This window comes from Botryllus schlosseri, chromosome 14 (genome assembly GCF_051294905.1).
Source record: "Botryllus schlosseri isolate E-star chromosome 14, Bs_hap1, whole genome shotgun sequence".
In the NCBI taxonomy this organism is placed as follows: Eukaryota; Metazoa; Chordata; class Ascidiacea; order Stolidobranchia; family Styelidae; genus Botryllus; species Botryllus schlosseri.
Window position 1 is genome coordinate 15396830 of NC_137249.1, and position 111162 is coordinate 15507991.

The 111162-nt window shown below is 39.8% G+C and overlaps 2 protein-coding genes, 1 long non-coding RNA gene and 1 pseudogene across 6 annotated transcripts; all 4 read right to left on the bottom strand.

The window, feature by feature from the left end:
- Positions 1 to 20577: 20577 nt before the first annotated feature.
- On the bottom strand, positions 20578 to 37637 carry LOC145456314 (uncharacterized). 2 transcript variants are annotated; one of them, XM_080334390.1, is made up of 13 exons: positions 35853 to 37632; positions 34590 to 35782; positions 33604 to 33754; positions 33224 to 33549; positions 30471 to 30623; positions 30263 to 30406; positions 28238 to 28405; positions 28009 to 28173; positions 27293 to 27457; positions 27049 to 27213; positions 23609 to 23773; positions 21664 to 21843; positions 20578 to 20794 (listed from the first exon to the last, which is right to left on the bottom strand). In XM_080334390.1, exons 1-13 carry the CDS (start codon positions 35866 to 35868, stop codon positions 20738 to 20740), a joined length of 3048 nt encoding a protein of 1015 aa, XP_080190516.1. In that variant the 5' UTR covers positions 35869 to 37632; the 3' UTR covers positions 20578 to 20737. The 2 variants fall into 2 exon arrangements, with proteins under 2 accessions (XP_080190516.1, XP_080190517.1); XM_080334391.1 differs by lacking the exons at positions 20578 to 20794; positions 21664 to 21843; positions 23609 to 23773 and adding an exon at positions 24077 to 24521 and having other exon boundaries at positions 27018 to 27213; positions 35853 to 37637.
- A 19499-nt stretch (positions 37638 to 57136) lies between these two features.
- LOC145456318 (uncharacterized) lies at positions 57137 to 57758 on the bottom strand. The gene is made up of 3 exons (XR_013920573.1): positions 57699 to 57758; positions 57300 to 57639; positions 57137 to 57244 (listed from the first exon to the last, which is right to left on the bottom strand). It is a non-coding gene; the product is annotated as an uncharacterized LOC145456318 (long non-coding RNA).
- A 1442-nt stretch (positions 57759 to 59200) lies between these two features.
- On the bottom strand, positions 59201 to 61043 carry LOC145456020 (uncharacterized; annotated as a pseudogene).
- A 9793-nt stretch (positions 61044 to 70836) lies between these two features.
- LOC145456317 (uncharacterized) lies at positions 70837 to 89859 on the bottom strand. Of its 3 annotated transcripts, XM_080334394.1 has the most exons (7): positions 89636 to 89859; positions 87643 to 87809; positions 85733 to 85989; positions 85414 to 85702; positions 72600 to 72696; positions 71698 to 71764; positions 70837 to 71636 (listed from the first exon to the last, which is right to left on the bottom strand). In XM_080334394.1, the coding sequence occupies exons 1-7, from the start codon at positions 89755 to 89757 to the stop codon at positions 71277 to 71279; spliced, it is 1359 nt and encodes a 452-aa protein (XP_080190520.1). In that variant the 5' UTR covers positions 89758 to 89859; the 3' UTR covers positions 70837 to 71276. The 3 variants fall into 3 exon arrangements, with proteins under 3 accessions (XP_080190520.1, XP_080190519.1, XP_080190521.1); XM_080334393.1 differs by having other exon boundaries at positions 85414 to 85989; XM_080334395.1 differs by having other exon boundaries at positions 85414 to 86026.
- Between the last annotated feature and the right edge of the window lie 21303 nt (positions 89860 to 111162).

Consider the following 111162-nt stretch of genomic DNA (forward strand, 5'->3'; position numbering starts at 1 on the left):
ATTCATATCCCTACACATCTTTTTTTATTCAGCTTGAAAAGTCGTTACTATTCTGTAAGATAGAGGAATTACTACGCGGTATATTCTGCAAGACAAACTAATTACTACTCGGTATATTTTGTAAGACAAAAGTAATTACTTCTCAGTGTCGGCGACTTGAGATTAACATAATATGTTTGAGTATACGAGATTTGAAAGTCCGACCAACGTAGTTGAGAATTCATTTCTTACAATCGAACAATGGTGTTATATTCAAAGTTATCATGCTGTGAACATAAGATTGACACATTGATTTGACATATGAGATTTGTAATAGTTGATCATTACTTTATTATTAAATTATTTGCGTTAATTAGACCCGGCGTTATGGTAAATGTTATGACAGCAACAAACTTTTCAGTACCAATGTTATTAACACATTAAGCTGTAAAACTATGTATGTCTGAAATGTTCTTGATAGGAAAATTACTCCACCTTGGTAAAAATCACTCTGCGTATTGCGGATATCAGAAAATATTTCCAGTACCCAAGACTAAAGATTAAACGACAATTTCGTTTGCTGATTAACAACCGGTACAATACTTTATCATCATAATCCGCGGTGAGAATTGAAACACTTTCGCGCATTACCCGGTGTCAAGATATCACACTAGGTGAATTGACATACCGCCGCTTGAATAATACCTAATCCGTTCGCACCATTCCACATACTTTGATCATTACAAAAGTAAATTGTGATATGTTTGTTAGATGCATTCAATTCAACTAGAAGTGTCTGGTACACAACAATCGTAATATCGAAAAAGTACTTGCCACACTGTTATTTGCTAAACGTGTTTTGCATTGTTGTTCATTTGTAGTATTGATTGTTTTTGAACCCCCAAATCATAATTCCCGACATGAAACCAAGCCGCTGAAAGTCGTTACCATCACGAAGATACAATGTGCACGATGTTTGCCAAATGTGTCCTACCTGGCCAACAGAAAACAATTTTCACTCACTCGAAATGAAACCAATGTGATGGTCTCCATTCGATATTTTGTTTGTGTCGAATATACTTTGCAATGAACACATTTGCGTGGTTGAGCTTTGCCATCATCAAGCTGTCATTTGTATCGTTTAATTAACCGACATTTAGCGATTGGTGAACATACCGAACGATACACAGTCACTTCGAAATACTCCGTTGATCGTAATTTCCATCATCATAATAATCGAAGTACAATTGCTTCGAATCGCTAGGGTGGTTGAGCTTTACATCATCAGACTGCCATCTGTACATCAAGAATACATCCGCCTTGTAACTGGGTCGTTTACCTAACCGAGTTGTATGCACAGTTTGATATTTAGCGATTGCAGAACATACCATTTCGAAATACTGCGTTGATCTCAATTCCTTTGTCGTGATAATCGAAGTATATTTGTTTCGATTTCATAAAAACCAACTTTTCTATGACATGATAAATTTTTGAAAAGTTATACTTAGAAGGTTGGTGCATATCACGAAAAATAATATACCACCCATATTGATATCGCTACTCCATTGATCGGTATTTTCACGCGAGTCGATTTTCAAATGAGTAAAATTTATTACATGAGTTTCTCCGCTTAATGTAAATGAAAACTCAGTCGTCTTTTAACATCACAAAGACATTGATAAAAAGTAAGCAATCAAACACAACACTAAGTACGACACTAGTTATTGTTCCACACATCTCATTTCATACTAAGTGTATACGAAAGATATTCATGATACACGAAAATATTCGCTCATGCTACAAACCTGTAGAATGATTGGTGGTGCAAGGCCAGCACAATTGTGGTATCCATCCGAGTTTAGTTAACACAAATTTATTACAACAGAGCCACGTAAACTTTCGTGAAAGAAAAGCATACTCACTTTCAGAGGGTTATGTCAATGCCATAGCAGTAAATCAAAAATATTCCTAACCCTTTGCACACCGGTGACAAATCATACAACAAACATTTTTTGTGAGTCGAATTGTTGTTCAGTGTCAAGTCTACCTGTTGAAAAGTGCATTAAAACAACACAGTCACAATTCAATTAAAACCACGAATCTATTTTCATTTCGTCACATACAGAAAAATAAATTTTCTTTCCCCAACACATACTTGTAACCAATCGCTTTCATTAAACACACAACTCCATAAAAGTATTTACTTTCTACAACATAGACATTCCGATGTAGTCAAGAAATATTAAAACGGACACGACACGACTGAATGTAAGGGGATAGAAGTCTATCGCAGCGATTTACATGTGGTCTTCGCTACGGTTTCAAAAAACGAATCATCTATTTTGCATTGGTCGAGACCGAGCGAGCCAGTTACATGTATTCGCGGTAATGATTTTTCTTGTCATATGCGAATGATAGGTTTGCTACTCCGACAAATCAAATCAACAAACAACAACAATCTTCTGACGATCATAATAGCAATTTCATTTGCCACCCCTTCGTAATTGTACACGCACGAAAAGTATATTGTACAACTCGGCAACTACGTTTAACAAGACCAATCACACTACCAGCGTTGAACGCAAGATACCTACCCAAGTCAAAAATATCATACGGGTTTGGACAACTGACGTTTACCTGTGTAAAATTATCATTTTCACTTGGCGATCTATCCTTTCCTAGAGTAACAAACCCTTGTCGTTTACAAATCTATTTTTTTTTCCTACAACAAAAAACTATTTTCACTTGGAAAAATACTTTTACCTAGAGTAACTAATCATTTTCTTTTAAAAATATATTTTCTCCCTGGGTAACAAACCCTTTTCGTTTGGAAAACTATCATTTACCTGAGTACCAATACCGTTTTCACTTGGCAGTCCGTCGTTTACCTGGCTAAACATATCATTTTCACTTGGAAATCTATTTTTTCCCAGAGTAAGAAACCTTTTTCACTTTGAAATCTATTTTTTCCCTGGGTAACAAACCTTTTTCACTTGGAAATATATTTTTCCCCAGGTAACAAACCTTTTTCGCTTGGAAATATATTTTTCCCTGGGTTACAAACCTTTTTCACTTGGTGGTCCGTCATTTACCTGGATAAAAATATCATTTTCCTTTGGGGGATCTGGCGTTTACCCAGTGTAACAATACATTTTCTCTTGGTCATCTAGCTTTTCCTAGAGTAACAAAACCATTTTCATTTTGAAATCTGACAAACACACCTGACAATTTGATATTTTTGTATATTGTTACAACGGATAGCGACAAAATATACACCAACAACAACTCCAATACATTTGTGTAATCGCATATTCACTTGTGCTGATGCAGCCCATCAATATCATCGGTTACCCGCATGCAATATCCTCTTGTACACCGAAATGCATGTTTTGGAAAATTGGACAATAGGCTTCGATAGTTCTGTGATGTCCGGGTTCGTGCTTTGGATTTTCCAGAGTCAAAATGTCTGAATAAAACACCTCCTCGACGATGGTTGGTATGTGGATAACGGGGTTCGGAAGACGGTTGGATTTATGTCACCCATCGCGATAACAATTCCAGGTCGAGTTTTCCCCCCGCATGTTTACTATATTGTGTCTTTATTGGTCAATGTATGTCTCGACATTCAGATTGAAATCGGAAACCCTGATAAAGTATGTAACCGGATCCGGATATCAACTCTGAATCGATAAACCAATGAACAATATTCAAAGTAAACATGTTACATTCCACGAAAAAATACCATCCAGACATACGTCGCGCTTGTTTACCCACAACAGTATACGCGTAAATGGAGGTGTGTGACATTGCATGCAATGTGTTGGTATACAAACATCGGGGAGTAAGCCTTCGATCCACAGACATTATCATAGCCGGTAATTTTGATGCAGATCGAATGTCACCCGATAACAATACCAATAAGCCACATTGCAATGACTCTGAGTCCGCGCTATTACATCGATATTTCGACACCGTTCACTGATTTATTCGATGGTGTTATCGTGTTGTAACATTACAAGATAGTCATGATCCTATCTGTAGACGAACCACCCAGATCAATTGGATACATCGGTCAATATCCATCGTGTTGTCGACACCGAAGTTTTCTGCTGAGACTACAGCGTTTGATCTAGGTGAACTATCGAAGTACGGTGCTCGAAATGATTGCAATCAGTCTTTCAGTCACGATCAATGGATGTCGCTACTCCCACATAACGACTCCGGATAAATATCGTGCAAATGTCGGACTGATATTGTGATCCAATAAGGTATGTTTCTGTGGAATGAAGACTGCAATCGTACACCACAATAGAACACTACCTCGTGATTTCACACGCAATCATAAAACACACTTTCGTAAGGGTCTAGCTCGTCCGGTGACATTTCGAAACGGTCGTCACCACAAGAGATCGGGATTGGTCTCGTCATATCGGAGCATTTTGAAACGACATCGTCACAAGTCTATTGACGTCGATTCAGTTGGTCATGTCAATCCGTTTCACAATCCACCGTTTTTCAACTCCCCACACCATAGTGTTACGACACAGACAAGAAGCGTCGGTGGAAATAATAAAACACGGAAAGCACACTTTGGTGTTATTTGACATGGATTTTACACCCGACGAACCTCACATTCGAGCGATGCATTGGAATGACGCTTGTATTATTGATGTAGAAGGAACAGAAATGTATCAATTTATTGGTTTCGTACGTATCCAACAAAAATCTGGGTATATGATTGTGCATGGTTCGCGTATTTGACTGTGAACGCTCTATTGGTATATGCTGTATAGTTCACTTTCACCGTCGTGCGAATAACCCATGTTACGGTTCGGTGTTTGTGTGTCTGTATGTCACGCTTCAGATTGACTCAGAGTCATTGCAATGTGGCTTATTGGTATTGTTATCGGGTGACATTCGATCTGCATCAAAATTACCGGCTATGATAATGTCTGTGGATCGAAGGCTTACTCCCCGATGTTTGTATACCAACACATTGCATGCAATGTCACACACCTCCATTTACGCGTATACTGTTGTGGGTAAACAAGCGCGACGTATGTCTGGATGGTATTTTTTCGTGGAATGTAACATGTTTACTTTGAATATTGTTCATTGGTTTATCGATTCAGAGTTGATATCCGGATCCGGTTACATACTTTATCAGGGTTTCCGATTTCAATCTGAATGTCGAGACATACATTGACCAATAAAGACACAATATAGTAAACATGCGGGGGGAAAACTCGACCTGGAATTGTTATCGCGATGGGTGACATAAATCCAACCGTCTTCCGAACCCCGTTATCCACATACCAACCATCGTCGAGGAGGTGTTTTATTCAGACATTTTGACTCTGGAAAATCCAAAGCACGAACCCGGACATCACAGAACTATCGAAGCCTATTGTCCAATTTTCCAAAACATGCATTTCGGTGTACAAGAGGATATTGCATGCGGGTAACCGATGATATTGATGGGCTGCATCAGCACAAGTGAATATGCGATTACACAAATGTATTGGAGTTGTTGTTGGTGTATATTTTGTCGCTATCCGTTGTAACAATATACAAAAATATCAAATTGTCAGGTGTGTTTGTCAGATTTCAAAATGAAAATGGTTTTGTTACTCTAGGAAAAGCTAGATGACCAAGAGAAAATGTATTGTTACACTGGGTAAACGCCAGATCCCCCAAAGGAAAATGATATTTTTATCCAGGTAAATGACGGACCACCAAGTGAAAAAGGTTTGTAACCCAGGGAAAAATATATTTCCAAGCGAAAAAGGTTTGTTACCTGGGGAAAAATATATTTCCAAGTGAAAAAGGTTTGTTACCCAGGGAAAAAATAGATTTCAAAGTGAAAAAGGTTTCTTACTCTGGGAAAAAATAGATTTCCAAGTGAAAATGATATGTTTAGCCAGGTAAACGACGGACTGCCAAGTGAAAACGGTATTGGTACTCAGGTAAATGATAGTTTTCCAAACGAAAAGGGTTTGTTACCCAGGGAGAAAATATATTTTTAAAAGAAAATGATTAGTTACTCTAGGTAAAAGTATTTTTCCAAGTGAAAATAGTTTTTTGTTGTAGGAAAAAAAAATAGATTTGTAAACGACAAGGGTTTGTTACTCTAGGAAAGGATAGATCGCCAAGTGAAAATGATAATTTTACACAGGTAAACGTCAGTTGTCCAAACCCGTATGATATTTTTGACTTGGGTAGGTATCTTGCGTTCAACGCTGGTAGTGTGATTGGTCTTGTTAAACGTAGTTGCCGAGTTGTACAATATACTTTTCGTGCGTGTACAATTACGAAGGGGTGGCAAATGAAATTGCTATTATGATCGTCAGAAGATTGTTGTTGTTTGTTGATTTGATTTGTCGGAGTAGCAAACCTATCATTCGCATATGACAAGAAAAATCATTACCGCGAATACATGTAACTGGCTCGCTCGGTCTCGACCAATGCAAAATAGATGATTCGTTTTTTGAAACCGTAGCGAAGACCACATGTAAATCGCTGCGATAGACTTCTATCCCCTTACATTCAGTCGTGTCGTGTCCGTTTTAATATTTCTTGACTACATCGGAATGTCTATGTTGTAGAAAGTAAATACTTTTATGGAGTTGTGTGTTTAATGAAAGCGATTGGTTACAAGTATGTGTTGGGGAAAGAAAATTTATTTTTCTGTATGTGACGAAATGAAAATAGATTCGTGGTTTTAATTGAATTGTGACTGTGTTGTTTTAATGCACTTTTCAACAGGTAGACTTGACACTGAACAACAATTCGACTCACAAAAAATGTTTGTTGTATGATTTGTCACCGGTGTGCAAAGGGTTAGGAATATTTTTGATTTACTGCTATGGCATTGACATAACCCTCTGAAAGTGAGTATGCTTTTCTTTCACGAAAGTTTACGTGGCTCTGTTGTAATAAATTTGTGTTAACTAAACTCGGATGGATACCACAATTGTGCTGGCCTTGCACCACCAATCATTCTACAGGTTTGTAGCATGAGCGAATATTTTCGTGTATCATGAATATCTTTCGTATACACTTAGTATGAAATGAGATGTGTGGAACAATAACTAGTGTCGTACTTAGTGTTGTGTTTGATTGCTTACTTTTTATCAATGTCTTTGTGATGTTAAAAGACGACTGAGTTTTCATTTACATTAAGCGGAGAAACTCATGTAATAAATTTTACTCATTTGAAAATCGACTCGCGTGAAAATACCGATCAATGGAGTAGCGATATCAATATGGGTGGTATATTATTTTTCGTGATATGCACCAACCTTCTAAGTATAACTTTTCAAAAATTTATCATGTCATAGAAAAGTTGGTTTTTATGAAATCGAAACAAATATACTTCGATTATCACGACAAAGGAATTGAGATCAACGCAGTATTTCGAAATGGTATGTTCTGCAATCGCTAAATATCAAACTGTGCATACAACTCGGTTAGGTAAACGACCCAGTTACAAGGCGGATGTATTCTTGATGTACAGATGGCAGTCTGATGATGTAAAGCTCAACCACCCTAGCGATTCGAAGCAATTGTACTTCGATTATTATGATGATGGAAATTACGATCAACGGAGTATTTCGAAGTGACTGTGTATCGTTCGGTATGTTCACCAATCGCTAAATGTCGGTTAATTAAACGATACAAATGACAGCTTGATGATGGCAAAGCTCAACCACGCAAATGTGTTCATTGCAAAGTATATTCGACACAAACAAAATATCGAATGGAGACCATCACATTGGTTTCATTTCGAGTGAGTGAAAATTGTTTTCTGTTGGCCAGGTAGGACACATTTGGCAAACATCGTGCACATTGTATCTTCGTGATGGTAACGACTTTCAGCGGCTTGGTTTCATGTCGGGAATTATGATTTGGGGGTTCAAAAACAATCAATACTACAAATGAACAACAATGCAAAACACGTTTAGCAAATAACAGTGTGGCAAGTACTTTTTCGATATTACGATTGTTGTGTACCAGACACTTCTAGTTGAATTGAATGCATCTAACAAACATATCACAATTTACTTTTGTAATGATCAAAGTATGTGGAATGGTGCGAACGGATTAGGTATTATTCAAGCGGCGGTATGTCAATTCACCTAGTGTGATATCTTGACACCGGGTAATGCGCGAAAGTGTTTCAATTCTCACCGCGGATTATGATGATAAAGTATTGTACCGGTTGTTAATCAGCAAACGAAATTGTCGTTTAATCTTTAGTCTTGGGTACTGGAAATATTTTCTGATATCCGCAATACGCAGAGTGATTTTTACCAAGGTGGAGTAATTTTCCTATCAAGAACATTTCAGACATACATAGTTTTACAGCTTAATGTGTTAATAACATTGGTACTGAAAAGTTTGTTGCTGTCATAACATTTACCATAACGCCGGGTCTAATTAACGCAAATAATTTAATAATAAAGTAATGATCAACTATTACAAATCTCATATGTCAAATCAATGTGTCAATCTTATGTTCACAGCATGATAACTTTGAATATAACACCATTGTTCGATTGTAAGAAATGAATTCTCAACTACGTTGGTCGGACTTTCAAATCTCGTATACTCAAACATATTATGTTAATCTCAAGTCGCCGACACTGAGAAGTAATTACTTTTGTCTTACAAAATATACCGAGTAGTAATTAGTTTGTCTTGCAGAATATACCGCGTAGTAATTCCTCTATCTTACAGAATAGTAACGACTTTTCAAGCTGAATAAAAAAAGATGTGTAGGGATATGAATACAACCAAGCTTGTTATGGATTTTAGGTTTTAGTGATTGTATGGATTCGTGTATGTTTGGCTGTTTTTCATACTGATACTGTTTGAGTTGGTTGGGTAAGTTACAAACGGATTTACTTGACAATGTTTTCGTGGTTGACTCTTTGAGTATGGTAAGATGGTGAGATGTCGAGACGTAATACTATTTCCGTACACTCAATTACAACAAAGCATAACCCGCATTCAAATAAGCCGTAAGCTACAAGTGGATTTAAAACTTGATGCTGTTTTGTGGTTGACTCAAGTCAGTAGTCATGTTTGTGTTGATTTCGGGAATGATCATGACGAGTTGGTCGGGTAAATTAGGTAATGTGGTTGTAACTATAACCGTAAAGAGATGCTGACATCCCAATATCTTTTACGCTGTCGTATATGGATTCAATTGTGATAATTTAATTCACGCTGTCGTATATGGATTCAATTGTGATAATTTAATTCTCAGTTATTGTTCTGACACTCAAATCTCGTATACTCAAAATATAATATGCCCAAGTCAAATCGTATATGCACCGATTAGTAAATACTCTGTCTTACAGAATAGTATAACGACCTTTACAGTTGGATAAAAATTATCGGTCCTATGAATACAACCAGATGAATTAATTCAAGTTTGCGAGTTGTACTGATATAGCCAAGTAAGTGAAAACTAGATTTTAAACACTTGTTAATGTTGTGAATAATTCTTTTGAGTATGGTAAGATGTTAAAATGTCTCTTTGACAAACGGAAAGCTGGATCGGGAATAGAGTTGTAATGTTACATTACTTGTTTCAAATCAATGTGTGTATAATATCGAAACGGGACTGTGGGGAAGTTGCTAGTCATGTTTGTCAATCCTATTTCAATGCACACTACGCCAAAGTCAAAATAATCGGTTTCGGATTAGGATTTTACAATTATTTCACACCTTTTTGAATAAGCGTCAACTTCACAGAGGATTAGGGTTGGGTCAGAAATAAGTGAAAATTTGTCGGTATTCGAATCACCGGCTACGCCGGTTCTATGGTAAACTAATTACTAAAGTAACACCTTGCGACTGATTACTAGATTTAGCAAACTATTTCGCACTTCAGCGCACAGGTCATTCGAAATATAGGGCGCGCGCGTAATCCTCACAACAAGCCGTGTTCGCAAAACGGATGTAGTTAGTGGGTCGCACATATCAAAACGCAAGTGCAAACATCTGTTTTTCAAAATCACACAATGTACTGCGGTTTAGTGAATTTCTCGTCGGAAATAAGTGACAATTTGTTGCTATTCAAGTTACCCACACTGATGGTTCTGATAGTCGGTATTTATTAAATCTTACCAGTGAAATCTAGTTCTGTGACAAACTGATTACTAAAATTTCACCGCGTGAGCGATCGGTATGGTTATGACACCAAGTCGTGAAAGATGGGTATGTCCGAGACATTATCTTGTCAGTGATCGCGGGGTTTTGCAAACTATTTCACACCTTTTTGAATAAGCGTTAACTTCACAAAGGATTACGGCTAGAATAGAAATAAGTGACAATTTTTTGGTATTCAAGTCTCGCCGGTGGTGTATCTGTTATTCGGCACTTATTACACTTATCATGAAATTAGAGTGAGAACATAAAGCATCAAGTTGTTGTTTTCGAATTTTGATGTCGAGGTGATAAATTTACGCATTCAATTACAATTCAACTTCGGTTGTGTAGTGAGTGATAGATTGATATGCCGGAAGTGCTATCTTGTGAGCGATCGTAGGATTTTACAAATATTTCACATCTTTTTGAAGTGTTAGTTTGCGAACGCGACTATTGTTGATATTCGAATCGCCGTCTGTCGCACGCACTGCGTAAATCCTCTTACAAGCCGCACGTTTCCGTTTGTGCGGTTATTGTTGGTGACTCGTACATATTCAACACCGCGCGAGAGATACTCGAAAGTGCGAATCACGACCGCACCCATAAGAACACATGGCGAGTCACCACAGAACCCGTAAGAATACACGACAGGCGATTCACCACCACCGCCTATAGCAAAAAAGGCGAGTCACGACCACGAGTTTTCACGGCGAATCACGACCGCAGCCTATACCTGAAAAGGCGAATCACGACCGCACCCATATGAACACATGGCGAATCGCGGCCCCGCCATAAGAGATAAGAGGCGAATCGCCACCCCGGGTTTTCACGGCGAATCGCCACCCCGCCATAAGAACCCCTGCCACCCCCAGACCGATCTATATAACTACTCACGGGTTGGCCGCACCTGATCTGTATAGTTCTTAATTACAGTGACTGATGGTGCATAAAAATCCTATTGAAAATCATTTGTAAGCAATTGTTCTCATGATAAAGAAGTCGGAGTCGGAGACAGGGTCATTTTCACAAACTCCGACTCCAGTCAGTATTTTTTCCACGACTCCGACTCCAGCCACTAGTTATCACGAAGTCCTCTGACTCCACCAAGCGAAAATTTGCCAAACTCCGACTCCACACTCCACAGCCCTTGGTACGAGCCCGTCGCTTCAATCAGTACCCAAGAAGTAGCTATTGGTTGCAAAAACGTTTGTGGTTCCCGACCTTTTTCGACTTATCGCCCCCTTTTCAAACTCCACACCGATCATCGCCCCCCAAATATTGAGAACCGAAAAAGGGGCATACATACAGACATGGGGTAATCGCGATTAGTAATCGTAATCGATTACGGCGATTACAGCAATTTCAAGTAATCGTAATCGCAATCGATTACATTCGAAAAATTCCCGAAGTAATCGTAATCGACTACTTCCCATAATTAATCGATTTCTTTGTGAAAGAACGATTACTTTTTATTTGTACAAGGACTGTGACATTAACTGAACACTCGTGAACAAGGAAGAGATAGTATACCAGCTATTGAGAGCACAAACGTCTGATTTATAATCGCCACTGCTCATAATTACGTCAGAGGTAACCTATTAGCTTTGCTCGTCTTTGCGTAGGAAGTGTCCACACATAGTAAATAGATATTCGATGTACATTAGTGTGATTGTAAGAAAACCCACCGTGCTGTACATCGGTTTATCAATACATTTCAAACGCCACTTACTCGCATATCAGGATAATTAATCATAATCACCTCTCTGCTTAAGTTAATATAGCAACTTTTGTATCGATGTTTGGTTATGCTTAGTTAAACTATGTATAGAATGTAATAGTTCTAATTCTACAGTTAAATGCAGTTTCACCGTTGCTGCTTGGCGAGCAGTAGGTCTATATGGTACAAATGTACAGCAGACAAATGTTTAAAATTTTGCACTCGTTAAATTAAACATTACGGTTTACACAACGAAGCAAAAAAATCAACAGCTGCTGATGTAGCCTATATCATAACTGGGCCGTTGTTTTGCCGTTTCACGTAATGGCAGCTTGCATTAAGTTGAAGGCAGAATTTTATGTTCACTTTCTGTTATTATCATATTATTCTACTCAAATCGGGCGCCAATCGCTATTTCACAATTCTTTACTGAACATTTGGATTTGCCGCCATAGCCATCGGCTTATATACCATGTTAGCGTGGTTTGTAGCATGAATCAGGATCAAAACAGCAAAAGCGTCCCCCAACCAAACTTTGGTCTTGGGCCCTTATAGGGTAGTCAATTTTGAAGCTGAAGATTTAATTTCGTCAATAATATTGGTAATCGCATTATATTGCATTTTTAATACTATCTCAACGTCCGATGGTCAGATTTACCTGAAGAGCGTGGCGGGGGGGGGGGGCGTAATTCATAATTATAACATCTGGTATCTTGCAATAATTACTTTATTGTATGTTGTTATTTCGTGACCTCCGGTATGCTATATAGCCCAAAGATACTGATTGTAGTGGCCCAAACAGCAGACTAAAAATAAAACTTGCGTGAGACGCACACACAAATTGTCATGTGTAATGCTCTGTGGGTGCCCGGGTAGCATTTGCATCGTGGGCTCAGATTGGAAGGAATGGACTGCTAGTCACGCCCACCCAGCGCGGCTATTAACAATGGCCAATGTCTTTCTTCAATAGCACACTTCGTGGAGTCTCATGTTGGCCGAAACTGCATATGTCTTTTGATGTGTCGACGGGCGGTATTGACTGGCACCTAAATGCCTATTACTATGAATTATGCATGCTTTATTTTTTGAGGGGGAGACGTATATGCATTTCGAAATCAAGCTATCTAAAGACACTTAAATCGCACAGCTCAAAGAGAAATTCCAACTTGATGAAATTTCTCGAAAATACTCTATAATTTATGTTGGTTTACATAATACTTTTGAGTTCCCTCCAACCACGCTCCCCACCCTGTTGGGGAATTGGGGGTGGGGCGGTTATGGAACTGGCAAGAATGCAAATCATTGGGTGCGATAAACCGTCCTCTATAAAATGGGCAAGGAAATGTCCCATCTTTTTTAAATACAGTTGTTATATCATTGGGCCTTTCCAGCGCAATCCATGTATTGTCTTCTAATATAACTACTACGATGCAAAATAAATGTAATCGTGAGTAATCGTGATTACTTTGCCAATGTAATCGTAATCGTAATCGACTACTTCCCGATTTTGCTGTAATCGTAATCGCGTGATTCAGAAGTAATCGTAATCGCAATCGATTACATTCATGAAGTAATCACCCCATGTCTGCATACATACTGAAATCACCGGCGAGTTGACTATTGCAGGATTTAGAGCTTATTGTCTCTGGTGATCTGTATTAGAAGCGTAGCTAACCAATTATCTTGGGATTTCGGCTATACTTGAATACTTAACTCGAGAAGCTGTTCCTTGGGTGAAGTTCTTCGTAACAGATATATACTCAATACAATGGTTTATTCAGAACGTTGCAGTAGTAGCGTATAGAGTCTCAATCATAATAAAGTAGTCTCTCACACGTGATACATACACTTACATAGAGTGTCAAGACATCACAACAAGAAGTAGTTTCTTATTCGAGACATAGCGGAATATCATGGGCGAGTGATCACAGCTGGATAGCTGCAATATTTCCACTTGAAAAAGGAATTAATCAGGACTAATTAAGGGAAAAGCCAATTAGATTATACGACCATGAATGACAAAATCGATTTACTATGTCGAGTACAATTTTGGTACAGAAAGGTCACCCCGTCCCCATTAAAAAAAGAGATCGGTTAGTCACAACTACGAGTAAGACTTTAAATTTCCAACGACCCTTAAAGTAATTACGGAAATGTTATCAAACAACTACAATGAATTAGGCCTATACAGTTTCAGCTTAAGTATGAGAAGTTGCAAGAGCAAGGTTTTATACTTCTTTTCTAATATACAAGTTATCCGAAATTGGAATAACACAAAGCAATTTGATTCTAAGCAAACAAGTAAGCCTAATCAAATACAAATTCATCCACGTGACAGCCCAAATCATCATGAGTGGTACCGCCACTGTTCACGTGAAGGCAAAATTAACTTCAGTCTGTGGCCGGTATATATACAATAGTGGCCAGTTCAAACAGTGCAATATCTCGGTCGATATTGTGACTTAGGGTAACCAACATACCCTTTAAGTCCGCGTAAACGTCAGTTTGGTCATGAATCGTACAAAATCTCGATCGATAATGTACCATAGAGATATCAACATATCTCGATGTTTCCGGCGTACAACTTGTTACTCAACTCATGTGTGCCTGCACTGTCGTCTGCGATTCATCATTGTCTGATTGATACAGACTTCAGCGTATATATAGCTCACTTAGACGCTGTGCGGGGTTGAAGATACGACGTGGCTACGTACGCTTGTTGGCGCTATAGTGCCGGCCAATGATTGCAGAGGTGGGATATCTTCGGACGGTCGGGCGATCGGTCGCGGTATATCGGTGTCGTTACGTCGGTGGAATAGCGGCGAACTGTTGCTGTCAATTGTTGCAGTGAGACGGCACGTGGTTTCAGAATCGTCCCGAGAATATTGCCAGGTCATTGTTGAATTGGTCGAAAGCGTTTTGATGACTTTGCACACATGAGTAGAAGCGTACGCCGGAACGCGGAAGTGTGGACGACGGACACGTATTTTCTTCAATTCTGTAAAAACCTCACGACAGCATGACGATGAAAGGGAATACACTAGCACGATTAGAACTAGCACAAAATAACAATACAAGCATGAAATGAAACACAAAGCCTATCAATAAGTAACCAGTCTGAGAAGGCACCGAATTTAGCAAGGTGTCAACAATATCAGAACAATGAAGAAATAATAAGGCACGCTGTTCCTACAGCGATGCAAGGCAAGAGTTATTCACCGTGACTTCAATCACTGGAAGCTACGAATAAAAATGCGGGAAGCCGTGCTAAAAAATTTGCACGTGGTGAGGGAAATTTAGAAAAAATAACAGGAAGTCTGCCAACAACTAGACGGCGATTAGGGGTGACGGGAAAAGTCCGCGTAATCGAGAACCACGTAACAAAATTCCCAATGAGTAACGAAACTGTCAGTCAAATCCCATACAATAAAGATGATATGCGACAGAGGCGGTAATGTGTTTGAGCCACTTGAATAGGGTGAAAATTCCCATTTAATGTAAAATTAATGCAACGCTATTTGTAAAGAAAGGTGCGTCATACTAAACCCATGCCTTTATCTTGATGAGGAATCTTGCCGGTCATAAAACCCGGTTTTTCTCCTATGAACAGTTAAGTGGCGGCTGGCTACTTAGCATAATCGTATTAACGAAACAATGACAAACCCTAATGATGCTATCTGGCGCGTTACGTAATGTACATTTTATTTTATCTGAATTTGAATCCCCAAGCACGTGGTGATATTACGTCTGCTAAATTGCGATTCCATAAGCGTTGCAAGCAAGGGCGACTGTGGAAAAAAAATTCAACGTGGTTAACGTAAATGCGAATTGGACAGGAAGTCTGCTAACAAACGAACTCCTTAGTGTAAGTCAAAACATGTCTGCTAAATTGATATTCAAAGAATAAATTCTCGGTGCGCCGGAATCATGGTTTGCGTAATTTTGACATCGGATCTGCGATTGATAGGTACTGCTGAGTTTTATAAAGCGAATGGCAAACAATTCATCACAAGTCAATCAACTCTCCAGAAAGGATAAAGCAGCGCGTTATGGCGTTGTACAGAATTGATATTAGTTGGTTATCGGGTCATTATAAAACTGTAAAGCACGTAAAAATGTTTAAAACTTGAAAGATACATTATATGCCAGTTCAATGGTAGTTTGTTCAAATTACATCGCAACCGAAATTTAATGGGTGTGTATTGTGTAAGCATAAGCACGCGATGCCGTGAATCATAAAAGTAGGGTAGCATTAGTAAGCTATTAATGAAATAAGCTGAATGATAGAATTAATAATAAAATTAAAAACTGATACGTAAGCTAAATCAAGATACAGATGCCACAAAGCACGGCCTCGGCAATTAAAAAAATAGTCCCGAAGTCGTCTCATATTTCCACTTGCAAGTTTATACATTGACGTGTAACACGTGGAACAAATGTGGTGGCGAGATAGCGCAGTGGTATAATCCGCGGCTGCGACACCAATGGGTGCGGGTTCGAGTCCGACCGAGGTCGACTTCCGAATTCCGATACCTAAGTGTTGGAGGTTTACCCAGGCTCCTCCTCGTCACCTCATCCGTGTACGCGGTGTCTTACAAAAGCCTGGAGGTGGGCCGTGCATAAGTCGGCAGTTACGGAAAATAAAAAAGAATATCGGCCTGGTGTAAATGACCATAGTAGTCGACAAACACCATGAATACCCCAAAAACAAACAAACGTGGAACAAATGTAGAAAAAATTCAAACAGGGAGTCATGCCCTATTACGTCAGGCCAATAAGTAAACCAGAAAGCGTTTAGGAGTGTCGGAAAAGATGCTCTGTGCACAAGGTCTGGCGTACTCGAAAGCAAATTAATGATTTATTCGAAATGTAAGTGAGTAATTACAATATCAGTCAAACTCATATTGATCTTGGCATGCTGTTTTGATACAGAGCAGAGTATTCTGCTATGTGTCTGCGATGATATGAAATCTGAAATCCATATGAAATCACGTTTTGAAATGCCGTCAGAATACCATTACTCAATGTGGAGTTACAGAATGGGTTTTTGAATGACAGAGGCGTCATTACGCATGATCGCTTAAAAGTACAATAGACGGGCAAATTAGCATAATCCGGTTAGACACATTAATGGTGGAACCGGATGATGATTTATGGCGATTATGCTGAACAAGGAATCAGTATAGCGAATTTACACTTCCTTGCTGAAAGTTACGATATTTAAGAAACCGTTGAGTTTAGAATCAGCGGAACATGAACGTGGTGGCGATATAGGGTGTGCCGTATTAATATCGAAAGCTGAAATTCACATACGCATTATGTGATTAGGTATCCGTTCACGAATTAAAGAAAACGATTTCCGTAACTAGTCTATTTCGTAATATTCACGTGTCCGTTATCTATGAATCCAAACCAATGTACGCTGTTCAGTTATTATTCGACTGAACAAGATATGACATATTGTTACCGAATTTTACAATAGGTCTATATATAGAGCTGAGATAAGAACATCACGGCCGTAATGTTAATAATATTTAAAGTCACCGATAACACCTTAACTTAGCGGAGGCCATTAAGCAATGAAGGTTGATAAAAATGCGTTGTAGGCATAAATGAGATGCTGATCGACATTATACAATCAATGCATATAAATCAGACACGAGACTGCGGTACTGTCAAAGGTTCTATCGTGCGGATACTGGAACGATCGCCAAGAGGCCCGCATTAAGACCTGGCCCGCGCAATCTGCAGGTTTGTTTGGACCAGGAAGCGATATGCTCTTAACTCGATCCCGCAACCACACACCCGGGTCGAACCAATGACTAGTCCCCGATTTCCCGCACCCAATTCCATATACAATGAGAGGTGTCGTGTAATTGCATAAATCGGTGATATTTTCTCAGTAATGTGGGACATATAACCATTATTAGCGCGAGGTGATCCCATAAGATATAGTGCTAGACGAATTCAACGATTGTGGGATAAGTTAATTTGATCTGTGCACAAGATAAATCCCATATTAACGAATTCAAGCAAAAGATACCTAAGACCTAATTCACATTCGACCATATCTTAGCGTAATATTTTGGTTGGAATCATAGCTGGTAGTATATTTTTACTCGCCATTTAGACACTTTAGTAAACACTTGTCTATGGCAACATTGAATATGTAACGACAATATAACAATAACACTTCCAAAATCACTAACACATACACAATTCAATAGGGTCAGCTGTCATGAGTTTTCAACAGAAATTGAGACTTAAAAACGTGTACCGTGTTCGTCCGTGTGGGTGTAGAATGTCCTTGTCGTCGATAGCAAACGTCCGTCCTAGTATTGAAGATGTATATCTCACGACTGACTCGGCGGCGCCATGCAGGATTTAGAGCTTATTGTCTCTGGTGATTCGAGAAGCTGTTCCTTGGGTGAAGTTCTTCGTAACAGATATATACTCAATACAATGGTTTATTCAGAACGTTATACAGTAGTAGCGTATAGAGTCTCAATCATAATAAAGGGTGTCTCACACGTGATACATACACTTATATAGAGTGTCAAGACATCACAACAAGAAGTAGTAGTTTCTTATTCGAGACATAGCGGAATATCATGGGCGAGTGATCACAGCTGGATAGCTGCACTATAAGAAAAAAGGTCAACTTTTCGGCTCGACCTCGAAATTACACTTTTCCAGCTAAGTTTTGGTGAGTTGACTAACAAAAAAGGTGATTTCTCCGACTTGGTTCCAAAAGGACCGTAACAGCGCTTCGTCAGCCCTCCCCCCCCCCAATACGTTGGTCTTGACCCCCCCTCCATAGGGCGATAAAGCAAACTTCTGCACCCCTCAGACCAAACTCCCCCGATACCTCTTTACCGCTACTTCTCAGCACAAATTGTTGGACTCTTTTTTACTTAGTCGGCTTATTTCGCGCTAGGCGTGACAAATTTCTATCATTCATGATTGAATTGGTCAATATGATCGGGAATTGCATATATATTGCTGTCAATTTTTTATCCTCTCTCTGCTCATGTGTTCAGATATACCAGTAAAGCTGAGTGAGATGTCATGGAAAATGTAGGGCCCGTAAATAATAATTGAACATATTCGGGTGGACCCGTGGGTATAATGACTTCGTTACGTGATGACAATTCGTGGCCTATCAGCTATGTCAAAAGATTTTCAAATCGCCCATACGTACTAAACTAAAAGACGCACACGATTTCAAATTAGTATTTCTGCACTGGCAATTAATTTTTCTCTGCGAGATGGCATTTTTTCTGGGGTTCTGATTACCAGGACAGAAACATTTGGCGCCAGTCATTTGGGCGCCTATGGACAATTAAATATATATGTATATCGTATATATATCGAAGTCGGTCAGCCTATAGGCAGTCCTTTACCGCCAAGGTTTTCTCGTTCTGGCACACTTCTCGGAGTTCCATGTTACATGGCCTGAAACTTCACTTGGTGCGTCATGGTGTGATATTGGCAGACGCCGAGATGCCCATTTCTATAACTCATGCGTATTATTTCTTGAAGGATGGGTATCCAATAAACAAGAAATATGCGACTACGAAATGGCGCGCAGCGCGAATTTTTTGTGGAAAACTTGCCTAAATTTCCAAAATAATGCTCAATAATTAATGTTAATTCACGAAAAAATTGTGAGCCCCCTTCGATGTCGGGGTTTGGGTGTGGCAGTTACGGTCATGGACGCCAATATAGCCATTTCAACGCGCCATCGCCCCCTTCGTCCGTTTTCGTCCCCTTGGCTATTTTCGCCCCCCTGGACCGACAAATCGCCCACGTTGGGAACCACTGGTCTACATGGTTCATCACTGATATACCATACCAGTGTTGGGACTAAGTCACAACCTTCGAATTACAAGTCAAATCGAAGTCAATCGATTTTCGAAGGTGACTCGACTCAAGTCACCACTCAAGTCAAATTGAATTTTCGAAGTATAATATTTGATGTCATTACATTTTGCTAGCAGTTGAAACACAGGTCAAGTCACCATTTATTCTGAATCAAGGAACGAATATCGTTGCAGTGGAATCAAACTAACTTATGTCCGTTTTAAAAGTTTTGAGAAAATTGACTTTACGTAAAGTTTTCATCTTCTTTCAGCCATATATTGACCCTGATTAACTTTGAATTGATGGGATTTTTTTTCAAGTTTTAAAAATGGACCTTCAAAATTTAAAAAATAGACACAAGTTGCTTTGATTCCACTGCGACAATATATAGTTAAATATACATGTAAATAGGCGTGGTATCGCTCCTGCACACGCAGAACTGCTAATAAATTAGGCAAGTTACTGTTGGCTTCAGTCAGCAATTAGATAAGATAGAGGATCGAGAAAGAAATTCCGAGAAATTAAAACAAATTGACATGATGCAATACAATACTTATCTACACATTGAGATACAATTTAAGCCTGCTCCTGTTGACAGTCTGTAGAACAAGGATGCATTATTATTAGATTAATTTACTGCAATGGTTCTTGACCTTTTTTCCTCCAGCGCCCCTTTTCAAAGATAAGACTAGGTCTGGCGCCGGCTATTTTAAGGACTGTAGTAAAATCAACAGCTGCAACACGAACGGGGTGCGGGTTCGAGACCGACCGAGGTCGGCTCCAGAATTCCTAATTAGGTGTTGGAAGTTTATCTAGGCTCCTTCTCCCCATATCATCCGTGTAAGCGGTGTCTTATAAACATTCAAAAGTAGGTTTGATGTTCTGAATTCCAAGCAACTTTTCGCTGGCCGTACAATGACCATGACCAGGTCTACCGTTCGGGCTAGTCAAGCCATATCTTCGTCTTGTATCGCGTCAGAGCTTATGACGAGGGATGGTGTTAACTTTGACCGTTTGACCTCAAGGCATTTGCTGGATACACTCATTCTTGCCCCGATTGAAGACAATTTTCAATCCCTGGAAATAGAGAGAGGATAAATGTGACCTGAGTGTCCAACGCCAGGCTACCGACTAATGCGACTATCGCAAGCTCTACGAAGCGTTGGTTGTATGTACCTACGTTCACTGCAACTTTTGAGTCAAGGCGAGCCAAATGATATCAAATTCAGTCGCGAGTCGGGTCAATGACAGGATTGTTATTTATGTTTCTCAAAATGATGCTCGCTGGGTATACTATATGGACTTATTGGCGAAATTGCTGAATATAGGCATAGGCTATACGCATCACCGACCTCATACGTGCATACAGGAGAAATTTATTACCTAATTTCGTCAAAATGGCCCAGAAAGGTAACTTCTTAATTATCAAAATAGCCGAATGTTGAACATATTTTCGCATTTAGATTGTATACACATTGCACAGCTATCTCCAAAACCCATTCAGTGCGTTTTGAATAGCCTGTAGCCTAAATTATATTTGCAATCTCCCACACTGACATGGATTCTTGAATTTGTGTTACACACAGATATTCCACTGCGGGACCCACAGCTACCTTCTCCCCACACCAACAACATTTCGATAAATTCGCGTTGTATACTGCCAATCAAGGCCATTATGGGCAAGCCAAAGCTGTTTTGTCATTCATGACAGTGCTGATGGTTGACCAAATTGAAAACGTACGTGGAAATGGAATACTATAAATATTGATATATACATGAACCCACCGTAGTGTGATCACTATTATTATGTGATTCCTGTTTACTCGTCTCGAATTATATGATTCGAAGACACCAGCATCAAAAATAATTTGAATCGGATTCGAATCAATGATTCATATTGCTCATCCCCAATTCTGAAGTTGGTGTTTCATTTACGAATATCTTACTCTGAACGGCAACTCATCGAGAACTGAGCGAAAATGACTTCTCGCTTCGGAACCAAAATCCCACGCGTTTAACGTCAATTGTTTTCCAACGAGAGGAAGAATATCCAGAAATGCTTGCGATTCTTCTGTCGACACAGGCCTCGATTTCATGAAGTACAGGCCGAAGTCAAGAAAAGGAATCTAAATAAACAGGTATACTCCGTTAAGTTTGCCTGCAGACTGAATCTGTGCCATTACCTAATCCATCACTATTGATGCGCGATCATTGTGTGACAACAACACCTTTACGACATCTCACTCAATTACAATATTATCCACTGGCTTTCGGATACAATCAGCCTACAGCTCAGAAGTCTTTCAACGGGTAACCCATCATGTGCTGCCAATTGTCGAGAGGACATTTTTTCTATCTTGGCAAAGGGCCACAATTCATTTAATTTGTTTGTTCCCAAGTCCACTGTTATTAAGATTCGTCATATAAGTGTTCGCAAACAGAAAGAATTAGCGTATCATTTGAAAATGATACATTAACTTCTGCTTATGTTTGTATTATAACTCTCTCATATTTTGGAATTTTTGTGACGACATTATTAACAATACAAATATTGTCAAACAAATTATTTGAATGCTCGCATTATAGCTGACAGTAACCCCTGATGAGTGCAGTGCAAGCTGTAAAAACTCCAGGTAATAAACATGGAAATATATTTCAAAAACAGTGAGCAATGAAAACAAACGTCAAATACACTATTTCTGTAACTGCTATTACTATCGCAGGAAAGTGATGAAAAGTAGTCAAAGATGATTAAATCCATGACCAGAATATAATATTGGGTTGAATTTACTAATGGTGAAACATATCATCATCTTGGTGAAGATTTATCTGGATCCACTATACTGATTTGTTTTGACAAGTTCTACAGTCGATTACATAAGATTGCACTCTAAAATTTACAATTCAATTAAATGTTGGTTAAATTTTCACTTACCGAATTACCGATTGCATTTCAGTTAATTCTGACAGTTACATTTACGGTATCCATGGAACCAAGTATTCCACTTTATGCAATTAGAATATCCACGAGTGAGTAGTCTGTACTCAGGGGTAAATAATCCACATGACCCTCTACGAAACCTGATACATTGAGAGTACGAATACAGTTTATTCTTTTATATAACTCGTCAATAATTGGAGCAGGCTTAAATTGTATCTCATGGATGTGTACTGTGTAGTTGGGTAGTATATTGCATCATATCAATTAGTTTCCACTTTCTGAGGTTTCGATTTCTATAGACAGTTACTTAACAGTTTTCCTGTTCTATTTTTGTGAGAGGATACAATGCATTTTCGTATATTAACTCTATATTCGTTCCTCGATTCAGAATAAATGAAGAATCAACTGTATTGGAAGCATCCAGCAAAATCCAATGATTTTGAACCATCCCTCTTAATTCGAAAATTCAACTTGACTTGGCATTAATCTAGTCACAATGTGTAGAGAATCAAAGATGTATTTGTAACTCGAAGGTAGAGACTTGTTCCCAACACTAATGTACATACGCAAGATGTGGATACAATTATTTCATATCAATCACCTACTCGATGCAGGTATCACGTGTACTTTCATTGCACCACACTTATTTCTTTCATGGACACATTCTAGATATCTCTGTACTGGAAGTAGAGCCCGAAAACAAATCAAACTTCTGAAATTGCTGTCAAAGTAATACCGTAACAATTTTGTGAAAAATCATTAGCGGTACCAACAGTATCAATAAGAGTGACAGTTTCGCCTCAAGTCAATCGGGCAATTTGAAGTGTGATATTGAGATCTGACTTACACCACCTGTAACAAGCATACACAAAACATAATGGACTATCATGCAATAGTGATGTAGATATATAATTCAGTTATATGTCACTTGTGTAATAAATAAATCTTACCATGTGGTCCTCAAGTCCCTCTCTGAATGAATGCAATGTGTCTAGTTCTAGTTCGCACTGTCGTACAAACAATTCCTCTATGTTGCATTGCCCTATGAGCTGGCCGACCACTTTCAACCCACGTGTGCCCATATTCCTGTTGCGGCTTACATTCAACTTACGGATCTGTTGAGAAACAGTCGCCTTTTCAAAGCAATATTATGTGTCAAACTCGCCTGTTATACAGGCAGGGCATAGACACGTGCTATGTCATATTTTAAACTTCATTATTATTACAGAAAGGCAAAGGTACTAACTACTAGATATGCTACAAGGAAATATGGGGCTTGACAAAAATGAATTGCTAATCTTCGATACCAATAATCTAGCGGTGATAGAAAACCATTCGTACTTCATAATACCAGTGTCCTGAATGAGCGCAAGCTATACACACACACACACACACACACACACACACACACTCGTAATTACATTGTATATGCCTGCACTACACGCGCCATCACTTCAACTTCCATGGGATCAGTCAATCACAATATGAAAATATTCACTGAAAAATACAAAGTACTCTACATTGCAATTAACTTACCAATATAGATTTGCTATTCGGGACACCTGGTTCGACTCAAAATGTCCAATTCCATTCGATTTCGAATCAAGGATTCGCATTGAACATTACTAGGCCAACTGTTCTAGCCCATAACGATAGCTTATAATATGAATGCAAAGAGATGCAATATCGAAGGTATTCTCTTAGATCACAGTACTAGATTATATTGCCATCTAGCCATGACAATTCCACTTAAGGAACAGAGTAAATAGACGGGTAACTCTTCTAATTTTGAGTAATCAGTCCACTGGCCCCCATTAAGCAGAACAAAGCACTACAGTGTAAAGTAATTACACTACTTACAACCTAGATCAGTGGTTCTCAACTGGGGGTCCGCGAAGCATTATCAGGGGGTCCGCGAGCCCTCTAAAATAAATTTTCAAAATGATTGAAAACGAATTTGTAACTTTTTTTTTAAATTAGGGAAATCACGAAGCAGATTCGCTTTAAACTGCTGATGCTTCAGTAAGCACATAAACAGAATGGCCGTATCAGATTAAATATCATACTGTATAAACCAGGAGTGTTAAACTCAAATTACGTCGCGGCCGGATTCGAACATTCCAAATGCTCGCGGGCCGCACGCTTTGCTTTTTACTTAAACACCTTATTAGCAAGCATATATAGATAAAGGTATATTACAATTGTATCACGGATCATAGATGCTTTATTCTAGCAAGTAGCAACACTATATTCGCGAACAATGGAATTGACGATGATGATTGGCTGGTTGAATACACTTATGAACCGCTGCTAAAACAGTGGCGGTAACCACGATACAAGTTCACTTATTTCTATGCTCCATTTGCTTAAGTCGTAATCTGGCGTTAGCCGTGTGTATGCGTTGTGAGGAATACAAGATAATAAACTGTAAACGCGGACTTTTGAATTTGTGGTATTCCTATTAAATCACGATTCAGGATTCCCTAGATTCCGGGGACCTTTTGAGTCAGAAATTATGCAGCACAGCGACCATGCACTGATATTTGAATTATATTTTTGTGTGAATAATATATTACACTGGTCAACAAAATTTCAAAAAAATTTTTAGACAGAACATCTGAGAGCCGTTTCTGGGGTTTTTGAGGTTGCTGATTACGAATATCACATTAGTTTTGTCAGATTGGCTCTCTGTCAGGAGATATTTATACCCCTAAAAAGCCCAAAATTACTGTATTTACCCTTAAATATTCCACTTGGTTGGAAGAAAATCGTAGTTTTTTTCTAATTTTATACTGCGCATTAATGGCTAATTGACTATGAAGAACCCTCATGTCATTCTCAGTCATTCTATCAATATTAACATGGCATGATGCGAAATATTTGTTTGTCAAAAAAGCAGTTTGTCAAGCCTAAAAATTGTACTTTTCCAAAACGGAATTTCATCTTCTCCCGTATCAATTGGTCATTCTACCAAGATTAAAGAGGAGTATAAATCTATAAAATTTGTCCTTGAAAGGCTTAACTACAATACTCATATGTGTCTCATTTCTTTTGGCTGGTAAATGGATAATTTTCCACTGAGTCAACGAAGTGGGTATACCTAGTAACCCTATCAAACGAGGAAGCTTAAATCTGGTATCTGGTATATTCGAATACCGATGAAAGATTCCAATTTCACATTAGGAGGAGTTCACAGCATGTAATTTCTCCTAAGATGTAGTAAATAAAACTTTTTAGCTGATCACAAAGTACCCAACTACAAACAGTTGGTCCGAAAATTCGTATCTGCATATCGAAAACTTGGAACAAACATGAGCATAAAAGTTCACTTCCTGTTCGGTCATCTTGATATATTTCCCGATCATCATGTTGATTAGCAAGGGGAGAGGTTCTAACAAGACATCAGAACAACAATATAAAGATACCAGGGCAGATGAGATGAACCATTGATCATATTACGTCAGACCGTTGCCAGAACCTTTCGAGAAACTGCACTAAATAGCTTACAGGCGAAAATCGTACAAAAACAATTTCGATTTAAAATATATCAATAATATTGTATTCCAAATGATTATTTCAAATTTACAACAGGTGGTTGACGTAAAACTGATTGAATTAATGCTACGTTATTTGAGTATCTAGGTTAATACTTCTATACATGACTGGAGTTTATTTACGTACATGATATCCGTGAAAGTCTGTGACTATGATAAATCTAATACCCCAAAATATAATGCTGTTGCTGTATTTTGATTTAATATAGTCTTCTGTGCGTAAAAATAACAAGTAGATTGAAGTTCTAAACTTTATAGTACCACTAAACCCATTTTATATCTAGTCATTACAGCGAAAATGGGAGATTTTGGTCAAAACAGCCCCATTGGTTAGAATGGTTATCTCCACAACAAGAGCCAATTTGAAAACATTAAGGTCATATTCGGAATCAGTGCCCTTCAGAACCCCCAAAACCACTCTTACTTTGTCTGCCTAAAAATATGTGTTGACCAGTGTTATCCACGTAAACTTCATACAACAGTCCGGCATTGTCGTTTTCACTTGTGTGAATAACTACTTTTTGGCACATTATTCCATAAAACTCAACCCAGTGTGCACTTTTTTGCCTTTTCGAAATTGGGTGTCTATGTCACTCATTTGTTCCTATAGTGGTATCAAAGTGAGAAACCACAACATGTGGTCTGGTGATTATAATGTGGCCTACGAACAGACTCGACATTTGCTGTCTAGAGGGAATATTTAACGATAATTGAGCTAAATTTCAACTAAAACTTGAGGGGGTCCGCGGGGTCCGTCATGGTAAAAAAGGGGTCCGCGAAGACAAAAAGATTGAGAACCACTGACCTAGATCCTATGCCTCACGATCATGGCTTACCTGCGCATACTTAACAGCTTTCTTGAATGCAGTTAGCTCATCAAAATTAGGATTACATTCACTGATGTCCACTAGTTTCACGCCACACTCATGGACTATCGTACCAAGCGCTTGGAAACCGTCGGGCCCCATTCCCTCATTCCCACTAACATCAATACGAGTCATCTGCGGAGTACGACGTGGAATGGTTGGACATTAAAAAAAGTTAAGACCATGGACCAGTGCCAAAACCACATTTACATACTCGGCATTTTGACAACTGTTGTGCAAAACATCCGACAAGCGCTCCTGTTAGGTTACAGTATCCCATCACCAATTCTGAGACTTCCCATGTGCGGATGATGGCTGCCAGTTGAGTCATGCATTTCTCGTCAATCTGGTCATTTCTACTGACATCAAGTTTATCGATCTGCAACAAATGTTTGGTTCTGATGGGTTTCCAGTCAACCTCACTTCATGACTATTTAATTGCCAAGTAGTGAATTCAATCCAACTTCAGATGGTCTGGTCACTGTGGTGGTAAATATTGTGTAAGCAGAAGAGGTCGAAGCAGATCTGGTTCAATTAAAAATGTAACAACCAGAAACGGTATCATATGAGAGGAGCCAAAGCTTTGTTTGGTGGGAGAGCCAGAGTTTGACCAAAGGCGCTCTTGCTATCAAATCTCTGCTTCAGGCCCCACGGTGTTAGTGGGAAAGATACGGCATCTCAAAAATGAAGTTATGATGTAGTTTCGTTGTGCCGCAACAGAAGAAATGATGTCACAGCACCCAATTTGATGGGGGAAGATTGACTATTGCTAAGCGCTGTTATGTCACAACGAATCTACGTCATCACTTGCTCACGAGATTTGCCTCCCACTGCGCCACAGCTTAGAACTCAAAAAAGCGAAATTGTGTTGCTAATACTTTACTGCCTACCACTGTTTCTAAAAGAAACATATCAATAAGTCACACATACCTTGACATTCGCAGCATCCAGGCTCAAGTATTTCAGCTTCATATCATTGATGGCACAGGCCGTCAGGAATAGGTTGACGATGTTGTACATAGAAAGTAACCGACCAAATGAAACCCAAGCCTCCTGGTCGATATTTGGTGATAAGAGCACATTAAGACTTCTGATCTACAGAGAATAAATAGTCATCAACTTTTATTACAAAAGATTAGTAACATAAGAATCGCAATACTTTTTTGTTGGAGATGGAATTTGACACGGATATTAGCTGTTCCTTGGTCATATCTGAGCGTGCTATCGCTAATTCGTCGATCTTTTCGCATTTTTGTGCAAGAGCACAAAGCATTGAAACATCATGACTTCTGTGGAACTCAGATATGTCCGCACGGATGCCAATATTCTGTATAAGATTACAACAAATTAAGTCCAATATCCACTAACGTCAACAGCAGCCAGCAAATTCATTTGCTATCATGATCTTAATGCCAAAAATTCATCAAAATACCACGTGCAAATTCCAAATTTCATAACACATCACTAAAATCAAAATGTCCTAAATACTCGGGATTTATGCAGTACAATGTTATAAGGAGCCGTTTGAATAAATTTTATATTGCAACTATATATATTTTCCGTGCCAGTTTTTACTGCAACTTTTATCAGGTTTCGGCAGAAGGTAAAGGAATGATTTATAAAACATGGTATAAAACTATTTCTAGTATGGTCCTATAATCTTTGATTTGAATAACAAAGAGATATGTGGTGGTTTAGCTGCATCTCAATGTTATCTACGACACAGCAGTTGGCTTGCAAGCTACAAGTTCAACAACCTCAGCCAAGAACGACATGGCCCGAAATAAATTAGAAGTGGAAGTATGACTTGGCTTTTGGCCAAGCCCACACGAACGGAAACAGACAATGTGTGGAGATATTTGGCACTATAAGTAAATGGGTCGCTTGATTAATTCACAGTCGTTTATATTTGAGGTCCTTTTCCATTTTCACGGACACCCAGCCGAGTAAAAAAATTAATTCCGCATTGGCTTATTTACTTGCTGCATACTGGCAAGCATTTAATTTTCGACGGACTGGCCAGTCTGTGAAATCGCAAAGTACCAGGAGCAGGAGTTGACAGCGACATGCAGCCATATAGTTCTCAAATCTAAAGAATATAAATATGTATGCATGATCGATTAAATAGCGAAGAAAGAAACGGACCAAGCAGACACCCTGCACACCCTGTTGGATTATTCAAAGGAACCTTTCGAGTATCTCACACCCCAATAATTTTACAAAGCCTATTGTGCATAAATGCAACATTTGTTGAGACAAGTGAAACTTTCTCATGATTTAAGTGCAACAAAAAACTTTCCCTAGTAATTACTGATGATAGGGCGATTTTCTTTTACCTAAAAAACAGAAGATTTTGACCTAAAAAATCAAAATTTTGACATTTTTATACCTTAAAAAACTTCATTTTGACCAAATTTTGACCTCATGTGTGTAAATTAGGTGTTTTCACACATAATGTTAGAATTGCACCACTTTTCTTCATTTCTGGTTGGACCTGTCTGTCCTTACAAAGTAGTTTGAAAACCTGAAAAAACTTGACAAAGTTTTACATTTTTACAACGAAATCTGGACCTATGAAGACTTCCAGCAGTTACACCATGCATTATAGTATAAATAATTATAATTTGTTGTAGTACAATGAAAGATACTATCCTACATTCTCGGGTAGGCAGTCTCTGTCCTTACTAAGTAGCTTGCCAAGAATGGAGAAAAAACGCTCAACCAGCGTGTACTCGTTGTACACACTGGTTCATCAGCAGCAGTGGTTGGCTGGCAACACTGAAGTTTTGCGTACACTGCTGGTGACACACCGTGTTGCTTCATTCTGACAATATTGCCTACATCACAATTTTTCATCGTGCGCTTCTTGATATAAGAACCAATGCCCACGCAGTATTGTTTCAGTTCGTATATTGCGGTATGTCCAGCATATCACCATGTCAACCTATATGTTTCATTTGACTGTTTATGATTCACAATGGGACGTTTACAACGGTAGGCACTGCAAACATCTACGACACAAACGAAATGCAGGTTGCAAAAAATTTTTGACTTAGTAAACAATTTCGACAATTTTTTGACCTAACGCTACAGTTTTTAAAAAATTTTGATGCGTCAAAAAAAAATCGCCGTACTGATGATCAATCACTAGTTATTAGTACATTGTCGACGACATAAAACGAACCATTTTCTCTGAAAGAAGATCATTGATGACATCATAGTGATACCGGACATTGTAGGAAGAAAGTTCCAAGACCCTGTCACAATGAAAATGGTGTTGCAGACCATCATCATGGTGTGGAAATTCCTCGTACTCAGCAGGTGCAATCTTGACATTAAATGATTGATTAAATTGATGCGAATCTACCGATATCGAATTGTATATAGCCCACTTCAACTTCATCTTCCAGAAATGACAAAATGTCATATTGCTTGAAGCCGCATTGCCAGTAGTTTAGTCCTTGACCTCGAAGACAGATCTCTCGAATGTACGGCAAGCTGTCCTTGCGCAATTTGTTATTGAAGCTCACATCAAAAACTAGTATCTGAAATGTTTTCAGACTGTTTAGAGCAGTGGTTCTCAACCGGGGGTCCGCGATTCATTTTCAGGGGTTCCGCAAAATCTCTAAATTTGAGAAATGATTAATAACCCAATTTGTAATTTTTTGTTAAACTAGGAAAAGCATGAGACATTTTCGCTTCATTATTGCTAAAACTTGAGGACTCACATCATTAGAATAGTTGTCTCATATAAAATATCCTACATTTCTACTGTGCAAACTCATTTTAATTGGTAAATTGCCTATAGCTTACTGAAATTCCTGACTTTTCCCCAATGAACGGATTGAAGCCTCGTCCCAAAATCCATTTACTCCATTTACATCACCACTATTCCAAAATAACATCAAGACGAGATGCTAGATAGAAATGACTAGGCTGGACGTCATATGTTCAATAAATACTCAGTTTCTCAATTTTGGTGCCACATATGTTGCGATCATCCCAAACGGTACCGTCGGAATCGCTACGCGTCAATAACACTGGTCAACAAAATCAAATTTTTTTTTAGGCAGAACATCTGAGAGCCGTTTCTGGGGTTTTTGAGGTTGCTGATTACGAATATCACATTAGTTTCGTCAGATTGGCTCTCTGTCAGAAGATATTTATACCCCCAAAAAAGCCCAAAATTACTGTATTTACCCTTAAATATTTCACTTGGTGGGAAGAAAATCGTAGTTTTTTCTAATTTTATACTGCGCATAAATGGCTAATGGACTATGAAGAACCCTCATGTCATTCTCAGTCATTCTATCATTATTAACATGGCATGATGCGAAATATTTGTTTGTCAAAAAAGCAGTTTGTTAAGCCTAAAAATCGTACTTTTGCACGACGGAAATTCATATTCTCCTGTATCAATTGGTCATTCTACCAAGATTAAAGAGGAGTATAAAACTATACAATTTGTTCCTGAAAGGCTTAACTACAATACTCATATGTGTCTCATTTCTTTTGACTGGTAAATGGATAATTTTCCACTTATTTAACAAAGTGGGTATACCTAGTAACTCTATCAAACGAGAAGCTTAAATCTGGTATCTGGTATATTCGAATACCGATGAAAGATACCAATTTCACATTAGGAAGGAAGGAGTTCACAGCATGTAATTTCTCCTAAGATGTAGTACATAAAACTTTTTAGATGATCACAAAGCACCCAACTACAAACAGTTGGTCCGAAAATTCGTATCTGCATATCGAAAACTTGGAACAAACATGAGCATAAAAGTTCACTTCCTGTTCGGTCATCTTGATATATTTCCCGATCATCATGTTGATTAGCAAGGGGAGAGGTTCTAACAAGACATCAGAACAACAATATAAAGATACCAGGGCAGATGAGATGAACCATTGATCATATTACGTCAGACCGTTGCCAGAACCTTTCGAGAAACTGCACTAAATAGCTTACAGGCGAAAATCGTACAAAAACAATTTCGATTTAGAATATATCAATAATATTGTATTCCAAATGATTATTTCAAATTTACAATAGGTGGTTAATGTAAAACTGATTGAATTAATGCCACGTATTTGAGTATCTAGGTAAATACTTACATACATGACTGGAGTTTATTTATGTACATGATATCCGTGAAAGTCTGTAACTATGATAACTCTATTACCCCTAAATATAGTGCTGTTGCTGTATTTTGATTTACAATAGTCTTCTGTGTGTAAAAATAACAAGTATAGATTGAATTTCTAAACTTTATAGTACGATTAAGCCGATTTTTTATCTGGTCATTACCGCGAAAATGGGTGATTTTGGTCAAAATAGCCCCATGGGTTATCTCCACAACAAGAGCCAATTTGAAAACATTAAGGTCATATTCGGAATCAGTGCCCTTCAGAACCCCCAAAACCACTCTTACTTTGTCTGCCTAAAAATATGTGTTGACCAGTGTAATACATTCGCCAGCACCTATCTTTGTGGAAATATATATGTCACTCATTCATATCGAATAGAAGACGGGAATTTCACGACAATAATTACAGCTGCAAAATTCACTTCAAAATAGTAAGTCTACCCAATTTCTACATATAGTATGATGTTATTTTCATGAAAAGTAATTTTGTGGCTGTTTCTCACAAGCCTACAGTTAATATTTGCGCAAGAAAGATGACAGTTGCACAATAATCGGGCTAGTAATTTTGAACGAAATTTGGGGGGATCCGTGAAGGCTCAAAAGGGGTCTGCAAAGACACAAAGGTTGAGAACCACTGGTTTAGAGGATATGCAACTTCAAAAACTATTTTACATTGATGAGATCATTAATGTAGTCAGAATTGAAATTAGCAAGGTGAATTTAAAATTTTAACAGCGATGTGATGTCACAAACAACTTACAAAGTAGGCTAAGGCTATGCTAATTTAAAAAATGTCACAATGATCCAACCATACAAATTGAGGGGGAAAGGCACTTGGCTATGTCGAATTGTCGGTACATTTTATTGAACAGATATTTCCAATTACATATGTAAAGACAGAGTAATCTAAACAAGTAGGCTATACATCGGTAATCATCGACTTTACATCATAGGCCTATACTTTATATGACATATTATATTATAGGCTGACATACCTCAACATCAGAGCCCTTCAAACCATCTAGCAATATTTTGATGGAGTGTTTTTCCAATTTGCAGTCGTCTAGTTGTACGATCCTTATGTGTCGGCACAGGGAAACAACTGTGGAAATGGCATGGATATCTCCAGGTACCAAAGGAATGCCAGATAACACCACCTTGTCCAGGCTTTGTCGAATCATATATATTATTTTCTGATTTTTATGGCATTCATTCAGTGCTCTTATTATATTCAAAATTTGCATTGGATTTTCTAGGTTTGCAGGAATTTGAGAACGCAGTATTTCCAGAACCAGGTCCCTTTTCTTCACAATAGCGGTCCCTAAAATCAATTCAACAGAAAAGCAATTGAACGTGGAATCACAATTCTGCCTACCTTCATCATTACAACCGACTCCTTCGTTGAATAACATTCCACACAGAAATTGACGTACCACAAAGAACTCTTCTAGATTAATGGAAGTCCTGGCGAATTCTTGAAATTTAGACCAGTCAAGATGCAATATGTGTAAAGCCGCCAGCACATCCTGCAATGGATCTTGGACAAATATTCATGCTTTTAGTACCACTGTGTTCCTATATGTGTGCTAAGGTTAGGGTAGGAACTTCATACTATGTAAGCTTCTCAAATAACATTAGGAACTAAGTTGCATGCTCGATGACGTCGGTCTACTTGAAAAAAGAAGTCGATATTCATTGCCCACACATCAGAAGACCTGTAAAATACTACAAGGATAATTTCAAAAACGCCTCAGGTAGATAATTTCAACAAGCTTGGCTGGTGATTATTATCAGACTGTTGACTCAATAGGCTAATGCAGTCAAAATCAAGAAATGTTCAACATAGGCTGATTAATACTTCTACGAACAGGGGTTTTATGAAGATATGGTGGCAATACAAATGTTGAGCCAAGTAGCTAGAAGTTAGTGTACCAAATTTGATACATTGTAGTTCTTTTGTTTGGGAATTTGAAGAAGAAAAAGATCATTACAATAGAATTTATGTCATCATTGATGTATCTTGTCTCAAGTAGGCTCAGTGCATATAGAAATCACATGGCTTCAAACCCCAAGCTAGCAATAAGAGTTACTCTAATATCAGTTTGAACAGTAGCCTATGAAAAATGAAAGATAAATCTGGCGATCTGCCGATAAGGTGAACATTTTCTGATGCAGCAATTAGTTAACAAGTTTTCTCACGAAAATGTCAGCGAAGCCAGCAATAAAGCAAACATAGCCTACTACGTACATCAGTTTAATTTGGATAACTTTCTACCTAAGCCCTATTTCAACGCTATTTTGATATGAAACAGTAAAGGAAATACAATAAAACGGTCAGATTTGGTCACAAAGTTAACTTACTTGAAAGCTCTTGTGACAGAAGTAGTATGAGGAGCCTTTCGTTAGAAGTGAAAAATCATAGCTTCCGCCATTTGTAATTGGAGCAGAAAACACCAAGTCTTCCACTTCTTCCAAATCTATTCCAAGGTCAATCAAGTGCTCTTTGTCAAAATTCCGCTTTCTCTCCGCGATTCCACGGAATGCCAATTCTTCTAGTTTTTCGAGAGTTGCTTTTACGTTTACGCACTTCGATGAATTGTTCGACTGGTCACTCATATAATTTTCAAACAGAAATGTTATAATTCCCATAACGGTAATGGGTGCTTTAGATTCTTGGAAAATCATAATTATAAGCATTAGATAAAGAGGTATGGAGCACAACTCGAGGAGTGCATTGTCGAGGAATATTTTTTTCCATATTTCGATGCCATTATCTTCATTGTGTTCCAATATTATGAATTTTATAGTTGACAAGTCATATCCTTGTAACTGGATTACCTGGTCGGGATGGATTGCTCTTGGGAAATTTACTATTGTGTTCTCTCTTGCAGCGACTAATATGTTGCATCTTGGGAAGAGGTTACCACTGAGTATATTGTTTAAAATCGTGGATGGGCATTTCTTGTCTGAATAAGCCATTGTGTCATGTTCATCGGCATTCAAATTCCAAGCAGCTGTGTCCAAGCCATCAAACACGAACAAAACCCCTTCTTGATTAATTTCATCTTTCAGCCATTTGTAACCTTCTTCAACACAATCGGTTTTATCTGTACCTTTAAAGGTATAATCAAACAGGAATTGTTGCGGCGTTTGCTCCATGTCTGCAACGTCTTTCATGTTCAGCAAATGCACTAATTTCAAGTCACTTGAAGCTTCATTGGAGAGTTTGAGTGAACAGTATTTTCTCAATAAGGTGGTCTTTCCATATCCAACACCGCCACTCAATACTATATATCTGCCATGATGATGTAATTCACAGAATTTTACATGATTTTTTGCAGATGTTTTGCTGCCACCATGCCCTTGGTTCGATGGAATGAATCCAGTACTGTTCTGCCTAGATACAATATCGGAAAAGTCGTGAGTAGTTAATTCTTGGTTGAGGTAAGCATCATTGAATTCGTTTCTACCAGGACGTTGATAACCAATGAAAGGTTTTACATTTTTAAGTGTCTTGGCATTGACATCGTTGATGAACCGGGCTACAGCACAGGCTGTAACAAGAAATAATACATTTTTAAGTTTGTTAGGCAAGCAAGGATATGGCATGTTTCTGTTACTCACATATACTAGTATTCATACCTTTCTTTCAGGCATTCAATATCACGTTAAAACGATATTGATAGTTCTAACAGAGCACTGTTGCTTAAAACAAAATCAATGATTGAAACTAGCGTAGAATAACAGTAACTCAACTGGTGGACGAAGTATAGAGACTAAGGATTCACCATAGTGTGTACGGCACCAATGTTCTTTCTCACTCACCAACTCAACTGCGCGGTCTCTTGGACAACAGTGCGTAAAACGACTAAAAAAAGTTTATCACTTCGGCCTTTTTTTGTGCGCAGCTTAGATTTCTCGCGCAGTGACCGTGTCAGCACTGCACAAATGCGCAGCTTAGAGGGAACATTGTAGGACACTATGGATCAGTGTTGCCACCCGAGGTCCATGAAAAAACACTGGATCGACTAAAATACACTAGTTTACAGATTTCGGCCTAAACTTTTGAGTAGGCTATATCAAAAACTGTAAGGGAAATTCATTTATGTACACCAGGGGCAGCCAACCCGTGGCCCACGGGTTAGCTCTCTGGTAACTCCCAGGTAATTTATTGTGAACTTGCTAGGCCAACCAAAATTCTGATTAGCCTGACCACGAAATATGTGATGTTGATAACTTAACTAAACTAAACCGCGAAATTTGGGTCGTTGATGACTTAAGTATCAGTTCCGACGCATTGGGATAGCCAAAGGCCAGCCACATTTTTCGTAGATCTTCGTATATGACCGTAAATACAGTTTTTCTTTCCCACTTTACGTTGGTTGACTAAAAAAAAAGGTCGTCACTTTCGTTCGAACCACGAATTTCCTATTTACTCGGCACTCGGCATCCACCACCCGGAGCACATATCCACCAATGCTCTGGGCAAACTGACAAAACGGTCCCATGCCGTTTGCTGAACGACGCTTCCGCCTAATCGGTCATCTAGTGCAGCATCAAGACGATCAACCAGCCGCCGCCATCATCAACCACATTCTGAATGAGCCATGGCGCAGAGGTGGCTGGAATAGAACCACATGGCGCTCGACAATAGAGACTGAGCTAGCGCAACGCGGGCTATCGCTCGAAGACGCCAACGACCGCCCACGCTGGAGGCGCTTAACAAGGGCCCCAAACTGATTATCTTGATGTTCTTTTGTTTCCTGTTTTCTTTTGCCCTTTTATTTTATTGAAAGTCGATATATATATATATTTACTAGTCCATCCTCAAGATTACCGGACCACGACCTGACGTATCGATCTCGCCTTCCGGCTTCCATGACATGCCACCCATTTCGTCTCTCGCTTTTTCTATACTATCTTCTACTTTTTATTCAGTGTGCATGCCTCCTCGATGACATTGCCTAGGCCAAGGTGGGTATCTGATTCCATAGACTACTCCAAGTCGCATCGACACCTTCCTATCCTTTCATTGTATCGCATTTCTGTGGTGTGTTGAACTGATAAAATTCCTAATAAACCAATGATGACCATAAAGTAGAATATTTCACATATTCGCCGGAATCTCCGACATTTCCAAGTCCAAGCGCCGAATAATCCTGTCCTTACCAAATGAGCCCAGCGGTATGCAGAAGCAAACCGCAATATATGCAAGTAACATTATTATTGACTGAATTCATTCATCAACATTAAAAAATTTTCGTGCTTAGCGCGACTAGGTGCACACTGAGTCTTTATGTCGTTATTGCTATTGATGCGTATGATTATACGTATTGTTTTCACCGTTGCCTTATCTGGTCCGCTTCTATCGGAAGACTAAAAATGTCGTCAAAATTCAAGTGGCCCGCCCAAAAGCACTAAGAAATAGGAATGACACCACACCACTGCTATTGATATGGAATACGGATTCACAAAATTGTATTTATTTTCGTGCTCCTCAATGCGCAACACACCATTGACATTCAATTGGTGTTCATTCGTGCTCAGTGGATTATTCCAGGTTATGGTTCGGTTCGGTTTATTATCAGTTTTATCAGTTCAACACACCACTAAAATTGCGAAACAGTGATAAGATGGAAAGGTGTCGAAACGACTTGGAGTAGTCTTTCAATCAAATCTTCGCGTAGAACGGGTTTCCCTAACTTTGTGGACTGATCGCCCTCCATCCCCGTTGTGAAGCTCAACTTACCTTTATCGCCTCCCCCCCTCCCCAGAAGCCATAGGTCCTCAATATACAAGTAAGTTTATCTATAGAGATTTTTTATCTGCTTTTATTATGAACAAGAATAATTTTGTTTGCATACTGTTTTTACTTCTACAGTTTTTGATGCTGAAATACTTATTTACTTTATTGCCAAGTGAAAGTGATTTTTGGAAACATTTGAATCCCTTTTATAAGTGAATAAATAAATCAGACGGTCCTATGAAGAGAACTATGTATCGGATTTAGCTGTTAGCGCGTGCGTACGGCATTAGCCTACCTTGTTTCGCGTGTATTTCTATTTAATTACTGATTAGTGTAATCATCATTATCACTCGCTTTTCCCCCTATATATTCAATTGGTAGACCTGCTTTGTTTGGTTACTTCGTAAGGACGGTTGAACATTTGCTGTCAAGCATTGTTATAAATCCTACGTTTACTCTGCCCTTGCCTACTTTGTGTCATTATATATTCAATCATTGTAGTAAAGGACTGTGTTTGATTTATACCGGCGTTACCGACCGTCAAGATTAGACAGGCTTCTGCGTCTATAGTCGCCACGCGAACATTTCGCGTGCCGCGCAGACACATTAGCTAGGTCAGTGGTTCCCAGTCGGTGTGATATGGCACTCGCAAACTCGCAACTGGAACTAGACTAGAAGAAACGACCTTTATTAATTCGCAACTAACTAGCTAATTAAAACACAGCATAGTGGTGAGCATCGCAGCCATCCAAGCAGGCGGCGGTTCGATTCCCGGCGTCGGAGGTTATTCTGGGCTCCACGTCCCTCGTGTCGATGTTCTTACGGCGACAAAAAAGATCAGGAAAAAAAAGACCCAATGAAGAAAGAAAAAGAGCTAGAAATGGCTTTTTAAAAAGGACCATCGAATGAAAGAATAACACCGAAGAAGACTGTGACATCGGGCACTAGGTCGATCGATCGAGCGAACTAGATCAGTGGTTTCGACCGGTGTTCCCGGTGTTACAATTAAGACTTTGCGAAAATGAATTGACTTAACTTGACTCAGTGTTTGAGAAAAGTGATTTGACTAGTGACTCGAAGTGAAATTTCCGAATCAATTGTAATCGGTATCGACTATATAATGGCTCGATTACACTGAACCCTACTATCCGACGTGCGATCGAGCGCTCACTATGCAGGCCTAAATTATAGGCTATCTTATGAATGTGAAGGCCGGTTGCCTAGCTGTTGTATCATATCAATTTTTATCAACTCTCTGAGGTTTCATATTCTATCCTTTATTGTGGGTATAATTATAGAAAGAGTATCTACGTTAGGGTTACCATATTTTTGTGAAGCAAATTCCGGACACTCTTTAGCGCCCACTAGCGGATTTTAAAATGAGGTGTACCACATTGACCGTCAATATGACGTCACAATAGCAAATCATTGCCCATCGACTGTATGCACTAAACAGGAATGGAGTGGAACATAGGTCATGAATTGGGCCATCTGTAGTGTGGGTTCTGGTGATTGCTACTTGCTAGGGTCTACAATAGATTCCTCGACGGGCCGGATGATATCATCTGGCGGGCCGTGTCTGGCCTGTCAGGATTGTGTTTGAGAGCCCTGCGGTTGGTGCGGTTATCTGTTTAGGTGTTTTAATCAGGTCCGAAAGAACATTTTTTTCCCTTCCCCCTTCCGTCTAAAAAAGTACTGATCTTGGGGCCACCATAGGGTAGTCGATGTTACTTGTTGGGCACTTACTATATGCATTTGGCTGTTAAATTTTATGTAAGAATTCTCTCAATAATATTGATTCTTCCATATATTAGGCCATTGTAAAATGCACCAACAGGTTGCACATCCGGTGATTTCCAGCCTTTTATGGTCGCGACCTCATTTCCCATTTGAAAATGTTCCGTGGCAAAGCTCAAGACTTGATAAGCGGATTACTAAAAAAATTCAGCTTGCCCAAACTTATCTAACGGCCTAGGAAGCCGATTACGTCCAACATCATCGCGATCCCCAGATAAAGGCGAACGACCGCAAGATTTGGAACCCCTGTCTGTGACCGATAAGCATCCAATCGACCTTAACCAACTCTAGGAATATACCGTTATATCTTATAATTGCGGTTACAATCAGACTTATTTCAGTAAGTGATAATTATTTATATTTATTTTGATTGCATTTTCGGCGAGAGTAGTGCCAGGTGCCCATACTAATATCAACATACGTTGCATTAACTCGCGCCTAGCGCGAAGAAAAATTTTGAATAGCGTAAATCTGCTTGAAAATAATACTGTTCATGTTGATTTACGAAAAAAAATTGAGCCTGCTTGAAGCCTTTAAAATTCCGGACATTTACGCATATTTTAGAAATTCCTCCCGGACGCAGATTTTTCAGTGAAATTCCGGACATGTCCGGGAAATTCCGGACGTATGGCAACCCTAATCTACGTAGTTTAGTAGGCTAGTTCAACGTATCCGTGAGCGATAAAACGCCCTTTAGCATAAACTACATAATCTTTACTTGATTCAGAATAATTGGCGGCCAAAATTCGGATTCACTATTATGGGAGAAGTGGTGCCGATGGAACATTAATCACAAAATTATCTCTGTTAAGCCGATAACAACAAATATTTTGCTGCCTCAACACTGATACTAGCTCTACCTACCTAAACATGAACATCCGCCTTTTCAAAAAATATTTATGAGCGTTCAAAATTTGTTGCTCGAACGTATCACCAGTTCTCACCGGGTGAGTCCAAGGGCACACGACCTAGGGACCTTTCAGACATTCGTTCAAAAACTTAGATGTTCCAACTTTTCTCGCTGCGTGCTATAATCTAACCTACGGAAAGCCAAAAAAGAATGCTTGGTCGCAACCTTAGAAATATAGAGTAAATATTACCTCAAATGTTAGCAGAAAATGATGTTTCGATTAAGGCTCTAACTTACACATTTGAAGGTAAATACATATTGCCCGTAAATCGACATTTCTACTTCGAATTAGCTGGTTATAGCGATAAAACACCACAGGTCAGTATGACATATAGCCTGAACCTCTCCGTATGTATTGTATAGGCGGGTTTCTGTGATAGCATGATTAGTTAGTTCAACAATTTCGCTTGATTTGGCTATGTCATCATCGAGCCCCGACGCTATAAATTTTGCAATTGAATTAAAAAAATTCCACTCAAGGATGATATTAAAATTTTTGTGTCTAGGATTGCCATATTTTTGTGGCACCAATTCCGGGGGCTCTTCAGCGCCCACTAGCGGATTTCAACATGAGGTATGAGCACATTGTCGATCAATATGACGTCACACCTGCAAAGCTTTATATATCGACTAGAGGTGGTCACGATCCGGTTCATGGTTGTGTGTTGGAAGTTGTAGCCACATCTTTTCTGTCCCCTCCCGCCCAAATAAACACTGATTTTAGGCTCGCCGTAGGGTAATCTATGCAACTTAATGGGGCTTACTATACGCAACTGGTTTCTATATGCATCTGGTCGTTGATTTGAATGAATTATGTCAATAACATTGGTTCTTCAATTACTATATAATTTTGATCCTCCTGTTCGCCCACATGATCAGAGTTAGCGGTAGAGCTGGTGGAGGATGATGACGTCGAAAATGCATGGAGCGTAATTGATGTACATCGTTAAGTCATCTTCATGTCACACCGATGAGATTATTTATCAGCCTATAATGCCGGTGCGCAGTGCACCACTGAGCTATATAATCACCGCACATCCGGTGGTTTTCCACCTTCTATGGTCGCGACTCCATTTCCAACTTGAAAATGTTCCGAAGCTCAGCTCAAAATTTGATGAGCTGATTACTAATTAAAGGTCGGCACATTTTCCCAGACTTACTCGCGGCCTATTTTATAAGCTGATTACGTTCAAAATATTCGCTTTAGAACCACTATCTTTGAATAAAGCGTCCAAGCGCCCTAAACCGACTCTGTGAATATACCGTTATCTTGTAATTGCGATTACAATGAGACTTATTTACGTAAATGAATGATATTTTTATTTATTTTAGATCGCAGTTTTTGCGAGGGTGGTAGTCCCCATATGAAAACCAATATATGTGATACTAATTCGCGCGGAGCGCGAAGAAAAATTTCATGTAGCATGAATCTGCCAAAAAAATAATATCGTTGATGTCGATTTACGAAAAAAGGTATGCGCTTACTTCAAGCCTTCAAAATTCCGGACATTTAGGCATATTTTAGAAATTCCTCCCGGACGCAGTTTTAACAGTGAAATTCCGGACGTATGGCAACCCAACGTTATATAGCCTGATACAAGCCCTACACTTCACATTAGAAATTATTGCTGTTTTGTTCGTGCTGAAGGTTACAAAGAAAATGAAATAAGTCGGTCGAAATTTATTTTACACCCCCCAAACAGAAAAACATCTGTCACAGATCCCATAACTCGTGCAGGTCAAAGTTATTTGCGTGTGAAAAAAGATTCCGCCAGCATACATTTGCAAACAGATTCACGAGGTGTAACGAGGTGCCCCCCAGACCCCCTCAGGCCGTACGCTTTTTGCCGCTACCTACCGCAATGCGCGAAAATTTCTACAATTCATGAATGAATCGGTCAATATCATCGGGAATTGTATATATATTGCTATCAATTTTTATCCTCTCTCTGCTCTCGTATTCAGATTTACCTGTGGAGCTGAGTGAGGTGCGCTGAAAAAGGTGGGACCCCTAAATAATAATTAAACATCTTCGGGCGTACCCGTTGGCATAATGACTTCATTGCATGATGCTATTTCGTGACGTCCTATCTGCTGCCAAAAGATATTGAAATCGTCCAAACGCACTATACTAAAAGACATACACGATTTCAAATTGATATTTCTTTACTGGCAAACAATGTTCCCTGCGGGATGGCATTTGTCTTGTCGGGCTCAGATCGTCAGGACAAGAGCATTCGGCGCCATCCATTTAGGAGCCTACGGTGGGGTTACCATATTTTGGAATCGGGAAAGGAGGACACTTTTACCAAATCAGAAAAGTTAGTTGATCAAAACTTAAAACAGCCGATTTCGCTATTTGCGCTGTAAAATTTGGTGGGCTGACTAAAAATAAAGGTCATCGCTTTCGATCAAACCACGAATTTCATATTTAGCGTCATTTATGCCGATTTTCACTCGAATCTCTCCATCATCTTAGATGTAAAAGCTGTAAAGAAGGAGGATTTGCTGAAAAGGAGGACATTTAGGAGTCCTCGGTGGACATTTTCAAAAACCCGAAAAAGGAGGACGTATGGTAACCCCAGAGGGACAATTAAACATATTTGTATTATTTCGAAATTTTCGGTCAGCACAAGGGCAGTCCTTTTCGGCCAAGGTCTTCCCGGTGCTGATCAGTCTGGCACACTTCTCGGCGTCGCATGTTACATGGCCTATAACTTCACATGTCTTCGTGCGTCGTGATGACGCGGTAATGGCTGACGTCGAAGTGCCCATTTCCATAAATCATACGTATTTTTGTTGGGGGAATGATACCCAATAATCAAGTAAATCGACAACACTGAATCGCGCGAAATTTTTTTGAAAAAGTTGCATAAATTTCAAAAAAATGCTCTGATTTATGTTAATTCACGAAATAATTCCGGGCCCCTTTCGACCTCGACCTCCAATTGGGAGATTTGGGGTGCGGCAGTTACGTTCCTGACTGTTGTGCCACAATGGCGCATTGCGTCGTTGCTCTTCGATCATCTGGAAACATGGTGACTTCGCAATGCAGTGCGTTTTTGAGCTTTCAAATAACAACGGTTTGAACACATTTTCAGTTCGGGTCGCCGAGTTGCAGCAACAATCCCATTCGGCTTTTTCTCGTAATTATTCGATGCGATAAATTGTTGCCGATTGAATTCTGATGAATGACATCCTAATATCACATGGACCCATTGGGATACTTTAGTCTAGGGCTGTGCAACCTGAGGTGGTGATGGGAGCCGGCATCTTTAAAGCAACTATATGACGTACCGACAGCCCTGGCGCAGTTGCGACCTAATTAAACCCTTCACGAACCATACTTTGAAAACCACTAGCGTGGCCGATTCCGTTAATGGCTTAAGATAAGCCGTTGGTTGGATTTCTTGCTTAAAACGATAATTATGATAAAACTAAAAATGCTTGCAACGTCAGTTCACGATATTTTGACATGGACATATTTTGGCAAGCGCTGCATATACGAAAGGTGGCCGACCACTCTAGTTCACGCAGCATTTCAGTTAAAACTTTGACGCCGCATAGGCTACAATGAACTATTACTTCTTCATAGTATTCAGTTTGCAGTATATGCACTCTGATCAGCCTTCTCAACAACTTATAAGAGATAGCGTAGCACAAAGTTTGACGCGATCCATAGGCCTTACTCTGAGGTGGTCAGTAACGAAGTACTTCTACTTTTCCGAAGTACTCAAGTAGTTTTCCTCTACTTCTGGTACTTACTCAAGTAGGTCTGATTTTCGCTACTTCTACTTCTACTTCGCACGCTTCGCGCTCAGTGGATACGGAGTGACCAGTATGATTTCACGAAAGTATATAGGTGAATAGAATTTAGACAGCAGGTTGGCTTGGTTCCGGCCACACCGCATTGTCGCCCTTCACCCACATGAAATATTTCATCACAGTATATATGGCTCATCATAACGTTTGAAACTGATGTTTCGCAATCTAGCATTTACTTATATCGTAATCTAGCAGTCCATGGCGTGTCCTAATCTGGAAAAGTGAATCCTGACTTTTTTTGTTTGTTTTAGAGCTGTTTCAGCATACCACCTTTGAAACTTTCTGGACTAAAGATATGAAATATATTTTCCGCTTTTAGAAGTAGCATTTATATTTCACTTTCTATTCCCAGTATCATATACTTTCTTTTGTCTGGATAACATACATGTTGAAGTATAAAAGCAAGTGTAGTAATGCCTTTAATTTCCCGAAATAAAGCAACACAATATAGCATTTTTACGATCCATCATATTTTTTATTCACGTTTACTAATCGCGCTAAGTATTTACGCCGTATCCTATACAACTTCTTCGTATTGCTCTTCGACTAAACTACGGGCCTTGTAATATGGGGGAGTGCGCCATACCATGATATTTTCTAAAAGGTGCTGTTCGATTAGACAGAGGATTAGTATCGCATTTCCATATCAATACTATCATTTTCATCCCATGATGAGGACGAATGCTGATATGCTGTCGAAAATTGAATACCTCCTGGTATGCATCAATTTTAATCAAGCTCTGCACCTTCCGCATAGCTCAATTTGCAGCTTTTGACAATCCATGCGAACGAATTACGATCGTTTTCACAACTACTTACTTACTTGAACAGATTTAAAGTCAGTCAATTCTACTTCTACTTCAAGTAGTTTTAGGCTGCTAATCGAAGAAGTACTTCTACTCGTACTTGAGTAGATTTTTCGTCGCTACTTCTACTTCTACTTGAGTAGCTTTCTTAACTACTTTGACCACCTCTGGCCTTACTAGACCATACAGCATATTTACATATATCTTATGTAGGGTTACCATACGTCTTAAGAGGATTTGTTCTCTTTTTTTGACTTTTTTGAAAGTGTCCTTGGAGGACACCCAAATGTCCTCTTTTTTGAGATTTTGTTCTCTTTTTTGAGAATTTTGGTCAAATTTACGGCCAAGTTCGATTGAAATACCGTAAATGAGCACCGAAGTAACGCACTGGCAGGTATTTCGGGAGCTGATCCGGAAAGTTGATCTTCGTTTTTTAGTTAACCGACCACGATATGGGAAAAACATTTTTTCAGGATTTTCCTCCAGTTTTGCTAGTTTGAGAATTTTGATAAAGTGTCCTATTTTCAGATTTCCAAAATATGGTAACCCACTATGTTATGTATATGCAATATCGCAAAGGTATGTGATTCTGCACCTCAAATTAAAAATGGGAATTTGACTCGAAATCAGTAAATGGTTGATTGCTTTACCTGGAACGCTGCGAGAACTTGTGTAGGGCTATTTACCTGTAACTCGACAAAATCCTCTGCAGTACCTCGAATGACTTGCTACTCGAAGGTATATAGTGACTTGGTCGCGCATGTGGTGTCACAGCGTTGAATGCAAGAATGGAACGGGGCGAGCGTGTCGCTCTCCTGGCTACGCCTATGGCTGGCTGCTAAATGCAATTGATAAGAATGTAGCGTGGCACAAACTGGTGACTGCGGGTCTGATCTGCAAGATTTCATCTCGTTTACTGGAAAGTCGTTGCCAGAGGTGGTCAGTAACGAAGTACTTCTACTTTTTCGAAGTACTCAAGTAGTTTTTCTCTACTTCTGGTACTTACTCAAGTAGATCTGATTTTCGCTACTCCTACTTCGTAATATTTTCTGATCTACTTACTTACTTTTCGCTATTTTCAGTTTATCAAGTAGAAGTAGTTCAATCTTCCAATCAGGAAGATAGCCTGAGGAATTTCGGGGCTGTTTTTATGGAGTATCAACATCTAATTTTCATAAAAGTTTAGTAAAACCCAGAATTTTCGTCGCGCTTCGCGCGCAGTAGATGCCCGTGATCGGTGTGATTTCACGAAGGTATCGGTGAATTTAGGTAGAGGGTTGGCGTGGCTCCGTTCACCTAACATTGTCGCCCTTCACCCATATGAAATAATTCATTACAGTATATATGGCTCATCATAACGTTAGAAACTGATGTTTCGCAATCTAGCATTTACTTGTCATATCGTAATCTAGCATGTCCAATTGTCCATGGCGTGTCCTAATCTGGAAAAGTGGACTCTGACTTTTCTTTTTTAGTTTTGGAGCTGTTTTAGCATACCACCTTCGAAACTTTCTGGACTAAAACATGAAATACATGTTCTGCTTTTAGAAGTAGTATTTATAATTCACTTTCAATTCCCAGTATCATATACTTTGAGTTATAAATAATGTCAGTTCTTTTTTCTGGATAACATACATGTTGAAGTATAAAAACAAGTATAGTAATGCCTTTAATTTCTGGAAATAAAACTACACAATATGAATGCTTTGCTTATGCTATCTAAAATTGGATACCTGGTGGTATGCATCAATATGAATCAAGCTCGTCACCTATTGCATAGCTCAATTTGCACCTTTTCACAATCCACGTGAACGAATTAGGATCGTTTTCACAACTACTTACTTACTTGAGTAGCCTATACTCCTAAAGTCAGTCAATTATACTTCTACTTCAAGTAGTTTTAGCTTGCCTATGGAAGAAATACTTCAACTCGTACTTGAGTAGATTTTTTCGTCGCTACTTCTACTTCTACTTGAGTAGCTTTCTTGACTACTTTGACCACCTCTGGTCGTTGCACAGCAGGTTTCGATTTCATTGTTCCATTTATTCCTCACGCGCGAATGATTTCAAATCAACAGCACGAATATGTCTGTTCCTTCGCGCACAACTTGTGCACATGATGTTTGGGTGACCGTGCCGTATTTTTGTCGGGTTATTGCACACGGACTAACAAGTCAAAAACCTAACTTGCGGATGGCTACCCCGATCACCATGAAATTTTCATAGTCGCTAGATGTCGCTATGTTATCTACAAAAAATCGATACTCAATAGGATTGGTGGCAGACATGGGGTAATCGTGATTAGTAATCGTAATCGATTACGACGATTACAGCATTTTCAAGTAATCATAATCGCAATCGATTACATTCGAAAAAATTCCGAAGTAATCGTAATCGTAATCGACTACTTTCCAGATCTAATCGATTTCTCTGTGAAAGAACGATTACTTTTTATCAGGCCCGTAACTGCCGCACCCCAAACCCCCAATTGGGGGGGCGAGCTCGAAGGGGGCCCAAAATTATTTCGTGAATTAGCATAAATTATAAAGTTTTTTTGAAACTTTATGCAACTTTTTCAAAATTTTTTCGCGCTATGCGCGATTTCAAGTTGCCAGTTATCTTGATTTTTGGGTTCTCTTCCCCCAAGAAAAAATTTGCAAGATTTATAGAAATGGGCATATTGGCGTTGGCCATTACCGCGCCACGACGCAGCAAGACATATAAAGTAGTAGAAGGGTGCCAGAACGATCGGCAGCGAGAAAACCTTGGCCGAAAAGGACTGCCCTAATGCTGACCGAAAACTTCGTTACATACAAGATATTGTCTTGGCAATCTGAACCTCACAAGACAAATACCATCCCGCAGGGAAAAATTATATGCCAGTGAAGAAATACCAATCGTGTGCGTCTTTTAGTTTCGTAGCCTACGTTATGGTGATTCTATATTTTTTATATAGCAGACAGGAGGTCACGAAATAACATCAAGTTAAGGAGTCATACCGACGGGCCCTACAGTGTCCAAGACACCTCACTCAGCTCTACCGGTAATTCTGATTACGTGAGCAGAGAGGATAAGAAGTTGATAGCAATATACATGCAATTCCCGATCTTATTGACCGACTTTATCATGAATTTTCTAAAATTTTCGCGCTTCACGCTGGCTCACTAAGCAGTACAACTCATTTCGTGGCAAAAGCGAAGGAGGTGATGGGGGTAGGTTTATCACCCTACGAGAGCCCAAGACCTAAAAAATTTTGCGGGGCCGGACGAAGTACTGTTTCATTCCTGCCAACGGGTATATACGCCCTAAGATGTTTAATTATAATATTGAGGGGTCCTACCTTTTCCAACACACCTCACTCAGCTCTACCTGTAAATCTGATTACGTGAGCAGAGAGAGGATAGAAATTGATAGTAACATATATGCAATTCCCGATCATATTGACCTATTGAATCAATAATTATAGAAATTTTTCGCGCTTCGCGCGTTCAGGCGAGAAAAGCTATCCCACTAAATGGCCCCCAATGTAGAGGATAAGTAAGTAGCAGTAATAATCGAACAGGCTGAGGGGGGTCTGGGGAGTTTGGTTCATTACCATATGGGGGGCCCAAGACCAACGTTTTTTGGGGGGGCTGGCGAAGTGCTGCTACGGCCCTGGTTTTTATTTGTACAAGGACTATGACATAAACTGAACATACGTGAACAAGGAAAAGATGTTATACCAGGTTCGTGACAGCACAAACGTCTGATTTTCAAACGCCACTGCTCATTATTACGTCAGAAGCAGCCTATTAGCTTTGCGCGTCATTGTGTAAGAAGTATCCACAGTAAATAGATATTCGATGTACCTACGTCGTCCATTAGTCTGATTGTAAGAACATCCGTCGTGCTGTATATCAGGTTATCAACGCATTCCACACGCCACTACCTCGCAGCAGTATAATTTATCTCCACTCTGCCTATTGTTTAAAATAGTAACTTATGTGTTGATGTTTGGTTATGCTTATGCTTAGTTAAACGCAGTTTTACCGTTGCTGCTTGGCGAGCAGTAGGCCTATCCAGTGCGTACGTACACCGGACAGAGATTTGAAATTTTCAACTCGTCAAATAAAACATTGCGGTTTCCACAACGAAGCAGTAAAAATCAACAGCTGGTGATATATATATCATAAGGGAGTCGTTTTGCCATTTCTCGTAACGGCAGCTTGCAGGACAATATCGGTATTATTAAGTTGAAGGCAGAATTTTATGTTCGCTTCGTCATATTCTCATATGACTCTACTTGAAACGGGCGCCTATCGTTATTTCATAATTCTTTATTCAACATTGGGACCTGCCGCCATGGCCATGGGCTTATATATCATGTTGGCGTGGGTTGTAGCTGGAACCAGGACCAAAACAGCAATTCGTCTCCCAGTTCAAACGTTGGTCTTTGGCCCCCGTAGGGTGGCAATCTCAAGTTGAAGACTGAATTTCGTCAAGAAATTTAGTAATTGCAATATTTTACTATTAATTTTTAATCCTCTCTCAGCCCGCGATGGTCAGATATCAGTGTTGGGATGACTCGAGTCATGACTTGACTCGAGTCAGACTCGAGTCACCTTTTTCGTATGACTTGATGATCTACTTGACTCGAGTCACATCGCTAAAATGACTTGACTTGACTTGACTCGACGTATCAGAAATGTGGATTGACTCGTGACTCGAAGCAAAATTCACGAGTCAATTTCAAGTCATCAAGCAATCGATGTCGATAAAAATCACTGTATCCTGAAATCGGATTGTTCGCGAAACGCCGGTGTAACCCGTGAGAGCGAGCAATCATTCAATGCTCGTGCGTTTTACTGAGCCTCTATTGTTCTCTCTCAAATAAATTGACCGCTAACGAAGTGATCGAAGCGTACGCCGTCGTTAACTAGTATAGTAAAGAAATTTAATAGAAAAATGTCTAACTGTTCTCTGTTATTACCTGAACCAAACCTCTTGTTTTATAGAAATTGAATTCGAAGATAGTTTATATAGTCCTCAACCATTGGCGCAGGCTCGAAATGTATCATATTAATTTGTAAATGGGTAATGTATTGTATCTTATCAATTCGTTTCTCTATTCTCTATTTTGGCTGGTAACTATAAAAAGTGAGGCTATGCAATTACTTACGTAGTTTAGCATTTCTACGTATAGGTAAGCGATACAGCACCTTCTTGCGTGTATATTTAACTTCATGTTCGCTCATCGGTTCAGAATCAATGACCACTCAATCTGTATTTCAGACAGCTAGAAAAATGCAATGATGTAGGGATGCCGCATACTTCGAAAAGGCAACTTGACTTGAAATGTGACTTGACTCGTGACTTGACTTGACTTGACTCGACTTGACTCGAGTCACCTCCAAAAATCGAGTGACTTGACTTGACTCGAGTCACTTTGGAAAATCGATTGACTTGACTTGACTCGAGTCAAAATGTTCAATGACTCGAAATGACTCGTGACTCGAAGGTAGTGACTTGATCCCAACACTGTCAGATATACCTATAGAGTTTATTTGTTTGATGTAATCATGGTGTTTGTCGACTACCACAGACACCAGGCCGATTTTATGCATTTTCGATTCCGTATCTGCCGACTTGTAGTACGGCGCCACTTCTAAGCTTTTTGTAAGACACCACTTACGTGGATGAGGCGGCGAGGAGGAGCCTAGATAAACCTCCAACACTTGGGTAGGAATTCCGAAGTCGACCTCGTTCAGACTCGAGCCCGCAACCCATTGGTGTTGCAGCCGTGGATTATACCACTGCGCTATCTCGCCACACAATTATCTACCTGTAGAGCCGGGGCAAGGTAATTCAAAATTATGACCTCTGGTTTCTTGTTATAATTACTTTAGTGTATGTTCTTAATTCGTGACCTCCGGTTTGTTATATAATCAAAAGATATTGTAGTGGTTCAAACGTAGCAGACTAAAAGAAAAACTTTCTTGACACGCATAAACAAATTGTCATGTCTTTATATCTAACTGCATGTCTAGCAACTCAAGTTGTAAATTACTATAGGGTCAGTGGCCACATTAGCTACAATAGGACTTGAAAACATTTTCATCATGGTTAAAAAGCATTCATTCAATGCGACCGTTGAACTTAACAATCAAGTCAAATAATCCATTGGTTTGCTGGTTGCTAGCGTTGTAATACCACCTGCACTTAATTAAGTCTGGTGATGAGCAGACTTAAATTTGAGTGCCGATCCAGACGCATTTGAGTGTGAGCATACTTTTTGACGTGAGTTGAGTAACGAAATCGTTGCTGAGTAGAGAATCGCTGCTCGACACCAAAGGAATTGGTCTTCACCCTAAATTATAAACTCCAGATTCCAAGCAAAGCAAGTGAAATTTTTCAATATTATTTTTTTTGTTATAGATGGATTTTTTATTGTTTCTGTTGGATTTTCCAATGCCAAGGGGCGCCGCAAGTTGGCTAGCTGAGAGCCACATGCGGCTCTCTGACCCGCGGTGGGCAATCATTGATCTAAAAAGGATTTTCAAGTTAATTAGATCTCTCGAAAATATTCTATAACTTATGTTGGTTTACGAAATAATTTTTGTGTCCCCTTCGAACTCGCTCTCCACCCTATTGGGAAATTTGGGGTGCGGCAGTTATGGCCCTGGCAAGAATGCAAATCGTTGGGCGCGATAAATTGACCTCTATGAAAATGGGCAATGGATATACTATGACGTAACAAACAAATGACGCATCTTTTTAAAGGGAGTTTGTTATCTCATTAGGCCTTTTCAGCGCAATCCATATATTGCCTTCCAACAGCTTCTAAGATGCAAAATAAATGTAATCGCGAGTAATCGTAATTACTTTTCCAATGTAATCGTAATCGACTACTTCCCGATTCTGCTGTAATCGTAATCGTAATCGCGTCATTCAGAAGTAATCGTAATCGCAATCGATTACATCCATGAAGTAATCACCCCATGTCTGTGATCGACCGAAAAGATCATCGCTCTATCAAATATGCCGGACCTGATGTGTGGAACAGTATCCCGCCGGCCATCCGACAGTCGACGAGCATGTCCACATCCAAGTCGAAATACAAGCAATTACTACTAAATAAATACAGCCCATCCTCAAGATTACCGGACCACGACTGACCTATCGATCTCGCTTCCCATGACATGCCGCCCTATTTCTTGTCGTTTTCTTTTTCGATACTATCTTCTTTACTTTCATTCAGTGTGCATGCCTCCTCTTTACATCGCCTAGGCCGGGGGTTCTCAAAGGGTGGACCATGGCCCACTGGTGGGCCACAGGAGCATTTGAGGTGGGCCACAAAGCTATTTAGAAAATTTCAGAATTAATGTATTATTAATGTATGTAATATTTGTTATGTTAATCGCTACAAAATATATTATCTAATTATATGTAGGCTACATAAAACTTTTCATCCGACTTTAATTAGATGTGGCACGTATAGAGTCAGAATGTCGAAAAGTCGAAAATGTTAAAGAAAATCGGTGGCTTTTCCACTGGCTATGACAACCAACGGCTAACAGCAACTAAAATAATTTAGAGTATATAATAACTGGGAGGTAATGCTGAAGTATTCGGGCAGGTTCATATGTCGTATGCCGTTGAAAGGGGTGTGCAATAAACTCGAAATGGAGTGTAGGCCTAATTGATGTATAAATTTTTACTGTACTTCGTCAGGTCGTATTATTGTAAGATAAAAATAGCCATAATTGCAAATTCTGGTGGAGGTATACTGCACCACCGCAACGAATCGTAATGAATTGAGGATTTAACGGAGCGCATTATTCTTTGAAGTCGGCTTAAAATGTCCTGCCTTCCTCTACATAATGTAAGAGTCACCTGAATTGACTGGATTATTGGATTGAATATTTTGACATCGCAACTTCAGTTGCTTTGGTACAAGACATATATTGCACATTGTACAGAATGCATATTAAAAAAGCTTTCTCCACTTCTCTGTAGGACCCATTCACCAATGAAATATTTGAAGCTGGCCACAATGATTATATTATTCCCCACAATAGTGGAACTAAAATCCCAGACACACAGGGGATGCGCGGATTTGATCATTGTGTTTTGCGAGGCGAATGGTGCAGCGGACGATCATAATCTACTTGGGAGTTTTAGCCTATGATCTACCAGGCTGTAACTGCTGCACCCATACCCCCAATGAGCTCGTTAGTCGTTTGTTGGAGCATATTTATCCAACCTGAAAAATTTCATTGCACTTACGCGATTTCATGTCCCGGGATGTGTAGATTTAAATTTCATCAGTAAATTAGATGCAAAATGCGCATATTTTAGAGAAATAGGTATAACACCACTGTTGATTACCACGCATTGAACAGGATTATGACTCCAAGATAAGAGGTGGGCCACAGCACATTTTCAAATCAGAAAATGGGCCATGGGCAAGTAAGGGCCGAGAACCCCTGACCTAGGCCAAGGTGGGTGTCTGATTCCATAGACTACTCCTAGTCGCTTCGACATCTTCCTGTCTTTTCATTGTATCGCATTTTTTGTGGTGTATTGAACTGATAAAATTGCTAATAAACCAATGATGATAACGATGAAATTCCGGACACTCTTTAGCGCCCACTAACGAATTTCAAAATAGGTTTGATGGGCACATTGTCTGTCGATATGACGTCACACTAGCAAAGCTTGGCTTATAGTATAGAATCTATACTATAGATAACCAACCTACTGATAGATGGGCAACACGGGATTCACGGTCGAGAGACCGGAAGCTCGTCAGATTTGTTGTCGCTTCATAGCATGAAGCGGCAGGTTGTTGGCTGTTAAAAATGCAAGTATGTTTGGTGCAGATAGGATATAGGGCAATCAGAACAGGTTATTTCGTGATACATACATAGCCACTGGCGCGGCTATCAATGCATTAATATCAGGAGGATATTTCATGAGCAAAACAGTCATGATATTCACTCTATTATTAATTGGTTTCAATATTGACTTCGGCTGAGGTTTCCTTGAACTATTTTGGTTTGTATAATCATAGATAGGTTTTGGTATGTATTGATGAATAAAGAGAAGACGTTTTCATGATTCAGGCATAATTAAGATGGAGGAATTTGATTTCGAATTACTGACTGAGGATATCATCCATGAGTTACTGTATGTAGATATGGATGACAAATCTATTGACAGCAGCAATACTCCGAAGTGTTCGAAAGGAAGCAGAACTTGTGGCGGTGTTACACCAGGACATATGTCGGATGCAAGCAAGCCACATTGTGATATAACACCAGGGCAAATTATGGATGCTCTCGATGAGAAAGTTGTTTTAACATCATTCGGGCAGGATAAAGTAAAGCAGTTCATATCGGATTATGTTACCGCCACAAATTCTAGATCGATTATCACTCTGTACCCAACAGAGTGCCTCCAGGCAGATACCGTAAATACTTTGACAGGTTAACGTCAGACCATCGGCCAGCACGACTGTTGCTTGAGGTTATGCGTAAAATTGCAGAAATTGGTGATACGAGAAAAGAAGAAAAATTGGTTGGAGGAGAAATTGGACAATTTGAAAATGAGACTCTTGAGTATATAGCTGGCTACACCCTGGAAAAGGCTCATGCAAGATTCCCACTAAGTAGGCTATTGTCGAACAGTTGTGCAGTAAGATGCCACAAGGGTCCCTTATCTGCTTAATGGAACGAAAAGCGAACTCCCTACTTTATCCTTCTGAGGATTACGTGTACTTCGTACAGTATGTATATTTAAAGTTTTCTAGGGAAGCGAGCAGAACTGCAAATAAAATAGATTTCCGGGCAGTGACGGATGAAGTTCTTCATGGAGAATATTTCAGGTCAACCGTTCAGACAGTTTCTGACATGTGTGTTGATGCTGCTGATGAGTCCAATGTTGAGGAACTTTTTATTTACGTCACAAAGCTAATGGTACGACTGTTTTCTCATAGCTTTGCTAAGAAGTTGTTTGAGAGGATGCATCAACAAGTCACAACTGGAGCTATTTCACTTCGAAGTCAGCTATCATAAAATTAGCCAGTTTTTGTGCCACAAAATCGCGTAGAGTCAAGTTTTCAGCCAGGAAACCCCACAGATATCTAGCACCTCGGAAACAAGTTGAATCAAGGCCGGAAAGCAGTGTACAAAAGTACATTTTCGTAGCATATATCCCTGATGTCATAGTCTCCTTGCTTTGCGTGTTGATACTGCCTAGCCATGAAAAGATTCCTCCTATGTAAAAAAGAGGTAAACCAACACTACGGCTGAAACCTTGACGTTGGTGTGTTGGCTATTGTCCAATATCAGCTGGCAGTCCCCTTCGTACTGGTGACAACATATCAAACTGACATTTCCGTCCTCAGTATTTTCAATATTTATTGTTTTCAATATTCAATACATTATTCACTCCTTGGATGACTTTCGCTTGGGTTGTGTAGATGCATCATAAGCAGGCCGTGTTATTTTTGGCATATGCCAAAACTGCCAAAAATAACTTATTTTTGGCATTTTTCGATTTTTATTTTTGGCAGTTTTGGCATCGTCCTCTAAATAGATAGTTTCAGCCTCGAATTAGTCACAAAAACGCTTTATTTGGGTTAGTTTGTCAAAAGACACCACAAAATGTGCAGCATCCACGTATAATCAGTGCCAACAAACAATAAGAAGAAGAAAAACCTAAAGATTTCATTGGTTATTAATATCAAACGAAACCATAAAATGTGCAGTATCCATTGGAATCGATGCCAATAAGCAAAAAAAAGAAAAGCCTAACACGCTCAACAGCTGATCGTTACAGCTGTTGAATAGACTTAGATCGTTTGCACTGTAACAGTGCTTCCAAACTCAAGTCAGCTAAGTTTCTCCTAAATTCATTTCTCGCCCAGCGAATCTGGGAAATATCGGCTTCAACAGTAGCCGTTGAGGGAAAGAATGTTGCCAGTCATCCACAAAAGGTTTTCAGAGCTTCAAAATCTTTGGAGGGCCGAACCGGCTTCCATGCATTATGAAAAGAGTTCACTTCGCCAGTGCCATCGATCTCATCGCGGAAAGAATTTTCTTCCCGATCCTTTTCCAGGAGTTTGCTGTGTTGTCTCTCAGCACATTCTATTTAGTAGCCCGACTATCATTTCCCCTTCAGTCTACCGATATATTTTCGGAGGACTTTTGTCACTTCAGGTGGCTTTAATGTTACCAACTCGCATGGAAGAGTCCTGGGAAGGTTAGCTTGTTTAAGAACATTGACGCAACAACACTGTCTGGCAAAACGAAACTATGCAGCCCAGAAATAGCCAGACAGTTTGTTGCGTCACAATGCTCAACTCGATCACAATGCAAAAATCGTGGTTGATTTTGGTGGTTCCAGTTCCATGAGCAGAATTTAATTTATATTTTAATAATCAGTACTGCGGTAGCTTCTCATTGATACCCGTTTTATCAAATTTAGCGCTTGGCAAGCCGGTCAAAAATGGTCGTAAAATTGCCTTTGGACAAATAGAAAGTATGACGTAAACCAAATCAAGTCAGCCGTTCAATCTCGCTGTGCCCACACCATTTAGGACACCATGCTTTCACCCCTAATGGGTGGGCTGGACCCAGATTAAGAAACCTCTGCCTTTCACAAACGCTCTTCTCGCTTGTAACGCGGTCCTGTTAACACAACACCACGAACGAAATACACTATTTGGCAGGCCGTGTTATTTTTGGCATATTCCAAAAATTGCTTATTTTTGGCATTTTCAAATTTTTCTTTTGGCAGTTTTGGCATCTGACTCCTGAAATGCCAAAAATAACACGACCTGATCATAAGGCTTTGCAGATCTTTTGATTATTTTCGATTGGGTGACATGATGGATGTCATACGCTAGTTGTGAAATGTCCGGATTTGTCCGTCTTCTACCCATTTGTCTCTGCAATCATAATCCCTGTCATTGCTCTGACACCAAATAATGTTAAGGATCTTACCAAATTTCCAAAAAATGCCTCTAGCACATCCTGTGTGAACGTGCCAAGGGCCAACTTTGGCATTTCTTTAAGGAGACGATCGCACAGACCCACCATATTGTGAGGCGTGAAAATTAGGCCTTCCGTCGTGGGTTTTGCCATCATTCGTTTTGGTTCACCACGACTTTCAGCATATTTCTAAAAAATTACACGATAACCCGAAAATACCTTGAATAATAACTATGAGGAACTGACCTTCCAACTCAATAATCGATCCGCAAATTCACTCAGCCATGCAATTCTTTCATCGTCCAGGCTGCATATCGGAAAACTAATGCGGCATGTGACGATATTGAACCATCTGTTTTAGGTCATAAAATCAAGCCCCTTGTTATATAAGTGAAAATTCGTTTCTCATACCTTTCCATCATCAGAACAAAATCAGATGTACCTGTTGCTCCCATCCCTTTCAAACAATTTCCCACTTTGTGACTCAATACACCCGTAGCCAAACCAGTGTTGGGATCAAGTCACTACCTTCGAGTCACGAGTCATTTCGAGTCATTGCACATTTTGACTCGAGTCAAGTCAAGTCAATCGGTTTTCGAAGATGACTCGAGTCAAGTCAAGTCACTTGATTTATGGAGGTGACTCGAGTCAAGTCGAGTCAAGTCAAGTCAAGTCACGAGTCACGTCAAAATTCAAGTCAAGTTGCCTTTTCGCAGTATGAGGCATGATTACGTCATTACATTTTGCTAGCTTTCTGAAATCCAGATTGAATGGTCGTTGATTTTGAACCGATGAACGAATATAGAGTTAAATATATACCCAAGAAGGCGCTGTAGCGCTCACATATACGTGGCCTCAGTTTATAGTTACCAACCAAAATGGGGAATAGAGAAACGAATTGATAAGATGCAATACATTACCCTTTACCCATTTATACATATTGATATGATACAATTCGAGCCTGCGCCAATGGTTGAGGTGTATATAAACTTTATTCGAATTCAAAATCAATAAAACAAGAGGTTTTGTTAAGGTAGATAATTTTCTATTATATTACTGTACTACTAGTTTACGACAACGTAAGCTGTAAGCTTCGATCACTTCGTTTGTGGTCACTTCATTTGTGAGAGAACAATGGAGGCTCAGTAAAACGCACGATCATTGAATGATTGGTCGCTCTCACGGGTTACACCAGCGTTTCGCGAACAATCCGAACATATGCAAGATACAGCGATTTTTATCGACACCGATTAATTTATGACTTGAAATTGACTCGTGAATTTTGCTCCGAGTCACGAGTCAATCCACATTTTTGATACGCCGAGTCAAGTCAAGTCAAGTCATTTTAGCAAAGTGACTCGAGTCAAGTCAAGTCATGCGAAAAAGGTGACTCGAGTCTGACTCGAGTCAAGTCATGACTCGAGTCATCCCAACACTGAGCCAAACTGACATTCATCTGGCATGAAAAATGGTCACATCTCAGCCCAGTGAATGATTGCAAGCGCATTATCTAGACCAGTGCTTCTCAACCTTTTTCAATTCGCGTCCCACTTTCCATCCAAATTTCATTGCGTGGCCCACCAGACACCCTTTCGCGACAAACGTTCAAACCACTACAGACAATAAAGCGAATAGCTGCGGGACTCATGCACTTTCGGACCAAAAACACATTTTCTCCGCAAGGCTGTAGTGAGTTCAGTCCGAAAGTGCACGAGCCCGCAGGTCCGTCAATTACATGTTCCGGAATCATCATCCAAAAGTGGAAGAAAACGTTGAAAATTTTGACATTTTTCGACTTGCGTGGTAGAAAACAGATCTACAAATTGGGATATATCATCGTTTCTTAAAATGTCTTCGCGACCCAAGTGGGCCGCAGCTCACCGGTTGAAAAGCACTGATCTAGACCAGGGGTGTCAAACATATTTTTTGCCTACTTTAGATCTTGGATTTAAATTAACATGGGCCAATGTCAATCCGGACTGGTAAAGTGCCAGGCTGCGCGACTCCACGTCAAACAGTTTTTGGATATCCGTCCGTAATATATCTTGCCCTTTCCCTTTAATGTTCATGTATCGAGATCCCTCTGCTTTCGATGAATAGAGAGAGTTCCGTGTGGTCTGTTGGGATATAAGAATATATCGGGTATGGTAGTGCTCACCGTACTACAATAATATGATCTAAAATTATCAGGTAAAGCTACCTTGAGGAGATGCTGAGGATCGGAGCATAGAAAAATTGGCCTTTCAGGAGCGTACGGATTTGGAGCAGTAAAAAGTCCATCTAATGGAATCTTCCTTGTCCCAGCAATCACCTTGAAAAAGCTCCTGTTCACTGATAGCCCATCAGCGACAAGGGTATGGATGTTGAGCCCTCTCGATTCACATTCATCCAGCATCTCCCAGAATAAAAATGCCAATTCGTCAGGTGTCAAGTGGTGTGTTGGATACCATGCCAATCGTAATGATATCTCCTTTTTGACACTTCGGACATAGAAAACTGAATATTTTTATCAAGGATTGATTTTTTGAAATGCTCGACTGTTACATCATAACCATACCTAATATGTGACTTGCAATCACACTTCTGCTTGTGATTGGTGACTCAACAAATCCCACCAGTTTTCCATCCTTTATGACTAAATTTTACCAGACTAATCACAGAAACAAAATACAGTGAAAAGTTGAGGCGATGTTCATGAACCATTGCACTAACTTTTCATTTCATTAATGGTAATATAGCATGGTAGTTTCTTGTAAGTAGACATCACCCGATTGATTTCAGTAACTGCGCTGCTTTGTTGATGCCACAGGAGGGAGTGATATAGTTTCTGTGATATATTACGACATGGTTTTCATAACATTTTCGAATTCATAGTATACTTACCTATAATTTCGGATTGTCTTGACTGACGGTAAGATCAAGACATTGGTCTCTCTGATGAATTTATAGGCCACAGGAGACCTAGAAAATAATTCAATGGCCCATTGAATGACGTCTGGATGGTAACGTCGCGCAAACTTGTTCATGGAGCTGCATGCTTGTTGGCATGAATTGAATAACTTCTGCCACTCCTTAATTTTTGCTTCTTGCTGACTTAATTCCTGTAAAACAAGTAGTTCAGTACAATACAGCAACTATATTATAGATAACTAACCTACGGTTAGGTTAGATAACTAACCTAGGTTAGTTATCTATACTTATAGACCTGAAATGGTCACGATCCGGTTCACGAGTATGTGGCTGTGTGTTGTGTAATCGGGACCGAAACTCCATTTTTTCAGCCCCTTCCTGCCCAAATCAACGATGATTTTGGGCCCACCATAGGGTAATCAATGCAACTTCTGGGGGGCTTGCTATATGCATCTGGTTTCTATATGCATCTGGTCGTTAAATTTTTCGGATGAATTCTGTCAATAATGTTGGTTCTTCCACATATTACTATATATTTTGATCCTCTCTCCGCCCACATGATCATAGTAAGCGGTAGAGCTGGTGGAGGATGATGACTTCGAAAATACACGGCGCGTAATTGTACATCGTTAAGTCATGTTCACGTCACACCGAAAAGATTGTTCATCGGCCTTATGCCGGCGCCAGGTCATAATTTGACGGGCTGATTACTAAACAAAATCAGCACCTGTGCCCAGACTTATTCACGGGTTCTTTTGGAAGCTGATTACGCTAAGCATCTTCGCGAACCTCAGAATAGAGGCAAACGACCCCCACGTTTGGAACCACTCTCTTTGAATATAGCATTTTAAACGGCCTTAACTATGTCTAGGACAATACCGTTCTATAATTGCGATTACAAGCTGGCTTATTTCAGTTAATGAAGGTCACTTTTATTTATATTTTATTGCAGTTTTTGCGAGGGTGGTAGTCCCCATAATAAAATTAATAAATGTGATGGTAAATTACTCGCACGCGAAGAAAAATATCATGTAGCATAAATATCCCCCCAAAAATAATGTTTTTATGTTGAATTACGAAAAAATCATGAGCTTTTGTCAGGCCTTCGAAATTCCTGACATTTAAGCATATTTTTGAACTTCCTCCCGGACGCAAGTTTGAACAGTGAAATTCCGGACATGTCCGGGAAATTCCGGACGTATGGCAACCCTAGCCTAAATGTCCTCCTTTTTGGCAATTCGTCCTCCGTTACAGCTAGGATAATGGACAGATTCGAGTGAAAATAGGCATAAATGAAGCTAAATAGCAAATGCGGAGGTTCGAGCGGGTAATTCGCGGCTCGATCGAAAGTGACAACCTATTTTTAGTCAACACCACTAAATTCAAGAAAAAGTGGATGGCTGAAAGTGATGACCTTTTTTTTAATTCAACTCACCAAATTTTACAGAAAAATAGCGCAATCGGCTGTTTTCAGTCGTGATCAACTAACTTTTCTGATTTGGCAAAAGTATCCTCCTTTCCCGATTCCAAAACATGGGAACCCATATTGCGAGCTGCCAGAACCCCAACCTGCCCTGCGTATCAGAGTTGGATCAATTCCAATATTTTAATTCAATTACAATTACAATTACTTCCTTGCATGTTTCAATTACATTACAATTACAATTACCCAATGCTAAAAATATCAAATTACATTTACAATTACAATTACTGTTAAATATGTATATAATTATAATTACAATTACAATTACTTTTAAACAGGTTATTGATTCAGTAGAGAGGTGTTCTTTGACAACCGTAGCGACGTAATTAGCAACAATCTCAAGCTATTCATGTTTCATTCCTGATATGTAGAATACCCTTTAATTAAAAAAAAAGTCGAACGTATTCGAACTATTCCTAATCATGAGTAGTGAAAACTACAAGCACAGAAAAATGTTTGATGAAGCCTGGGTTGGAAACTTGGATTTTTTTTGCTACTGCAACAAGTCTCGGTACTGGTCAGAGATTAAAAAAAAAACTTTGACCGTGGTGTAGGAAATGGTACAGCACAGGTTTCAGAAGAGTTTATTTGCTGTTCATCCATTTTTGAAATATTAAGATTTATTTTAGCCCACTGGTTCTCTAACTTTTTTAGACACGCCCCCCCCCCTTTATGAAAGTGAATATTTCGTGCCGCCCTTATCGTCATAGCACACAATGAAACCAGAAAGTTAGAAATCTATACATACAGTTTGATGGTATGGAAGGTTATGACTGTTGATGAGAGAATTCTCCAATACGAAATTCAGACTACCGGTATACACCGAGCAATAACCATAAAACGGATGTGAATCGGACCAGGCGCAGAAAAGATTTCAGTTCACTGGAGCGTCACGACCCCTTCAGATGCTTTCACGCCGCCCAAGGGGGCGCGCCCCCAGTTTGAGAACCACTGCTTTAGCCTATATTGTAATTCACTAAGTTTTCTGTTGCTACTGAAGTATGGGAAACAGTTTAGCGTGACTGAATCATCTAGTTATAACGCAACACGCATAGAACACCGATATAAATAGGCTAATTATTACATGTGGTGACTGTTTACTAAGACCTTAAGGCCCCTCGTCGTCATCCTGGTTCGTACCAGATTTTCACTTGTGCGACGAATAAATGATTGATTGAATTATTATTTTATGTTGTGATCGTCAGGTTTCCATGAAAATGTAATTGAGATTGTAATTGAGCAAAATTTTGATCAAATTACAATTACAATTACACAAAATAGAAATGCTTCAATTACAATTACAATTACAATTACATGAAAAAATGTAATTATTTACATTCAGCTCAATTACAAATTACAATTGATCCAACTCTGCTGCGTATACCACTAAACACGACGTACCGCCTGTCGCTACGAACTATTATTAGTTCTGAGTTGAGTGTGTGATCTGACATCCAGAGAACACCGATTACGAAGCTCTGATCTCTTTACTACGTGTGGATAATTCGTTACTCAATGACGAGCAAAGCTTGTAGCCTACGTGTGATGCAATAATGAGTTTGGAAATACGACGTTTCTGTGATCAGTAACCCGATAGTTAATATCGCACTGGTCCAGAGGTCTCAAACTCAAACGGGCTCGCGGGCCAATTTCTTAGTTTTGATGACGCCGCGGGCCGCACTACCAATAATAGGGATATTCAACGCAGAATTTCCAAGTAGGCCTTATTTGACGGGAGCTTGAAGAAAGCCATTTCAGAATCATCATGAATATGTAATTTACTATTGTACTATTTCGCGCTTGACACGGAAAAAATCATATTTTCAAATATTTGAATAAAATTGATTTTATGCCGGGCATCATTTGTTCAATTAATGAGTAATAGACATCATGCAAGAGGATGCATCATGACCAATGTTCCCTCTAAGCCGCGCACGTACGCAAATGCGTAGTGCTGACAAGGTCTCTGCGCACAGAAAATCTAAGTTGCGCACAAAAAATCTGAAGTGATGACCTTTTTCTTTAGTCGTTACTGAGTGAGTTGTTGAGTCTGGGCAGATGTGTCAAAAATTAGAAGGAGCATTGATCATGACATCGTCAAACTGTCGGGTTATAATATTGCAGCTAGTGGACATTTGACGTGCCACAATTTGATGTTTAATATTTCAAAATCTACTGAAGATTGATCTGATACCAGAGCATTTGAGCGGTGTAGCCTAATCCGGGTTTTGATATAGTCGTGATAAGTAGGCTATTGTTACTATGTCATTGCCAAAGTCAAATTAAATCAGCGCCAGATTTTGCCTTCGATTATTACAGGAACATATCAATAAAAACTTGAATATCATTATTGAGCCGTAGTAATAACATTGTTTCTTAACCTTAGCGATCGTACCCCTCGTGCTTCCAATAAGATTTCTCGTAGCCCCTGTTCATTTTCAACACAATTTCTGACTGTCCCTATATTAAAATTAGAAAGCAACTACACGTAAAATCGCACGTAGCGCGAAGACCATTTTCCAGTTGAGTAAATTGGTCAAGAAAATATTCCCAAGCATATAGGCCTAATTCCACAATGCATCTCGTGCCCCGTGATGTGGTGCTCCGTACCCCGAAGGGATCTACGGACCCTGGTTAAGAATAAAAATGTCCAATCGCCGATGAATTCATTGGTGTTACAGCTGTGGAGCGTAGGCTACTACTACCTTACTCGCCACCGATAATAACATGGATAAAGAGATCAGACAACACCTAGCATGTAACCGACTATACGTCACGGGGGTCACATAATGCCAATTGATGTCATACTGACCTGATGAGATAGCTTCATATATACCCTACGCAACGCAAGCTACCACCTTTTGATATATTGCTATTCCTCATGACAGTTTCAGAGATTGTTACGTCCGTAGGATTGCCAATTCACCGCTCCACGTCGCAAGTCCTTCTCCGATTTTAACGTCTGACTCGACTCAACTCGAGTCATTTTTATTTAATCACCCACTCAATCCGAAATCGAGTAATTTTACGAAAGATCGCACAAAACCAAATCACAATATTTTCAGTCACGAATCATCAACGGGCCATGTTTTATCATCATGAAGTAGAAATGCGACGCAATAGCTGATCTTTTACCGCATGCGGTAGCTTTTAAAAGTGATGTGATAGTGTAGTTTGTTGATCTCGAGATTTCAGTGTTTTTTATAGCAGTTTTAGGTTGAACTACAAGATCTTATATCTAAAAAAGATAGATATGTGGCACTGGAATATATTGTAGAATACTTTAAATTCCAAAATGCTGTCGCGGGCTGAACAAAATGCTCTCGCGGGCCGCATACAGCCCGCGTGTTTGAGACCTCTGCACTATAGTCCTTGTTCACGAATTCTCAGTTTATGTCATAGTCCTTGTAGAAGTAAAAAGTAATCGTTCTTTTACAAAGAAATCGATTAGAGATATAATGTGAAATAAACGATTACTTCGTTTTTTTTTTAATGTAATCGATTACGATTACTAATCACTAGGGCGATTTTTTGACATGTCAAAATCGTAGCGTTAGGTCATAATTGCGACATGCGGGCGACAAGTGCAAGCTTACTCACGAAACCGCATAGTTTGCACGATCATTCGTTGTCGATTAATTCATTTTGTGCGGGACCGTAACTTACGGCTACCATATTTTGGAATTGGGAAATGGGGGAAACTTTTTCAAAAATTTTAAACTTAGGATACCGGAGGAAAATCCTGAAAAAATGCTACATTTCCCCAGCTTGTGGTCGGTTGACTAAAAAAGGTCAACTTTCCGGCTCAATTCCAAGCTCTCAAAGCTGTAAAGGAGGACGAATTGCCAAAAAGGAGGATATTTAAGCGTCCTCGGAGGACATTTCCAAAAACCTGAAAAAGAAGGACAAATCCTCCTAAAGGAGGACGTATGGTAACCCTACCGTAACTGTCGCATCTCAATCCCCGCAATTGGAGCGGGGCTGAGCTTCAAAAGGGCCTAAAATTATTTCGTGAATGAACATAAATTATTATTGAGTATTCTTTGAAACTTTTTCCAACTTTAAAAAATTATTGAATGCCATTCCCTCAAGAAATACGCGTGATTTATAGAAATAGGCATTTCATCGTCAGTCAACGCACCAACACATAATGAAGTTCAGGCTGACATGGGACTCCGAAAAGTTGTCAAAACATTCGGCAGCGAGAAAACTTTGCCCGAAAACGACTGCCCTTTGTTGACCTAAAACCTCGATATATATACATGTCTAATTGTCCATAAGCGCCTAAATGACTGGCACCGAATATCGCTGTCCTGACAATCTGTAGGGGAGATGTGGTACTGATGAGACACTGGGACGGAAAATACTTTTCTCTGTGATAATCCCATGATTACAGTAGGCCTGCGCGACTTTGTCTACAATGGCATGCTGGCAGAATCTTTCCTCGATATGCGGGTAATATGTATGTGGCATTAATTTTGTAAGTTTAGGTGTAAATCAAAACATGATTTTAGGCCAACATTTGAGTTGATATAATCTATTTTATTCTTGCGGGTCGCGACGAAACATTCTTCATTGGCTTGCTGTAGGTTAACTTTACTTACAACGAAATAAAAGTTAACAAATTTGAGTTTTTGAGCGTATGTCTCAGAGATCCCATGGTCGTGTGCCTTCGGACCCACCGGATGGGGACCGATGACACGTTCGCGCAACAACTTTTAAACGTTCATAAATATTTTTTGAAAAGGCGGGTATTCATGTAAATGTCCGCGATAGATAGAGCTTGTATCGAAGTGTTGAGACAGCAAAAGATCCGCTATTCTCGGCTGAATATTCAAGGGCCAGAGATCATTTTGAAATTTTTGATCCATCGGTACCACATCTCCCCTACGTATTTTATTAGCAGTTCTACATGTGCGTGAGTGATAAAACACCTTTATGCACGTATTTAACTTTATATTCGTTATTTGATTCAAGATAAATGACCAATTTATATGTCCTTCACGCAGCGAGCAATATGTAATGACTTTGAATCATGACCCATACTTCGAAAATTCTATTTGACTTGACTCGAGTCACCTCCGAAAAACGAGTGACTTGACTTGACTCGAGTCACCTTCGAAAATCGATTGACATGACTTGACTCGAGTCAAAATGTGCAATGACTCGTGACTCGAAAATAGTGACTCGATCCCACACTGTTTGAGAGTCAAAATGTAGATTTTCCGGTAGGCTAATATGTATGTGGCATTAATTTTGTAAGTTTCGGCGGAAATCAAAACGTGATTTTATCCCAACATTTGAGTTGATATATTCTATTTTATTCTTGTACGTGGCGACGAAACATTTTTCATTGGCATGCTGTAGCTTAAACAAGCTGAAAAAATTGAGTTTTGAGCGTATGTCTCATAGGTCTCATGGTCGTGTGCCATTGGACCCACAGGGTGGGGACCGATGATACGTTTGAGCCACAAATTTTAAACGTTTATAAACATATTTTTGTAAAGGAGGATATCCATGTAAATGTCCGCGATAGTTAGAGCTTGTATCAAAGTGTTGAGACAGCTGAAGATTTGAGGGCCAGAGATCATTTTGCAATTTTGATCCGTCGGTACCACATCTCCCCTACCCCAAAGGACAAATTATTTGCGAGTGAAGAAATACCGATTTGGAATTGTGTGTGTGCGTCAGAGATGAGCATGGATTAGGATTAGGTTTTGAAAAAACAGGATTTGTGAAATTTTGTCGGATTTGGATTGGATTTGGATTAGAGATTTTTTTCAGAACGGATTAGGATTTGGATTGGATTTACCTATTTTCTGGGAGATTGGAATGTCGTGTGGCGAATGGCGACTATCTTTATTCAGATCATTTATTATTGTACTTATGGTTATTAAGTTATCTTGAATCAAGTGAATCGTTTGTTGTGAAAGAAAATTTTCGAATCCCTCCATTGCATAAATTAGTATTTTTTCTGAATTTCCAGTTGGAATCGGATTAGGATTGGACATGGACTTGAATATGAAAAAGTTATGGATTGGGATTTGGATTTGGAGGTTCGGATTTGGACTGGATTAGGACATGAAAATTTCAAATCCGCTCATCTCTGGTGTGCGTCTTTTAGTTTAGTACGCTTGAGCGATTTCCGTAGCTATTCACTATATAACAGACAGTTGGTCGCAAAATATTGACATATAACGAAGTAAATTATTCCAACAGGCCGGCCCGAATATGTTTAATTATTAATTACGTGCCCTAACTTTTCCAAGACGGCACCTCACTCAGCTTTGCCAGAAAAATCTGATAATTCTGAGAGGATAAAAAATTTAAAGCAACAAATATGCACTTACCAATATTATTGACCGATTCAGCTACAAATTCTAAAATTCGCGATTGGCGCGATTAGTGGTTACATAAACTCTCTGGCTACACCAAGTGGAATGAATGTGCTCACAAGTCCTGACGAAAACATCCATTAAATTATCGAGTCTTGGGGGCGAATACCCCAGAAGTTTGGTTTATCACCCTGTGACCAACGTTTCTTTGGTGGTGGGATGAAGAGGAGCTTTTTTGGACCTGATTGTGTGGATTGAAAGGTATAGCTGTTGTCAGGGCCGTAACAGCACTTCGTCCCCCCCCCCAAAAAAAAACGTTGGCCTTGGGCCCCCCATAGGGTGATAAACCGAACTTCTGGGGAGCTTCGCCCTCCAAAATCCCCTTCGGTACCGCGCTCTTTGCTGCTACTTGTCATCTACATTGGGTGTCCGTTTAGTGAGACAGCTATTCTCGCCTAAACGTTTCAAGCGCGAAAAATTTCAATAATTCATGGTTGAATCGTTGAATATGATCGGGAATTGCATATATATTGCTATCAATTTTTATCCTCTCTCTGCTCACGTAATTAGATTTACCGGTAGAGCTGATTGAGGTGTGTTTGAAAAGGTTGGACCCCTCAATAATGATTAAACATCTTCGGGCGTATACCCGTTGGCAGGAACGAAACAGCACTTCCTCAGGCCTCCCCAAAAAACTTGGGTCTTGGGTTCCCATAGGGTGTTCGCTGTTGCCACGAAATTAGCCGTGCTGTTTAGTGAGCCAGCGCCACGAGCGGAAATTTTCGATAATTCATGGTAAGATCAGGTATTGCATATATATTGCTATCAATTTCTTGTCCTCTTTGCTCACGTTATCAGATTTACCGGTAGAGCTGAGTGAGATGTCTTGGAAACTGTAGGGCCCGTAAATAATAATTAAACATCTTCGGGCGAGCGGATCCCTTGGTATGACTTCGTTACATGATGTTATTTCGTTACCTTCTGTCTGCTATACCAAAAAATATAGAATCGTCCAAACGTATACTAAACTAAAGGACGCACACGATTTCAAATTGGTATTTCTTCATTGGCATATAATTTTTCCATGCGGGATGGTATTAGTCTTCTGGGGTTCAGATTGCCAAGACAAGAACATTTGACGCCAGTCATTTATAGGCGCCTAGGGGCAATTAAACCTATAGCCTATGTATTTTGTATATATAACGAAGTTTTCGGTCAGCGTAAGGGCAGTCCATGTCGGTCAAGGTTTTCGCGCTGCCGATCGTTCTGACACACTTCTTGGAGTCGCATGTAATATGTCCTAAATCTTTATATGTATTGGTGCGTCGTGGCGCGGTAATGGCCAACGCCGATATGTCAATTTCTATAAATCTTGCGTGTTTTTGAAGAATACCAAATAATCAATAAATTTGGCAACTTGAAATCGCGACCAGCGCGAAAAAAATTCGAAAAAGTTGCATAAATTTTCAAAAAATACTCTATAATTTATGCTAATTCACGAAATAATTTCGGGCCCCCTTCGAGCTCGCTCCGCCCCCATTGGGGGTTTTGGGGTGCGGCAGTTACGGGCCTGGCTGTTGTCGGGTGCTTTCGCGCCCCGCAATGTATTCGTAGCAGCCAGGGCAGCTAGCCTACGTCTGGTGTGGTAGTGGGCAATGAGCAAGATAGCACAAGATGCTTGGTTCGACTGCAAAACACTTCTTCTCTCGATATTGTCGAAAAGAATAGCATAATTCGAGTTAGCGTGGTCGATAAAATCCATGGCCTTCGGCGCGAAAGACTGTAAAGGTAAACGACTCTCGGCGGTCACGGTCAATGCAGATTTACCTCGACTAGGCAGATCGATCACTATACCGTAAAATCACATGGATGCCATCACGGTCATGATTAATTACGATCAAGACCCTCAAATTGTCGCTCTCCAGCACCACATACTCGCAATAAAACGTTGGTATACTTTACATTGGGTTGGTTTCAATTTTTGAGAGTCCACCGGTCCGCCAAATATTTTTTGAAGTTTTACCGGTTCGCGAAGTGAAAAAGGTTGAGAACCCCTGATGTAGACAACATTGTCAGAATGAAGTAACGCGGTGTGTTAGCCAACAACTGCTGCTGTTGAACGTTCTTTCTCCATTCTTGGCAAGCTACTTAGGACAGACACTTTCTACCCGAGAATGTAGGGAGTAGGCCCATCTTTCGTTGAACTACAACAAATTTCAATTATTTCTACCATAATACTTCATTGGGGCAGATTTCGTTACAATACTAGTTTTTTCATGTAAAAATTTATCAATTTCCAGTCGAAAACTTTTCTCAGGCCAGACTACTTCGTAAGACAGTTACAATCAGAAATGAAGGTAAGTAGGCTAGCACATTTTCAACATTAAGTGCGAAAACACCTAATTTGCATACGTGAGGTCAAAATCGTCCGTTTATAGGCCAAAAAAATCGCCCTACTACTCACGATTACCCTGTGTCTGACTGGTGCCTGCGGCTCTGATCTGCAGGATTTCACCTCGTTTTCATTAACATGTGGAAAGTCGTTGCACCAGGTTCCCAGTGAATTGATTCACTTTTCCCGGGAAATGTGGCCTACGGTACTCAAATTTATAAGGCACGATTCTTTCAGTTTTTCCTAGTTTAAAATGCAACCGATGTTGGTTGTCCGCGCCTAATTCATTTCACGTTAATTGTTAATGAAGGCACCTTAACAGCGGGATTACGCACTATTTCATATCATTTTCAGTCACACGCGTTTATGCAGTGTTCACGTGCCCCGATAACATCAGTCTGAATTTGAGAATATGCACGCTACACAGTGTAACTAAGTAACGATTTGTACTGACAGAGAAACTGATTTTAATATCCAAACGTAAAATAATAAATAAAAGTAAGATAAATTCGTTAAACGGTAATTCAAATTTTCAGTACAATGAGAAATCTCACACCCATAAGAGATCTGTGGCAAGTCACGGAGTGTTCAAGAAATAATTTGGAATACACCTGAAAATGCTCAGTAAACTAGCGGCGTCTGCGCAAACAACAAGGCAGTCTGACAGATCAGCGTCATCAATGCTGACTCTTGCATCTACCAAAGCCGCCCGTACCACCTTCGCCAACTACGAATGTAAACTCCACTAAAACCGAGATTGAATAAAGCAAGTGGGGTTCGAAATTTTACATCTTGCTTTGCTAAGAAAATTTGTATTAAACTCTCAGGTTCTTTCGGTATAACTCTGGATGATCGAATCCTGGAAATCCTTACGCATTGTTCTCACTAAACCCTGATCTCGTCATTATTTCCTCAGGGTCTGTAGGAGATGCAGATTGGCCGTTTTCATCAAGTGTTATGGATGACTGAACAACTCTCTCTTCACTCGAATTTGATTCATGACTGATGCATTCATTCAGATACGATAAATCACTCCTTCTTCCAATACCTCCATTCATAGCCTCCTCGGTCGGGATATTTGCGGTATTATATGAATCTGCATCGGTTGGTGATACATAAGATAGAGTGTCTGAGTGATTGCTGGCATTCTTCAGTTGGATCGACACATTGTCCAACATGGATTTCATTACGTCGGCAACTGAGTGTGTGCGAGATGTACAAGTATTCATCTTAAAACAACGGATACATTGTCTGTCGATCAAACAATTAATTGATGAATGCATCACCTACCAGATTCTCCTTGGCTTCCGCTGTATTTCCTGGCATAGAATCAGTAGCAGCTGACACTTTGCTAGAGCTGGAACATCAAATCAGTTTAATTGCCAAATAAATATCCTCCAAGCAGAGACGAACACAGGGGCGTCAAACACTTTGGTCAATTCACCAGAGGATAGTATCGCATGGTCAATTTTCACTATGATAAGGAAAAAAATCCATACTTGACTACTTCTGTTGGTACCAAGATGAATATGCTACTGAAATCTGCTAGTTTTCGCCTCTTTAAACATGTGTTGCATAACGCAGAGTCTTCAAATATGATGAGTAAAAGAGTAAGATAAACGAGTAAGAATTTATAAAACAATTATTTTAAAATCACCCTTTTCATTCTGCACGTGAATTGCTTACTGCTCTGAAATTTCCGATATGACATTGGCTGGTATCTCTCTCTTACAGTGATAGCACTATTTATATCCATAGCCTTCAGCAGGGAAACTTTTAGGTTGACAACTGTCCAGTTCATGTTCATTTGTCATATATACATAGCTTATATGAAACTACTATCTTACTTATAACTGAGCCACGCCTGAACTTTTTACACTTAAATATAAATCGATCCCCATATATCCAAAATATCACTCTATCCCTCTCTAACTACATTTGGTTAAAGCCAAGAAACGCGACCGCACATGAATTGCAGGGTTACACAAAATCCATCCCAGTTTGTTATCTAGTGAATGAGATTCCAATTATTTGAGATTAGGCGTTGCAGAGAACAAATCATCAGACTCTCGGGTCTTAGCCCATTCGTATGGCCGTGGGTCACAAGTTTGCACTATAACAGCCTTGAAATATTCCAATCGCTCTCGGTAGATACAATGAATAGAATCATAGAAGACATTTAATAGTCTCACCCCTTTCTCTTGAGAGCCCAAAGCAAAGCAAGCAGGGCAAAGAAGAGTATTGGTCCCATAATAAGAGAAACTTGAGCAGTAGCTCCGAGTGCACCTTCTGATGAACAAAGAGGAAAATTAAACACTGGAACACCAATTGAAGATGAAGCACTGTTACTCCACTCAGCTGTGCTATCTGATTGAGATTATGTTACAAAATATGGGTTTTATGAAACGCATATCGAATTCAACTGGTTGGCGGCAAGGAAATGACGTGTTTTGTGTCAACGTATTTGCGTGAACCAATATCCTCGTTCGTTAAGGTCATGAATCCCTACTGAAAACCTCTAGAAAATCTGTCTGAAATTGGCCCTTTCAGAATACTCACAATTGCGGAAAACATCATGACCAAAGAGTACGCTATCCCAGTGATAATGATCATGTATGCATGGGTCTGCTTTGCATTATCGTGATAACTTTGCTAATTGCTACGTTGGGTGCCGTCTATTGCTACTAGGATTTCACCTGGACTGGGACTCCCTCTTACAAACAGCATGGGAAACTATTGAAATACCCATATATTCGCAAAATTCACATGCGTGATGACTAGGGCATTTTTTTGACATGTCAAAAGAAGTCAAAATTAGGTCAAAATTGTAGCGTTAGGTCAAAAAATGTCAAAATTGTAAACTAAGTCAAAATTTTTTCACAACCTGCATTTCGTTTGTATCGTAGATTTTGCGCTCTCGGGGGAACTTATCATTTGACATTTCACAGCCTGTAGCCCACCGTCATTTTCCAAGTATAGTACGCCCCCATGTATAATACGCACCCTCAAAATGGCATGCAAATTCTGGGAAAAAGGCTGTACCCATGGATTGTACGCACCCTGCATTCACAGTACATAAATAGCTGTGTTTTAGTACGCGATGTTGTTCTGTTTTGCGATGTCACTGTCGAACAATCATGACATAACCGTCGCTGATCATTATGCAATTAACGGCATTGTCTCCAAACCAGTGGTTCCCAAACTTTTTCGGTGTCAGGGCCAAATTTAGAATTTCAGACTACGGTCGGGGCCGCACGAATACCAGGGCAATGACACGGAAGCAAAATAGTCATCAAAATATGAAAATTGGCGTTGTTCAGATCGATCGTTTGGCGCCATTGGCCATTGCTATGGTCATTGTGTTGCTGCGCTTTCATTGTTCAGAAAAATCGACCTTTGGTGGCTATTTCGGAGTAGTTTTATTGCTCTGGCGAGATTTAAATTTGTATTTTTGGAATCAATGCGACACTAGATTTCGATAAAGACCGCTCTTCCGCTCAAATTATTCGGACGCTTCGGTCGTGAGGTATAGGACTTCCCATTCTGATGCTTTCGGGGTGGTTTAGTGCAGTGGTTCTCAACCTTTTTCACCTCGCGGACCGGTAAAATTTAAGAAAATGTCTGGCGGACCGGTGAACTTTCAAAATTGAAATGAAGCCAAAATGTATTGTATGCAACCGTTTTTGCAATTTATGGTGCTAGATAGTGACATTTGGAGGGTTTGGATAGTAATTAATTATCTTCATGATGGCATCCATGTGTGTTTATGGAAGTGAGTCTGCTGAGTTGAGGTAAAATTGCCTTGTCCAGATAAACGTGCTACCGCCGAGTGTCGTTTACAGTCTTTCGCGCCGAAGGCCGCGGGGTTTACCGATCACGTTAACTCGCATACTATCCTTCTCTTTGACAATAGCGAGAGAAGAAGTGTTTCGAAGTCGAACCAAGAACCTTGTCGTGCTACCTTGCTCATTGCTCACTGCCACCAGACGCAGGCTACTCTGGCAACTACGAATAAAATGCGTGCCGCAAGAAAACACCTTGCAGCTGCAATTCCGGCCATCCGCAAATCCGGGCCGAAAAAGCACTTCGTTAGCCCACCCCCAAAACGTTGGTCAGCCCACAGGGCGATAAGCCGAACTTCACCATGTCACAAAGCTCCGAGTCACAAGTCATTTTCAATTCTATGGTTTTGACTCGAGTCATTTTCCATTCACCACCGAGTCAAGTCCGAGTCCAAGTCATCGAGCAGAGGTTCGAGTCCGAGTCATGGTATTATGACTCGAGTCCGAGTTCAAGTCATTGTGTTGACTGCTCAGTTTCCCGTGAAAGTCTTGTTAAACCCACTCTTATAACTCTGTTTGGTGTTATCGAATGGTTTGCATTTATAATATACTAATTTTCCTCACTTTTAACAGTTACTGGTCGCATTTTCAAGTACCAGTACCTACAGACGTATAATCCGAATAGGGTAGTTACTTTAGTGTTCTTCGAAATTACAATGAAATATCGGTCTTGGCCGTCTGAGTCTCGAGTCATATGACTTGGTTTGAGTCATGCGCAATGACTCGAGTCAAGTCGAGTTAATACACAGATTGACTCGAGTAAGTCGATTCATTTCCGTAATTTTGAGAAAATGACTCGAGTCAAGTCGAATCATCAAAAAATCGTGACTCGAGTCATTACAACCCTGCTTCGCCCCCACCCAGACCCGACAGTTGGGTGGATGTTTCACCAGTACTTGTGAGCACATTCTTTCTAGTCAGTGCAAGCAGAGAGTTTATGTGGCTTAATCGCGCCAATAGCGAAAATTTTCGATCATTCATGACTGAATCGGTTTTCTCGCTGCCGAATTTTTGGCACACCTTTCGGAGTCTCATGTTAACCAAAACTTTATTACGTGTCGGTACGTCGTGGCGCGGTAATGGCTGACGCCGAAATGCCGATTTCTATTAATCATGCGTATTCCTCGGAGAAGGGCGCCTAATAAGCAAGACATTTAGAGACACTACATCGCGCAAAGCTCGAACAGAAATTGAAAAATGTTGGAAAAAGTTTCAAAAAAAAAATGCTATGATTTATTTTAATTTGCAAAATAATTTTGGGCCATTTGCAAGCTCGGCCCCTCTCCAATTGTGCGGTTTGGGGTGCCACAGTTACGGTCCTGCAGAAAATGAATGAATCGAAAACGAATGATCGCGAGAACTGCGCTGTTTAGCGATGAGTTAGCTAGTGACTGTTTTGTACTTGCCCCTCGCATGTCGTCGAATGACACATCTTGAACTTTAAGTCAAATCGAACAGGTTTCCAGGCCTAATGTTACCACACGAAGTTATAAATCAGTTTGAAATTTGATGTTTTATTTATTATATCAATGGACAAGCCTTCAACATTGCATCTTGGAATTAAGGTATATAATTGTAATGTACCTGGCGGACCGGCTGGAATGTCGTCGCGGACCGGCACCGGTCCGCGGACCGGCGGTTGAGAACCACTGGTTTAGTGAGTCAGGTATTCTCTCCTACGCGCGGAGCGCGAAAGTTTTCTGCAATTCATGATTGAATCGGTCAATATGATCGGGATTGCATATACATTGCCATCAATTTCTATCCTCTCTCTGCTCACGTAATCAGTTTTACAGGTAGAGCCGAGGGAGGTGTATTTGAAAAGGTAGGCCCCATAATAATAATTAAACGTACGTCTTCGGGCGTATATCCGTTGACAGGAACGAAACTGCACTACAGCACTTCGTCAACCCCCCTAATAATAATAATAATAATAAACTTTGGTTTTGTGCTCCCATACTCTGATAAACCTACCCTATCGCCTTGTTCACTTTTGCCACGAAACTAGTTGTACTGTTAAGTGAGCCAGCGCGAATTTACGATAATTCATGATAAAATTGGTCATTATGATCGGGAATTGCATAAAGCCTATATTGCTATCAATTTCTTGTACTCGCTGCTCACGTAATCAGATTTACCGGTAGCGCTGAGTGAGGTGTCTTGGAAATTGTAGGGCCCATTAGTATGATTCCGTAACATGTTATTTCGTGACCTCCTGTCTGCTATATCAAAAAATATAGAATCGCCTACTAAGACAAGGGCGTAGCTAGAATAAATATTTGGGAGGGGCGAAAAATTCGATGACGTAAATGACCACCCCCTTAAAGAAAAGTATACAAGATAGGTAACATCGATAGTCTTGGGCCCTAATTGGATGATTAACACAACATCTCGGGCGATCGTTATACATATATTCCACTCACGGAGATAAAGCGATGTGATAACATAATGATTGCGGAAATAGCGGACGTCAACACTTCCGCGCGAAGCGGGAAAATTTTTCGGGGAAAATGAATCAAATTGGTTCTTTATATTGTTACTTGCATATTGCAAATACGTTTTAATTATCAGATTTACCGGTAGGGCTGATATAAGTGGTGTAATCGAACATTTAGGAGCCACTTAAGAATACATCTCGAACTATATCGTTCATACCACACGGCAAGACTATATATGAATTTCTGGAGGGTGGGCGCCGGGCGGGACAGTTGTCATTTATTGTTGTTACTTCATGACTTGCGGATAATGATGTCACCATTCAAAAGATCGCTCACACGCAGGGTCGTATCCACGTAGCCAGAAACAACAATTTTTTTTAAAAGGGGGGAGCAAATTTTTAATGAGTTTATGGGAGCTCCCCCATGGGAGCACCTCGCAGAACCTTACATCCTTCCATTGCCCATTTTCATCACTACTCTTTTATACATACGATTATTAGCCGTACACACACACACACACACACACACACACACATGCACAGAGAGACACACACATACCCTAAGGAAGCTTCCAGTTGCCAACTATAGATTGTATTAGGCGATCGCTCCACGAACGAGCCCAAATCGCTGACACTGTGATGAACAATCAGTGTTAATTTCGGGCCTAGTCACGCCGCTGCCGAGCGTAAATATTTTTGAATAAATGAAAGAGTTTGATCAATAATATTGGTGCGTGTATATGAAAAAGTGATGTCCATTCTTAATAATTACTTCGTTGAAGCACGGTTATTTAGTAACCTCTGGTAAAGATTGACGCTACTTTGAAGATTGGAACCGCTGATACATACCAAACCAATATAAAAAAAAACTCCTTTGATCGGACTCGTGCGATTTCGAATTAGCCCTTTTTAAAGAGATGTGGCGATATTTTCCTGTGTCAAACGCATTTATATCGAAGGGGTCTGATTGCAGGGACAGGATCATTAGGCGCCAGCCATTTAAGCACTCGAAAATCGATATCGAAGGCTTCGGAATACATGCGTTGGTGTTATTGCCGTCAATCATTTTGGGAGCGCACTTTGCGGAGTCGCATGTAGCCTACTCTGTATGTCTTCGTGAGTCCCGGAACGGAAATTGCCGGAACTAAAAGTCCCCGACCCCTTACTGAACTGACACCTTTAGACTCAATCAACTCAACGACCTCGGGCTACTCTATAGAAAGTGTATCTACTGGTCCTGTTGTATTCTCATAATTGAGAATGCAGCTAAATTCAACTATGGGTATTTGAGGAATAATTTATTTCTCGGGACAATAAATCGCGCGAAGAAAATTTTAAGATTACTTTCATCTGCCCCAAAATACTGTAATATTTATTGATTTTACGAAAATTTTCCAAAAATTTGGGAGGGGCGATCGCCCGTTTCGCCACTGTACTAAGAGACCCACACGATTTCAAATTGGTATTTCTTCACTGGAATATAATATAATTTTTCCTTGCAGGATGGTATTTGTCTTTCGAGGTTCGGATTGCCAAGACAGTATTTTGTATATAACGAAGTTTTCGATCAGCATAACGGAAGTCTTGTTCGGCCAAGGTTTTCTCGCTGCCGATCGTTCTGCCACACTTCTTGGAGTCGCATGTTACATGGCCTAAAACTTGATATGTCTTGGTGCTTAGTGGCGCGGTAATGGCCAACGCCGACATGCCCCATGCTCATTTCTATAAGTCTTGCGCATTTTTTCATGGGGATGAGCACCCAAAAATCAAGATATTTGACAGCATGAAATCACGCCTAGAGCAAAAAGAAATTGCAAAATATGCATAAATTTAAAAAAAATACTCTATAATTCATGCTAATTCACAAAATAATTTTGAGCCCCGTGCGGCAGTTATGGTCCTGTCTTTACCTATATCTATGGCTACTGCTCGTTCAACTGGAAAGCTATGGCACATTGCATTGAAACAGCAGTGACGTAACGATAGCAGTCTACTCACGACTTTCCTGCAATCCTAATTAAAAACTCCAGACTCCAAGCCAAGCAAGTGTATTTTATAAATATAAATTTTATTTTTTGTCATATCTCGATTTATTAATATTCTTGAGGGCCGCAAGAAGGCTAGTTGGGGGCCGCATTTGGAAATCACTGCTCTAGACGATAGTACAGAGCAGCCAAAGCCTGTGAGGCTGGCGACGCGATAGTTCGGGCCAGCGACACGACGTCTTCCGCACGAGGCCTATTACAGATGCGACTGCTAATCATAAAAGTAACAGTATTGCCTCAATACGAAGCGACGCGAAGCCAAAGCCTGCGAGGCCGGCGACGCGAAATCTTGCGGACCAGGCCAGATGCGATTGCTCAGGCCAACGGTTAGCCTATGTCGTGCACACCACGCCTGTTGGAGGTGCGACTGATTACGCAAGCGATTATATTTTGCGCACATGGCCTGTTGATGAATTAGCGAGGATTGCCGCGCGCGCGTTCACCAATCAATGAATGACCTAATTTCGCTCGCGTGCAAACGGCAAACCAACTCAGCAGGAGATTACGTGCTGTGCAGTGTGCAGACGACTCTCGTTAATTGGCAACAGGCTTTTTGCTAATTGGTAGCGCGTTACACTGATAATACGAATTACTGGGCACGATGGCTGAAAGTGATGCGCGATTGGAAACAAACATGAAGAAAGGTGTGATTTCAAGTTTTTTATCGAGGGAGAGTTTTTTCAAGCGTGTTGTTCTCATGTATAATACGCACCCCCCGATTTTAGGGCAAAAAATCGTGAAAATTTTGCGGATTATACATGGAAGATGACGGTACTTTATAGGCCTACCGTTGTAGACGGCCCATTGTCTGCTCATTTTGAATCATAAGCATTCAAAAAAAACAAATAGGTTGACATGGTGTTATGTGCAACATACAGCGAAATCCTAACTGAAGCATGACTGCGTGGGCATTGTGTGGTTCTTATGTCAAGAAGCGCAATATGAAAAATTGTGATGTAGACACCATGGTCAAAACGAAGCAACACGGTATGTTACCAGCAGTGTACGAACGCACTTACACTGTACAACTTCCGTGTTGTCAGCGAACAACTGCTACTGTTGAACGTTTTCTTCATTCTTGGCAAGCTACTTAGAAAGGACAGACACTTTCTACCCGAGAATGTAGGAAAGTATCTTTCGTTGTACTAGAACAGATTTTAATTATTTCTGCCATTATACATGATGTAACTACTGGAATTCTTCATAGGGGCGAGATTTTGTTAAAATCAAGTGTTTTCATGAAAAAATTTGTCAGTTTTTGAGTCAAAAAAGTTTTTTCAGGCCGAACTACTTCGTAAGGACAGACAGTTCGAACTAGAAATGAAGATAAGTCGTACAATTCTAATATTATGTGGAAAAACGCCTAATTTGCATACAATTGGTCAAAATTAAGTTTTTCAAGGTCAAAAAATGTCAAAATTTTGATTTTTTTTGTCAAAATCTTCCGTTTTTTAGGTAAAAAAATTGCCCTTGTGATGACTGATGACTATAGGGCGATTATTTTCTGACCTAGAAAACGGAAACATTTGCACTAAAAATTGAAATTTTGACATTATTACGCTTGATGTTAAATTTTACGTACTTTTCTACATTTCTGGTTGGAATTGCCTGTCCATATGAAATAGCTTGGCAATAATAGACAAAAAAAGTTCAGCAGCAGCAATTGTTGGCAGCATAGAAGTTCCGTGTATACTGAAGGAGTGCTAGTTACGCATTTGTTGCTTCACACCGACACTGTTGTCTACATCAGTGGTTCTCAACCTTTTTCACCTCGCGGACCGGTCATATTAAAAAAAAATATTTGGCGGATCGGTGGACCTCCAAAAATTGAAATCAACCCATAATGTAAAATATGAAACCGTTTTTCGCACGTGTGGTACTACGGAGTTACATTTTTTTGGGTTTTGTTCATGATAGTATTCATGTGATTTTACGGTGGTTAGTCTGCTGAGTGGAGGTGAAATTCTTTTTCCCAGATAAACGTGCTAGCGCCGAGAGTTGATTACAGTCTTTCGCGATGAAGACCATGGATTACGGTAACCAACTACGCCAACCCGAATAATATTTTTCTCTTTGACAATATCAAGAGAAGAAAGGTTTCGAAGTCGGATCAAGCCAGTGTTGGGAGGGTGCCTTTATTTTGTACATGCAAGCTAATGAAAAGCTAATGCAGCTAATTAAGCTAAGGAAAAGCTAATTAAGCTAATGAAAGGCTAATTAAGCTAATGAAAAGCTAAGTAAGCTAATGAAAAGCTAATGAAAAGCTAATTAAGCTAATGAAAAAGTAAGCTAATGAAAAGTCAGCTAATGAAAAGCTAATTAAGCTAATTAAGCTAATGATAAGCTAATTACGCTAATGAAAAAGTAAGCTAATGAAAAGTAAGCTAATGAAAAGCTAATTAAGCTAATGAAAAGCTAATTACGCTAATGAAAAAGTCAGCTAATGAAAAGTAAGCTAATGAAAAGCTAATTAAGCTAATGAAAAGCTGATGAAACCAGCGAATGTAAAAACGAAGCCAATGAAGCAAGGAAGTAAGTCCAGGTTAGTATTTTGCTCATATGATTCTGGATGTATCAAATCCGAAATTTTAAATCCAAGTTTAGAATCTGGATATTCGATTCTCAATAGGGATTTTTGAATTATGATTGCAATAGTGCCAATTCAGACCTAACTGCACCCTGCAAACCGGAAGATTTGACGGCACCGACAGGTTTGTTTTGAGGTGTTCATGGTGTGTCTCGACTAATACGGTCATGGTCATGGTCATTTACACCAGGCAATTTTCTACATTTCTATTCCGTAGCGGCCGACTTGTACAACGGCCCACATTCTTGGCTTTTATAAGACACCGCTTACACGGATGAGATGGTACCTAGGTAGGAATTCTGGAGTCGACCTCGGTCGGACTCGAACCCACAACCCATTGGTGTTGCAGCTGTGGATTATACCACTACGTTATCTCGGCACTACATACAGCGGTGATCTCAGACGAAGTTTTTCTGCCTACTCGGTGCTAAAGTGCCAGCACGCCTAACATGATAATGTGGCCGGTTATGTTTGCAAACTGAATTTGATAGCGTGAACGAACATGAACATCAACGACATTTCAAAGGGAGTTCATTTCTTGATGGTAATTAGTTAGGAAGGCAAGGAGGATTTGAAAACAGCATTGTCTCACAAGCTCCAGCATGCCTGCTATCAATCAACGCATCATACAAAACTGGATTAACCCGTTTCGGCACGCGATATGTCTGGTAAACCGAATTCGCGTGGATATTGGTTGCGGGCTTGACAGTAATTTTTATTTTACAAATAAACTTCACATCATGATCGACAGATTATGATTTAGATTATTGATCGTTTTCTTTAGAACTGAATCAGTCTGCGCATAATTTCAAAATTGGGAAGACTTCTTTTTCGTTACCTAAGCGAAACCTAAATGTCGTACTAGTGAGACATCGGCACCATTGTCATCCTGATAATGAGCAATGAGTAAACTAACGTTTGAAACGTCCGGATATGTACTACTTTGTAATTGCATATATTTGCTGCGCTTTTGATTAGCTTACTTCTCATTACCTTAATTAGCTTTTCATTAGCTTACTTAGCTTTTCATTAGCTTTTCATTAGCTTACTTAGCTTTTCATTAGCTTAATTAGCTTCATTAGCTTTTCATTAGCTTAATTAGTCTTTCATTAGCTTAATTAGCTTTTCCTTAGCTTAATTAGCTGCATTAGCTTTTCATTAGCTTGCATGTACAAAATAAAGGCACCCGTGTTGGGATGACTCGAGTCATGACTTCACTCGATTGAACTTTTTCAGATTACTTGACTCGACTCGAGTTACCTTGGAAAAAAAATGATGTGACTTGACTCAGCGTCTTGAAAATGTACATTTACTCGTGACTCGAAGCAAAATTTGACTTTTTTTGTCAAAAATCAATTGCCCTAGTGCTTCGAAAATATTTATTAATGCGTTATCACTAGGGCAATTGATTTTTGACAAAAAAAGTCAAAATTTAGTCTAAACTGAAAAAATTTTGTTGGTGTGATCGAGGTTGCACTGTCGGTAAACTTAGTATTTGACATTTTACTCCTTGTAGCCTCCTTGTACGCCTATACTTTTGTAGATGGCTCATTGTCTACTCATTGTATATTATAAACCATCGAATGAAACAAATAAGGTGACATGGCATGATGACCAACACACTTTGAAACAAGTGGAATTTTTAGTACATCCGAAGTTTTTACAAGCTCATGCCAATATCTCAAAGCACTCCTGAGAACAATGTAATTATAGCATGGGGTTCGAGCGCATTCGCCAGACATATACCATTTGGTTAATTTTTAGCCACTTCTCTCGTTAACTCTTACCAAATGAGCCTCATTTGAGAGGTTTCAGAAACAAAATAGTGTTAAGACATACAAAAAACTACATTGTCCAAAGTTACCTTACATGCTGGAGTAACTTTGGACACAGATAACTAAAAAAAACGCTACTTATTCACGACCATGAAGATTTTGGATTAAGTTTATTCTAATCTTTGTTCCATAAACCCAGAAAAACACAAAACTTGCAGTGCGAGGGATTCGCCTCCATTTCATAGTTATTGCTCTGTGTTGTATAGTCCAAACTTCATATTTGAGAATTCTCTCATCAACTTCAGTGCTGATTTACGGTATTTCAGTTGAATATTCAAGCGATCTATTTACATATATTGTCAAATATTTCCAGTAAAAAGTTGGTTGAATGAAAAATCGATAAAAAGTTGCAAAAAGTTCCATGAAAAAAAATAGACAAAGGTTGCAAAAAGTTGCACTATAAGATTCCTTCAAACAGCTTGAAACAGCATTCTACATAACTTCCGAGTATTTAGGAAGCTGCCAGAAGCTGTAAAAAAAGGTTGCATAAGTTGCAAAAACTTGCCCTAATCATAACCTCCCATCAGTTCCATGCCATCAAATTATTCGTTGGGATTGCTGGCATTCTGGTTGATTTTGTGATATGACGATAGGGGGCGCGAAATTTTTGACTATCATGAAGGGGGCGGCAGAAGCGTGTCTAAAAAAGTTTAAGAACTACTGTTCTAAAGCTATTTCTGGTTGGCGTTCATGGTAACTCGACTCTAGACCGAGAGGAGATTATCTCTCTTTGATTTGTTTCTGTATCCACAACGATTGATACGAGATATTGAGCCTTGGTTTGACCCCCAAAAAGTTCTTCAAGCTCCTCAATCAATTCATGCTCGGAAACTTCACAGAGTGGATGTCCAAAGGTGAACTCACGCCGCCCAGGGGGTGCTGGCGCCCACTTTGAGAATCACTGATCTGACACATTGCGAAACGCCTAAAAATCACTTGCTACTGGTAGCAACATTCAAAATTTCTGGCGGCTTATCAGGGAATGGTCTCATGCCTCTAGTACAGGGGTTCTCAAAGGGTGGGCCATGGCCCACTGGTGGGCCACAGCATTTGAGGTGGGCCACAAAGCTATTTAGAAAATTTTAGAATTAATGTAAGTTAGTTTTATTTGTTATAATAATCACTCAAAATATATTCATATTATCGAATTATACATGGGCCACGTAAAGCTTTCCATCCGACTCTGATGAGACGTAGTGGAACGTACGGAGTCAGCATCTTCAAGCCGAAAACGGGAGGGAGAAACGGCGGCTTTTCCACTGGCTATGAAAACCTACGGCTAACAGCAACTAAAATTATTTCGAGTATATAATAACTGGAAGGTAATGCTGAAGTAACCAAGTATTCTGGTAGGGTCATATGTCGTATGCCGTTGAAAGGGGTGTCCAATAAACTCGGAATGAAGTTGAGGTATAGATTTACTGTACTTTGGCAAATCGTATTATTGTAAGATAAAAATAGCCTAATTGCAAATAATAATAGAAACTTCTGGTGGAGGTATCTGCACCACCGCAACGAATCGTAATGGATTGAGGATTTAGCGGAGCGCATTAATCTTTGGAGTCGGTTTAAAATGTCCTCCCTGGAAATCATTGTACATAATGTAGGAGTCACATGAATTGATTGTATCATTGGATTGAATATTGTGACATCGCAACTTCAGTTGGTTTGTTAGAAGACATACAATTGGCATTGTACAGCATGCATATAAAATATAACTTTCTCCACTTCTCTGTAGTACCCCATTCACCAATGAATTGTTTGAAGCTGACCCAGAATGATTATTATATTTCCCACAATAGTGGAACTAAAATCCCAATCATACAGCGGATGCGTGGATTTGGTCATTGTGTTTCGCGACGCAAATATAGAAGCGGATTATCATAATATACAGAGCCTAATGATTTACCAGGGCCGTAACTGCTGCACCCAAACCCTCAATTGCAGGAGTTCGAAGAGGCCCAAGATTATTTCGTTGGTCGTTTGTTGGAGGATATTTATTAGACATGAAAATGTTCATTGCGCTTGGCGCAATTTCATGGGCGAAAAGGTATACATTTAAATATCACCTGTAAATTAAGAGAAAATGCGCATATTTTAGAGAAATAGGCATATCGGAGCTGTCGATTACCACGCATTGAACAGGATTATGACTCCAAGATAAGAGGTGGGCCACAGCACATTTTCAAACCGGAAAATGGGCCACGGCTAAGAAAGGGCTGAGAACCCCTGTTCTAGAATAAATGAAAAATTTCCTCACCTTGAAATTGCAGTGTTCCGGTTTCTGCTGTTGTTGTTGGAGTAAAGGTAGTCAGCCAACTCGGCCTTGTAGTAGTCTTGGGCATCGTTGTGTGCTCTGTCGGTATATAGGCGTCAGTACCTGGCAATGTACCATTTGCTACTGCAGGAGGCTCAGTTGTCTGGGGAACAGCAGCTGGCTCTACAGTTGTCGGAGCGATTGCAGTTGGCTCAATATTTGTTGTAGAAGCAGTAGTTGGCTTAATAGTTGTTGCAGGAATGTTAGTAAGCTCAGTTGTTGTTGCAGGAATCTTAGTAAGCTCAGTTGTTGTGGTTGGAACAGTAGTAAGCTCGGTTGTCGTCGGGGCAACAGTAGTTGGCTCTATTGTTGTCACAGGAATCGTAGCTAGCTCGGTTGTTGTCAGGGCAACAGTAGTTGGCTCAATAGTTGTAGTAGGAACAGTAGTAGGCTCGGTGGTTGTCGGAGCAACAGTAGTTGGCTCTACAGTTGTCACAGGAATCGTAGTAGGCTCGCTTGTTGTCGGCTCTATAGTTGTCGTAGGAATCGTAGTAGGCTCGCTTGTTGTTGTTGGTGGGTCTGTAGTTGTAGCAGACATTCCATTTGGTCTCGAGTTCTAGTGAACCCAATATGGTCAAAGAAAGCAATAATGCTTACGTGGGTCATCTTATAAAATGATTTCGAACGAATCACAACAATTGAATTACACCAGCGAGTCTGGAAAGGTCACCATGAATCATAAGATCTTTCACACCTGAATGCTGACACAATGTCTAAAGATTTAAGAGGGTATGTAATGAATTTCTTGACAAATCCTCTCCTGAGCTGCACAATAGCGTGTCAGCAGGTTCCCAGACTTAAATATGGCTAAAATTAGTGGTAAGCGGGCAAGCAAGATATTCTAATTTACATCAAGATTATAATTTCCAATTGATTTGACGTTTAATCTGAACTCATGTGGCTGATAACATTGCACAAAATAACCATGGTTTTGCTCATTCCTCAATGGGGCCTTTGGGGATTGGTTCATGAATAGTCATTAGTCCAGGGGTCATCAACCTTTTTGCGACCAAGAGCTACGTCTTAGGTACTGATTGAAGCGACGGGCTACCATTTACTCTTGCCGTTACCCGTGCCAGACTGAATTTGCGCTTCGATATTCGTAGCACTGGGCAGGAATCACATTGCGGTAAGAGAGTATTTTAAATCAGAACATCTCATTTCAATTAGCTAGCAACCAATATTTTTTTAGGGAATCATGAATTTCTTCGCACCATGTTTGTACAAATTATACAATAACAGTCAACTCAAATTTTAAAATAAATCATGTCACACTTTAGACTGGACCTCATATTATCTGTTTCTATATCAGTCAGTGAGAAGCCTGGCATTGCATTCTTTCAACTGTACTGTACTGTACTGTACTCTGGTATGTTTACTTGACACTGCAACTCTAAGTGAGTGTTCCAGATGTGCATTTGTGAGGCGTGTTCTGTGTATGTTTTTGACGAAGTTCATGTCCGAAAAGGCTGATTCACAACAATGAGTTGAACCAAACACGCTTGATACCTTCATAGATGCTGCGCATACACCACTGTACTTTATGTGCCAACAAGACAACAAAAGTTTGCAGCAGCCTGGTGGGCTTTGAGGTGGAGGTCATTTTGCAGTGTTACAATTTCAATCTCCAATTGTTCAGCATACCGGACAGCAGCAACGATTACAGAAAGTTAGAAACATGGCACTAAATTGCGTTGCGATGCAAGAGTAACAAGCTATGTCAAAAGTTGCAATACGTAATGGGCATACATATATTGAAAATCTGATAGTACTTCACGGCTACCTGCTACCGTTTAGTATTCTTGTTTACTACTTTGGCACGGACCCCCCCTCCCCGGAAGACTGTGGATGGCGTTCCGTCATGTCGCCTGTATAGGTAGTTTACATATGTGTATTGTCATTTGTAAGTTACATGTTAGTGTAATTTAAACAAGTATAGCCAAATCAAGGAATCTAACGTATATATTTAAAAGCTCACTGGTAAGAATCTGATGATTATTGGTAAATGCTGCTATTCGATCTATTTTTTAGAACAGGCTCGCGGGCTACTCCTCTGGTCCTCGCGGCACCGCATTGGTGAGCCCTGCATCAGTCAGTGGGGCCATTGTGCAAAAGAGAGTTTGGGTGACAATTATTTTGAAAAAATTAACGCAGACAAATGACTAGTGTTACCTGGACCACAATTATATTCAATGTACAGATATGATGTTATGCCAAAGCAAGGGTCGCCAAATATATTATTATTAGCCGCAAGAGCACAGCCTGTCCTTCCTTGACAATGCTGTCGAACATGTGTCAGAGTGCTGCCAGTTGTGCAAACTCGAGAGAAGGTACCACATCTGGAAAACAATCTATGTATAAGCATATTTAGTAGATCATTGCTTTTGTGGAACATCACCGTTCACGAGAGATCAGGTACTCGCTAATTGACAGCACTTGCAGACTCGTTGACAAGCTTATCATCAACACGAGGAGATTGCATAATCGGCATACTTAACCCAAATAAATTGATGATATATTAGTAAATTCGAAAAAAATCAAAATCCCCCCTGGTTACGCGGCTGGTGATTAGGTATACAATTAAACATATATATATATGTTGGTTCCAAGTTACAATGAGAATCAGCACTGTTACATCGTGTGGGAGCAAAGTGAGTGACGCAGCATATGTTTTCCAGGTAAAATAAGACTATAAGATGGAGGTTGCATTGAGAATGGGTAAGAAGCGAGACGTGCAGCCGTGGCACCCCGATAGATTAATTTATGCAGCTATAGTACAATGACGATTATTTTATACATCATTTAGCTACAGTTCGAATATGATGACTTTCTCTGCAGAAAACACCGGCTGCCAAAATTTATTTCGCGACTTTATATCTTTAATTTGAGACTAAATCATATTCAGGGCATAGTGACCCTTTAACGGAAATAATAATCATAACCAGCAGTTCTAATATTTTTGTATGCTCAAGACACACACTGTATAATGCGATACATATAATACAATGCCATGTAATCAGAGGTGGTCAGTAACGAAGTACTTCTACTTTTTCGAAGTACTCAAGTAGTTTTCCTCTACTTCTAGTACTTACTCAAGTATATCTTTTTTTTCGCTACTTCCACTTTCACTTCATAATATTTTGTGAACTACTTAATTACTTTCCGTTACTTCCAGTTTGTCAAGCCTAAGGAATTTCGGGGCTGTTTTCACGTAGTACCACAGTAGATAGGCCTATGGAGTGACAAATATGTTTTAACGAAAGTATCGCTGAATATAATTTAGATACCGGGTTGCGTGGTTCCGTTCACAGCGCATTGTCGGATATATCAAATATTTTATCACAGTAAGGATGCCCTCCCCGTCACGTTTGAAGCTATTTCGCAATCTAGCAATTACCTATTATACCTAGCAGCCTATGACGTGTCCTTATTTGGAAAGTGGACTTTGACTTTTTTGACCTTAGATCTGTTTTAGCAGACCAGCGTTGAAACTTTCCGGACAAAAGACATGAATTATATGTTCCGCTTCTTAGAAGTAGTATTATATTATATTTGTATTATTCTTTCAATTACGAGTATTATACGTTGCGTTCTAATTATAGTTTCAGTTCTTTTGGTTTGCTTATTCTGTCAAAAATTGACCCCTCCTGGGATGCATCAATATGAATCAAGCTCTCTACAGCTTCCGCATAGCGCCATTTGCAGCTTCTACTTCTACTTCAAGTCGTTTTAGGTTGCTTATGAATGAAGTACCACTACTTGTACTTGAGTAGATATTTCCACCGCTACTTCTACTTGAGTAGCTTTCTGGACTGCTTTGACCAACTCTGCATGTAATGAACATATATGAGGATGTCAAATCGACCAAGTGCTGTATCTCAATATAAAATTCAACTGGATCGATTGACTGCAAATGGTCGTTTTACATTTCCCTATCTATTCATTACATCACATTGTATGTAGTGTATCGTATTGTACATTGAGTGTCCTGAATGAATGAAAATAATAATAGTACCACCAATCATAGATGAATCTCCAGATAATTCATGCAAAACAAGACATGAATTATATTATAAAATTGATTTGGTTGAAAGGTTGTTAGAAAATAGGAACAACCCATCCACGATGTGAGCAGCAAAAAGTTGATATTGCAATAGTAACTCACGTGTTTGTCGGCATTCTCGTATTCCTTCCGTAAAAAGAATATGTTGCATCAATTGTTCCATAAGGGCAGGTAATACTTCCAGTAGTATTTTCACAAATATAACCAATCCTGGTGGTGGTCATGTTGAAATGAATAGCTGTGAGCTTGCCAGTATTTGCTAAATTGTCGGATGAGAAATTTGAGTCTAATTACAATACAATCTGAAAGTTGCATCTCAGCTCATCAATCGAACAACGTATACCGGTATCCAATATCTTCAAATCAAAATGGTGATTCATAGGTCAGATATATACCAAACAAAGTAGGCTACAAATCAGTGTTTACTTGATATCCAAATGTGGTAGTTTCCATTCTTTCAAACTACTTTCAGCTCAAAATCAGGTTATTCATACCAACTGCGAAATTGCTATTAAGCTACTCTATTTACCTGCATAAGTAGGCTTAAACTTCACATTTAGTGAGCTTCAATCAGCATTGTAACTAGAAAAAACAATTACCCAGCTGCTATTTGATGCAATCCATATTGGGGTATGAAGACATATACATATGCGGATATTATGTTCATAAAACCAAAGCATGAAGACGGCACACTGATCAAACAATGCACTATAATTTTCTTCCGTTAATTACTTATATCAAGGGAAAAATTAAATAACACAGGGCACCCTCATGCATAAGACATTGATAATAATCTGATCGGGTAACAAACTGGACTTGGGGCTGGCATTTAAGGCTACCGTGCAAACAGCGGGTAATTAGCAGTGTTGGGACGACACGAGTCCATGTATTAAATAATAACAACTTCTTTCTGAGGTTTCAAACCTTAGGTCTATCATCTAGCCTATTTGACGGACCGTCACAGTCAAAGTAGTTTTACGAATATGTGAGCCATACAACGCCCCGATGGAGATGTAATTAACTCAATATTTGTCGATTCATAATTTATAGTAAATCAATCTGTAGGCTATTGCAATCATCTAGCAAAATGAACTGGCTTGAATCATGCCTTGAACCTCGAAAGTTTGACATGACTTTGCAGGGTTGTAATGACTTGATTCGAGTTGCGATTTTTTGGTGACTCGACTTGACTCGTGTTATTTTCTTAAAAATGAAAAATGACTGGACTCGAGCCACTCTGTGCCTTTCGACTGATGCTACTATAAACTATAAAAAGTGAAGAAAATTACTATATCATGAATGCGAAGCATTCGATATCATCGAGCAGAGTTGGAAAAAGTGGGTTTCACAGGACATCAACTTGGAACTGAACAGTCAACACAAATGACCTAGACTCTGGTCAAAACACTATAAATCGGACTCGACACTCTACTCTATGATATTGGACTGAGTTGGTGGTAAATTGAGAACGACTCGACTTGAGTCAAAACTATAAAAGTGAGATTGACTTGTGACTCGAAACCTTATGACTTGGTTACAATTACAACCCTGTGTCTTTTTGACTTGACTCGAGTCATCTTCAAAAATCGAGTGCAGTCTTGACTCAAGTCAATTGGTATGCAATGACTCAAAGGAACTGACTTGATCCCAACACTGATAATAATTAGAGTAGGCTACACGCTGTCGGTGGTACAGCACAAGCACGCCCTCGTCGTATAACTACCAACTATCATATGATCAGCATAAAAACACATAACTCTGTCATTGTCAAGTACAGGTATGCCGGACCCCATCAGTGAAACGATATTACGACGGAAATGCGACAGTCTTCGAGCACATCCATGTACAGATCAACTAAAAACATTAACTCTGCTGAATAAATACTATAGTAGACGCTAGAGATTACCGGACCACGATCTGATGTATCAACCTAACCTTAAGTCACACGTCATTTTTATTGCTTGTCCTTTTTATGTTATCTTATATTAGCCTACTTTTGATTGAGTGCGCAGGTCTCTTCTTTACATCGTCTACGGTAGGGGGTCAATGACGTCTTACGCCAGCATGGCCATTTACGTCACTCTATCTCTGATTGCAATTGGACTCTCGCGAAGATGCAGCCGTAAGCCCGTAACTGATCTGCGATTACTAGAACGTAATCAGACCATGTCTATGAACTCTGCCATCGGCAAGCATTTGGCTGAGAATGCAACTTGCGCTAAAAACTAGCGCGGTGAAAGATTCTCTAGATTAGGTAGAGGCCGCACTCATTTCCATCTGTCCGCACTGGAATCGACTTATAGTAAATTCCACCAACCGCGCTTGTGTCAGCAGAAGAAATTTTTAGTCAATCTAAAAATTGGCCACTAGCTGCGCTCGCGGTTTGCCTGTATTTCATGTTGCCTTTTTCTATGACGTCATAATTGGTTGTATGCAATGTAGCTACATGCATGTTTTTGAAATTTTCCATTTGCTGACGATTGCCCTTGAAGAGTGTCAGCTCGAAAAGCTTCGGGTTTTAATATATTTCTGCAATAAATATATTATTGAAATATATATTAAAATTTCCAATGAGCCATACGATTTCAATGAACTGTTACGTCACAATAGACACTTCTGTGACCTTTGGCACAGACTAATCAGTTCACAGTAAGATGTCTTCAAACAGCGATTGGGAGGGTGGCTTACTCAAAGGGTGTCTTCATACTGAGTTTCGGTCGCATTCTATCCGATAAACATTTATCGAAATCACTCAATACGAACGTAGCTCCTCTGGTGTGAACGCAATATTCTCCGTAAATACTTTCGAAATATGTGCAATATGAACGTAGGTGGCGCCCTTCTCATTTCACCGAACTGTCAATCTAAGGTCAATCATTTCGCGCTTTTCGAAAACTCGCCGTTCATATTGACCAGTGGTGCCACTCCTAGTGCAACCTAGGTCAACTGCATGTTCGAAATAACTTTTGCTTATTTCGTAGATTATGTGGTTAGGAATAAGAAAAAAATAATGAAAATGAAAATTACGTGATAGTTTTCAAGTAATTTTAATTACAAATCGAAAATCCGAAAAACGGACCCGAAATCATCCAGCCGTGAAATGACGTCAAGTAGTTGACACAACAAAAATCCTTGTTATTCCTGTTGGCTGTTAGATGGGATTTATTGCTTAGATTTGCTGTGGATTTGGGTCATTGGGTGAGATCATGAAAGCTGTGAAGGAGATGATTCATAGAGTCAGATGTTATGTCGCGTATGGTTGCTCCAATACGCAATATGCCGTGCCTACAATGTCTTTACATCTCTGCCAAAATCCAAACATACCGTCAGGCGACCGGACGCCGTTAAGACCAAAAGTGCGGACTTATAGACAACCAAAGGCAGAGACATTTTCAATGACGTATCCGAGATACGCAACGCGCAATAAAGTTGACTACTGACCACGGGAAACTCTCGCACGTAGTGCCGACGTACTGCAGTAGTGCCGTTCATACTTTATTTTCACGCACCAGTGAAATTGTGGTAATGGCAGAGGAACGTACTTCTAAAGCTATAAAAAGTGTCCAAAATCGGTAAGTGAAAATGTACTGTGTCAGCTAGTATTGTAAGAGTGTAACTAACCGTTCATAGTAGTATTAACTGTGGTACGGTAGTCATCAAAGTAGTTATTGTTTACACTCATGTGCATGTGCAAATAACTGAAATAAGTAGAAGTGTACGTAGTATGAAATAAAGCCACTTAGAAATCAATTAAGAAAAAAGATGTATAAAGGCATTAGTTAATAGGAGTCTGTAACCTGCTGACTTCGTGATCTATAATGGTTATGTCGCAGACCTCATTTTAATGGAAGAGTTGCTATTACTTTTGAAAATAAACTTCCGTTTGTGTACATGTGTAGTCATATAATCATATTAGTTACTTAAGTTACTGAATGAGGAGTGTCAGATATCAGTGACTAAACCTCTCAAGATATTGACAGCTCAGTAAAAGATGAAAACGTATCACTATCGACATAACAGTCTAAAAGTTAGGTAGGATACAGTTGGGAGTTGGCAAATGGCAATCCTTCATTATTATGATACTTCGGAACAGCATTTGGTATACTGCCTTTGATTCGACTTTGTTATAAAACTTTGCAATATTTTTACACCTGCTCTAGATTCCTGCAATGAAGAAGTTGACGCATACATTCAAGCAAGACCAGATACGGCGGAGTCGACCAAGTCTATTACGATGGCTCATCCTCATTCAACTAGCGGCATCGTGAAAATTAGTTGAAGCTATTGCTGGACAAAAGAAGCTATTGTTGGACACAAAACTCTATATTTCTCTCCTTGACACAACAGTACTGTTGATGGATTGGTTATGTTGCATTTATTATTTTCAATACAATTCTTCCCTCGCGAAGCATTGCAAAATTGAAATCCTTTGAAAGTACTAGATGTGAATTTTGATCGGATGCATAGACAGGATTTCTCGTTGGTTGGTGTTGCAGAATCCCAATGGTCAGCAAGCAAAATTTCCGTACACAGTTTTTCTCAGCTTCCTGGAAAGCATAATTGTGTTACTGATGGGTATTTACTTGGCACCCGACTGAACGTTTCATGTGAATGAGACTCATTCGCTCGTGCATCGAACTAAATGGTATAATTATATGACAATATTCCTGTTGATATCTATAGTGAGACATCTCCAATACTGATTGAAATCCTGGTAATGCTGTTATGCACTAATAATTCGTTAGTTGCTCTCCCGTTAATAGTTTGCATAAGTTGGCAACCTCCATCCTCTATCCTGTAATTGATAATACCAAGATTCATAACTGAAACGAGGTACTCCACCAAATTACATATACCGGTGTATTTAATTTGGCCTAGACAAGCGGCTCAACCTGAAAAAGCTAGGCTGATCATACTATATATTACTAACCGCCTTAGGTTAGTCATCAATAATCATACTCAAACGACCCCTCGTTTTCGGAGCAGCAAGGAGTTCCACTGATATGGATTGAGCACATCAACACCTGATACGTGTCCAGTTTAAACATTACTTTCGTAAGTAAGGGCAAAAAGCATACTTACACTCGTCATCTGAGTACTCGGACTCACTTGGTGAATCCATTACAAGCGAAACCTCCGCGATAACTAACTAATAAAATCGCCCTGCTGCTGCAATAGCACCAGCCCTATAGCATACATCCGCAGCGGCCAGAAGAGATGTCAACTACATGACGTCACAATGAACATTTCGCTTTTTCCGTAAACATACCAATATTGGGACTTTCAGTCCAAATTACGGCAATTTCCGATTAGTTTGAAATACGGAAAGTCGGCAATTTCGGTATGAAAAAAAATTCTGAACATGATTAGGCGAAGTTGTCTATAAGATGCAGTTGACCTTTAACTACAGAAATTGAACATGGAACGGTAACGACCGATTTTGCAGCTTCGTTCCGCTTCGCCGAGGCTGGAGTCGAGAATTGTTTTGCGTAAGCGACTGTAGGATTTCTGGCAATCCAAAAGCTATCTTCCCGAGCGCAGAATTTACGGAACCTATGGTCTTGATCGAAAGCTACTGTTGTACCGATTCCGTAAATATAAATTAAAATATTGATCAGGCACTGATCCACCTAGAATCTGTCCTCCAAGTCTGAAATATCGGCATTGTTCAGAACAATCGGGTTACCGCAAGACAATGGCCATAACAATGACCCGTTGCGACTCTCCGATTGTTCGAACAATGCCGATATTTCAGACTTGGAGGAGGGATTCTAGGTGGATCAGTGCCTGATCATTATTTTAATTTATATTTTCGGAATCGGTGCAACAGTAGCTTTCGATCAAGACCAGATTCAATAATTTCTGCGCCCAGGAAGGTAACTTTTGGATTGCCAGAAATCCTACAGTCGCTTACGCAAAACAATTCTCCACTCCAGCCTCGGCGAAGCGGAATGAAGCTGCAAAATCGGTCGTTGCCGTTCCATGTTTAATTTCTATAGCTTAACACTAGATCTAGTGTTCTTTTGCAATCGGGCGAACAATGAATATCGTAACATTAGACTACCAAATTAATCGCTAATAAGGCGATTTGGTGTTTCTGGCTGGGTTTGTTTTCAACAATTCTATGTGGTGGTGCAGTAACAAGCAACTATTATGTAACAGGGTGCGCTGTGAATCTGTTCTAATGAGCGAAAGTCTCGGAGAAAATGCAGAGCGATTTTGCTCTGATTCTTTGTCGTTTCTTGTTGAACTCATTCTGCAGATTCGGGCAAGATTTTCATTTGCCGAGGACGGCATATATTCGTATTGAATCCGTTAACAGCCTTATCAACACAAAAAGAAGTAAAATCGATCATTCCTCTAGCTGTGCAATTCCCATCTGTTATATTATTCAATAAACTTGATGACTTATCGGAAGAATGGGCTGCTTTGGCAAATTTGCCAAATGTCAATGCCCTCCAACAGAATATTGGCAAAAATTGAAATCCGTGCACAATGGATTCGGTGAATCAGAATTCCCTTTACTGGGGAAGCTCATGACGAATCTCTTGGCATTGCCACATTCCACTGCATGCTGCACAAGTGCACATGGACACCTCCCCATTGTTTGGTTGTAGATGCACGGTAGTGAGCAAGATACCACGCTAAAGATACTTATGTTTGATGAATGGTGTACAATCGAAATATAATTTTTATGATGCCATACAATTCGAAAGCGACAATATTTGATTTTTTCTTACTCTGTTGAATTCGTTTCATTAATTTGCATTGAATAATCATGCAGTATATCATACATATGTATCGAATTCACGTGTGGAACACTTCTCATCTATGGATTTGTACCTTGGTCATCATGATTACTTGGCAGCGGCAAATTTTTCCTGAAATTTACTGATGTAGTGTTTTTTTATTTTATTATTATATTCTTTATTCACAGTAAAACTGGTAGATACACACATAATCCGGGGAGCAACCTGCCCCCAAAGGAAAATGGCGAGATTGGAGTAAATTTTTAAAATTTCAGTAATACATTCAAATTGTTATTCCTATGCAATACACGGAGAAGTCAGATTACAGAATTGCAGCAGATGAAGAATTGGCAAGGGTTACAGAGCAGAGGTAGAGATGATTGAAGATGAAGAATCGAAATTACAGAAATTATGCTGTGATTCACAAGCGTAATTTTAGTCCAGTGGTGCATTCAAGGCCTTCCAAAGAATGTGCACAGTGCCCAATAATGTGATCTTTTGGATCATGTCGAATCGAACGTTACCCGGAATTTGTTGGATATGTCTCATGAGTTTTTTGCTCACGACCCCCGTAGCACCAATGACTATCGGTACAATGTTCATTTTGCATCGCCACATTTTCTCACATTCCATTTTGAGGTCTGCGTATTTGGAGTATTTTTCTGATTCTTTTTGCAGTAGGTTGTGATCAGCTGGGACAGCCAGTTCAATGAATAAGCATTCTCTTTTCTTTTTTAGTTTGACGATTATATCCGGGCGGTTGCTCCTGATTTCGCGGTCAGTTATAACTGGTACATCCCACAGAATTTTTACTTGTTTGTTTTCTGTCACTGGTGCTGGGCTGTAATCGTACCAATTTTTTGTCGAAGTGGTGATGTTAAAATGTTTGCATAATTCAAGATGAATGTAGTGACCAATCCTATTGTGTCTCCATGTGTATTCGGTAGCTGCAAGTGCACCACAGCCGGACATGAGATGTGCTACAGTTTCATTTTGGTTGTGGCACATTCTGCATTTGCCGTCCGTGTTTTGCTTCAGAATTCTTTTGCGATAGTATTTTGTAGGAAGCGATTATTATTATTATTTTTCTTACTCATGAAATTATTTTATTTATACAACAAAATGGGTAGCAATAAAATAATAATGTTCAGCAGTGGTGCATGCTCAAAATTATCACGATGAATTGATTTTTTTGAGCTTCGTGATAATTTTTAAATAATATTATACACCTTTCCCTCACCATTTTAAAATAACAATATGTTACAATAAACCACTCTTCAGTATACAAGAAGTAGATATTTACAATAACCGGTGTATGGAATAAGATCCTTACTGTGATTAGTAGTGCCTACCTACACCCTGCACTAAAAAATATTTATCTTCTCATGAATATAGCGGAAGAGCTGGTGGAGCATGATGACTTCGAAAATGCAGGGAACATAATTGTAAATCGTAAAGTCATGTCATGTCAAACGGAAAAAAGAATTTATGAGCGTAAATGCCGGGCCACACCAGCAAGTTACACATCCGGTGGTTTTCAACGTTTTATGGTCGTGAATCCATTTCTAATTTGAAAATGTTCTGTGGCCCAGCTCAAAATTTAATTAGCTGAATACTGATCACCGGTCAGCACCTTTGCCCAGACTTACGGCCTATTTTGAAAGCTAGTTAACGCGAATTCACACATGCACGGTTCCCGGCCACGATTTTTGCCGTACGGTTTTCCATCGGGCCGAACTTTCCGTGGCTATCGTTGCTGCCGTGAGCTCAGTCGAAAATGTGCTCCTATGGATTTAGCAGCTTATTGAGATGAATGTATTGAGTAATCAGTGGTGGCCTTACGAACGGGGGGGCCCTGGGCGAAACTTACCGGGGGGCCCTTTAGGTATCCAACCGTAACCCCCTTTCGCAGCTGTTATTATTATCTATCTTTCACCCCGGCAAGGTTTGGCCAGGTGCTGGATTCGGCCAAGTCTATTGCATGTGTACAAGGATAGACTACATCAAAACTAAGTAATTCTACCGCATGCAGAGACGTGTTGATTATCGGGATACAGGACTTTTCTAACAAATGCAGAGATTTGATGATTATTGACACATCTGTACGGAATCATATTCTTGCTTGGTACACGTATTTCCATGCTTATCCGTTATTATCCTTGAAAAAAGTGCATAATCCAAATAGAGGGGGGGGGGGGGGGCGGGCGACCGCCCACCTCGCCCGCCCCAAAAGCCACCACTGTGAGTAATTATCGAAGAACAGTGCTTATGTGTTGTGTTCAGGGTGTATATTGGTTGTACGAAGAAATATGTGATATGGGAAGGTGAATTTACCGGTAGGATGTGTAGATACGTACCAGACGGCATGCCATTATGATGGTACGGCCATGCTGTAATATGCAGTAGTAATCAGTCGTTTTGTTATGTATGCTCGCCAGTTGTGGTTATTCTATATTACTATGCGATACGTGTTTTGCGTCAGACAACGATGGTGCGATCAGGCTGACTCAGCTGCACGTGTGTCTACGGCAGTTTGTTTTCTGCATACCTGATAAATCAGTGCTTGTGATCAAAGGGCGGCACTTATTCTGGTTGAATGTGTGTGTCTGATTGAAGGACTGCTACAAGTCATTTCATAAGCTTGTTATCCTTGGATATAAGTAGTTGATGTTAATTATTTGCATTTGACATTTTAACCTATAATTCCATGTCCTGTGTTGTGATTAGCAAATGAGTAGTTAGTTATTTGATAGAAGCTGGTAATATTGCTCATTCCTGCAACAATATTTCATTTCATCAACTAGAATGAGTTCAGATTGATATTATACTGAAAAATGCATACATTTTACTAGGCTACATAATAGTGTCTTTTCAATCTTGCTACATCTGTTTACAGAAATTGTACTCTATAATCCTTTCCACTACTAAAAAATCAGGCCAGTTGTTAAAGAAAGCCTACATCAACCGCAATTGCTGATGTACTCCAAACAACTGGTATGTCCATTTCCATTCATTTCTAATATTCATTTTAGTATTACTGCTGTAACTTCATTCAGTGGGGCAAGTGAAAACTCGATAACCGACTTCGAGGAGCAATTTTTGGGAAAGGGGGGAAAATATTCCTTTATTCCTAGTTGAAATGCTGCATTTGCACAAGATAGGACGTCATACTAGCAGGAAATGTTTCTCGCATCCAACACTACGTCGTGATAAAGTATAAATTTTTAGCTTCTTTGTTGACCATACTGATCTGTGTATCACTGTTGACAACCGTTCAGATATTGAAGAAAGTCATATCCCTGATAGATTGATTACTGCAGCAGAATAAGTTGAAGTGGCAACATCAGATAGTGTGAATGGTGGTGAAACTTTGCATGAAGTAAAATTCTGTACGACATATTAAATTCAAAGATATTGCTGTAAAATAAGCTTTTAATATTGGGATTTAGAAACCACTCCCAAAGACAAATGATGTGAACCCAGCTGATGTGTAAACTAGCACTGCTACGTCATCTCTTGCATCAACCAACAACGCATCATTGAACTCTACAATTGGCAGACAATTACCAGGGAAGTGCGGAGATATTATGATAAGACATTTGATGCAGGTAGGTGTAGCTGTGAGTGATATATATGACTTGTCACGCTATGCATGTAACATAAAAATTATATCTTCTTGAGGGTGATATGATGAAGTTCCTACAGAAGTTCACAGTCGGATAGTTTGATTGTTTCTCCAGAAGAAGATCCTCAAGTCATATTGTGTAAGTGGAATATATTTCGTGTCACTACGCTCTACATGTAACATGAGAGCATCAAGAACACACTTGATTACAGTGCTCAAAGTTCTGATAAGTTGAAGTGGCAGTATGAGATGTTCATTGTGATTTGTGATTATTCTTTGCGTAATGTCAATTTTTTCATCCTATGTTTAATTCTGAAGGCGTCGCTGTAAATTTTACTTTCATTGGTTAGTTTTAGAAAGCGATACTCCGGAGCAAGAATCAAATATCGTGAACTCCGCTGATGCAGACACCAGCACTGCTATGCCATGCACCAGCAATGCATCCATGAACTCCGCAACTCGCATGCCATTACCAGGGAAGAAGAGAAGATACTCTGAAGAGAGACATTTGTTGCAGGTAGGTGTAAAGAACATGTCATCTCCTTCTCCAATGTATGTGACAGAAATTTTGTGTTCTTCAGGATGAGGTGCTTAAAGCTTTTACAAAAGAACGGTGACCAGTTTTCTGCACCAAAACTGGACAAATATGATCATTTTGCAAGCTTTGCCGCGACTCAGTTGCTAGCCACTAATGGCAAGCGTGCTGATGCAATGATAAAGGACATGATGCAAATACTTCTTCCAATAATGACAAGAACTGATAACTATCACAGTTATTTCTGTAAAACCATGCATCCACTTTAACAGCTTTTGTCCCATGTTTTTTTTCTCCAATTCTGTATCTTATGTTTCTTTCTTCAAGTGTATATTTCTGTACATAACAAGATTGCCTCGCGAAAATTCAATGCTGTGTTGTGGACGGCGTACAAGATTTAGAGTGGCTGACTTTTTATGAGAGGTGATTGAAGTAGTTTTTTACTCAACTATAAGTGTAGCCTTGAATTTTCTACTCGGTTACAAGTAGAAGTAGCGATTTCAAAGACCTGTTGAAACTACTTCACGTACATGAAGATCTGAAGGCACTCAAGTAGCTTGGAAAAGCAGATTTGGTAATGTTGCATAATTTTTGCGTTTCATTGGAGACTATCACAAATGATCAATAACATCACGTAGGCAAACCTACTTGAGTAGCCTACTCCTATAAAGTAGTACTTCTTAACTATCCAACTCTGCATTTTCTGTAAATGAACTATCAATAAGGCGAAAAAGTGACATAGCTGAAATGGAGTAGGGTGGAAACTGGAAATCGCCTCCAGCCGTGCTTGAACGACCGCGACAGTGTGAATGCAGACCCGGTTGGTCGTCGCACGGCTACCGTACAGTGATCGTGAATGTGTGAATTGATACGTGCGTTACGCGCGAATCTAGCGTGCAAACCGGGTATGTGTGAATTCGCCTTTACGTTCAAGATCTCCGCGAACTCCATATTAAAGGCAAGCGACCCCTGGTTTAGAGCAGGGTTACCATATTTTTGTGGATCAAATTCCGGACACTCTTCAGCGTCAACTAGCGGATTTACAATGAGGCATGAATACATTGTCAGTCGATATGACGTCACATTAGCAAAGCTTCGCCTATCGACTGTCTACAGCAGGGGTCGGCAACCTTTTGCTGGTCGCGGGCCAAATATCAAATGCACAACTCATAGGCGGGCCGGACTTCTCATACTTCAATTCATACTCACTTCAGTATATTACGCTACATTGCTCAATCTCAACCATACCAATCACAAAAAGAGCAAATGCATATTCACACTTCAACAACACAGCATTATTGTGAAACTTGATGCTGCTTGCTTTTTGAAAGTTTTTTTAACATCTGGTACCAAGTCAGATGATGCAAGAACCAGAACATTTTCTAAATGGGCGTCGGAAATGCGCGATCTTAGTTTGCTCTTCGTTTCTTTTGCATGGCTGGTCAAGCTGGGATAAAGACCACTTTCAAGAAGGTACTTTTTGTAAAAGTCAAGTAGCGATATGCTCTTTGTACGGAATTTTTCCTTCAATTCGTCACTGAATTGCATTTCAATAAGATCATTTTGAAATTCTGTGGGTATGGTATTAACTTTTACAGCAAACGGAGTACTGAATAGCCTGAATTTATTTCGTAGAGAACGAATTTCGGAAAGCGTGAGAAAAATCCAGTAATTAAATTAGTAGGCCGTGCTACAAGTCGGCATATCTACAGAATCAAAATAAGGAATATCGGCCTGGTGTAAATGACATTGCAGTCGGAATACACCACAAATACTACAAACAAGTGGAGCCATTAATGACATGCCTAATAGTATGTAATTTACAAGCTGCGTAGTGCGTACACTTGGGAGCATTATACCGTATTATACATCCAGTCGACCCCTTCTGAAATATCACCCTGTAGCAAATCCATTGTTGTGATAGCTAGTCATCGGCCGAATGAAATGCGATATCTGGTACAACTCATCAGAGTGGCACATGATACACCCTTTAAAATATATGGCACACTATTGGGTGTACGCACTCGGTTGAAGAGCACTGTTCTTGGCAACTGTCGTTAACTCTGCAGACAATATTGCACTGCGCTTAGTACGATATAATACCAGTATTCCGCCTACGCATCAGTTTTGTGTCGTAACAATAGAGTAGTACAACGTACTTATATCTTAGCAATGCCACAATTTTTCTAAACAGTGCTGGCACTGAAGTTTGAAACTCAACAAGAAACGGCGGGCCGTATTCTTGTGACAACTAATTATGATGCCGCGGGCCGGACGATTTCGCGTGGCGGGCCGGATCCGGCCCGCGGGCCGTAGGTTGCCGATCCTTGGTCTACAGGAGTGAAGTGAAAGACTAGTTTTGAATTGAGCCATGTCTAATGTGAGCTCTGGTGATCGCTTGGGTCTGCAACAGATTTGTTCACGGGCCGGATGAGATCGTCTCGTGGACCTTATCTGGTCCACCGGTTGTGTGTTTGACAGCCCCGCTTGACCCCCAGGTTTAGAGAAAATGTCTTCGACTAAACTAAAGCATGCAAACGGCCTTAACCAATCTCTGGCAATATACCGTTATCTTATATTTGCGATCACAATTACACTTATTTCAGGAAATGATGGCTATTTTCATTCATTTGTGATTGCATTCTTTGCGGGGGTGGTGTGTGGTCCTCATATCAATATCAATATACGATCGATGTTTGAAATCGCGCGCGGCGTGAAGAAAATTTTCAAATAGCATAAATCTGCTTAAAAATAATATTATATTTATGTTGATTCACGAAAAAAAATTTCAGCCTACTTCAAGCCTCCAAAATTACGACATTTAGGCATATTTTAGAATTTCCTCTCGGACGCAGTTTTTACAATGAAATTCCGGACATGTCTGGGAAATTACGGACGTATGGCAACCCTAGTTTAGAACCACTATCTCTGACTAAAGCATCTAAATGGCTTTCACCGACTCTAGTAATATACCGTTCTCCCATAATACATTGCGACTTATTTCAGTAAGTTTTGGTTATTTTTATTTATTTTGATTGCATATGTTTTGCGAGGTCGGAGGTGGTGCACATATTAAAATCGATGAATGTGGCACTAAATCGCGCGAAGCAAAATTCCAAGTGGCATAAATCTGCCCAGAATAACATCGTTTATGATGATTAACAAAATAAATTTGATCCTTTTCAAGCCTTCAAAATTCCGGACATTTGGGCATATTTTAGAATTTACTCCCGGACGCAGTTTGAACAGTGAAATTCTGGACATGTCCGGGAAATTCCGGACGTATGGCAACCCTAAACTCAAATTAGTGATTACTAGTTTGTACAAGTATATGCATGAGTAGCTTTACTTGTAGTCCTACAGATTACAACATATATTATGGTATTCACCAGGGGTGGTCAAAGTAGTCAAGAAAGCTACTCAAGTAGAAGTAGATATAGCGACGAAATAATCTACTCAATGACAAGTAGAAGTACTTCTTTCATAAGCAACCTAAAACTACTTGAATTAGAAGTAGAATTGACTGAATTTAAAAGTACTCAAGTAAGTAAGTAATTGTGAAAACGATTCTGATTGGATGGATTATAAATAGTTGAAAATTGAGCTATGTGATAGGTGACGAGCTTGATTCATATTGATGCATACCCGCAGGTATCCAATTTTCGATAGCATACGCATTCGTCCACATCACGGGATGAAAATGATAGTATTGATAAGGAAATGCGATGCTAATCCTCTGTTTTCTCGAACAGCACGTTTTGGAAAATAGCATGGTATTGCGCCATCCCCCATATTATAAGGCCCGTAGTTTAGTCGAAGAGCAATACGGAGAAGTTGTATAGGGTACAGTGTTAACACTTTGTGCTATTAGTAAACATTAATAAAAAATATGGTGGACCGTAAAAATGCCATATATTGTGTAGCTTCATTTCCAGAATTTAAAGGCATTACTGCACTTGCTTTTATAATTCAACATGTATGTTATCCGGACAAAAGAACTGATATTAATTATAACTCAAAGGATATGATACTGGAAATTGAAAGTGAAATATATAAATACTACTTCTAAAAGCAGCATATGTTTTTAGTCCAGAAAGTTTCAAAGGTGGTATGTTAAAACAGCTCTAAAACTAAAAAAAGTCAAAGTCCACTACTCCAGATTAGAACACGCCATGGACATATATGCTAGATTACGATATGACAAGAAAATGCTAGATTGCGAAACATCAGTTTCAAAGGTTATGATGAGCCATATATACTGTGATTAATTGTTTCATATGGGCGAAGGGCGACAATGGGGTGTGAACGGAACCACGCCAACCTTCCACCAAAATTATATTCACCGATACTTTCGTGAAATCATACTGGTCACACCGTATCCACTGCGCGCGAAGCGCGACGAAAATTCTGTGCTTTACTAAACTTTTATGAAAATTAAATGTTAATACTCCGTGAAAACAGCTCCGAAATTCCTCAGGCTATCTTCCTGATTGGAAGATTGAACTACTTCTATTTGACAAACTGAAAATAGCGAAAAGTAAGTAAGTAGATCACAAAATATTAAGAAGTAGAAGTAGCGAAAATCAGATCTACTTGAGTAAGGGGCGCTGGCGATTTTGAAGGGGGCGGAAACGCTCAGGGGGCGATGGGCTCAGGGGGGCGCTGGAGAAAAATGGCTTTGCAGTAGATGATGTGGTAGTAGGACATATCCTTAAAGAGTATTCAGAGCGAATTAACACCGAAAACTTCGTTATATATAGCCTACAAAAGACATATAGGTTTAATTGTCCATGGGCATCTAAATGACTGGCATCGAATGTTCCTGTCTTGGCAATCTGAACTTCAGAAGACGAATTCTATCTGACTGAGAAAAATTATATGCCAGTGAAGAAATACCAATTTGAAATCGTGTGCGTCTTTTAGTTTAGTACAACGGGGAGACAGGGCGGCGACAGGGATATATAGAACTAGATATCACTGTTGGGCGATTCTATATTTTTTGATATAGCAGACAAGAGGTCACGAAATAATATCATGCAACGAAGTCATACCAACGGGTCAGCCCGCTCGAATATGTTTAATTATTAGTTATGGGCCCTACAGTTTCCAAGACACCTCACAATGTTCCCTCTACGGTTTGACGAGTCTGCGCACACTCACCAACTCACTGCGCAGACCCTTGAACAACAGTGCGTAACGACTAAAAAATGGTCATAACTTCGGCTTTTTTGTGCGCTACGTAGATTTTCTGAGCGCAGAGATCGTGTCAGCACTGCGCACGTGCGTAGCTTAGAGGGAACATTGCATCTCACTCAGCTCTACCGGTAAATCTGGTAACGTGAGCAGAGAGGACAAGAAATTGATAGCAATATATATGCAATTCCCGATCTTATTGACCGATTTTATCATGAATTATCGTAAGTTTTCGCGCTTCGCACTGGCTCGCTAAACAGTACAGCTGATTTCGTGGCAAAAGCGAGCAACGTGATGGGGGGCGGTCGGTTTATCACCCTATGAGAGCCCAAGACCCAAGTTTTTTCGGGGGGCCTGACGAAGTGTCGTTTCGTTCCTGCCAACGGGTATACGCCCGAAGATGCATAATCATTATTGAGGGGTCCTACCTTTTCAATCACACATCACTCAGCTCTACCGGTAAATCTGTTTACGTGAGCAGAGAGAGGATAAATATCGATATCAATGTATAGGCCTATGCAATTCCCTATCATATTGACCTATTAAATCAATAATTAGTGAAATTTTTCGCGCTTCTAGGCGAGAATAGCTGGCTCAGTAAATGGACACCCAATGTTGATGACCAGTATCAGCAAATAGCGGATAGCCAAAGGGTTTTTTTGGGGCGAAGCCACCCGGAAGTTTGGTTTATCACCCTATGGGGGGCCCAAGACCAACGTTTTTTTTTGGGGGGGGGGGCTGACGAAGTGCTGTTACGGCCCTGGTAACGAGTTAATTGTACCTACGGGCACGCCCGAATATGTTTACTTATCAATTACGTGCCCTTTATTTTCCAATTTAACAGCTCCCTCAGCGCTACTGGTAAATCTGATTACGTGCGCTGAGAGGATAAAAAGTTCATAGCGACTTATATATGTAATTACCACCTATTCATTCATGCATTATAGAAAATTTTGGCACATAGGGCGACCAGGCCACACAAACTTTGCTGACCATCGAAATGACGCTACGGGGTTCTTGGGATCGAAGCCCTCAGAAGTTTGGTTTATCACGCTTTGGATGCGCAAGGCAATCGTTTTTAGGGGAGTTGATGAAGTGCTGTTACGGCCCTTCCTCTTACTCATTGTCTTTATTACATTCCTTACAATATGAGGTTGGGGGGCGCTGGAGCACGATCATCTTTGAAAGGGGGCGCTGGAGGAAAAAAGGTTAATAACCACTGTGGTAGACTTTTGTTTTTTGACTCACTAAACATTAGGGGTTCTCCGAAAGCTCGTAGATTAGCGTAGGACAGACCTGGGCATTTTACGGCCCCCGGGGCTAATTTGGACTATACGTGGGAAGTGCGAAGATATTTTGAAGATAAGTAAAATCTGTCCCGCAAGACTCCCTACTTTATTTGATTTACTATGAAATAATTTGGATTCATCTTCGAGGTTTTTCCATTTTAAAAATCAACTGTGTTCTACGTTTTGCAAGAAACATGATTATAATATAAAATGCACATCAAATTATTCAGCGTGCCATGAAAAATCATGTTGCGTGCCAATTTTGGCACACGTGCCCGGAGTAGCCGTTTCCTCGCGTATTCCGTATTCATAATAAAGTCGATATAACATAGATTAATTCAAGTCGGGATCATGACATAGCCACGCATTCATTCGGCTGAAGCTGGTAGAAGACGATCGAATTCGGTAAACCTACCAGCGAAACTATCAAAACAACAGGACGATTTTACCAATAAGCTACACACCGCTCGGGATACAGTGACCATCTGTGACATTTTGGTGTCATTTAGAAAGACGTATGTCTATTGGTTGGTGTGTTTAAAAAGAGTTAATAATGTTTTTTGTTTACCATTGTTTTGAATAATTACGTGAGTTAAATATTATACACCTATACAGCGCCGAATATAGTTCAGACTTCCGACTTGGCTAGCCAACGTATTTCCTGCCTGTCATTCTCAGAAAATAGTTGCCCATCTGAGACGTAGGGGTTCCCAAGTCATAAAAGGTTTAGAACAGCGGTGTCAAACATATGGCACCCGGTCGCATCTGGCCCGCAAGACGCTATAGTGCGGAGCGGATCGACAAATTCCGGCTCCGGTCGTATCAGGAAAAAGTACTGATCTGACTCCGATCCGGCCCAACACGGTGCGGTGGTTCCGTGAATTCATAAATATGGCTTGTTTATTTTCGCACTGGCTTGGCGGTTACTTGCGTGAGGTTGGTTGGTAGTTATTTAGTTACAGACGTCATGCTTATCCATAAAGATCAAAGATCAAAAATGTACTGATCCGGCTCCGGCCGTATCAGAAAAAGTACTGATCCGGTCCGGCCAAAATTGCAAAAATCCGGCCGGATATCCAATTCGGCTTCGGTCGATGCTCCGTACTACAAGACACTTTCATCCGGCCCGCGAAGCGATTCTGGGTAGTTTTTAAAATGCTTGTATTCCACCACCCAGCGCCTTTGCAATCCTTCCGCGATAGCGAGCAATGTTGCGCATGTTCAAAGGCCACCATTACAACCATCCGACCGCGGTGTTACGGTTTCACTTTACCAATGATATATATACATTTTACCCCCCCTCGCGCAGAAATTGGGGGGTTGCCGGCTGGAAAATGGGGGCAACACCCTGAAGTGACTTTTTATTGAAGTTTTAGGTCATTTGTCAGGATTGAGGAAGCCCTTTTCTCGATTTGAAAAAAAAAGTCATTTTCACTTCACCCTACTATATAGGTACAAGTCAGTGACATTGACACATGATTACGAGAAAGCCGAGAAGTGCATACTTAGTTCAGAGTTATATGGAAAATGGACCAATAAAAGCAGTTACATCCACAGAAGCGAAAACGCCAATGCGGAACCGTTATATGCAGGTTACATGGACAAGTCACACAAAATTATAATTCAAATATTTGTGATTGCTCTGTTAATTTTTGACTCGAAATTGCCCGGCCTCCAGAAAACTTCAAATCGCGATTTAATAACAATAATAACAATGAACCAAAGTCCAACATCAGGGTTTGCAGTTAAATCTCTTGTATTCCCCACAACACATATGTACGCGGGGCCAACGCCAGATTACGACGACTAAAAAAGGAGCATAAATAACCCAACTTATATCGTCGTTAGCGCCACTGTTTCAGGGCCTCACTCAACCGGCCAATCATGGCATTTTGTCAATTTCCTTGTTAGCGAACAAGGGTGTTTGTTAACATAAAACCCCTGTGATCCGTGATATAATGTAATATACTATAATGTATAGGCCTATGCTTGATAATAAGTATTCAAGTGGAAAACAAGGAATGATCAGGGGTAACCTTTTGGAATCAGTTGACTGATCCGGCCCGCGAGCGATTTAATGGTTTGAATCCGGCCCGCGTCGCAATTTGAGTTAGACACCGCTGGTATAGGACCGTACAGAACTGGATTTCATTCTCCTAGTCATCACATTTGTTTTAATTTTATCGGAAATATCAGACATTGAATTGACATTTCAAAAGAACGGGGTTTCGAGTTTGAAATGGGAGAGATTCCAACCCCAAAAAGTCTCCTGCTGGCCACGCCACTGTTAGCAGCGATGGCTCTGAGCGAGCAATGGCTGCACAAGCACAGTGCACAAACATCATTCAACTGAGCACCGGCATCTCAATTCGCCCAAAACCACGAGACGTGTTGTTTTCTAGTTGTTCGGCAACTAATATTTTTTCAAATGAGCAACTAGAACTAGAACTACTGAATTTTCAAAATCAGCACAACTACAACTAGAACACTACTCAATTTTCAAAATCAGCACAACTACAACTAGAACTACTCAATTTTCAAAATCAGCAACTAGAACCAGAACTACTCAAAAATCGTCAGTTATAGTTGACCATCAACTATCTAAATGTTTAGTGTGTACAAGTCTGATATTTAGTGTTCCTCCGAGGACACTTTCAATTTATTGATATATATATAGGCTACGGCAGGGCTGTTCCAAAATAACTTTTTTTTCTGGATTCCATTCAGTGATTAAATTGTCAGGTTACCCTAAAAAACGCTACACACCAAATTTGGTTCAATACTAACAAATATAAGGCTTCGCAGATCCCAGGGATATATCCCTGGCAGATCCAATTAAAATTTTCAATTTATTAGGCAAAATTAAAATGAAATTTCAAATTTTTCTGTCAACCCCATGGAATTGTTGAGCTGTCCTCAAAGACGATGCAAAACAAATTTAGAAACGGAGTTATTCGTTGATAATTCTCGGATTATCCTTGATTGGTGGATAATCCGAGAATTATCAACTAAAAAATCAAATAACTCCACTTCTTTCTACTAGTTGGAATTGAGTCACGTACAGTAGCCTACTTATCATCAATAGGCCTACTAACTTGATATATTGCAGACGGCCATGAAATTTAGTCAAGGCCAACCATGAGAACGGCTTTGACATGGCCGGCCTCGGAATATCTGTGGCCGGCCACCAAATTTTCCGTGTCCAGTAAGTGGCCACGCGGGAATGCTGAAAGTCCGTCTCCGAACGTCCGCATTACCTATTTCAAGTCATTTATGCCGATTTTCTGTTGACTCTGCCCAACTGCAAAGGAGGACGAATTGCCAAACAGGAGGACATTTAGGCGTCCTTGGAGGACATTTTCCAAAACCCAAAAAAGGAGGACGTATGGTAACCCTATAGTATTGGCGGCCTATATGATCAAGCTTGCCACAGGAAAAACTTCTTGTTTGGCCCCCGACTCTTTCGTTGCCGTCATTTCTCGGCCATTTAATGGGACATTCTCTAGTTGAGTAGCCACGTTTCTCGCAAAATAAAACAGTTGTACTTCCGAGCCGACCGCACACCGATACACTGAAGCTGTTCCGAACCGACATGAGTAGGCTACTCGTGACTGTGCGAGGTGATCACTTGGACTTATTTTATCCACCTCTGCTACAGATTTGAACTGGTATGAGACTTCCATTTACAAATGCGCACCGAATTAACGCCTCACGCAGATGCATCAGCCCTCAATTAAACGCGCCATCAGTTTTAGGTCAGAGAGGTAGCCTACACATCTACAGGCTCGTGATCAATCATAATCAGTATTCTTCGCGCTGGAACTGGTCATACGTGTCCTAACAACCTACATCAAACACGTTCAGAATAGCTTGACTCGACTTCCTGTCTCCTTCTGGCAACTGCTTGAACACTGCAAAAACTGGCAGTTTGTCCGTCAATTTGTCAGCAACTCGACGACCAATTCTTATTTCCCGGCCCACTTTGTAAAATTTCCGTATGTTGGATAGTCTATACGTAACTCCTCACAATATCAGTGCACTTCATATTCGCCATTGTGCCACGATAGCTTGTAAGAACGTTTAGTGTAGTTAAAAATGTGACAAATTTTAAAACAGCACACCCGCAAGTCACATCACCTTCGGAAGACCAACGATCCAGTCGAAACGTCGAGAGGACACGTCTAATTGTAGAATCTAGTATCACAGCTCAGTTATCCCTTTGAGCAACCGAACTACTT

Bases quoted from the DNA above. Each gene is read 5' to 3' on its own strand.
- LOC145456314 (XM_080334390.1), bottom strand. The intron at 30,624-33,223 runs GTATGTCAGCCT...AAAACATTTCAG, and splicing joins TGAAGGGCTCTGATGTTGAG to ATACTAGTTTTTGATGTGAG. The intron at 28,406-30,262 runs GTTCGTTTTATG...AATCTTATACAG, and splicing joins ATCTTCTTTCAGAGAAAATG to AATATTGGCATCCGTGCGGA.
- LOC145456317 (XM_080334393.1), bottom strand. From the start codon at position 89,757: ATGACCACCACCAGGATTGGTTATATTTGTGAAAATACTACTGGAAGT. The intron at 71,765-72,599 runs GTGAGACTATTA...TTGATGTTCCAG, and splicing joins TGGGCTCTCAAGAGAAAGGG to CTCTAGCAAAGTGTCAGCTG. The intron at 71,637-71,697 runs GTAGGTGATGCA...CGTTGTTTTAAG, and splicing joins CGGAAGCCAAGGAGAATCTG to ATGAATACTTGTACATCTCG.